Source organism: Mytilus edulis, chromosome 10 (genome assembly GCF_963676685.1).
Source record: "Mytilus edulis chromosome 10, xbMytEdul2.2, whole genome shotgun sequence".
NCBI lineage: Eukaryota > Metazoa > Mollusca > Bivalvia > Mytilida > Mytilidae > Mytilus > Mytilus edulis.
Genome location: NC_092353.1, coordinates 77,670,064 through 77,814,242, shown reverse-complemented (window position 1 = coordinate 77,814,242; position 144,179 = coordinate 77,670,064). Strand labels below are relative to the sequence as shown.

At 31.5% G+C, this 144,179-nt stretch overlaps 6 protein-coding genes and 2 long non-coding RNA genes across 8 annotated transcripts in view; 7 read left to right on the top strand and 1 right to left on the bottom strand.

Moving 5' to 3' along the window:
* LOC139491923 (phosphatidylinositol phosphatase PTPRQ-like) overlaps nt 1–18,294 on the top strand; it is a 22,426-nt gene extending 4,132 nt beyond the window's left edge. Inside the window, exons 3-14 of the mRNA XM_071279850.1 lie at nt 1,168–1,371; nt 3,061–3,165; nt 3,601–3,776; nt 4,129–4,321; nt 4,540–4,707; nt 4,950–5,084; nt 6,967–7,106; nt 7,619–7,705; nt 9,204–9,279; nt 10,509–10,637; nt 16,401–16,431; nt 17,409–18,294. Of these exons, the coding sequence (XP_071135951.1) occupies nt 1,168–1,371; nt 3,061–3,165; nt 3,601–3,776; nt 4,129–4,321; nt 4,540–4,707; nt 4,950–5,084; nt 6,967–7,106; nt 7,619–7,705; nt 9,204–9,279; nt 10,509–10,637; nt 16,401–16,431; nt 17,409–17,541 (1,577 nt within the window). The 3' untranslated portion in view covers nt 17,542–18,294. The remainder of the gene's footprint in view (nt 1–1,167; nt 1,372–3,060; nt 3,166–3,600; nt 3,777–4,128; nt 4,322–4,539; nt 4,708–4,949; nt 5,085–6,966; nt 7,107–7,618; nt 7,706–9,203; nt 9,280–10,508; nt 10,638–16,400; nt 16,432–17,408) is intronic.
* Nucleotides 18,295–28,539: 10,245 nt separating this feature from the next.
* LOC139491922 (uncharacterized) lies at nt 28,540–44,317 on the top strand. The gene is made up of 15 exons (XM_071279849.1): nt 28,540–30,686; nt 30,940–31,059; nt 31,416–31,535; nt 33,885–34,004; nt 34,463–34,582; nt 34,895–35,070; nt 35,569–35,761; nt 35,938–36,105; nt 37,652–37,786; nt 38,304–38,443; nt 40,307–40,393; nt 41,599–41,674; nt 42,405–42,551; nt 43,101–43,131; nt 43,857–44,317. The coding sequence occupies exons 1-15, from the start codon at nt 30,512–30,514 to the stop codon at nt 43,993–43,995; spliced, it is 1,947 nt and encodes a 648-aa protein (XP_071135950.1). The 5' UTR covers nt 28,540–30,511; the 3' UTR covers nt 43,996–44,317.
* A 6,205-nt stretch (nt 44,318–50,522) lies between these two features.
* Nucleotides 50,523–53,401, top strand: LOC139491921 (uncharacterized). The gene is made up of 3 exons (XR_011656670.1): nt 50,523–50,659; nt 52,036–52,347; nt 53,335–53,401. It is a non-coding gene; the product is annotated as an uncharacterized lncRNA (long non-coding RNA).
* A 5,440-nt stretch (nt 53,402–58,841) lies between these two features.
* Nucleotides 58,842–62,721, top strand: LOC139493009 (uncharacterized). Its single transcript, XM_071281152.1, has 4 exons — nt 58,842–58,887; nt 60,733–60,789; nt 61,737–61,822; nt 62,422–62,721. Exons 3-4 carry the CDS (start codon nt 61,790–61,792, stop codon nt 62,719–62,721), a joined length of 333 nt encoding a protein of 110 aa, XP_071137253.1. The 5' UTR covers nt 58,842–58,887; nt 60,733–60,789; nt 61,737–61,789.
* Nucleotides 62,722–69,949: 7,228 nt separating this feature from the next.
* Nucleotides 69,950–100,933, top strand: LOC139493008 (E3 ubiquitin-protein ligase rnf213-beta-like). Its single transcript, XM_071281151.1, has 17 exons — nt 69,950–70,100; nt 72,031–72,249; nt 74,734–74,948; nt 77,237–77,330; nt 77,670–77,770; nt 81,175–81,372; nt 81,744–81,983; nt 83,628–83,745; nt 84,234–84,508; nt 85,357–85,477; nt 86,245–86,361; nt 89,613–89,720; nt 90,184–90,237; nt 93,894–94,091; nt 95,434–95,527; nt 98,534–98,568; nt 100,787–100,933. Exons 1-17 carry the CDS (start codon nt 69,981–69,983, stop codon nt 100,931–100,933), a joined length of 2,454 nt encoding a protein of 817 aa, XP_071137252.1. The 5' UTR covers nt 69,950–69,980.
* Nucleotides 100,934–105,123: 4,190 nt separating this feature from the next.
* Nucleotides 105,124–105,507, bottom strand: LOC139493007 (uncharacterized). The gene has a single exon (XM_071281150.1). The coding sequence runs from the start codon at nt 105,505–105,507 to the stop codon at nt 105,124–105,126; it is 384 nt and encodes a 127-aa protein (XP_071137251.1).
* Nucleotides 105,508–110,074: 4,567 nt separating this feature from the next.
* LOC139491920 (uncharacterized) lies at nt 110,075–115,223 on the top strand. The gene is made up of 2 exons (XR_011656669.1): nt 110,075–110,257; nt 115,124–115,223. It is a non-coding gene; the product is annotated as an uncharacterized lncRNA (long non-coding RNA).
* Nucleotides 115,224–118,970: 3,747 nt separating this feature from the next.
* Nucleotides 118,971–127,325, top strand: LOC139491918 (E3 ubiquitin-protein ligase RNF213-like). Its single transcript, XM_071279848.1, has 8 exons — nt 118,971–119,055; nt 119,485–119,677; nt 120,082–120,297; nt 121,227–121,298; nt 121,860–122,057; nt 124,012–124,092; nt 124,825–125,018; nt 127,071–127,325. The coding sequence occupies exons 3-8, from the start codon at nt 120,238–120,240 to the stop codon at nt 127,261–127,263; spliced, it is 798 nt and encodes a 265-aa protein (XP_071135949.1). The 5' UTR covers nt 118,971–119,055; nt 119,485–119,677; nt 120,082–120,237; the 3' UTR covers nt 127,264–127,325.
* The last annotated feature ends 16,854 nt before the right edge of the window (nt 127,326–144,179 follow it).

Here is a 144,179-nt window from a genome sequence, read left to right as displayed (position 1 = left end):
CAAGGAATTTTACAATTTTATTTCCATTATATGATATAAAAATATCAAAAAATAATTAAAAAGAAACTTTAAATTAAAATATCAGCAGGATAAGAGCCACAAATAAATCAGGTTTTCACGATATAGTGTCTTAAACATGAAACCAAGATATTCTACCTTAAAGAGAAAAGGGAACATTGTTTCGTTAAATCATTGCTTTGCGGTGGACGTTTCGTCCCCGAGGGTATCACCAGCCCAGTAGTCAACACTTCGGTTTTTCCGAAAAACTAAGGATTTTCTATCCCAGGAATAGATTACCTTAGCCGTATTTGGCACAACTTTTTGGAATTTTGGATCCTCAATGCTCTTCAACTTTGTACTTGTTTGGCTTTATCAATATATTTTGATATGAGCGTCACTGATGAGTCTTATGAAGACGAAACGCGCGTCTAGCGTACTAAATTATAATCCTGGTAGCTTTGATAACTATTTGCTATTAATCATTTTCAAAGACAATCCGGTACATGTTTAAATGTTTCTATTGAAACCTCTGGTTTCACCATCGGTGTGACAGAGGGTTACTTTGTTGTTGTTGTTTTCTGTAAAGTAGACCGTCTCTCCTCATAGGAATTATTGATTGTCCGTAAAACATGTAAACGAGGATGTTTTTACCCTTTTTGGTGTTTTTAGCAAAAACCAAATATAGCAAAAAACTAAACAGACAAAATGTACAGCATAACATGATTAGCAAAAAAAGACATCTTTGTCATGAAATTTATTCATCATATTTATGTCTACGATGTTGGAGAGAGTCCATTGTTGATTATGAACATCTTCTTTTTTTATAGACCTAGTTTGTACAATGCCTGATTCAGCGACATAGGTTAAATTACATATAGCTCTGTCACAAAAAGTTACATATTAGGTCTGGTTGAGTAAACTTTACAGCGATTGTGGTCCTATGACAATCCACATCTTAAAGCAATATCCTTAATTACCCAATGAGGAAGATTCGACATGTTATCAGAATCAACTGCATCTGAATGTTTATCCCTTATAAAAAAAATGAAAACAACACGTTTAATAATTTCTTGTGTCCGAAGCGCTTTTACCCACCCAAAGAAAATATTACATTCGGTAGTAAACATTGAATATTTTTTAAATAAAAAATGTTTACATTTAAAACAGAACCAAACCCACCTGCTCTTCCTTTAACCTGCAATGAGGATGATCGTAAATCTACATCTATCTATGTGAGATGGCAAGCACCTACTATACCTAATGGAGACATACTGTATTATCTGGTAGATATAGTCTCTGGTCCTACAACAGTACCACAGTTTAACACCTCAACTAATGTGTTGGTGCAAAAGGTTGAACCTTTAATGGAAGGTATCGTGACTTGATATTTCGATATTCATTTAAACAGTCTGCATATAATAGTCTCATCTTTAATGGCTTTGATAAATTGATATTAGCTACAGATAGGTTTCGGTGTAACGTAAATGGAGTTTGTGTATTTTTCCTAAGCTGCCTTTTATAAAGATGCTAATCGTTGATTATTTAATTTGAATTAGCAAATTGGAACATGTGGTACTAATAAGTCTGGTAAAGATATTTCTTAATTACTTAATCGTAGGGGTGATTAAAGCAAGGCTAAAAAAAAATAAAAAATGTTTTGAAAACAACTTTTTCTAAGAATGCCTAGCTGTTTCTACTAAAAAAAGGTAAAAAGAACTGACCTTTTGTTAATTCCATGTCAGTAATGATCGAACATGCATTTAAATTTAACCATATCAGATAACATTTTGAACACATTCCTTAAAGTGTTAATGTTTCAACGAAACTGAACAAGAAGATATGAAAGAACTTACAAAATCCAATCAGGTGACAGAGGTGGTTGCCATTATTCTGTCCGGTCAACCTTTGCATGCACTTATGTCGATATTACCCGATAAAATATTTTTAAACAGATCAACATATGTATTATGTCAAATTATTATTGTGATGTGTTGATATTTCTCGATGTTATTGCATCCAACTACTGAATGGACACAGACAGGTCAAAATGAATAAACATATATTGTATTTTTCTTTGATAAAAAAAATGCATACAGATATTGTATGAGATGAAGCAATACAAAATAAAGAATTATAAAAAAAACCTACTGAATTGACACAACTCTTACCTAGTGCGTTAGTGTTTATCTCATTACAAAGAATTTATTTATATATTATTATGAAAAAAGACCTGAATTGATGGTAACCTTCATGTTAGTGAATATTAAGATATCTTGCATTAGCTTAAAATGAGGTACACCTGCTACAGCCACTTGGTCGTGTACTTTTGAATGGTTTTATAAATGTTCATTCCCTAAAAAGTTCATCTTTAAGGGTAACAGTTCCTGAAAAAGTTGAAGATTAACATATATTTCTGCAAAGTTATTGTTATGGAGTACCACAATCTGTTCGGGAACTTGTTGTTGGTGGCAAACATTTAATAATTGATGCGCATCTGCCGTTCTAAATTATAATACTGGTACCTTTGATAACTAATTTCATAGTAATTGAGAATGGAACAGGGAATATGGGTAAGAGATACCAATCCGACAAAGAGCAGAAAAAGACCAACACAACCAAGCCACAAAACAATACACAAGACTAACAAAGGATAGATGTTCCTGACTTGGCATAGGAGCATAAATGCAGCAATACATGTTTTTGATAATTACACCGGATCTGCAAACACACAGAAAAATGAACACGTAAACGAAATTTCAAAGTTGTCAGAGTCGTAACAGAAAAATTTTATCAGATGACAATGATGAACATAGCTTAACACGACAAGCAGTTACTGACATTCCAGCTCTGGTACTCGATTTAACTGATCAGGTTATATGAATTTGCTTTTAAACAGGAATACACTGAAGATAAAAACAAACACAAATGCAGTGCAGATGAACTATTGTAAGATTTAACTCGCAATTGATTGGCGAGATGATATTTATGTGCGGCTAAAAGCATCAGTATTACAATGCAAACATAATTTGATAGTTCAATTCTTTTATAATTCATTTGCAGAAAGTCAATACTGTTTCAGAGTAAAGACAGTTAATGATGGACCAGATAATATCTGTACTAGTGTCCCTAGTTATCAACAGCAATGTTGCTACACAAGGGCAGACTGTAAGTGCATTTTATACTCAATCCTTATGAATTGAAGACAGGATTTTGGAAAAAGTATCAAGCCATCAATATATTTACTATAGGCATCAATATTCGACCTTTTAAGTTTCCTGCGGAGTTAATTTGCAGACCTTTAAATTTTTAAACGTCCCGCTTTCACCATACGCCGTACACGATCATAACATACAACATTACCATATTCATCATACACCATTCACCATTCACCATTTATTTTTATACCAGACACTAAACACCACAATATCATACACCACACATAATTACACTGCACACCATAAACCATTGGTTTCTAAACTATACACAATTTTACCAAAAACCATATCACATACAGCATTTCACCATTGATCCATTTTCACAATACTCTATTACATTATACACAACAACTATACACCTTTAAATCATTATTATTGTTTATAGTGCCAGCTGTTCCTACAACTGTCATGCACAATATAACTAGCAGAAGTATTCATATATCTTGGAGAAAACCTGTTGAATCCAAAGGAGCCATAACAGGATACCGTCTCAGAGTCCTATCAAATAATGTGTGTGTGGTGGAAGTATTACTTGCATGCAGTAATGGCTGTACCAATGTTGTTAGTATGTTGCCTGTAAAAAAGTTATATATATATATATATATATATAAGGAAAACATATATCACTCTCTTGAAGTGGAGGAATATTTGGTTCTCTCTTGTGTCTCTGGCTTACATATTTGTATAACTTTGCTGAATTATATATGTACTGGCATGTTTACCTCAACAGGAACCATCCCAGTGTTACTGGTGATTATTGAAAATAAAGCAATTAAAAATGTGTTAACTTATCAACTGAATTTATAAAATTACTTTTTTCTAAAAACCTAAAATGATAATTCAATGTTAAAGACTTAAACTTTAATTTTTGATGTACATTGTAGTAGACTTAACAGAAAACATTTGATTACAGCTGCTCCAACATACCTGTGCATCATACAGAAGATTGATACGAGAAAACAGAAATAGTACAGAGCTGATATCATCCATGTCGTATAAAATAGACCATTTACTACCCTATACAGACTATGAAGTGTGGATAAATGCGATAAATGCCGCTGGTGATGGAGACAGGAATGAAACATTAGTCCAAACTGACTCAGAAGGTAAATTATAATGTAAATTGCTACACATAAGTTAAACTTAGTAATCTTGTTTAGTCCCAGAAATCTTCTTATATCATGTATATTTACACAACTTTATGTTCACGTTAACTGTTCAAATAGCTTACAGTTTGTGTTACCATTTGCAATCCGTTATTCCAAATGAATTATCTAAAGCATTGTATATGTAGCAAGTGCTTCAATTCCTAATTCAATTTCAGTTCCTCAGAAACCTTTGAGTGTAGTTGCATCAGTTGTGAGTTCAAGTGAAATAACGGTAACATGGAATCAGCCAACACCACGACCAGGAGTTACTACTTATCACGTTGAAGCTTATGAAGTGGTTTCAAATACTCAACCTACAGTTGTCAAATTTTCAAACTTAACTGGTTGGTATGTTTAGTTTAATATAACTTGTGAGAAAATTGATTCAGATAGGATTTAATACTTTTTCAAAATGACGACATTTTAAATTTAATGTCTTGATGTAAATATTTGATTGTTTTCTCAAGGTCAATTATTGAATAGCTAAATAAAACAAAATGCTTTATTAAATATTTGTATAAGCAATTTGTATAAGTGTTTGTAATCAACACAGTAGTATAAACGGCTAATTTGTTTTGCTGTTTAGGTTTTAGCGCACAAACGACAACGTTTTCAGAATTGGAAGCATATTGGAACTATACATTTTCTGTAGTAGCTGCTACTGAAAAAGGCAATAGTGAGGAGTCTGAAATGTCCCGTACAGTGACTACACACCAAGATGGTATGAAGATAAACAATATTTGATTGAAAATATATCTTAAAAAATCAATATTTTATAATCTTTTTCAGTGCAGTAAACATCTTCTAATATTTGCAAAAGGTATTATTTGGTTTTGTAACGACTTGTACTTTGAAAGAATAAGAATAAGCAGAATAAGCAGACGAATAGTTTTATTTGTCAATCAAGACGCACATAAAGAGCAGAATATTGTTATACGATGATGACTGATGTACCCATATTTTGACTATTTTATTTATTGTGTCTGTTTATTTAACGCATCAATGTAAATATAACGGAATTTTATGAGACTGTCATTAAAGTGAGAGGGTTAGCGCTATAGAATAAGGTTTAATCCACCATTTTCTACATTTGAAAATGCCTGTACCAAGTCAGGAATATGACAGTTCTTGTCCATTCATTTTTGATACGTTTTGTTATTTGATTTTGCCATGTGATTATGGACTTTCCGAATTGATTTTCCTCTAAGTTCTGTATTTTTGTGATTTTACTTTATACATACACATTATGATATATACACATGATAGATATGATTATAGGAGAATGAGTAGTTTGTAAAAATGTATTTTATTGAGATACAACGTGAGCTTAAATACTTTTATCGTTTTGCCTTTTTTAAGTCTTTTATATGACAAGAACCTTTGAAGAATATAAACATTAAAAAGCAGGACCAGCATTTGTCATTCGCATCTCGAAGGGTGTACTTACATGTATATTTTAGTATACAGAACAAAAACACATACGACTTTCGTGTACACAATCATTCACCGAAACATTACCAAATATCAACTACTTATAATTATCAGTATAAAACATGCTAGAATTATAAATAAGTGATCTTTGAATATTTTACTTAAGATTATTATGAATGAATTTTTTTTAAATATTTTTAGATATGATAGATAAGTGCGTCAGAAAGGCAATTAGTGTTTCGAAAAGATAAAATTCTATATTTCAGAAAAAAAATGAAAACTTGTTAAATCTAGTAATTTGTGTATAATTTGACACCATTTAAAAATAATATTACTTGTATAGGTAGATTTTAAAAGTTACTTATTTAAGTAATGCCCCTAACTGATCATATCAGACTAAACAAAGGCTAAATAAAGTGTGTGTATAATTCAAATGTCAGGAAGATCATGATTAATCTAAGAATTATGTGTGTGTGAAATATAAAACAATGAAAACAACAGGTAGAATAAATGCATGCGTCCGAAGCGCTTTTCTGGATTGACCTTCATTAGGAAAGCACAAAGCCAAACCTTCAAAAATCCGAGGGATGTATTAATACTGAAACAGTTAAAGAGCAGTATGACAAAAACGCCTAAAATAAACAGCCGAATTCATCTACGGTCAACTTTGCCTGTAAGAGTTGAAACCTTAATTTCTTTATAATTTCAGAATTTATAAACGGACAATTTAGAAAAGTTTGTTAACGATCCTTCTATTTCTAATATATAACTTAGTGTTGACTGTAATTTTTCTCCAAGAACATTCACCACACATCTATGGCTTAAATTGAAATTTACACACCACGCTGAAAGATGCGAAAATTACAAGAGTTTTAGCAGCAATATAAGCAGCCTCAAATAAGGCGCAAACCAATTGCGTGTTAGTAAGCTTTACCCACAACACCAACTTTTACTGTCATTTAATCAAATAAATTATTATGTATCCTCACCATTCGTAACATTATGACAAATTATAAATGTTAAGCCTTAGCAGTTCTCACAATATTAGATAGAGCAGTATGTGGTATCTACAAACGATATATCAACCACAGCATATACATGCATATAAGAAATTCAATTAGTATACTGTGTTTATCCAGTTGTGTAATTTGAAATTTAATCTTCTTTTACAGCTCCCGGAAAAGTTACAAATTTTGTAATAACAATTCCAGAAAACACATTAACAACAATGCAAGTTTCCTGGGCTATACCTTTATTACGAGATAGAAACGGCATCATTAAAGAGTATCGAATAAGTCATAACATCAGTGGTGTATGTGTATTATATTCTTTTAAGTATTTCACAAAATTCTCATTGTTAAATGATTTTAAAAACGTTTCTTTTATAGATCTATGAATGGTTCTATATAGTGGAACAATGAAAAGTTCAAACAATTTTGATATACAAATATGTGAATTATACTCCATCAGAAAGCTTTTACAAAATAATATTTATACCTGTTTACCAAGTTTTATTACAAATTAAAGTCAATTATATGACACGCATTTAGCTGTAAACTATGGCTTAAGATTAGTTATTTAACTTCAAGGTACAAATTCATGCAGTGGTAATCTTTTCATTTGAGTTTGTAAATTCGTAGGTTTTTTTGGATATTTTACATAAATAAGTCGTTAAAAGCTGTAGCACAAATCGTACAGGAGCAAATGAAGTGATATAACACGTGCTTTTAACCCATCAAGGTAATAGCTTCTTTGTGTTGGTAACAAGGTCACCTGATCATATATTCTACGCCATATTTTAACATCATTTATTTATCTATTCAGACAACAACATTAGAAACCATTATTGCAGAATTTGAGATATTTCAAAAATTGTATTATATTACACCAGACAGACATTACAAGGTTGAAGTAAGTTTACGCACTGCAAAATCGACATTTTAAATTTTGCAATAACAATCCAAACGTCAAGGAAGAGACAATAAAGTTACAAAAAAAAATTATTAGGTAAATAATTCTTACTCCAAAAACATCTACAGGGAAAACAAATTATCAAAAAAAAAAAGCTAAAAGCTAAAAACGGAAGGAAACAAATCTGATGTTTATGAAAAGTAAGTATTATATAAGCAATCGTTAACAACATCCCAGGATCAGATTATGAACAACAAAATGGAAATAACCCTTATCATCTTTCAAACAGATTTTTTATTTCGTCTCCAATTTATCAAAATAGAAATTTCAAATACTAAAGTTTAATTTCTACCTTTTATGCATTTTTTTTATATGTTAAAAGAAATACTTTGCAATTTAGTTCTGATTATCACACTCACAGTGTCTAATCTCAAAAACAAGATTGCTTCAATAATATTAATACTTTTATGACTATTTACTTTAGTCCAAATGATTAGTTAACCAGGAACTTTATATTAAAAGCATGAAACTTTGCACAGTGTACTTAAACTCATCATAGATACCAGGATTATAATTTCATATTTACGCCAGACGCGCGTTTGGTCTACAAACGACTCATCAGTGATGCTCGAATCAAAAAATTATTTTTAAAGGCCAAATAAAGTACCAAGTTGAAAAGCATTGAGGGCCAAAATTTGTGAAAGTTTTGCCACATATAGCTAAGGTGCTTATAAGCATTTTTGTTATATTGATCGACTTAAGAAAATACAAAATTGCTGCCAAATTAAAAAGATTAAGGTATTAGGGATACAACATCTTGTTATCTACCAACTGTCATACTTTTGACTGGGTACAGACATTCCCTTATGTTGAAAAACAGTCAATACAACCGTGTTTTAAAGATAGTTGAATCTTCACTTGAATGAAAGTTGCCTATAATTGCATTATATATACAACAATGTGTGAGCAATACAAACAAACATCATAGGTACAAACGTCAAAATTTGATGAAAGCTTTGAGCTTTGTTTTAAATCTGAATCCTCATTAGTTTAAAAACAACTGTGCCAACAGAGAAAACACAATGTTGTATAGAAACTCTATAGACACATATGATTAAATGAAAACGATACCCCCTTCCTAAACTATTATTCAAATGCGTCAAATAAAAACTATTTTGGTGTTTGAAAAAAAACTGAAAGAATATTGTTAAGCAATCAGTTCGAGCAGGCGTATATATTCTAGTTATAAGAAGAACGAATCATAAAAACTAAACTATTATCCTAGGCTTTCCTTTGAGTTTACAAGAATATGGACTTAACTCTTGCATAATGGTAAATCTAATGTAGTGTATGGTTTTGTTTCCGTAGATCCGTGTCTATGTCATTTAATATTTCCAAATAAAACGAACATTTTTTCTGATATCTTCTGGAGAACTTTTCCTTTCAATAATCAGAAAATAGTGGATCCAATAACATATGTATTACTTAATCTTTTCAGCTTGATGCGGTAAATTCAATTAACCAAATTGGACAAAAAGAACAGATGATATTTCACGCTATACCAAAAATTGAAAGTAAGATGTTTAAAATTAACCAAAAAAAAATCGAATGTTTATCCTTTTAAAATAGCCAGAGGAATTAACTATGATGTACCAAAAGATTATGCCTTGAATAGGTTTATATGACAATTGGTTTTTTTTTGCAGTTCTGCATAGTGGGAAAGCATTTAGAAGCATAAACTATTTATAAAATTGAGAATGAAAATGTGGAATTTGTCAAAGCGACAACAACCCGACCATAAAGCAGACAACAACCGGAGGCCACCAATGGTCCTTCAATGTTGCTAGAAACTCACGCACCCGGATGCGTCCTTCAGTTGGCCTCTAAAAAATATGCATACTAGTTCAGTAATAAGGGACATCATACTTAACTCCAAATTATACACAAGAAACTAGAATAATCATACCAGACTAACAAAGGCCAGAGGCTCCTGATTTGGGAAAGGCGCAAAATTGCGGCGGGGTTAAACAACTTTTTTTAAGATCTCAACCCTATCCCTATACCTCTAGCCTGTATCTAATTTATATTAAATTTTGTAATTATCTCACCGGTTATTTTTTTATGTTTTAAAAAATGATCTATTTATCATTGTGTTAAACAAGGTTCAACTTACCATGTGTCCTGAGTTATCAAGTCATATATATATATTTCTTACCTGGAACAGGCATTTTCAAATGTAAACAAATTGTTGATTGAACCTGGTTTTATAAGAGTTTTATAAAGCATATAGAAGAGTAAGTGAAATACACCGTAGTGGTGCAAACAGAAACTACCTTTTATACATATATCAAAATTCATCACGATTATTGATAACTAAGAAGTCAAAAACCAAGAGTGTGAACTACTGTTGCTTCTATTGCTAGTGAAATGTTTTGTAAGCTATAAAACTAGGTTTAAATGACCCTTTTCTGCGTAAGAAAATGCCTTGAATTCAGGAATATGACAGTTGTAGTATTTTGGAGCTTTTGATTTTGCCATTTGTTTACATACTTTCCGTTATGAATTTGCCTCAGAGTTCGATATTTTGGCTATTTTACTTTTTGCATACATTAATGTAGAGAAATTCTCAAAACCAAATGGCGAATCAAGAGTGATGTCTTCTTATGTAATATTTGTTTCAAATGATAAAATTTTGATATCTAAATTGACTTCGTATCCTCGAGGTAAAATTCAATTATTGTAGGTATTTTGTTAAAAATTGAATCATTGAATATCGTATTGATATAATATTTTCTATTTGTAGCACATATGTCGGATAACGCATATTCAATAGGGACAGTTGTAGGAACTGCAGTTGGATGTGTTTTATTCACCATTCTTGTCATGGGGATTGTAGTTTATTTAATCTTGAAGCGCAGAAATAAAAAGTCTGGTAAGTGTTCGGATATCAAACTTTATATACTGTTATTTTTTTCAGATAAATTAAATGCATAATTCAAGCAATAATCATACGGATATGTTATATACATATGCAAGTTTTGAAATTACTCATCAACACACATGATACAGGAAACATTACTTCTTGAAGTCAACACACGGTCTGCAAATAAGGACAAATATTCTAACTTTAAATTGCTGGTAATATAAATGTGAATACATATAAAAGAGGGACAAAAGATACCAGAGGGACAGTCAATCTCCTATATCGAAAATAAACTGACAACTCTTAGCTAGAAATGAAAGAAGACAAACAGACAAAAATAGAACACATGACACAATATATAAAACTAAAGAATAAGCAACACGAACCCCATGGTTAGTCATATATCTTTCCAACTATTTACATTCTTATATATCTGGCTTTTAAAATTCAGGTGTGATCGACCCTGATGGAGAAAAGGCAGAAAGGCATTTCAGACAGATCATAATTAAGAAGCGTTGTTTTCCTATTTCTTTTAATTATCTGTTGCTGTATTTTAAAAGTGATTTCGTAATTCAACCCCTTTAAAAAAATCCTTGAAAAAATTCAAAGCCGAAAATCACCAATAAAATACAAAAATATAATGTTTTACCATACCTTTAATATAGCGTTCTCTAAACAAAAATGAGATATAAAATATGAGAGTTCGAAAATACGTTTATATGAATGAAAAGAATATACAACTCGACAACAGAATAAGTTTCTTTAATATTTCTTTAAAAAAAATCTGCATATTGGCTACATACGTTAGATTTTATTTGGCAATATAATAAACTCATCATAGATACCAGGACTAAATTTTGTATAAACACTAACCGCGCGTTTCGTCTACAAAAGATTCATCAGTGACGCTCGAAAAAAAAAAAAAAAAAAAAAAAAAAAAAAAAGCCAAATAAAGTACAAAGTTGAAGAGCATTGAGATCCAAAATTCCTAAGAGTGTTTCCAAATACAGCTAAGGTAATCTATGCCTGAGGTAGAAAAGCCTTATTATTTCAAAAAATTCAAAATTTTGTAAACAGTTAATTTATAAATATAACAATATCAATGATAATTGCTTCCTATTGCTTGTTGTACTTTTCGTCGGATATATAACATAAATTCATTGCAGAGGTCTTTTCCGTCCAAGAGTAAGTGAAAATGAAGTAAACAAACTGTGAAAATTGTCAAAACTGATTTCTAAGTGAACAAATATCGTTTTGTTTACAAAATGGCGAGCGAACTAGACTCAGTTCACCACAATAATCAACAAATACAAAGATACAAGTCAATACACTTTAGTTCAAAGTATATCAAGGGGATCACACATACAGATATTCTAAACGAACTGGACAAATATATAAACAGAGAAAAGGTTAAAGCTATACAACTGACTGAAAGAGAATGTGTTGTAACTGTTGATGATCAGGCATCGAAAACTTTATTACTAATAAAGGGTATCGAACTTAAAAACTATCATTACAAATTTGTCGATGTTGAAAAAGAGGTGACACATGTTACGATTAAGGATGCACCTGTCGAGTAGGGTGATCTTTCAATTTGTACATTTATGAGACAATACGGTGAAGTAGTCCAAGACTCAATTAAAAGGGGGACTATAAGAGGTACTAACATTGAAACCGGTACGCGGTATATTCAGCTGATAAATTGCGTCCCAACCATCTCCAATATCACCAAACTCGGAAGATTTGAAATCCGAATTTTTGCTGACAACAATAGAACCCAATGTCGATACTGTAGTCGAACGGACCATCCTTCATACCGTTGTGATATGAAACCACAAAGACAAGAACGACAGCGATACTTAGGTTAAATGAAAATGAAGTTAAAAATTTAGAAGATAAATTAGAAAATCTGTTAGAAAATGATGGAACACAAAAAAATCTGAATGAGGTTGAAAAACTAAAAAATTATATATAAATATTACGAACAAAAAGCAGAAGCAGCACGCATAAGACCAAAAATAAATTGGTATGAAAAAGGTGAAAAATCCACAAATTATTTTTTCTGATTAGAACAAAAACGAGGAAAAGAAAAGCTATGGTCAAAAATAAAAGCCGAAAATGGCACATACAAAAATAATATTAATGAAATCTTAGGTGAACAATTAAAATATTATGAGATACTTTTTACCTCGGGGGGTTGTAATAGAGAGGCTGGGGAAAAAAATACTATATAATGTAAATAAAACTCTATCTGAAGCAGAAAAACGGTTATGTCATGGTGAAATTACAAAAGATGAAATTTTCAAAGCAATTAAATTAATGAAAAGGGATAAATCACCAGGGGAAGATGGCATAACTGCAGAATTTTATCAGGAATATTGGTTTTTGATACAGGATGAGCTTACGCAAATATTAAAAGAAACCTTTTGTGATAAAACACTTTCCGAATCGCAGAGACTTGGAATGATAAGCCTAATATATAAAAGTGGGGAGAGGGAGGATATTAAAAACTGGCGACCTATAACATTATTAAATGTAGACTATAAAAGTTGCTCAAAAATTCTGGCTGAACGTTTGAAAATAGTTCTACCTTCTATTATAGGAACAGATCAAAAAGGGTTTGTTAAGGGCAGAAATATTTTTGATTCTAATAGAATGCTGCAAGATATTTTCGATTTTATAGATATGGAAGACGAAGAAGGATCAATCCTTTTTCTTGATCAAACAAAAGCTTTTGCTATGCAGAATGGGAATGGTTAGATGCAAGTTTAGAAAAATTTCAATTTGGGGAAATTTTTCGGGAATGGGTTAAAATGTTACTAAAAAATGCTAAAACTTGTTTAATAACTAACGGTTTTCAATCAAAATACGTCCCAATTTCTAGAACAATCCGTCAGGGCTGTCCAATATCGCCGATGCTATACATTTTACAAGCAGAGCCGATGGCAGCCACAATTAGGGCTAATCTGAAAATTCAAGGAATAAATTTACCCCACCCTGACATAGAAAATGAGAAGAAAGAGGTTAAGATTAACATGTTTGCAGACGATACACAATTTTTTGATAGAACAGAGGAATCAATCGAGGAAACATTCAAAGTTTTAGAAATATATGAGAAAGCATCGGGGGGCTAAGATGAATTATGAAAAGACTGTAGGGGTATATTTGGGTCGTTGGAAAAATAAAACACCAAAATATAAAAAAATAGGTGGTCAAGCGAACCAATTAAAGCATTGGGAGTCATGCATGGATACAGTGTTGATATAGAAGCTATATGGTTAGGAAAAATAAAGAAGATTAAGGCGTGTCTTGAGGTTTGGAAATCTCGTGACCTAACATTGAAGGGCAAGGTCTTAATATTAAAATCATGGATTATATCTAAAATAGGGTTCGAAATCGAAATGCGAAGTATACCTGAAAAATGTAAAAAAGAAATAAACAATGTCATGTGGAATTTTATATGGGAGGGAAGAGTAAATTTAATTAAAAGGGACGTGTGTTGCTTACCGGTAGAGGAAGAGGGGATTGGTATGATCAATATAGACTCGTTCATTAAATCCAAACAAATCAAAAGTATGCAAAAGATTTTAAGATCAAAAACCGATAACTGGAATACAATAGCCAAATGGTGGATACAGAAGTTTGATATCAAATATAATTGTGATAATTTTTTTAGCAAAGTGTTCGGACTTACGAGGATTACAAATGGAAAATTTTCCAAAATACTATCTTGAGTTAATTAAAACGTGGTCAAAATTTTTAAGTATACAAAGTCCAATAAATAAAAACGATATCCTAAACCAACAACTTTTTGGAAACATAAAAATTCAATACAACAAAAAACCTATTTTTCGCTAACTTCTGAAAAAGTGGAATTCATACAATAACAGATATTTGGGATGAAGAAACGAAAAACATCAAAAGCGACAACTTTATATACAATACTCTTAAAAATAAGAGAAACTGGATCTCGGAATGGACAAGGCTGAAATTAGCTATTCCAAAATTATTCAAGGACAGACTAAAAAACGTCCACGTTGATCCAGAACCCCCCCCCCCAGAAATGGTTATTACATTAAAAATACATTTGAATTTTACGATAAACAGAATAAAGTAGTAATCCCAAGTGAGATATCTTTGAAATTAATCCAATATTCGTTAAATGTAGATATAGTTCCAAACTGTCAAATAAAATGGAATATTCAGTATAATTCGGAATTACCGTGGAAAAAGATCTGGATAAATTTAAATCAAAGTATGTCCATTAGGAAAGCAAATCAAATTAGCTGGAAAATTGTTCATAACATTATCTATACGGAGCAAAAACTATTTAGAATCGGCAAATCAAATAATGGCAAATGCCATTTTTGTAAAACAGAAAACGAAACTCTCACACACCTTTTTCACAGCTGTAACATTATAATGGTTGTTTGGGAACACATTTTTGATGCGCTTAAAACATATAATGTACTTAATAACACTGTATATAATCCATTGAGCGAAGAACTTATCATACTAGGAATGTACGATTACAATAAAAAGTACAATGTCATAACTAATACGATTATGAATACAGTTAAATGGATTATTTGGAAATGTAGGAATATCATCAAATATCAGTCTAAAAGTTTAACTTCCAGTCAATTGATAGCATATGCAAAACGGGAACTGTGCAGTTTAATTGAATCTATGGACAAATCATTATCATCTAAAAAAAAAAATTTTGCAGCTGAAATAAAACTTATAATAAATCTTATACGTTAGTAAGTAACGTAATAACTTGTACTTACTTGCCTTTCCTTTTTAGAACATAATACATCCAACGATAGAAATATACAATACACGCATTTACAAGGTCGAGCATGTGACCTATAAAATCACTGACCGACACATAACAATGTAATCCAGGTGTTAAAAGTACAAAAAATTAAATGTCAATTATATAAGTAAAGGTAAATTATTGTGTAGATTGTAGTGTGTTTTGTGGGACTTTTGATGTATTTTATTTACTGGTAGCATATTGTGAATAATTTATACGCAAACTCAATCTTTGTAATTAATATGAATGTATAACTTATGTATGGAAAAAATATAAAATATTTTTTTATAATAGAGTCCACCGTTTATCCCTGGACGTTGTATCATTGTAAACACAGGGCCCCTTGTGTATTCTGCCCTGGTTTATACAAGGAAAATTGTATTCAGGTGATTTTCAATAAATGTATTTCAAGTCTTAAAAAAAAAAATATATCAATGATAATTCATGTCAACACAAAAAGTGCTGACTACTGGTCTTGTAATACCCTCGGGGAAATAAATCTCCACCAGCAGTGGCATCGACCTAGTGGTTGTAAATAAACTGATCATAGATACCAGGACTAAATTTGGTATATACGCCAGACGCGCCTTTCGTCTACAAAAGACTCATCAGTGACGCTCGAATCCAAAAAAGTTAAAAAAAAAAAAAAAAAGGCAAATAAAGTACAAAGTTGAAGAGCATTGAGATCCAAAATTCCAAAAAGTGTTGCCAAATACAGCTAAGGTAATCTATGCCTGAGGTAGAAAATCCTTATTATTTCAAAAAATTCCAAATTTTGTAAACAGTTAATTTATAAATATAACAATATCAATGATAATTCATGTCAGCACAAAAAGTGCTGACTACTGGGCTTGTGATACTCCCGGGGAAATAAATCTCCACCAGCAGTGGCATAAATGGTATGCGTATTTTTGATAAACTGAATTTATTTTCGCAAAAATTTCCTTTTACAGGACCAAGGCAAGAACATGACGAGTCACAACAGTAAGTACAATATGACCTTAGTTATTAAATCATGATTTTGATACAAATTATATTATCAGTTATGCAGATTTGTATAGCATAATCGTTTGCAGTAAAGATTTAGGTGATACGAGATTTAATCTACTTAACCATGTGCCTAATAATAAAGTTACTTTTCATCGGTTGCCACTATAACATGATAAAACAAATTAGCAAAAGAACACTATTTCATTCGAAACATTGAATTCGAATTATACAAACTGTACGTCAAAGGTATCCAAAAAGTCAATCAAACTCTTGATATTGTCAGAAACTTAATAATTAATATAGATTATCAGGGTTTCAATTTAGCATATCATGACATCGAGTTCGATACAAACACGCCAAATGAGCAATTAAACACACTATTCCTCATTAGGTCATGAATTCATATGTTGGAAATAGCACATTACCGAACGTTATATTACACCCCCTACCTCTGGTAAAATGGAAAACAAAACCGAAACACACGTAAAAGAAGTCTGAATTCAGACAAATGTTATAATGTTATATTTGATTTGATGGGATTACTTTCTAAAGCTACATCTATTACATTATACAAACCAGGATCAGATACATTACCAGTACACATGAACTATTTAGTCAGCAAGTGATGCACAAAGGGACATAAAGTCCAACAGTTTTGGCATCGACCTAGTGATAACTATATTAATATGCATGTAATTCACAAAGATTTATTTGAATACATCAGACGCGAATTTGAACATAATATTTCTCTTCTGCAGTTGTCAATGCCTAATATTAGACTTCAAAATGCACCAAGCGTTAAAACTACATCACATGTAAGAGAACAAGCTCTTTATTCCTAACTATTACTTTATGTGATATTAACATTTTAGACCACGTTGATTCTTTATACAACCGATAGTTCTAAACACAATAAACCTTGATCAAATTAAGTTTTATATCCACAACATTAAGATGTGTTATCATTTCAGTGGAGACCAATACGAAGACCTCGGAATGGACAATATATCATCTTATCAAGGAACAAAAGATATTCCAAATGTATATGATCAGATCGGTCGAGTACAAACCATAGATAAACACTATGAAAATATGTTACCTTAAAAGTAGTTTGACTTACTCTGCATGATTAGTAGTAATTGTAACAGATTTCATCTTGTACTACGCATGTTCATTCACAAACCGTCATAACATTAAATTATTTTATTTGGTGCGCTAATTTAGTAGACAACAGTAGGCATCAAAACCAACAAAACAGTATGATAAATAGCAAAATAAACAAGACATAATGAGAATACTCCAAACAAACAAGTCATTATGAGAGCATTCAACATCAACACTCAATAAAACAAGGCAATGAAAATACTCAACATCAACAAGGTTACGGGAACTATCATCATCAACGAGAATTGATTAGAACACTCGAGTCAACACTAACAAAATTTAACAAGAACAATAACACCAAAGCGATATAATGAGAACAAATAAAAACAACAAGATATAACGAGAACACTTAACATCATCAAGACATAATGAGAACAATTAAAACAAGACGTAAAGAGAATAGTCAACAACAAGGAATTCTTTCCCTCTCAACCTTAGTGTAAAGTAAAGTAATGGTAAAAAATTATATCATCGGTTCATAGGAACTGTATTTTTGACAGAAAGATCGACGGGAGTGCCTGTTAAACAAGTTGGTATCACCCAGCGATAGTTATATTTAATTTATAAGATTTTGATATATAATGTCAACCTAACACTGTTATTGCAGATTACTACTTTTATTATTAGAAAAGATTGCACACAATTGTTTACGTACTTCACTTATATTTTATTAATTCACTAATACAGAATCGTTCGTACTCAATTTTCTCTTTCATTATTTATACCAGTTCAAAAGTACCAGTTGATTGGCGTTCTCTAATTCATTTTATTCATTTTTATAAATGAGGCTTTATTCTAAATTGTATCAAAGGTAACATATTCTATATCTTTAAGAAAGCCATTTTTTTCTTTTTTCTTTTTATATAGATTAGACCATTGGTTTCCCAGTTTAAATGGTTTTACACTAGTAATTTTTGGAATCCTTTTTAGCTTGCTGTTCGATGTGAGTCTAGGATCCGTGTTGAAGGCCATACATTACCCCATAATTGTTTACTTATATTAATTGTTACTTGGATGGAGAGTTGTCTCGTTGGCATTCATACCACATCTTTTAATATCCCTATTCGACATATGAAATACACACGTATGTTTTATTTACACATTGTAAATAGATATAGGAAGATGTGGTGTGAGTGCCAATGAGACAACTCTCCATCCAAATAACAATTTTAAAAAAGGTAACCATTATAGGTCAATGTACGGCCTTCAACACGGAGCCTTGGCTCACACCGAACAACAAGCTATAAAGACTGGAATTGATAAAACTAACATGTTTTACAACTGAAATAATACCCACTTGCAATGTTAATTCTTCATCATATTTTTGTTCAATTTGCAATTATTCTATTTGCTCAACTGTTCCAATAGGCTGCATGAGCTTTTCTCATCACTTAACGTCCATCGACGTCTGTTTACTTTTACAAAAATATTCTCCTCTGAAACTACATGGCAATATTTAACAAAAATTGGCCATCAAGTTAGAAAACGTAGTCCGATGACTTCCGCCAACTAACCAATATTGCCGTTATGGCTAAAAAAAAGAACATTGGGTAAAAAAAATGAATAGAGAAAATATGTAAGAAACTAAAATGCTCAGAATTTAGAGCGTTTACAGTTACATATAACAATAAAATTGAAAAAGAAAATTTGAAATATGTCAAAGGAACAACAACCCAACCAAAGAGTTGACATCAGGCCACCAATGGTTTCTTGAACGCAGCAAGAAAATCCCGCATCCGCAGGTGGTCCCCAGTTGTGCCCTTAATGAAATTGTATGCCAGTTCAATGAAAATGGACGTCATACTAAACTCCAAAACATATAAATGAATTAAAATTAAAAACCATACACAACTAACAAAGGCCATAAAATAATGTAAAAATACATATTGTTCACTACTTTCTTCCTGATATATAGTAACATTATTACATATGAAAGAATACACACATTTAGTTTAGAGCAGTTGAACTAAGTGTCTCTTCCTACATTTTTTCGATAAAGAGTTCAATTCTTAATCTATATTAATTATATACTCCTGTATCCGAGCGTAGCACGAAAAGTTTTAATTCGTTTTTCATATGCATTTTCAAAAAAGCCTGTATAGACTGCATATTCAGTTATTTTTTTTCAAATTTGCATTTATTACGTATTTTCCAAATAGCCAATTCAAAAGAAAGTATTATTGCGTTATCACTAAATATATTATTCTTATTATCTAATCAGATTCCTAAAAGAATATCTTTTTCAACGAGTGCATCATTATTTATTAAGTTACAAAGTAGTAAATTTCTGATAACAGTTTCCTTCAATGGGTTTACATTGTTACATTGATAGAATTAATGTTCAAGAGTTTCAATATTATTATTTTCATCAAATAAGTGACATTTTACATATGCATTATTTGCAGTCTGTTTTCAGTATATATAATCCTTTGTATAAATTTCCATTGAAATTCTTTAACTTTTCTATTAATATACATTTTACTGAGATTTAGCCAAATTTGTTTCCAATCTTTATACTCGCTATACAAATTTTCCCATTTTTTTTTACACTTAGGGGTCTCAGTTATTGATATTCTTCATCTTAAATATCAACAGGACATAAAGGGGATCATCAACACATCAGGGCAAACATAACAGCTAAATTAAAGCGGATAGACATCGTATCTTTTATGACCTGTTAATGTTATGAGTGTTAATCATTGTTGAAGCTGTTTTATTAAATATGCATGAAAACCTTAACCACATTTGTACTACTTTACACATAATTGCAAAAACAATGAAATAAATATCCACGTAAATAAAATCTTTAGTTTTATTCACGAATATAAACGAACTCGAAGTTTTTGCTGGACAAAGACGTATACTTGTTTAAACATTTACTATAACAGTATCGAGTGCAAACAGTATTTAAAGACAAGCTGCTTCTGTTTAATTCCTTTGTAGATTTTCATTTTCAAACTCATAAGTAATAAATCATAAGATTGCATATCATTCTTGGTTTTTAACACTATAAAACTGCACATTAAAGATAATTATCACAAAAGTCGTATTCAAATTTAAATAATGTATAATACTCCTCACAGGATACAGTTGGTACAACGTATATAATACAATTAAATAGCACTTACTACATTTAAAAGATGACTATTGATTTCGATTGAGACCTCATACACTAAATTATATTTATTATTTTTAAATGTAAACAAACGTATTACCTTCAACAATTTAATTACTTCGATGGTTAGATAAACTTGTCCTATTCAATACTTTTTTGATAGTTGAAAAGGTTTTTTTCTACAATGTTCGGCTAATAAAATGCATTAAGAAGTTTTTCATATATCCATCACAGATGTTTACCTGATTAAATGCCTTTGAATACTATGCAATATGACATACATATTCAATGTATATTATTGGCACATCTAAAATAAAATTCTTGCTAAACATACCGCTTTATCAACAGTTTATTCATTTATGCAACGGGATAACATCGTGATGACTTTTTAGATCAAAATACGAGATATTGTTTTAGTCAAATAATTACACAGAGTGTAGTCATACTTTCCAAGAGCACATCACTTAAAGGTATCAAGGGAGTTAATATTTCCCATAGTTTTTCTCTGTTGTTTTGTATACAAATACGCCGTTATGTATTCATATCAATAGGTTTTGTTGCATATGTGTTGTTTATCATCAGCTGTCTTTGTAGTTTGTTATACTAGTTAAGATACTATATAAGCAACGGCAAACTAAATAACTGTATTCGAAGCAACTCCTTGATAAAATATTAACGGTTTGAGGTAGGCACAGTAACAACGTTAAGGGGAAATTATGCTAATATATCACTTCAGGAATTTGGTTTCTTCGATTGCGTTTGCATTATCGCTTACATTATTTTAACAAAATTTACACACATCTGTTGACCAAAAAAAAAATTAAATTCCTAGCAACAAAAAGGCCTTTAATGTCTCTTTTAATAATTATTGGCGAATTGATACTCACGTTTTTTTTAATCTTTCAAGACTGCAGACACAAACGGTAATTATTTTTTTCTTTTTTTGGGGGAAAAAGGGCAAACTAAATAACTGTATTCGAAGCAACTCCTTGATAAAATATTAACGGTTTGAGGTAGGCACAGTAACAACGTTAAGGGGAAATTATGCTAATATATCACTTCAGGAATTTGGTTTCTTCGATTGCGTTTGCATTATCGCTTACATTATTTGTTTTTTGCAAAATAGCTGTTCGAAATTCATGAATCGATTGAGAATGAAACAAATCCGAGTTCCAAACTAAAACTGAAGGAAACACACCAAATATAAGGTGAGAACTATGACCTAACAGAAACACAAAACTAAAACGTTACACAGAAACAAATTATAATATAACAATTGCCATTTTCCTGACTCGGTACAGAACATTTAAGAAAAAAATGATGGGTTGAACCTGGTTTTGTGGCTAACTAAACCCCCTGCTTTTATGGCATATTAATTATAACATTAAAATGACAACATTACATGACAGACCTACAATACAAATAAATTAGAGAACATATAGAACAGAGAAACACACAAATAATAGCTAATAAAAGGTACCAGGTGTTTAATTTAATACGCCAGACGCGCGTTTCGTCTACACAAGACTAATCAGTGACGGTCATATAAAAACAGTTCGAAAGCCAAAACAAGTACAAAGTTGAAGAGCATTGAGGACCAAACTTTCCAAAATATTGTGCCGAATACGGCTTAGGTTATCTGCCTAGGATAGGAACATCCTCAGTATTCAAATAATTCATACTTTTGCAAACAGTAAATTTATAAAATTGACTAAATCATAGATATACATGCTAACACCTAAGTGGTGGCTAACTACAGAATAAAAATAAATACATTTAACAACCTTAACCAGCACATAAAAAGGCAAAGGCGAGTTAGCCGAAGATATCGACGCACAAAGTGACGTCACGTGAATTTCTAAACATTTCCAAAGAATAGGATAGAATTCGGATAGAATTCAGAAATAGGTTTGTAATATTTATATAACAATGAAAATTACAATACTTATAAATATAAAATTGTGGTAGTAATTAGAAACACCTGAAATGTTTATCGATGTGATATTGATTTCCAAATAAAGTTCGTAAGTAATAAGAATGAAGTATATCTTTTACTGGTTGCATATATTGTATGTATACAACTATTTCTTTGTTGCTGAGGAATTATTATTCTCTTTTTTCCCTTTTTTTCTTTATTGAGATTTTTTTTGTAGCATTGAGTGTCTTTATTCTATTCCTTTATTACAGATCTAGACACAAAACGATTAAGAGCCGTTCATACGTTATCTAGGCTTTGTATAACTTGATAGCCGTATTCTTCCTCTTATACATAATACGTCTGTTGGTTTTTTTCAGAATATATATCAAAACTAATTCATAAAGTATAATGTGTACATCTTTTTGCATAACCGTCTAAGTGAAAACATGAATATTACATTTAATAAAGCGAAGTCACTTCACATAAAAGAATCAGTTTTTAACCGTTTGATGAAAAGAATTTTCTGAATGATCTTGTTTTGAAAATAAATTTACCTGTATTGATATAATATAAACGGTTTTGAAGATGCCTTTTCAAAATTATATATCTGCTTATAATTTTTGTTAGTATGGAGTACTTCCTTATTCTTATCGAAATTATCTTGTAAAATGTCCAGACAATATTTTCGTCATACGGTGAGTATTTTTGATAAAATAATGATAATAATTGGTTGTTCCAACAGGATTTTTTAAGAACTGATTGTATACAAATGTGTGTATTTTTGTAGATTTGTCTGATCTGTTTACTATGTAATACGTATGAATCAACAGTTAGAGATATTCCGTGTACTTTTGATAATTTTGACAATTGTACAAATTATGGTAATGCAAAGTGTGATACAAACAGTTGTCGGTGTATGGATAATCACTATGATGATGGATCAACCTGTCAGAAAAGTAAGTTTTGTATAAGTATTGTACATGATACATATTTCTCTTTCTGAAAATGAACATGTTTAACCTAGATGATATCGTGTGTTTTACTTTCTATATTATAATCTTATATTGGAGTTTTTTTGAAATGAGTAGCTTTGGTACACTGTACAAATAAATATAACACATGATCAAAATATGACGCAATCTACTTTATTTGGATATATAACTGACCAATTTTAGTTTGTTTCTTAGAAAGTTGTTGCGATCCATACATATAAAATCAATTGTTTCTAATTATCCATCATGTAGCCATATTGTATCCAGGCTGATGATAATGATATTTCATACTCAGCATGTATAATGTATTATAAGCGTATGACTTAAAATACATTACAACTTGTATATCTAACACATTTATATGTGTACAAGAACTGGTCACCAATACAGATCTAAAAGAAAAACGATATTACAGAATGGTTATATGTCTTTATTTAGGATTTAAACGATCACTTTGTTGTTCTAAAAGATATTCGATAAAGAAAGGATATCAGTAATATACTGCGGTTCCATAGTATTACTTCGATTGACAAGTAACAAAATAAGGCAACCTTCTAATCAAGGTATCAAACTTAAACCGAGGACACATATCAACTATAAAAGGAAAACAACACAACATCAGACACACTTAGATACAGCAAAAACAAACGGCAACATGCATAGATTTATTGATTGTTTGTTGCTTAATGTCCTATGGCAATTGCAAATTCGACATATAAAGAGACGGACTGTAGATAACAGTACAAATAACTCATCATAGATACCGGGATTGAAATTTTATATTTACGCCAGACGCACGTTTCGTCTAAAAAAGGCTCATCAGTGACGCTCGAATCAAAAATGTTAAAAGACCAAATAAAGTACGAAGTTGAAGAGCATTGAGGACCAATACTTCCTTTAAGTTTTGCCAAATACAGCTAAGGTAGTCTATTCCTGAGGTGATAAAGCCTTAGTATTTGAAAAATTAAAAATGTTGTTAACATTTAATTTATAGTTTTGAACATATCAATGATAATTCAAGTCAACACAGAGGTGCTGACTACTGGGCTGGTGATACCATCGGGGAAATAAATCTTCACTAGCAGTGGCATCGACCGAGTGGTTGTAAATAAACTCATCATATATACTCAATACAATACAAACAAACGCAAAGCAAAACATTTAGAGCAAATCTGCTGTAAATAAAATTGTTCATTATAATTAGGTCAAGATCTACCTGCTCTCCGACCAATCGGGCAACTTGTTGTTTGGTTGCTGCCCCTGAATAAGAGCTACAAATAAGTCAACATGACCAAAGTGGTAAATTGACGCCTTAAGAAGTTATTGTCCTTTATAGTAAATTTTTAACAATTTTTATTATTTAAAACTTATTTAATTTTTGTAAATTTTTAAAAAATATTTTCCACTGTCACTTCTGGGCCAAATTCATTATAAGTAGAGATAATTGTAAGTAGCAAGATTGTTTAGAAAAGTAAGATCTACAAACGCATCATCAACACCAAAACACAATTTTGTCATGAATCCTTCTGTGTCCGTTGCTTAATATGCACATAGACCAGGGTGATCGACACAGGCTCTTTAGAGCCTCTAGTTTATTATTATTTTTTTACTTTTTTCTTTTAGTATATATAATTATGGCCTATAGAAAGATGAATGTCTAGAATTTTCAACCATATGAGATTGTTTTTTCATGAATTAAAATAAACTAGTCAGGTTGAAAATTTAAAATATGCACCGTTTAGAAAAGGCTACATCTCTTTTTAATAATAACGAAATAATAACGAAGGAATATTAGAAAGGCCTTTTGTTAATCATGAACATACATTTAAGGAAGCTGTTGCACATGTCATACTGTTATGCATATTGTCAAAAGGTCAGGTAGTTAGTTTGTGTCTTAAAATGCGTCATTTGTACAACCAATGACGACTTTTTCTGGAAAATATTGAAAAGAACTAAAAACAACATCTCTGTGGAAAGACCTTTGGATTTATTCTGATTATATATATATATTTTTTTTAACTTTTTTTTCTTGTGCAGCGTTATTGTTTCAGCAAGATGTCACTTTGAAATTTGGTATTTTATATCGAAAAAGAAAATTCAGAATAGTAATGCTTTTCTAATAATAGTTAGCAAAGGTAACAGGCTTATCGCTTGATACGCCAGACATGCGTTTCGTCTACATAAGACACATCAGTGACGCTCAGATAAAAATAGTTAGACTAAATAGCTAAACTCAAATCAAAACCGTTGGAAAAATAAAAAGCACAAAGCACCGAAAATTCTTCATCATTATGCCAATTTTGGGAATGGTAATTTGTGTATCAAGGGAAAAAAACCTTAGTGTTTTAAATGATTTATGGGCATCCGATACAGTTTCTCGATATAATGTCATTTTTATAATTTTGATATATGTTGTAGGCCTTGGCGAGTTAAAAAATAAAACCCGAAATAAAACATAGGTCACCGTGCTTGTTTTCGAGAAAATTGAGGCTGAAAATTGGGGATTTGTGCTGTTTTGTAAAAAAGTTAGGCATTGTTATAAAAAATTTTGATCAAATATTCCTCGTCGTAAATTGTTAAGATCGGGTTCAATCTGAAGCTGTGATAAGTGACAATAAGGGAAAAAATAAATCCCAACACAAATGACTATACAATTGTTCAAGCCGTGCTTGACATTGCAGACCAGATACTCAAAGTGGTAATTTTTTAAACCTAAAAATAAAGAAATAAACTGTTTCTGAAAATGTCATTTTTATCATTTTTCTGCATAAACTGCATTTTGTCATGCTTTTTCCAAATCTCAAATAAAAAATTTATGTCACCTTGCTGGATTTTATGATAAACGCGATTTATTCTAAAAATTGCGTCCCCGCTTTGTAACCTCAACGTTAGCGCTAAAGTGCACGACGTCGCTGGCAGACAATTTCGACGTTATCTCTGCAAATTACCGGCGACATTTTTGAGATGTATAAATATTGCTTGTACAAATCGCTACCTAGAAATTTGTAATATTGTTTTCGGAAATAAAATCATGTGAATCTTAAATACATCTCTTTGTTTGTGGTCTAAGTGAGAAACATAGATCTCAAGAATTTTTTTAATACGGACTGTTAATTATCTTTACGGCTTTTAAAATTATAGACTCGGCAATTTAGAACTTGACATACAGGTTCATGCACTGTACACACTTAAATTTATAAATACCATATGTTGACCACTAAATGTTGATTTTGTTTTGTTTTGGTTGGTGGGCTGCTGTTTCTTTACAACACCCAATTAAAATCCTTTTATTCACGTTTTAATCACTTTCTAGAATTTCACATTTATTCATAAAATTAAACTTTTGTTCGAGTCAATGATTACAATTGAATAAAATTGGGAGGCTCCTAAACAGTTTGAAAGTTCGCAGTTTTTATAGCTGACTATGCGGAATGGGCTTTGCACATTGTTGAAGACCTATAGGTGTTAATTTCTGTGTCATGTTTGTCTCTTGTGGAGAGTTGTCTCATTAGCAATTTTACCACATCTTCTTTTTTTATGTTGTCAGAAAACAAAAACAAAACCTTATAAAGGAGAACCTTAAATTTGCTAAAGGAGGCTTTTGTCAGAGACAGACAGACAGAGAAACCATACCATAATTTTAATTTTTTTTAAAAAGCAAGTCAATTTTAAAATATTGTACTATTATATACTTTCTCCTCAATTTTTAATGCTGTTTTTTGGGGGTTGGGTAGGGAAGAGGGTGGCAAGTTGCAAAAATCCAAATACTTCTCTCATTTCGTAATTTTATTGGTAAATAACTATGATATTTTTTCACCACATCGAGACGCATTGCGGGGTACATAAAAGATCACACGTTCATTCCTCTGTCTGTCCTTGGGTCCTTCTGGTTAATTAGATTTTTCAAGTGTACAATTCTTGCCTAATTTCTATAAAACTGATATTGTATGGGCACGTTCGAAAATCAGTGCATATCAACTATTCCTTAAAAGAATTATGCTATTTGGAAATATTAATTATATTGGAAATTATATTGTATTTGCTGTCATTCCGTCATTTCTCTAATATGTTTTTATTTAAAAAGGAACAATATAAACAGAAGCGCAACAAGCGCATGATACACCCGTCGTCTTATGAAAAACACATAATACCTGTTTTTAAAACAACATGGGGGTTGTACAGGTAGTCATGCTAAGTATATCCTGACTCATTCCTAATTCTTGCATATTTTCTATGATACCAAATTAAAGCTCAATGAAAACTCAAGAACTCAAAATGAATTAAAGAATCATCACGAAAAGAGTACAGATCTTAAGAGTAATTTAACTAAACAAGTATGTGAAATTTTATGCGCTAATCATAAATAGTTTCTGAGATACGGCGCGACATGTGAAAACCCCCTCTTTTTCATTAACTCAATAACTCTTAAATAAAATTTGAATCATCCTCAAAAAGTATACAGATCTTCAGATTAATATAACTAAGAAGTGTGTAAAGTTTTAAGCAATAATCATAAATAGTTTTTGAGATACAGCGCGAACTGTGAAAAAAACATACCCCTGTTTTATTTGAAAGTCCTGTAACTCAAAAAGTTCACCAAAAAGTATACAGGTTGTTTGACCATCATGAAAAAACAACCATGTTACGATCAATGAAAAATTGATATCCAAGAACCTTAGTGAGCGTGCTCACATACCCACGTACCTATTTTGTCACTGGAGAAATGAAATAACTGTAATAAACAAAATTGTATAAGAAAAAAAAATTGAATCATATTTTCCTGTCAATATGCACATCAGAATTTCATGTAACCTTGTTGGATAATAAGGACATACGTAGATGTGCATATCGAAATGAAATTACAATTCATTTTTTTATTTTAAGAGTTACGCCCATTTTAGTCTGTTTCTCGGCCGTTACATGAAGTGCTGATGTGTGGTTTAAGAGGAGTTGCGATGACAAGAAACAGGATTGACGGACAGACAGACGAACGGATCAAAACATTATACCCTCCGCAACGTGATGTATAAATATGCTGTACCATGTTTACGAAGGACAGACGGACGCCGGACATTTGTATACCATAATACGTCCCGTCAAATTTTTACGGCTGTATAAAAATATTGTTTGCTATTGCCTTTTGTTAGATAAAAACCGTACTACGTAGAGGAACTTGATAGATAGGAACTTTGTACTTTTATTAAAGTTGTATCATTGTTAATATTAGTGGCATACCATTATTTACCCAACATAAATAAATTGAATGAATTGTTCAGTTAGGAAGTTTACTTCTTCGTGTACCTAAATTTTTGGTATTATTTTATAAATATCATTGGTTTTCTGTGCTGTAATAAAATGACAGAAAATCTGACCCGAACCAAATCATGGATGATAATTGATAATAAAAAAATGATAATTGACATGCATTATATTAGTAACACCAAAAGGGTAAGTCGTCTTGAGATTGCTCACTATACGATATTTTGTTGAAGATCTCACAGAAACAGTAAATGTGTTTTATTTCTTATGATTATATTAGACTGTTATCATGTTAAAATCAAATGCACTAATTAATATTAATGGTGTAGAAGTTGGCATGCGGGAGAAACAGAAAATGGGGCATCGAAAAATCCACACTACGTTTCTAATTACGGAAAATTACACGCATTACGTTCCGCAAAAAGTGACCTTTTGCGGGAATTCAAACGTTTAACGTCGCGCCAAGAGTTACCTCCCTTGAAACTGTATCGGATGCCCTTAACACTGTACAGATATAAAGTTTATCCAAAAGTATCAAATTGTGCTTGTACTTTACCACTGGGGACACACTTCAAACAGTAGTAGCACACCGACCTTATTTTTATACAAACTATACATTTAATTTGGTACGCCGGATTCGTGTTTGATATTTATCAGTTAAGACAGCTAGATTGCCAAATCAAATATGTAAACCTCAGATTTGTGTACGGCGTCAAATCTGTGTCCATTTCTCAAATGTATGCTCAATCGTGGTGTCAATCGCTAATCTATGTCCATAAAAAATTATTCGGCCTCAAATATGTGTCCGATTGTTAAGCGTGACGTCATTCGCAAATATGTTCCCGTTAAAAAAGATAAAACCTCACATCTGTGTTATATTTTAAATCTTTTTTCAGTTTGTGTCGCAATGCGCAAATTTATGTCCGTCTACTAAGTTCGGCCTTATAGGTTTTTTTGTTTTATTTACTTAGTAGTCATTTCCCATAATTCAATATTCTAATGGCAAAATTTAACGCATACACACAAGCTGTTTATAAGGGTGGACTGGTTGATTACACGGTATTGACGCAATAACATGCGTAACCTCATACATTTAGATTCCTGATCATAAAAGTAAAGCGATAAAAACTTGTTTTACCATTCTGTCCGAAAACGGCACTTTCGATTCGTCAACAAGTTTTATTTGCTCCCCGATTTTGATGTTCTTCTTTGGCCTTCGCAATCTGTACAATGTGAGGCATATCCACCCGTACCCTTTTTGGATTTGGAATCTTTGAAATACCTTTGTTCCGCTTATTTGATACAATGTATCACTCATTTGGAATAGTGTCCTGCTGCGCCATCATTCCTTTTATGCAGTGACTTCATATACTAGATGAAGTTTTGTTATGTTTTACGTCGATGAAAGGACATAGATTAGATAAAACATCGCCATAGGTTTCAGTACATAAAGGACTTATATTTGGAACGTCAATGACGCAATATAAAAAAGACATAGATTCGAGGCCGGACATAGATTTGGGGCTACAAATATAATATCGAAAAAAGTAAGAACAGAAAATTCCAAAAGGTTTTATCAAAAACAGCACAAAAAAAATTCACGGAGTAAAATAACCAAACCATAGCATGTTTCATCCATATCCTGCTCTGTTTGCATTTTCATTTTCATGTTTCACTGGTTTGTGGTTAACGATGCATACACTGTTATGTAAAAGGAGTAATGCTTTTAATTGCCATGATCCTGAACCAACTTGTGCCTGTAGTATACAGCAGTACTGCATAAATACAAACTGTTACCAAAGTAAGTTGTTTTTCTTTTTATCAATTAAAATCTGACTTTTCGATGTTTTAAACAATACTTATAAATATCCTTTGGTTTAAGTTTTTCCAATTTTTGTATTTGCCTATTTGTAAGTTAAAATTATGTGTTAACAGGATAAACTTGAAAATACGTGTTTATAAACATATATATTAATTCAGTAATTGACTTTATAAAAGATAAACTTGCATTACAAATTTTCTATGTATCTGTTATCTCTGTGATTTGATTGCAGAAAACGGTCGTGGACAGACATGCAGTTCTGGAATAGAGTGTTTGAATCAATTTTCATGCACAAGTGGAATTTGTCAATGTGCTACACTTCAGTATTGGACAGGGTCAACTTGTGTTGCAAGTAAGTTAAATTTCGGATTGTCAATTGCTCATTTAATGCTTATTTATTATGTATATAACCTGTTCTTTCAAAATTGAATTAAAGTGACTTTTCAATTTAATTGAAATAAAAAGAAAACTAGTATACAGGTCATTTATATTTGGAAAACATCGTGTGTCTGTATTTTCATTTGTGCTTTAAATTCCTGTTATAGTTTAACATAAGAGAAGCATACCAATGAGTTTGTACTCCTAAAAGACGATGTACCAGTTTATGTACTTTTTCGATGAAACGAGGGTTCATAGCTCGATTAAAAAATTACAGTAAAAAGCAAAATTGCAATTAGAAGCAATGCATTTACAATACTATATTTACAGAAAAGAGTATTGATGTAAACTGTAATGCTGATAATGAATGTATAAGTCCCTTGCAATGTACAGCTGAGACCTGTCAATGTGCTATGAATCAGTATTGGACAGGTTCTACTTGTTCTGCAGGTATTTAGTCCTATTATTTACAGATTTAAATAAAACGTACGTATATAATTGACAAATGATTTTGTTTACTAAAATAATAATACGATTCCTGATGTTTCTAGATTTCGTATAAACGGTTGTGTTGATAAATTCATGGATGATTCATTTTCATATACCTGCATCTTTATTTCTTCAAAGACTAACAATCTAGTGTCGGTAATAATGTCACTTATTCTCATTAAACGATGAAAGTCACCCACCAAGTTGTATAATTTTTGTTGTTGCAGTTTGTTTACTTGTATTGTTTTGACAGAAAAAATTCTCAATTAAACATTTCTTAATCATTCTCTATGATTAAGTGTTTCTGGTATCTGCTTTTGTTTTGTTTAAATTCAAAAGTTAAAGGGTAGTAAATACGAATTTGGCAAACTGATGACCAAGTTTTAAAGCTGCTAAAATCAAATATATGTAATACAAAATAAGAATAAGATCGCTAGGGTGTTTTTATAAGCTAAAAAAGGTTGATAATTGACAATTCAAATCATGTTTTGTGCCTTTTCGTGCCTTTTCGTGCCTTTTCATGTCATTTATTATTCATCGAAATTTCTTCCCTTACTTTGCCGACTCACTGAGTGAGATGACCAAGACATGAATATATATGAACATGTGCTTTTTGTAATCTTACGCGTTTTATAATTACTTCTCATTTAACCTACATAGTTGACGTCATTTATCAAATTATGTAAACAAATAATATAACAAAATCCTGAATATCATTCCAACCCAATATTCACCAACAGCAGCAATATAATACACTTGTTTTTCCATTTGTATGAAAAAACGTAATATATGGATGTGTTTGTGAATTGAATCGGGGCCATCATGAAAGATACACTTGAAGAATAATATTAAATTGTAGGAAGTAAATTTCTAATTTCTACTCTGCCCGTAATTTATAAAAACATATTTTGGACAATAATGAAAGCGTCGCGATTTTATTTTCAGGTGATCTGGAATATTTTAGAAATGTCGTATTTTCGGCTACTCCTGTATGATCATGTATGACTTTGCCTAGGTGAAACGTGTTTTTTAAAAGTGATTTTATTTACCGATCTCATCGCTTTTATTTATTTTCAATTTACAATAACTTGTCTGCATCTCTTTTTTGTTACTTTTCTCGCACACACTGTAAATTTATGTTCCATGTCCGCGATAACATTCCCCTGCTAGACAATTTTCCCTTCCAAACACAATGTCCGATTGCGCATTGAAACTTCGGAGTTAAGGTCAACATACGTCATACATTTCCTATGAATAAGGGTTGGCTTAACATCGATTTATAATAAAAAGAAGATGTGGTATGCTTGCCAATGAAACAACTGTCCACAAGAGACCAAAATGACACAGAAATTAACAACTTGTCACCGTACAGCCTTCAACAATGAGCAAAAAGCCCATACCGCAAAGTCAGCTATAAAAGACCCTGAGAAGACAATGTAAAATAATTCAAACTAGAAAACAAATTATTGTCTGGTAGACAAAAAATAAATTGAAAAGCTTATGAATGATGCTTAATAAAAAGTAACAAGTGATGATATTTATCATACTTTTTGTACAAAATTCGGCATGAAGGTTAAAAAAGTATTTTTAATAAGATTGGTAGCCACTCTCCGTAAAAGGTTTGAATTGGTAGATATTGAAAAAAATGCAAAGACCTACCGAAATTAAAGCGAGTAGTACATAACGTCAACTGATTACAAATAATTTTTGACATTTGTCTTTAACCATTTATTTAAATTGACAGTCAAATTTCAAACAGAAATATATCAGTTTGACGTTTCACCAAAACTATATCCAGGTCTGATATTATTTGCAAGCTTTTGATACCTTTTTTTTCAAACAACAGCTATTTACATTTTAATCAATATCTGCAATCATAATTGTTTCGGCTGTTAGATAAAAACAAAGTACAACATGGAGTCATTATCCGGTTTTCCAGTAATTTCAAAATATCCAAAGTATTCATTACCTTTAATATTATGTCTGATAAATTTATACAGAAATAGTATTATATATTGCATGCATATAATGTAAATATGTCATATGACGGCATAAATAGGTTGAATAAAAATGCTAGTCATTGAGTGATTATAGTTTATGACATTACTATTTCTTTACCAATGCTTTAGTCTTCGAAAACAAAATGCATCTACAGGTTTTAATACATTGCTATTTGCTATGAATAGGCGTTCAAAAAGGGCGGGTTCTCTTTATTTTGCATTGGATAAAGAAATTGTAGATTAATTGAGTCAGTTTCAAAAAACAAACTATTTAATTTAAGAGAACTTATAATTTGATATTGATGTTTAGAAAAAAGTGTGAATGAAACATGCACTGCTAATAAAGAATGTGTCAGTACACTAAATTGTTCAGGTGGGCGTTGTCAATGTTCTACAAATCAGTATTGGACAGGATCAGCTTGCACTGCACGTGAGTTTTTTTTTTTATTATTCATAGCTTATTACATTTAAATGCAGTACATATGTTTTCTTATAAATGTCTCCATTTATTTTATTACATTTCCAAACAACACATACAAACAAACCGACAAACATACAGGTCAACGAACGCTGTTTATCAAACACTAGGTCAGCATATATATCAATCTTTCAAAATTGCCCATTATATTAAAAATAGATAAAGTATCCAATGTTTTTTAAAGAATTTTTTTAACCCAATTGTGTAATGATGAATACATGTTTTTATTTCACTAAAACACAAGTCGATAATTGCCAAGATCCCTCAATTGAAATATACTCATAACGATTTTTGTCCTAAATTAAAACCCTTTCCGTTTCAATTCTTATCAGAATAATAACAAAAAGTAACACATAATGACAAACGTAATCAATTAATGTAAGGTACCTAACTCTATGTTTTGTCCACAGAAAAGAGTGTGTCTGTAAACTGTAATGCTGATGCAGAATGTCTAAGACCAATGACCTGTACAGGGGGAACATGTGAATGTTCTGTTAATCAGCGATGGACAGGGTTGACATGTGTTGCACGTAAGTAGAATGTTCATAAAGAAGTTATGATAAAATTAAAAAATGCACATTTAATTCTTATACAACAATTCTATCACAGTTATTACCGGATGGTAAAACTTTTTGCATATTTTTACCATCCCCTATATAGTTTGCAAATGTTTAACAAACAAACACACAGCATGGTAAAACATGATTTAACCATTTTAGAGCTATTAGATTTACTGACTCAAAACCTCCTGACCTCAATCAAACTTATCGAAAGACTATATCTTCACAACATGAGGTGGTTCCTATGGTTCACTTCTTTCTTTATATTATATTTGTCACCAGTGTCCGGTGTTCCAACAAGCGTCACTCTTAGTCCGAAAAGCAGAAGTATTCGGATTTCATGGAATAAGCCAGTTGAATCACAAAGTACTATACAGGGATACCGTGTAAGAGTTCTATTAAATAGTGAGTGTGTAGTAGAAGTACTCCTTGTTTGTAGTACTGGGTGTACTAATAAGGTAAGTATTTTGTTAGTAAAGATTTTTTTTTGTCAGCGAATCATATTTACACAAAAGCCACAATTACTATAGAAGTTTCTCCCCCTGCGGATTTTACAATCTTGATTATCATCACGTTTGTGTTCAAAGGAAACGTTTGAGAACCATTAAAACTACCAGTTTATTTTAAAATGTTTAATGTAAAAAAAAATGGTAAGTTTTTTTCTACCGTAAGGTTATAAAATTACATGTAGTAGGCGCAATTGTAAATATTATTCTCTGAATGAATCAACTTTCCATATACACTTTGAAAACACGATATTTTCAAACAAACAGAAATATTTCGAGAACTCATAATAAAGAACCATAGTTTGGGTTATTTAGAGTGCACAAATCTCATAAAATGTTTTATGAACAAATACAAAAACTTATCTTCCTATCCTAACTAATTTACTCATAATGTTCTAATCTGGTAATAGTTACAGGTCTGAAAGACAAACATTTTTGCTTTACTTACAGCTGATACAGCATGTGTGCTCTGTAGACACTAGACAGGTTCGAGAAAGTAGAAGGAGTATCGAACTGATGGAACCAATATCATATGAAATCAACCAATTACTACCATATAAAGATTATATCGTGTGGCTAAATGCGATAAATCACGGTGGTGATGGTAACATAAGTGAAACATCAGTAAGAACTGATTCCGAAGGTATGTATTTTGATTAAAGTAACGGTATGTATTGCATGTAAGAACTTGCCGGACCATAATAGAATAAACTTAGAAGATAAATTTCGGCTGATGTCATTCATGTTTGATTTGGCTATTTCAAAATCTCTTATATATAGGTATTCATATGTTATATGTTTTTAATATTTTGTTGACAGTTCCCCAAAAGCCGTTGAATGTATCTGCTTTTGTTGTAAGTTCAAATGAAGTAAACGTAACATGGAAGCTACAAGGACCAAAACCAGGGATAACTACATATCATATCAAAGTTTATGAATTGGTTTTAAATGCTGAACCAGCTTTTGTAAGAGGAGAAAACGTAACTGGTAGGTATATCTTGTTTCTATGTATGCTCGCTACTCATTTCAGGTCAGAGGTTCTGAAATGGCCTAAATCGTGGATTCTCAAAATCACATATGTTAACGTAAAAATAATCGGGACCAAAACCGTTTAAATTTTACGTTTCCTGAGAGAGAAAAACTGAAGTTGATACTTTTGGTAAAGAGTGACTCTTGCTCAGATTTTAATTCACAAAATGTCACGACTTACCTTACGCCTCAAACTTTAGAAGCTTCTCAATAACATGAATTGTTATGGAATGTAATAGAGGACATTGAAGAAAAGGTTCAGAACTGCAATACAAGTTTAAAAAGGTGATATCCATAAAAACTAATAAACCCAATTTCTGAAAGCGTGAACATAACTGTCATATTCCTGACATGGTACACAGATTTTTCGAAGAAAATTGTAAGTTAAACCTGGTTTTAAAGCCATCTCAATCTCCCACTTATACGACAGTTTTTGTTATAGTTCCGTTATAATTTTTAATAAGCTTTAATGAGCAACCCATACCATACAGACATACTAGTTTAATAATGTAATAATAACTAAGACCAATCACCCAAAACTGTGTACACATACGTCATAGACATACAACACAACTGACTTACATTTAAACCACAAAAAGTAAAGTAAATAGTAATTACTCATCAAAGATGTCAACACCAAAATCGTGTACGCCAGACGCGCGTTTTTGTCATTTATAGTATATACTGTATATAGGGTACACTTATTCGATAAAGTGAACAAAATGGAATCAGCACAGATATGTTTTGTCAAAATCGCACCTCAGGACACACCTGCACAAGGAATAGGTTGACGAGTAAAAACCCGGTAGCAGGGTGCATAAATTGCCAGTCAAAATTTCATTAAAACAAATAACGGAGAAACTAAAAAAAAGGATGAAACACAATGAAAGATGCATTGATAGCTTGTCATCATAATTTCCTTGATGTAAATCGTGGAAAACAAAAGTTGTCTATTTACACGCAATTGATAAAATTGACCTTGCGGTTTTCAACAATGAGCTTACGTCAATTCCGATCGAAAAAGTTGTTCAATTTGATAGCATTATTGAATTGCCATTTACGGTAGGTAAATGAATAAACTCATAATGTGGAACATAAAGTTACCGTCTATTATACTTAAAAGTATGATTAATTAGACACTCGACAATATCTGGATAAGAAGTATATCAATGTAAAATGGACACACAGCAAATTTGAAATGTGTACCCAATTTTAATCTTTGAAATAATAATATATTAAGAGACATACAACAGTTCCTGTTTTATAATTAGTTTTTTTCCGGTATGTTTAGTAAGTTGGAAAATTTTTCAAAATGACCTTTATTCATATTCTTTTACTGTTTATTATTGTACATGCTTTTCAGTTAAGTATCACCACAACTTTGAACAAGTTATTTGGTAAGCAGATAAAAGTTCTTTTGAATTGCGGGGTTTAAAAGTGAGAAGCTTAGGGATAACAGAACATTTTTTTTCCTAATAAACTTTGTTTTTTGTGTTATTGAAAGGATTTGATAAGCAGATCGCGCAGTTTTCTGGACTAGAGGCATATTGGAATTATACGTTTACAGTCGTTGCTACGACAGATAAAGGCAGCAATGAAGAGTCTGATATGTCAGCTGTAGTAACAACATATCAAGATGGTACATATACATATTAATCAAATTTCCTCAAAAAGATATATTTGACATCGATCATTAATAATATAAAACTGTGTTTTCATCTAGACTTAATATTCTTAATTAATATTTATACACAATACACTCATCAGCGTGCAATAGCTTACATTAGAAATATCTACACAAGTAACAGTTCAAATAAATTAATAAAATACTGATATGATGTACAATTATTATAAGAGTGGAACCTCAACAGCTCTCCTTTATCTCTCCTTTTTGATTTTACTTGTATATATAAGTTTCATTTTATAACAAATAATTTGATTTTAATATTTGAGCATATCAAGAATATACATGTATATTTGTGTTTTCACTATATATCACGTACATTGCTTCGTTGTCGTATGTATCATTATTGTAAATGTGAACAACATTTAGGGATGAAATTAAAAATGGACACACGTTTTGAAATTGATGACATTCTTGATTTTAAGCATGTCTGCGATTGTTTCTATTAAAAATGATAAATATCCTTTCACAGCTCCTGGCAAAGTAACGAATTTTGAAATAAAAAGACCATCAACGATATCAACAACAATGGAAGTTTCCTGGTCTATACCATTATTAAAAGACAGAAACGGTATCATTAAGGAGTATAAGATTAACCATAACATCAGTGGGGTATGTGTTTTATATTGATATTATTATTCTATACATTGCAATGAGCGAGGATAATGTTCCAAAGGATTTCATTTTAAAAGAAATGTTGATATCATTGCGTCTAGCGTATTTTTTTTCAATAACCACATGGACGGTTAAGAAAGACAATAACAAAAATCCAAGGAGTAAACAAAGACTCACAAAATCAAAGACATTTCATCAACAGTTATAAATAACAAAAAAGAAACAACACGAACTCCACTAAAAACCGGGAGTGAAATCAGATGCTCTGAACGGGTAAGCTTTTTCTGCACAGTATACTGCACCCGTCGTGTTATTTCTTTGTTCAGTTCGGTAATGATTGAAGGTTATTATGACTGAGGGAGAATATCAGATATGATTTCTGACACACTTTTGTCATAATAGCCGATCAGCTCATGATGGCGACCGTAAAATTTCTTGAGTGATGACCTTAATTTGATTGATTCATAGCCTTGTCTTAGTAACTTTTTAGAAAGCAGTATTTCTCGTTCAACAAACTCAAAGTACTTTGAGCTAGCTCTAGAGTAACGTATCAATTGAGATACAAATACTCCATATGCTGGTGCCGCTGGGATGTTGCTACACAGAAATGGGAAGTTGATTATAGGAAAATAAAAATCAACGCGTTTGTCATAAGTTTTACTATTCAACCTAGCATAGTAGTCATTTTGAGAAAAAGGTTTAAATATGAAGCAGATTTATCTATGTCGGTAGTATCTTTATTTTCAAGTTCACTTGGATATATCAAATGTAAGTGATCACTGATAAAAAAAAAATGATTGATAAAGCGGATTTTATTCGTTCCAGGGTTTGCAAAGGTAAAGGCTATATGCTTTTTTTAAGGTAAACTGCAACCCTTAATAATGTTTTGAGTACAATTAAATGAGTATAAAATGAATACCATAGAGTATATCACCAAAGCATTATCTACGGTAGATATAGTATTTTCCACAGTAGAGAAGGTTAAGGCCAACACTCTCCATTTTCTTTTATACAATTTTAGACATTTCGACCTAATACATCACCGAAAAGAAATACATTCGTTGTCGAAACAGACATATGATCCATAAAAACGGGTACCGTTAATGTTATAAACAATTAGAATCATAATAATCGATTAGACATACGATTGTTTGTGTCTTCATTCCCTTCTACTTACTTTTATAAAAAAGACAAATCAATGTAAGAAACAAAATTTGAGGGAATCGCATGAAATTCAAAATACGCTCTAGGCCAAAAATATTTAAAAAATTGAAACAAATAAAATCTTTTAATGAGCTGATAAAAAACAAAAAAAAAAAACACAAAGCAGTGACAAAGTCTGGCCAAGGAAGTAGACATTTGGATGAATGAGATATATTGATGAATTTGTAAATTTTCAAAACTTTCAAACTAGAAAATTTCAATCTAACAAAATCAGTATTTTATGCCAATATCGAAGTAAGTCAGGAATAAAAAAAAGATCTTTTCAATTCGATTGATTGACAAAAGTTGATTTCTGGACCTACCCTTTCTGACTTTACCTTATAATTTTGTTTTATTCTAATAGTTTTTATCTATTCAAATGAAACCTTTGTATTAGAATATTTGCAAATAACTAATGAACTGACATTAGCATTATTTGTTATAAGCTAAGATAGTAATGTGGTATTTATAAGATATAATAGCATCTGGATAAATTTGTGATATCAACTAATTAATTTTGATTAAAGGTGAGAAGCACTAGTAAGTGATTAAAGTTACACGCTTTTTTAAAAGTTTTCAAAAGGACATGCAAATGTATCACTACGATCGATACTCCATTTCATTTACATTTTGCAAAATTCACCTATTTATATGTAGACAACAACAACAGAAACAATAGCTGCAGAATATGAAAATTTCCAAAAATTGTATTACATCACACCAGATAGACATTATCAGATTGAGGTGAGTTTTATGTAAAAATAGTCAGACGATACAATTTATGCATTTTAAATTTAGTCAAAGAATATGTGACATTTTTAACAAAAGCACTACTACTGTATCAATAAAAATAAAACTGATCTTTAAAATCATCATTTCATGTTAGCAGGGCAACGATTTTTTTTTATAACTTAAAGATGCAATTAATATATATTGTTAATGGACCATCCTTCTATTGAAGTGTTTCCAGTTGCCCCATCTGCGAATGACAATAAATATTTCTTAACGTTAAGATAGCGCATTGCTAATTGTCAATATCAAGTACAAGAGTTTGTCAAAATAAAAGAAGGGTTATCGGAGTTCGAAAAGATATACAGGATAATAGTAAGACTAAAAGATTTTTATTTTCGATGTCGAATTCATTTAAATTTTGAATTCGTGTCGAAATGCATACATGACTTTACGACTAAATTGGAAGCAACATTTAAATAAGTTACTAGCCTTTGAAAGAACTAGATTTAATATTGCTGCTTTTGGGTTTGTTAAAAAACGTGTTTGACATGTTAAATGCCTATGTTACATATTCACAGATCACCTCGTCGGGTCCACTACGGATTAAATATCACGGATGATCCCGTCAATGCAGTTTCCGTAGTGCGATGCGGATCTGTGCGAAAGGACAACATTGTGACTGCGTGCTCTTGCGTGAAAACGGAAATGACGCGGTTTTTTTACGCAAAACACGTGTCAGGGTGTATAAAAGAGGGACGAAAGATACCAAAGGGACAGTCAAACTCATAAATCGAAAATTAATTGACAACGACATTGCTAAAAATGACAAAGACAAACAGACAAACAACAATACACATGGCAAAACATAAAAAACTAAAGAATAAACAACATAAAGCCCATGTAAGTATCAACCGTGTATGTATCACGGATAAACAGCTGTTCGCTTATGTATAAGTAAGGAGTCGAATCACGATTATTTTACGACTAAGCAAACAAATAGTGCAGATGTTGTGCATTCTAATGTTATACAAATTTGCCATGTTTAGTGGATGCATCAAAGTTTTATATTGAAGGTTAAAGTCACTCCACTGTTAATTCGATAATGTTTTGTCAAATTTGTGTCTATGTTTTCTGGGTTTTCTTATCAAAAGTACTACATATTCTCATTTTCAGAAAATCTGTTTGACAGAAGTTTATGTCTTATTTCTTTTATTCAGATATATGCAGTAAATGCAATCAACGTAGCTGGAGAAAAACTGCGAAAAATGTATTACGCGTCATCAGCAATTGAATGTAAGACTTGTTTTATTTGATTTATATATAACCATTGTTGATAAAGTAACTTCTAACAGCTTTGAAGACAAAATAGTATATGCATGGGAAATAACTCTGAAATTGCTAAACAAATGATGCGCTAATGTTCAAAATACCGTTGAATTCTTAAACATGCATCTATTTGAAACAAAACTGGATAAGTGATGTAAATGTACTTTATCAGACTAGTAGGCAATCAACGTTTTTACGATAAATATGTCAAATAATATGAGAAAAAACGTCAGGTTTGATTTCTTTTTTTTTTAAATATTAGTCAAGTACTTCGCGGAAGAATGCTGTTTTTCCTAATAATCCGGCTGGTATTTCAATGAAATAGGATTTCTGTAAAAAATAATCTTTGTTTTGTATTTATCTTACTTTTGTTGTTGAACTGGCTCATAATTTTGCTGCCTTTTTTTTGTTGTGTATTGTTTTTTGTGTCCTTATTTTATCAACCCTGTATCTTTTCACATTGGGTCTTTGAAATGTATGAAGGTCTTCCTCCTTATATTTATCACTTCTTATATTACTTGAAGCGCCATTTGGTCTTTTTAAATATAGTCATTTAAGATTCGTAAAAATTCTACACATTGTTCATTAGTCGAGATATAATTGAAAATGGTCTCATCTGTTTAGATTTGTATCCATATACATATACTCCAAGATAGCTTTGCAACGTATTTTAGTTAGAAACTTGTTTATTTTTTAGCACAACCACAAGTGTCATCTAAAGGATATACAATTGCCACAGTAGTTGGAGCTGCAGTTGGTTGTGTTGTCTGCAGTGGTTTTGTAGTTGGCCTTGTATGTTGTTTAATCCGAAAGCGCAGAAGAAATCTAATTTCTAAACAAGCAAGTAGGTTTTCGTCGTTGCTGTTGCAATGCGATATTGTATACTAGTATATTAAGTATATAGTTAAATAAAGTGTTATAGTCATAACAACCAAGGGAATGATTATCGAATCATTTAGTATTTGTTCCATTAGTAGATGTGAATGTTTTGTTGTACATAAACATGAACAGTTCGTTAATCAAAACGCTTGAATAAGAAGATCCCAATTGATATAAAAACAAAACAAGATAGAAAAAAAAGAGATTATTACATAGCCAATAAAGTGAAACAAATATGTGTGATAAAATGCGACGTCATGAAATATTCACGGCTTTTGTTCCGTCCGAAATAGTGTATTATCAAACTGTTTTATCGCAATTTCAGTTACAATAAATTACATATTAAGTCAGACTTTCTTTTCTTTTTTTTTCTTTTTTTATCTCAGTGGAGGAGTCATAGTATGAAGCAGTGCCAATAAAATAACTAAACATGACATATAGGTGATTGTTATATTGGTACAATATTGCATAGAGGATAATCCTTAAAACTGATTTGTTATTGTTGTTTTTGCAGAAGCAAAACATACCCGAGAAGAGTCAAAAATGTATGTATAATTCGTATTTCTACTTTTTTGCCATTGTGCCTGGTGTTTACATAATATAACAGGTTATATTGATATAAAAATTACCTAACAAAATAATCGTTATAGATTTATCAGAGGTACAATTACTTTCAGTATTATTTGACGAAAAGATGTCAAAGGGAAACTCATAAATTCTGAGTTCAAAACAGATAGACAACTCCTTGGTAAAAGAAAATAAAGAAAATAGTGTATACGAACTACATAGATACGAACGATTAAACAATACAATCTCCAACGAAAAGCAAAGAATTTCCGGCCAACAACGTATATTTTTTCGGATTGGTCTAGTTATTGTACAATGAGTAATTCTTTTAGTTTCGAATCTTGTGTTTTTCATAGCTTTAAAATAAGCATGTGACGAATTAATTAGTAAGCGATACCAGACTTAATAACTTCTACATTATATACACCTTTTGTGTTCATAAATCTGTGTACATAAATTAGACATATGACATTGAGAGATCAAATCAATTACAATGTTAAAGTTTTTTACAATTATAAAATACGTCTACCAATTCTGGCACCACCAATGCCTAGTACTATTATAACAATAATGAGATAGCCGTAATTTGACCACTGCAACGTTATTTAGTCTAGTAAAAAATACGGATATAAATAACAATGTGATACATCTACAACGTACATTGCTCAGGCAATAAATTTCAAACATACTTATATTTTTGCAGTGGGTGCCAATACGAAGAAGTTGGACTGGACAATGTATCTGCTCAACAAGAACTTGGAATAAAAGATAATCAAAATGTGTATGACCAGATTGATAGAATACCTACAGTAGATAAACAATATGAAAATATGATTATCTAATCTATGTTTCTATTTTATCAACGTATGATTTACATTTATCGCGCAAACATATAACATGTATAAATCAACATTACAACATCAGTTTGTCTTAAGCATATGTACATTTCAAGCCATCATTGTACAAGGGACTGACAATTCGTCCTTATCACATACTTAACAATGATTCGATTGCCCTATCATCGGTTTGCCGTAAAATAGTTTGGTTATGTTCATCACTTTTTAACCTTGGGCTTTATTTTCTCTCAGATTAATCACCAAAATATTATATGTTTACAATACTTTATTTTAATGCTGACATCTATGATGAGTATATGTATTTCTTTAATATGTATATCATTTGCTGAAACTGTTTTTGTTCGTGATATGTACAAAATATTTTTCTCTAATTTACCAAATTTTATCACCAATTATACCACATCTTCTTTTTGAATATAGTTGAAACAATGGCTAATATAACACATCATTTATTATGAACTATTCGAATAACAATCATATATTTATTCATATTCAGAAAAAGGATTCTGAAACAAGCATCAATTGATTGTTGCTTTGACACATCAAATGTGCAATATAGTCATTGATATCCGAGCTTGATCAACCATAAGGTCCTTCAACTCAGTTACATAGGTCACAAGTGGGAAAAAAGGAACTGGATTTCAGTTCACCAGTTGGAACTCTTGGTTGCTTGTTTATGAACAGTAACCCACTATCAAGGAATTGAATCGTTATCATAGTAATTACAAGCCCTGGAATATCGTATCAACTGGAGATGTAGACTTAGTATGCAATCGCTGTTCGAATGTTGCTATATACATTCATAGTCAATGTTTTTTTACTCGACTGACATTGTTAATTTCTATGAGGCGGACCTAACTGTATCTGTAGTATCCTCTTTCTAATGTTTAATGGGATAGATGCGTTTAACATATTCAATATGAATAATCTAGCTAGAAAACATCATTTACATCATCAAATAAATGTAAGGGGTTTCGTGAAGCACTTGGAAGAACAAGCAATATACCGTTGTTTGTAAGGACACTTATGAAGTTTAGTTATTCAATTAAAACAATGATGGAAGATGCATATATTTATCTTTGGTCGACATGCCTAAGTAACATAGACCAGACCTATGATTATCCAGGATTTTCTCGTCAGTATGTGTCTTGTAGGTTCATGTTCAGTTTCCAATTGAATTGTTAATACCCAATTCATTTATCAAGCAGTATGTGTAGTATGTATCTACAAAAAAAAACGGTGTTTGTTGGGGGTTTTCTGCGGGGACATCCACATAATTGTCAAGGAGGTAAAACAAATCTTTTACAACATTTAGATCTTTCAAGATTGATGTACCATGGGCTTTTATATTATCTAATCGGACTTTGGTAAGATTGAATCTCATAGGTTATTAATGCCAACAAGAGCAAACATCTGATATAAGCTCATTACCAAAATGTAATTGTACTTTCTTCGAGGGTACTTATTTTTTTGGCAAATTGTGTATTTCGATAAACATCCCGGTTACATATTTCCACGATTTGTTTCCGAAAATAAATGTAAAAAATCGTTTAACAGTTATCGAATATCCGTTTCACAGATGATAGCGGATATGTTCGTAATGTCGTAACTACAAAATGGAGCCATTCCTGAAAGTGACACATCGATCAGACTTGTTGCCGGGTTTGTACTAAAAGGATATACACGACGTGTGCCACATGTGGGGCAGGATCTGCTTGTATTTTCGGAGCACCTGAGATCATTGCAGTTTTTGGTGGGGATCGTGTTGCTTTATCGTTAATTTCGTATGTTGTGTTTCGTGTACTATCGTTTGAGAATGAAAATGGGGAATGTGTAAAAGAGACAACAACCCGACCAAAGAGTAATTACGATGGCCACCAATGAGTTTTCAGCACAGCGAGATAATCCCGCACCCTGAGGCGGACTTTAGTTAGACCTAAACAATAATGTGTACTACCTCAGTGGAAATAGACGTCATACTAAACTCAAAAACATATTAATGAACTAAAATTAAAATAATACAAGACTAACAAAGATTTAAGGCTCTTGTCTTGGGACAGGCGCAAAATTGCGGCGGGTACACATGTTTTATTAGTTTCAACAGAGATAACAGTAAAACTTTTAAAAGATTGTCTGCTGCTGTACACATGTTGATAAATTAATTCATAAGAAAAGTCATATGGTCCAAAGTAATTTTGGGTCATTGTTTCTTTGATCTTTAATTGGTGTTCACTTGGTATCTGTTGATAATCTAATTGTTTATTTACTGTCATCGATGTAAGGTCAAGTTTACGTGCACACATATACAATACGTTTTCAGTTAAACGATTGGATTTTAAGTTTCGCATGTATTATTTTTTCCGATATTATGCCAATCGCGAAATGCGTGCATAAAGATACATCGTAAAAACAATTAAAGTAATTTGGTACTTTTTTTCAAAACCTCAGCTATGTTTGTACCCAGTTAAAATATCTTTTTTTCCTTTAACATTCATTATTAATTTCTTTACTCTAAAGGTTAGTTAGCTGTCAAAATCATGCTAACCGATTTGACTGAAATTTTATATTCGATGTACAACTTACCATATATATCCATGTATTTAGAATACAAAACAGTCAAAGAAAACAATTAGTTGTGATTGTAAAAAGTGCGTCGGGTCTTTAATGGCGTCCATTTTAATACAATAGTTCAAAATTGAGACAACTCTGACGAGAACGAAATCCAAATAAAAGACCTGTCCTCGATGACCAAACCATTTTATTTATCAATCACTTAAAACGGTTAATCGCATGTGAAATAAATGAGTATCCCGAGACTCGTTTCTTGATATGGCATCTGTGTAATGATATGAACACCAATGAGATAGTTAAAAATGTACACAGAATAAAAGCATATATATTTATATTATCTGAACTATTTGCATGTCCTTTAAGAAAAACAACTTGAATTCTATCCATTACAAAATAGTACATAGAATGAAAGCATATGTATATTTATATTAACTGTAATATTTTGTAATATATAGAATGCGATTTGTTTTCTAAATGGACATGAATATATATATGATCTCGATGATCCTACCACTACTGTGTGAATGGAGTCTGAGGAAGAGCTAATATATTCGTCTACAGATAAATACACACAAATACCTTTAAAAAGAAATAAAAACAAGTAAATGGTGATATCACTTAATTTAACATGCATGAAAGATACTTTTGATTGTATGTTCCTATAATTTGGAATTCATGAGTAATAAATATCAAATTAATCAAAACATATTGTGCATGTTGCTGTTGCAAGACTTTCGGAAATTGTGACAGCCTTTAATTGATTATTATCTGAAACGTCATTATGCTCAATTCTAATAACGTATAATTAAAAGTAACTTCAATTACCTCTTTGTCGTTTACAAATGTATGTATAATTGCTGACACTGCTGTGAATTTCAAAACAAATATTTTTCCAAAGATTCAATTAATGTAAATGGATACATGTTTAAATTGATAGATTTTTGGAAGAAAAAAATCCTTTGACTATCAAAACAGCTCCTTTTTACCGTTATTTGTTTTTAGTTAGTTTCATATTAACATAACTTTGACATATGAAAAGGTGAAAGAGAAAATATAACATGTTATGTATTACAAACACAAACATTCGTATGATAAAAATATTTCGCTAGATATGCAGTAAAGTTGAAAAAAATCACTGTTTAGATAGACACAAAACAGGTAAATATTGTTATGATACAGGTTATCAAAAAATTTGAATTATCTTGAATTATGAAAGATAAAAACCAATGTATGTCACTCAGTGTTTTAGATATTCAATGTTTAGATAAGGGATATGTGTAGAGACATAGTATTTACAATACCTCAGGTAAGATTGTTAAAAAGGTATTTTACATAATCATTGATATTCTAGCAACTGCAAAATATATCTTATTCATCTAAGAAACGTGATTTCCTTGTGTCATCCTGTTCATCAATAATTGCAGAATCGTCTATCTACGTGTAAGGTAACATAACATTTAAAAACAAAACATTTGACACATAGCCTTTTCAATCAAGTTATGTAAGATAAGACGAGATAATAAAATCACTTATAATTACACGTAGGAGGTGCTCATAATACTTTCATCAACTTCTTTCCACAGCTTTATTTACTTCGTTGCGTTGTTTTATTTGTTGATAAGATATAATCAAAACATGTCTTTCGGTACGTTTATGAGGGTATGCATGTTGAATGTTTTTTTGATAAATGTACAAGAACAAATTCGCTAAACTTGATTTGACTCCTATGGAATGGAAGGACTTAAAATGTAGTTCGAAGCTTAAAAATAAATAGTTATAGTGTTAGCAGTTTTTAAAAGTATCTTATATACACTTACTTTCTGTTTTCCCATTGTTTCCAAGCCCTCATTGTACCAGGAACACTTTGAACAATGTTTTCTTAGTGTTTATGATTAAGAGAATATTCCATTATGTTTCAGTATAAATATTACCCAAATCAATTGCATACAGCAAAAAAGGTACAGACATTGAATTGGAAATGATTTAATTAAGCATCAACTGGAATATTTTGAATATAAGAACACACACTTGTGGTTAATTATTTTCAACATGTTAAATATAAAGAACAAGTTCTTGAAATTGTTGACCACTGTCTGTACGATAGTAAAAAATGTAGGTTGTTATTTTGTAAATACAGACAATGCAAATTCCAATATGAACTCCCTTTGCGGCTGCATCTGTGCCACTTTCACGATGAAGTTTTGTGACAAATTGTATTCAAAAACGATTGATATGGACTACAGTTTGGAAATAAGTATGGCGTTCATTATTACTGAACTAGTATATATTTGTTTAGGGGCCAGCTGAAGGACGCATCCGGGTGCGGGAATTTCTCGCTACATTGAAGACCTGTTGGTGACCTTCTGTTGTTGTTTTTTTCTATGGTCGGGTTGTTGTCTCTTTGGCACATTCCCCATTTCCATTCTCAATTTTACTATTTCATTAAAAGGTCAAAATATAAGGCTGTGTGGCAAATTTTTAACATGTATATGCCTTGAACTTCTAAGAGTTTAAAATGATACTAAAACCCTATACTATTCGTACGGGCTTCAACAATGAGAAAATTCCTTTCTGAATGGTCGGTTATCAAAGACCCCAAAATACAAAATATAAAACAATTCAATTTAAAAAACAAATGGCCAATTACATAACAACTTATATTAATTGCCTCCAGCCTGGTTTTGTTGTCCTCAGAATATATCAGCTTGATATAACATAATACCATTCCCTCTGTTTGGCGATTGGAATATTTTAAGACGTTTATGTTCATCTGACTGGGTTTGTCTGACTTTAGTCTTATTTACCTGGATCATTGAAAACTATAACTCTATGTTATACTTTTTGTACAACGCTTTTTTCTTCTAAATATTTCTTCATAAATGCAATTACAATAAGTTCAGGCAAGAGATGTCAATTTGTTCACTCTTAATGTATTATATATGTATTACCAAAGGGTAACTTTTGAAAGCGTCATATTTACAATAAATGGCCGAAAAAAATTCATCCAGTATCCGGATACTGAAATGCATGAAAGAGACAACTAATATTGGTTAGTACTTATTCATTTTCTGTTTTGAGGTTTCCCACTGTAATTTCACATACGGATTTTTTCTTTTAAACAAAATGAAAGATCCTATTAGTGCGTTATTGCATATCTGTAGAGTATAGCGCACAATGTTCCCATCTGGTGCTGCATAGAACAAACGATACACCGGCAATGAACAAAACTAGTTATGCATGAGTCCATGTCGTTCAGTTTGTTTTTTAGATAATTTATTTCATAGTATTGATTATACTTATTTTGTAGTTTTTGAAGATGCAGCTCAGTGTGAGGTTGTAAAGTAAAAGAGTAATGTGGTTCAAACTAATGACATTGGTAAGGATTACTTTTTTTATTAACGGGTTTTTATTAGCAGATGGATTCAAATGTATAAAATGTAATGTGTCGTTGGTATTGTTGTCGTTGATGACTTTTGACCTGTAATTCAATTTTTGTAGACACATATTTATCAGACACGCATTAATCATTGAAAGAACGTAAATTTTGCGAAATATTTACAAAGATAAATAACATTGAGAAAAGACATTAGCTGTATTCGGCAACAACCCTTGTTATGTTTGATCCTCTATAATTTTTCACATTCTTTTTAGCCCGTATAACTTAAGATGTTTGAGTTTCAGTGATGAGTCTTCTGAAGTCATAAGTTGCGTTGAAAGATTATTTTTTTTCATCTATGATGAATTTATGGTACAATATAAGCAGTGTTTCATTTTACGACTTTTCAAAGAAATCATATCTTAGTATACAACATTCAATGGTTTCTAAAAATCATTGAACATAACAATAAAATGTGAATCTTATAAATTATATTTCAGGGAATAATATAATATAAACAGGTAGCATTGTCTTTGTAGGTTCATTTTTGTGCAGCATTTCCACTGAAATGCCCGGAACCATCACAATGGAAACTCCGTGCAAAAGGTCAATGTGCTGATCCATCAAAATATTTTTGTCTACGAAATGATCTCATAAACGGATATTCTGAAAACTGTACAAGGTCTGACTTCCAACAACCAGGTAAAATAATATGGAGGAAATCAATAATTTCATTCTGTTTTCCTTATTTTAAGGCTTGATATATCTTAGTATTTTCATCAGCAATAAAAATCATACAAACACGTAATTTCCTATTCCCAACGAAATCCGTTTGTAAACCAATTTCATTTGATTTCATATAGCCCAAAACACGTTTTAGTAAATTTTGTTATAACATACTTACATTAAGGTATTTGCCAGAAAGAATCTTCAAATCAAGTAAAATCCGTTCAAAGTGTGAGTTCCATTCATACTTCAAAATTAAAAGACACGTTACTGATAAGAACACAGTTGGACGATCAAACAACAACAGTGCATACAACATAGCATAATAAACTAAACTATGATGAACACAAAAAAAAGTAGTGCCCCAGAAAGAAGAGCAAATCCTGTCTCCAATCATGTTCTTCATAACAAAAACATACATTATTTGCCAATCACGGCGCCGAAAATTTTCAAAATTATTGCAATGATAATACATGTATCAAAAATTGATTAAACGAAGAATAGCAAGATTAGTTATTATGTAGTTGATAGCATACTCTACAATTAAAGTAAGTTAAATAAGTAATTTGTAATGTGTGATAACAAGTGCAAATATGACCCACTGTTTGCTATTCTGAATACCTACATATGCAGCACACTTTAATTTATACTTATAGTTATAAGCAATTCGTGTAATTGTAAAACATGACCATGAACTTTAAATAATACACATCTTTAACTGTTCAAACATAACAATAGATATTCTAATTTAATATTGGCTTTCTGCTTCCAGTCCAAACTTCTAATTATTTACCGGTACCTGTCAAAATCGTAGCATTTTTTTCCTTTAACCTAAAAGATATGTGTTATCAAATTTCCATATATTTGTATTTTTATTAAATATTGATCGAGACAAGGGATTTCTCTTCTTAAACAAAACTTTACATGTAAAACGAAAATGCCTCATTACATTGTGTTAAACTTTTTTTTACAGTTTAATGTTAAAGTAATGACTTATTTTTGTATTTCCCATTCATATACATATACACCCGTCGATTAGTCGAATTCAGTAGGTAACATTGGCGAAAACGAGGAAAGGAGTTTAGTTTCGAAGATAAGATTCTATCAGTCGTAATCTGAGAAACAAATATTTCATAAAGGCCAACTATTTCTGAAAAAAATGAAAAATAACACGTTATAATTGTCATGCGTCCGAAGCGCTGTTCTTAATTTACCTTCATCAGGAACGCTCAAAGCCGAATTTGTGTTAGCTAAATATTGTGTTCAAAACAAAATATTTGAAAAGCTATATGAAAAATTCGAAAGAATGTGTTCAACTTTACAAAAACTCATTGCTTACTTGTTCGTTACAGGTAGGAAAGCAGTTCTGCGTGGAGGTATAGATGCAGTTATTTGTTCTATAAAAAGATATCAACCATTTCCACTAAAATTTTACACAAATGCTAGTACCCATTGTATATTTTTGAGATCGTTTTGTAACGAAGAGGGTCAAGTAGTACATGACCAAGGAGATCGTAACAATGATGCTACCTGCAGATGTGATCACAGAAAAGGCTATGATTTTTTGATGAAACCAAACAATCCGTGCTTTTGCAAACCATCACAAGAAGATTGTTCTTGCTACTTGAAGATTTGCTCAAATAGTAGTCTTGTGCTTTCGTCAGGTAAGAATTGCTTCCAATGTCTATTGGCAAACATGTCATTGATCGTTTCTCCATGCTTCGATGGAAAAACAAAACGAATCAAAAGAAAGCTGTGCAATAAGATAACTCTCCATCAAAGTCACAATTTGTAAAAGTTATCCATTATAGGTCATATTACGGTCTTCAACACGGAGCATTGACTCACATCAAACGGCAAGCTATAAAGGGCTCCAAACATGACTATTTTAAATCAATTCAAACGGAAATACCAAAAGTCTAATCTATTATAAAAAACGAGAAACGATACACACTTATGAACCAGATCAAAAAACGACAACACCTTAACATCAGATTCCTGACTTAGGACCGGTGCAAACAAACCAGGTTTAAATGTTTGTATAGGAAGAACTTTCACCCTACCAGTAACAATAGTGTAACATCACACCAAGGAAAGACACACTATAAAATAGCAACTGAAATAGCTTAACCCAATCAAAAGACATACTAATACAAGTAACCATACACTAAACGAATACATTGGATATATAACAAACTACAAATACAAAATCAATAAAATAATGGTCGAATTAATAAAGGCAACAGAAGTATACCGCTGTGAGATTTAAAATCATTTCCGAAAGTCAACTAAAGAACCCTTGAACAAATAACCTTACCGTCATACAGAATAATCTACACATGTAAAAGAAAATATTTTGTTTTGTAAGGTATACAGTATAAATGAAGAACGGAAATATTTTTACAAAATAATTATTTTGTTGTTCATAATACGAGAAACAAAATTGAAAAGATCATGAAAAAGTGACTTGTATTACTTATGCCCCATATATGTATATTATCAAATTGCCTTGTGTGGGTTCCATGAATGGTTTATTGCCAGAAACAATAAATCAAGATATCAACGCTTGGAAATACATCGTTCAGCATTTTTTAATTGCGAATGATTGAAAAATAATACATCACTTAATTGTAATGTTCTTGTTATTGTAGATTATAAATGTGTTTTTAAAACGAACCTATCTCCTGTAACAAAATGTCGAGCTATGATAGATGAAAAGTAAGTAATGAGTATATTGTAGATAATTCACACTGGTGTAACTAAAACAAAACTAACATACCTTTTTTTCGTACGAAAAAAGTTTCTGATGAATGAATTTGTCAGGAACTTTTGACTGGTGTATATGTATTTTCCTACGTTAAGGTAAGTTCTTTGCGAATTTTTCTTCCCATTAATTTTAAAATATATAATGTGTGATATACAACGGTGATTCATCCAGTTAATGCTGAATGTAAACAATACTAAATAAGGTCCACGATAAGTTCTGCACAGTTGACCCTATTGAAGTTCCCTATGATGATAAAAGGTATCTCCGTAGTAAACAAAAATGTTATAAATATATATAATTTCCCCACGTTGAATCTTAAACTATGAAATTTTGAAACAAATAGATATGTGCATTTTAATTTATAGATAATGCATATTTCAAGGTTTTCTTTTTCGAAGAACACACCAAGGGGTGTCAGGATTGATCAAATGAAAGACCGACCGTAGGTAGGTCTTTCCTTCGTTTATCTGACACCTCGATGTGTGTTCTACGACCATAAAACCCTTAAAATATGCACTATCTGACTTATAAACCGTTCAAAAAATATTATTCTAATAAAGATTTGCAAAATTTAGGATCCTATTCGAACAGCGGTATACTACTGTTGACTTTATTTACCGACCACACTAAAGTGGAGTATTCCTTTCTAGTGCGTTATGGCTTTAATACGCCATATGGCTCATTTAGAATGTGAAATACATCTCATGAATTAATCTAATTATATCCTTAGCAATTATTATCGCTCGATACACAATATTACCGTATCCGCATGAAGTAAAACACAAATGAATTGTAACTATCAGATAACGGTGTAAAAAAATACAAGACACTCTGTAAGTAATTTATTGTACCAACTTAGTTGATGGAAAAAAGGAAGGGGTGCTGTGTTTTCAACATTTTTAATTGAATCGAATGAAATATTCAAAATGATTTACTTTAGAATAGCAATACAATTGTTAACAGATTATCGAGATATAATTCTATACCCCCACCCGATCCCATTGTGAGTTACCTGGATGTTATTCAATATAATATAAAAATATTTTATTAGTTGATCATTTGATAGAGTAGAAAATATACATCAATGTAAAAAGGATACGCCCACCACACCCAAACCTGGACCGGCCCCTGGTGTACCTGAATGAATTTATTTAATGTTTGAACCTGTACATTTTTTGTAATATAAATTACAAAGAACTGACACGAAGATAGCACAAAATCGTTATACATGTTCATGTAACGCGAAAACGAATATCAATACATGTAGGTCACAGGTCGGTTGAAAACAAAACTTTACGACAAAAGAGATGATTTCAGCTTTCCGATTGTGAACTTTCCATTTTTAAGTAGCAACATTCCAGCAGCACCTGCATACGGGGTATATATCTTCCAATTGATACGATATTCCCGTGCTTGCATTTCCTATCATGATTTTCTTGATAGAGGGTTGCTGCTCACAAGGAAGCTATTAAACCAAGTGTTCCAAATGGTGAAGTTTAAATCATCCCTTCGTAAATTTTATGGACGCCATCACGAGTTGGTTGACCGTTATGGAATAACCGTTTCACAAATGATTCAAGAAATGATCTTTACGTCGTAACTACAATCCTATTCCCTTTTATGAATGGGACCTACCGAATTAGACTATTTACTGGATTTGTTATCACATAAGCAACACGACGGGTGCCACATGTGGAGCAGGATCTGCTTACCTTTATTGAGCACCTGAGATCACCCTTAGTTTTTGGTGGGATTCGTGTTGTTTATTCTTTATTTTTTTCTATGTTGTGTCATGTGTACTATTGTTTGTCTGTTTGTCTTTTTCATTTTTAGCCATGGCGTTGTCAGTTTATTTTCGATTTATGAGTTTGACTGTCCCTTTGTTATCTTTCGTCCCTCTTTCACAGTATGATTTCCTAATCAGTGTGATTCAATAAAATGTTCAAAATTTTACACACCAATATGTTAAATCTGTTTGTTTTAGTGTTATTAAAGTTGTACAAATTCAGCTCACATACATGATAATGTATCTGCATTGTAGCGATAAATTAACATAACCTCATATTATTTGTTTCTAAAATTGAAATGCGGCAATGATGATTTTTTACACCTATCATATATTGAACTTTGGAAAATAAATTCTCAAATTGGCCACCAAAACTATCAGACGAATATAATTTTAAAGTAAATCATATTTTGCATTTTTATCAAGAAGAATAATGATTTCACACTGGTAATTGTGTTATGCCTTGGAGCATATTTCATTGAAACATGGTATCGTTCGAGTTGATTATTCGAAATAATTACCTATCGTTCTGAAAGAAAGAACTCCATACCTGTAGATAATTTAGATTGGCCTTTTAAGGTTTCGTGGTGTAAATGAACGTACTTAAATACTATTTAGTGGTTATGTTTCTTCTCTGTATATTGGAATGACTTTTGTTTCATAGTGTTAATTCTGATATATTGCAGTGACAATACAAGTAGAAGACCAGACGTCACAGATATACAAGACAACGCTTCCTTTATTTCTATACATTTTAGAGGTATATTTTTATTTATTATGTTCAAATGAAGTGTTCAAAAAGTGAAATGATAACAAATATCGACCTAAAAAGGAAAGTCAAAACGATGAGAGTACTTCCTGGTTGTTAACTTAGCTCTAAATGTTTCGGAGAGACATAATTATGAACGTGTACAATAAAATTAGGAATGGGAAATTTATTGTTTGGACGAATGTCATTATACTGTAATCGACATAAGTGTCAACATACATGTACATAAATGGAAAAGATACAGCAACCATACTAAATCACAGAAAACTACCAATGCCACTAATGAGTCTTCATCATAGCGATAAAATCACTCAACTGGAGGCGGTTTTTTAGCTGACCTTTAAACAAAAATGTGTCCTATTTCGTTGAAAATAGATGTCACAATAAATTCCAAAACACATAAATTACCTAATTTCAACAAAACTTTCCAAACTAACAAAGATTAGAGCCTACTGACTAGGACCAGCCTAAAAAATGCAGCGTTGTAAAAATGTTTGACGAGATCACAACCCTCCTTCTATAACACTAGTCAATGTATGAATAAACAAACACATATCAAAACGAACAGTACAAATAAGTCCAAAAGACGTCCGACTCTAATGTAAGTGTAGTAAAGGAAAACAAATAAGCAAAATAAAGACTATACATAAAGGAGTAGGTTCAGTAAGACCCCTTTTTGGCCCCGAAATATAGCAGTTTCACAAAATTGTTAAAATATAATCTTTAACCTATTTATTGGAAAGTAGAATGCTTCTGCTACATAAATATGGGCTGTTTTTTACACTACAATGCACATATATCGGGTACTAGCATCATTAAGTCATGCTAAATTACTGAAATCTTCAAAATGTTAGCATTTTAGTTTAATTTTAGACGGTTTCCGTTTTAAATGAAAATGGCCGCATTCGTGTTCATTCATAATATTGAAATTTTAGTTGTATTTTATGATAATACATAATATATATAAAGGTTGAGGATGAACACGGATGCGGCCACTTTCATTTTTGACAAAAACCATCTGAAAAGTGACGTGTTTTGACATATTTGATAGATGTTTCATATTTTAGCTTGAATCGGAGCGTTTTAATGACTCAGTCAGTCAAAATCTTTCACATACACTAATCGAATCAATTGAAATAGACACTTAAGTGTTTAAAAAGTGTCTAAAATCTTTCGTTAGATGTACTTGAAATTTGAGGCCAAAATCGGCCCTTACCGGACCTACACCTTTACAAAGGACTACTAGCAGTTACGGACATGTCCGCTGCTGACATAATTTTAACAGATTTACAGACTATGTCTCGATCATTATAAAATCCACCACAATCCCTCTAGTTAGGGGGTTCAGTATCATACCATCATAAAATATATCAGATAAACATAACCCGTATCATGCCAACAAATGGTTTAAATACTTGTATTTATTTCCGATGCAAAGACCCAATGAGTGAATCAATATTAAATCCCAAATACTGTTTCTTTAATGACTTGACTTCAGTATCGTAACTTAACCTTCTAAATTAATCTGTTCAAAGGTTTGGTTAGCTTTTTCCAGGTTAGTGATGACATTTATATGCTTTGTATAGAATGTTGCCAATATTGACCAATAACTGAATTTACATATTTTTGCAATAAACATTTCAGTACAGTATAGTTCATGAATTATTTTAATCAATTATTTTACTTACTGAAATCGCGAAATGCGAGACTAAGGGGTTACTATATTTTGTACATAAAAACCTTCCAACGTTTACATGTCTATCATACAGAGTTCAACTGACCTCAGCCTTATTTCATAAATCATTGACCAAAGTTTGTGGTGAAATACGTATATCTGGAATAGGTCAACTATGTTTGGTGTACGGAATTATAATAAGGTCTATATATCCGACTGGATATTTCATTTGACTGAGACTACTTTTATATAGTTCGTTGGTCAATTTGTTTTTTACTATTTGGTTTCATTTTCCAGCTATTTATTGTTTAATATAAACTTTTCAAGTATGTGTTTTTTATTTTGTTACATTAAGCAATATGTCAAGTGTATTTGGTGTATGGAATAATTGAAATGTAGACCTTTGTGTGAAGCAGGTTTTGTCTAACTTTGATCCTATTTTCATGGTTTTGTTTATTTTCCAGATATTACTAATAGTAATTTGTGTATGGAATGATTGATAAGTAAATACGTTTTTGCAGGGATTTTCCTTCTCATTCTGTTATAGATAATGCATATTTTAAGGTTTTTCTTACCTAGAACACACCGAGGGATGTCAGAATTGATCAAACGAAAGACCGACCGTAGTTTTTCTTCGTATTATTTCTTTTTGTAATGCATTAGAATCGGAATAACAGTACTGTAGTTGAAGAGTTGCCACCGTCCTTTTTGATTTGTTGGTAGCAAATGTCCGTTTTACTGTCTCCGCTGCGCGTCGCCAGGAAAACTGTATTTGCGACCGTCAAATCGACAATTGACGGTGGCAACTATTTAACCACAGTACTGTTATTCCTTAGACAGAAGCTTATTCGCAATAATCCTGATAAAGCATCAGAATAATAAGTTTGATATCTTTTTAATCAAGTTTTCCTTACATAACTTATACATTGCAACACTGATAAAAGCGATACAAGACAAGGCAGAACCGTTTTGATGTTTTTTACATTTTTATAAGATTTTCTCGTAATATACTGGCATTAATATTACGTTTCATGTATATGTAAGAAGGAAAAATATAATTTACTAACAGCCCTCAATGAATAATAATTATTCGTAATTGAATAAAATCAAACTGATGATAATGTTAATAAACTTGTACATTTATTTACAAATGTCTTTTCAGTACCTTGGAAGAAATATTCATTTACAGTTGTAATTTCTATTTTTGGTAAGTAATATGTTTGTTAAGTATTTTTTATGACTTCACTTTTTGAATGTACTACGGTTCTTACAGATATTAATTGTCTATGTGTCGATAGCTAAAACGAATGCTTGGTCATAGCACTTATGAGTGATCAGAGATAGCAGGTTAAACCTCGAGTAAAGCCGTAAAGTGTAGATTGCCAAAAAAAATTAAGAGTACGATTCTCTATGAAGCAGGTCACCCTACAGATTCGTCGGAAGTTTGTGGTATTTATTTGTAAGTGTAAATTAAAGCTTACAGATGCAAAAAAAAAAAATCAAACGTCACACACACAACGACCATGGCAGCGTATTAACACATTGAACACATCCCAGATTCAATTCTAAAATCTATGGTTGACCATATTTTTATACACTATGATAAAACTGTAATAACATAATGGATAATTCACATCCTTTACAGTTATTCATGAATATACTTTGGACACTAGGAGGCCCCTTTTCCCATTATATTCATCCTATGAATAAACATTATTTGTCAAAAACATACTTCTCATTGGTATACTAATAACCAGAATAAGTAGAAATGACAAAAACATCATGACTTTTTATATAAATTGAATTATTATTTGAATCTAAAATTGGCGATACAAATGTTTATCCACCTTGGTATAAAAAAGTGTTTTATTTTTGTCTTTCTTATAACAAAACTTACAACATATGAAACAAATGAATCCTCATCCTGATACCGTCTCAGTTCGTGGTTCATTAACAAGGTAGCAGTAATTTAATTATTTTGATGTATATATTTCAATATGTATTCAATCAATAGCAGGAAAGCAGACAAAACATTCAGGTGTGTTTCCAAATGTTATTCGATCTTTGATAATATCCAGTACAAATGGCGAAATTGAGTATCAAATTATTATTAGCAACATTGCATTTTAAAGATGTGGTTACAACATGACTTGAAAAAAAACGAAATTTAATTTGCCTCACTAGTTACTTTTTTATGTAGCTTACCATTACTTTGTCATGTAAACCAATGACTTTTATTTTTTTCACAACGTTGATTCATATGTTATATATGAAATATTTCTTTTGGTCCTACCGATCAACCCCCATGACTACTATGACAAATAAGATTGGATTAAATGCATTAGATATCTTATTTCTTGATAGACAGAATGGATAGACACATCTGACAGTATCATGATGTACCTTTTACCACTTAAATCATTCGACGACTCCTTATATAAGTACTCATCTATTTAGGATGATTTTTTATACTTCGCCCCTAATCTTTTCAGACACAATCATTCCATATTGTACGCAATATCACTGTTTACTAGATCCAATGTGTTATGCACTATCATTAGAGCTTTTAGTTATGTTTTATCCTTAGATTTATAACAAACTGCACGTATATAACAATGTAGATGGAATCCATCTAACTAAATCACAACGGTTTACAATGTATTGAACAGCTTAAATGAATGTTTGTTCATGCAATTTGAAAGTTTTTTTGTTTTTTTCCTCATGAGATGAAATAAAAAGGACGCAGTACATGTTTGAAAAATATGCCTCAGTCTGACAAAGATTTTTCAACAACTATTTAACATGTTATATTTCTACAAGGATACATATCTGTACCAAGTCAGGAATATTGTTTTTCATTCGTTAGGTGTATTTGGGCGTTTGATAATTCTATTTTATAAAAGCTTTTGATTTTCCCGTGGTGTTTGGGATTTGTGATGTATTACTTTACTCTTTTCTCTTTTTCTTTGAAATATGTATTCCTGTTTTATGATTCATATTGGATTATGGCACAGTTTGTAAACGTGGAATATATGTGATTTAATTTATTCAGGAGGTACAACTGCAGCATTTATACTTGTATTATATATAAGAAGATCCTGTTTAAGAGGTAAGTCAGAAGAAGTCCACTGTCTAATGATAAATACATTTCAGATATTATGTATAAAAAGACGGAAAACTTACTGAATGGGAGTAAAACGGAAATCATTAAAAAAAAATACAACAGGACATTTAAAAAATGAATTCGTAATGAAGAGGAAAAACAATCCACAAAAGACTTCAAAGAAAAGATTGAGTAAAATCCCAATTGTTATAGTCTTTAAACTTTATTAACGATATAAGCTTCACACTTGTTTCTCGAGTCTCTTTCAAAACGATTAGCACAATGGAATTACAATTAACAGAGATTCATGATGGATGTTTATATGAAGATGGTTTACTCAGGCATCACAGGGGGTGTTTCCGGACAAATTGGACAAATTGGGAGACCTAAAGTTTTTATTTCTGGTCATTTTGTCTTTTATGGACAGTTGTCTAAATGGCAATCATACAATATTCTTATTTTTATAAAATTAAAACTGTTCTATTGTCGTATGCGTAAAATTGGGAATGTTCACCAAATCGTATCTTGAGAATATGTGTGTCAACCTTATTTGAATTTAAATTATTTTTCACCAGTCTCTCGTTTCGTATGATTTCAGATCTGCTAAGATCAAACTTCATGTTTCAGATATAAAATCGCTGCATCAAGATCTATTGATTGGTTAACTGTTAATTAATGTCTATAGTACGTTTGATTTCTATAGATCTTCAGAAATTAATTCTTAAAAATTCATTTTTACTTATAAATATCTGTTTCTTCATGTGTGTTAATGTATGATATATACGAATTTTACTACAATGTACTATGAATATCATAATTTTGAACCAATAATGAAAAAAGTTACTCATTTCAAAATTGTTTTTTTTTTCATTTTGTATATATTTTATGCAAATCATATAAAACTATATTTCTTTATATCTTGTAAATGACACATTTAAACTATTATGTTGCAGAGAGTAAATGTAACGACAATAGTAAGAAAACCTGTGCCTGTAGACAATGTGGAATGGTTGACTGCAATGATCTATTTCAATGCATAGTAAGTTCAACTACACTGTTGCGATAAAAAATAGTATAAAATATACCCATCTCCAAGGCATGCAAAATAAAAATCGGAAGTACGTAAAAACTTACAAAATCAATTACCACCAATCAACGGAACAAGTGATAAACATTGTCGTCTTCTTTGGCTTGAAACATCCATTTTCCAAACAAAAAACCTGGTATGTTTAACTTCGTTTTATAGTAGGTGAAATTTTGTAATAGCACCAGGTAAAAATCCATGGTATGATGACCGTGTGAGGGATGTATAGCCAGTCAAGGTCGTTAAAAACTCCCATCATGATACAAAAATACCGAGTTGCGTAAAAATTTATAAGTATAAAAGAAACATAATATTACAGAGACAAATGACGGTGAAACAAAAAGATACACAATGTTTCAAAAGAATCGAATTTTAAGGAATCTTTATACTGGATACACTATTCTTACACATATTCTTACAGAAATTGATATATAAATGGGTAATCAGGAAGTTCGCCGAAATACATTTCTTTAAATCTTACTACTATTCATTTCAGAATAAAGAAACTATTATTGATTCGAATGTGAAAAATAAAAATGAAACCTTTTTTTCAGTATGGAAAATGGCAGACACACGACATTTACAAATTACGTGAAATATATGAAAGTTCAAATTGTAAAGACTTGTTTCAAAAGCCTGTTAGTGAGGTATCAGGGTCATATCTGCGCGATTCTGGTGAATCTGGTGTACAGTTAGATGTACCTGCGTTTATATGGCGATGCATACAACAAGCACTGACGACTGTCAAGGAAGCAGATGAACAATTACTTAGGAATACTGAACGGGTTAATTTAGTTGTCACCTTTCATAAAAAGAATATAACACGTGAAAGTGAGTCATTGTGCTGTAATTAAAGCTCATGTTTTACCAGAGTTTACACATTTTTCAAAATTAATGTGAACTTTAACTGGTCTTTAAATATTTCAAATATTATTCCTTCATTCATGTTTTCGATCAAGTGTTATGTTTTATATGCAAGCATATCTCATCAACTAATCTAATATACGCGTTTTGTGGTCAAGACACATAATAAACATCATATGATCTAAATATTTGCAAATAGACAAAACCGATAAAACATACACCAAAAACTGACACATCATCTGAATTTATTTATACATAAATATTTATATATATATAGGTCAAGTATACCCAAGAGCAGAAGATGAACGTCAACAAAATACTTTCATGTCTGGTTTGGTTGTACACCTCTTAACCCTTATGATAGAATACGTTTATCAACATCAATGGCTTATCACAGAAGAACATAACGAAGTTCACAATAATAGAGCTGAAACATCAAGGTAAAAGAACACAGATTAAAATTAAACATATTGTATTGTTTAAAAAAGATTAAAAATCTGAATATACAAAAGTTTGCAACTTAGAACTTACTCCATGATTATTAAATTGACAAAAGCATGCAAATGATATCATATACAATATCTTGATAATGACCATTGAATGAGAATTTACATGACATGGATCATTGATTTTTTAAAAGGGTCGGCCATTTATTTCTATGAATACACATCTAGGATGATTCAGTCTTAAAAGGAATAATCTTTTTAAAAGTAAGATTTAAAAAAAGCAAATATTTATGTTTTGTGCCATCTACATATAATAGGATATCATACTATCAAAGATTGATGTTGTTGAAATAATCGAAAACTTTCATTTGAAGTTATCAATAGTAACTTCACTTTAATTTTTACACATTTAGCCAGTGTCTATTTTCTATGAAAGCAATTGCTCTATTTGATATAGTTCTTCATTTGATAGAACTTTAAGTACTTGAGTCCATAATAAGAAGTCATTCATGAACGTCAAAGATTTGTTGGACTTTTCACACGGCCTCGGTGATAACCGAATTTTGATTTGAAAATTGCTATAGTTTAAAAACTAAGCGAAGGAATTTTGTTGTCGGTATTGCTCTGAAATTTACCTCCTGTACCAATTTTCAATAAAGCTTAGTCTTGCTTGAATAACTTCTCAAATAGCCTGTAAAAAGGGTATTCAATCCTTTTAATGTTTAACCTTAACTTGTACACTTTGTTGGCTACTAGTTTCGAATGGTCTGAATTAGTCCATCCAACTCAATTATATATTGATCGCACATAATGTAAGGTTAATGTTGTTTGGTAGTTTGGTGTATTTCTCTACAATTTAAGGATTTGATTAATAGGTTAAAAAAGGTAGAATTTTCAGTTAGGGATAAATTCATATTGTCTTTTTTAATCCCTTTACGTTCCGCTAGATTGGACCTAAACTTTTTAAAAAGTCATCATCCAAATTCAATCGATTATAGGATCCGCATCAAAACTCACACGAATTTCATTTTGGAAATTTTAAAAGACTTAAATTGATTGAGTATATCAGATATTCTAACATAACATCCTTCAAATGCTTTGAGTACACAACCGTGGTAAAATATGAATATATTGTTTGAGCATTTCCGATCGTTTTCCCACGCCATATGCTTTTATGAATAAGCCACCTAACGTCATAGAACGATGACGTCAGAAAATAAGCATTTTACGGGGAAAATACGCGCTTGTGAAACCGAAATCATCACAAGGAAACGTAAACAAACGATGCTAAAATGTGTTATATAAGCCATTTTTTTTATTCGTGTAACATATATAAGTAAAATAATCATTTAAGTTCATCCAAACCTGTCTAAATATGTTATTGTAACTAGTTTAGGCATGCCACATGTCGAGCAGGATTTGCTTACCCTTCTGGAGCACCTGAGATCACGCCTAGTTTTTGGTGGGGTTCGTGTTGCTTATTCTTTAGTTTTCAATTTTGTGTTATGTGTTCTATTGTTTGTCTGTGTGTCTTTCGTTTTCACGATAGGCATAGTGTCCGGCTAGGATCGTGGTTTTTCGAGTGATTTTATCGTGCTTTTTCGAGTGTGACCACTTTTTTTCGAGTGAATATGAACAAAAATGTAAACAAACAGACTTCATCTCTAACAACACGTGATATAAACGCCTGTGTTTAATATACAAAGTTATATTATGTATGATTGTATTTGATATAGAAAGATATTACTAACCCGACATTATTTTTCGTTAAAAAAGGTAAAAATAAGCCTTAAAATGCTTTAATTCCAAAATACAGAATAAAGCCATTTTTATACAAATTACGCTGACAATGTTGAAGAAAATGCAAACATAGAATCTATATATCCTTAGAAATACAGAGACTTTACAAAAGATCTTGTTTTTGCATTAAAATCAACATTTTGAGACTAAATTCATTTGTTTATGTTCGGGTTTTTCGAGAGCAGTCAGGGCTTTTTCGAGTGTGTCCAATTATTTTCAAGTGATTGTACAAATTGCATATAGTTAAAAATGATATATGTCAGTGTATTAACGATTAAAAACAATAAACAAAGTTTTAAATTAAGTACTTTTCCAGGCATGAACCAATGCAATGCAATGAACATTCGTTCATTTGTATATATTTTGCTGTTTTATCATTTTATAACTTTCAAGTACAGTACATATTCGAGATGTCAACAATATAATGTACGCATAAATATTTTGAATTGAGACGTACATACAGATATTTGTATTTTGATGAGCTATTCATATTATGCATACAATCTATTTCAAATGTTTTTGTCAATTGGAATAAAAATCATGCGGGTTAATTGTTTGCTGTTTTTTTTTTTTTCATTCATGTTTTGTTTTGTTGGGGCGGGGATCAGGCCTCCATCAGTAGAAGTGTTTTATTACATTTTTCTGATTCTTCTTTGCTGTCCAATACTGAGGTTTCTTACTCCGTTTTTTTAATAAACAGCAATGGTCGCATGATACACATGTCCCGTTTTCAAAGTTCATTTCTCTTATTCATGGTTGTGTCTTATTATCTATTTCTTGCATGAATAGAAATTTCTCGTATCATCACTACACAGAGTGTGATATGAAAATACGAAAGTCTGCGTTAATTTTGATCTGCTTGTGTCACACCACCAAATACTCCCTCCACTTTAGAAAGTATGTAAAATAGCCTTATTCTGACACAAAATAGTGCTTTCGATGTCCTTGTTTACTTGTTTACTTAAACAAGGACCAAAAAATTTTCAAAAATCAAACTTTTGGTGAAATGGAAATACATTTAGACCATTTCGAGCCAAAATTTACTTTTCTATGAGTTAGAATGAAAATTTGAGGATTATTGCGCTCCACGGTATACTAATTAAAGATTTCGAGAGAAAAAAACAGGGATTATTTTTGGAGTACCTCTATTCGAAGGTCAGTTTTTTTCTGAGAAGGCTTTAAGGGTATTGGCATGTAGAAATATGATACATGTACATATCAGGATATACCTGGTTTCTAGGAAGTTAAACTTTGTGTAAGATATTTTGAAAGCTGCGAAAATCGCTAAAGTTGGTAGAACAGATAGGGAATTTTAATTGGTGGTCTGACACCTTATACATCACCATAAGACGATATTACGGCATTTTCACTGAATATTCGATAGGTCAATAACTCGAGTTGATAAAAAGCGATATCTATTTCCACTCGTTAAGACATCTATAAATAATTTCTCAATGTCAGTAACTTAACTTTAACAAATATCATCTCGTCTGAAACTACTTGACCAAGTTCATTATAGATAGAGATAACTGTAAACAGCAAGAAGAATTTTCAGTAAAATAAGATCTACAAACAAGTCACCATCACCAAAACAGATAATTTTGCCATTAATTCTATTATTGTTTTTAATGTTGAAGAGTGCCCTATGTTTCACATGCACTGAAGCAAATAGACTAAGGGGTTCTTAAGAAACTCTATAATGTTAAAACAAATCCCATAACTCGGAAACGTAAAATTAATAATTTCTAAAAATTCGAAAGGGATGATAACTCAATAGACAATTCAACGAAGTTCCATGTAAATTGGTTACAGCGTCTTTGAGTTTTCGTCCGACATGCTGACGACGGACGAATAGACAACGGGGCACCATAATACGTCCCGTATAACAACTAAATGGTTCATCATGAAATTTGTTTTACCTTGACAACAAAAGTACCAAAGTGGAAAGGGATTAATATAACATGTATAAGTTGCAATAACTTGTTTCCCAATCAATTATTTATAAATATGTCTAACCTAACAAAAGTACCACGAAATGAAGTTAAAAAGATTATGATTCTCCTGCACTTTGTTCTAAATAACTTTTAAAAAGGATCTAATAATTTCTAATTCAATACTGGAAAGTTGTGGTAGAACAATAATCGAACAGAAAACTTGCATTAAATTAAAAAAGGTTAGTTTTGATCAATGTAGTATTATGTTTTTATGATTGATTTATTGAGAATAAGTAATATTTTCATTCATTAAATTACCGGTATCAACTAGAAAGGTCATTTTTTAAAGTCTAGAATACCTTTTTCTTATTCAAATTTTCTGTAAAAAAATCCGGATTATTTGACTAAAAACCCGGACGATTTCACAGTTGCTCTCGAAAAATCCCGGACAATAATAAACACTGAATTTTTGGTTTCAATACAAGAAAATTGTGCTTCTTTGTTGGTCGAAATATGTAAGGTATACAATATAAGATGAATAGTTATGTTACAAACTATTATAATTACGAAATAGCAGTTAATGGAAACTATTGCATGCGTTATCACTCGAAAAATCCCGAACTACACTTGAAAAAAATGAACCGAATCACTCGAGAAACCTCGATCCTAGCCGGACACTATACCTACCGTGGTTTGTAGCCAGGCGTTTTCAGTTTATTTTCGATTTATGAGTTTGACTGTGCCTTTGGTATCTTTGGTCCCTCTTTTAAGCATGTTACTAATTCAGTTTGGTTCGTTCTTTTATGTCAACCTAACGGTGCGTTTATCTATAGAAACGCTGCGATCCAAAACAGTTGCAGTTTTTGTCCTATAGGAATCAAAATAAATCCTTGAGGCTTGAATATATCGTGATATTACCACGCGTCGTCCCTTTGTGTCGATATTTTACCCCTCGCTATCGCTCAGGGTAACATGTTTGTCATAAAGGGCCAACCCGTGGTAAAGTTACGCCAACTTAATAGTGCGTTTAAATTAGAATCGAAATAAATAATGGCGGCTTGAATATATCGTGATTTTACCACGGGTTGTCCCTTTATGCAAAAAACGTTTTTTTAAGTCATGTCGTTTCTTTGTAAAAGTCACCGGAAAACAATAATACAAATACAAAAAGTCGTGAGGATCATTAATTTTTGCGCTTGTATGGAACATTTTTGGTCTCAAAACAACTAATCTGATCGAAATAGAAGAGTTACCATAATGGTACAGACGCATTTGTTTTCGTTAAAAATTTGGTAGGTTTGATATGCTCAAAATGTTTTTGTCAAGTTTAAATATATATATCTATGAACAGTCTTTTTACTGTTGTATCAACAACAAAAAACGTTATCTTCCAAATTCATTTGATTTTTAACTTATTAGCGATTTTGTTCATGTGAACTAAATAATGAATATACATTTGTAGTAGAGTCATACATGCACAAAAACTTAGCAATGAAAGATCGTGTATTTTATGAAGCCAGAATTGTGATATTGAGGTGGAAGTTCATTTTATTTCAAAATATGAAAAACAACTTAAACTGGTTTATAAAAGTAGACTAACTCTTTACCGCCATATATAATAGAACTAATTCTTCGCTTAAATCTGTTTAAAATTTATTCGGACGGTTATGTACCAAATACGTATGTCAGTTTTTTTAAATTGAATTGTCTTATAAGCCATGTAAGGGAAATAACTAAAAAACTATTTTAGAATTACTTGTCAAAATAAATCTACTTATTGACAAAAAAATCATGAAGAATCTATGCACATGTGGGCAATATTTCACGACTTGTAACTTGATAAATAGCACGTTAATTATCTGTTATACTATTTTAAAAAATCTACATTCTGATTCAGTATAAGAAGGTTCTTTCTAAAAGAAATTATATAAATGATCTCCCTCAAAAAAGCATTAAAATAAAAAGTTCAATTTTTTTAGTTGTTACTATTTTAATATTTGCATTTACATTTTACAACTAAAATTATATTATATTCAGGCGAGATTTCAACTAGGCCAACACTTTATCTATCTAAATGTGCAGTTATCAAATTATGTTAATACTTAAGAAAAGATAAATGCTTATCCCTTATACATACATATGATATGATCGCATGTACGTGAAGTAAATGTCGTGCTGTTGATTTTTTACACAACCTTTTTGATTAATATGCATGTGAAATTGTGCCGTATATTTGCGAAAATAATTTGATTATTTTAATTTCAGGAGATCTGTCATGGAATACATTGAGAAATATGTAGTTGATAAATGGATTGTAGGAGTTTTGGCTGTAATGGATACAAACAAAAACTTTGACATATTGTCTGGAGATATGACGAACGGATGGAAGAGCTTACTCTGGCGAGAAATAATCAATGACCCAGGACTGACTCAGATAAGATTTTCTGATTTTGAAAGTGGACAAATAATATATGTTCCGAATAAATCAAGTGTAAACGAAACCTCAAAGGAAGGAAAACATTTCAAATCTAATATGCCCTTTTCATGGATAATCTACAGGGAATTGAGTTTTTTGTGGAAAACGTTAAAAAATATACCTTTACCTGACGAAGAAGGTATACCTTTTCATTTCCGTACAAACGTTAAGTCATGAATACTTGCGTGTAAAATTTAAAAAATGTACTTACCAGACAACTGTTGTCAATACTATCCATCAGTTGTCCGTCATTAAGATTGACTGTAACAGTTAAATTTCTACAATTTTATCCTGTAATAGTAATATTCAAATTTAAAGTTCCATTGGTTACATATATCCTTGTCTCTTATTGAATGTATTTTCATATTCAGGTTTAGTCGACATAATTTTTTAGCAAGATATAATGAAAGATGGGTGTTTAAGTTAAATGCAAATGATATAAAGTCTGAATTCTACAAAATGTGTAAAATTATTTTCCAAACGGTGTTTATATTTTAAATTATTACGAATGAACTCCTTCTTAACTCGTTTTCACTTGCATTTCAGAAAGCGATCTTAATATAGTTTTGCGAACAGCTAGGGCACTCAGAAAAATGCCTCTTGGAAAGTTACTTGCTCAGATTAATGAAGAAGATGTTGTTGAAGCAATACAATGTTATGTTTCAGATTTTATTATGATGATTTATCCAGTTAAGTCATCTTCAGAACATCAGGTACTTACAAAATGTAGCTAGACTAATAACACATTATTTTTCACTAATTATTCTCAGTTGTTTTCAAATAACGTTAACAAGAACTTTTAGTGAAACTATTCCTAAAACATAGGAAGGGCTACCCGTTTATAACTTGGCCCTGTTTATACATAATATCGGGTTCCAACACGGAAATATTCCCACGACGCATACAGACAAGTAGCAACTTCCTTTCTTATTCTGATCAAACAAGATGGGAGGTTTTACACATGAAGAAAAATATTTACCTGAAGATATCAGCACTATATTGTTTGATGTAACGTCTGCGTTATTAACTTTTATAGCAAGTGACAGTAGCCTGTAAATGACGGTAACTTGTTCTTATCAGAACTGTGAAATCTTCTACTAAATGTGCAATAGTTCAGTAACATTTCCCCAGTGTGTGTGTTTTTGCACACAAAGTTGCATAGTTTAAAGATGTTTTAATCTCATATATCTATTGGTAAGATACACAAAAAGGCTTGATTTCAACAAAAATAACAAGAAAACAAAACTGATGTTTGCTAATGTATACAAATGAACTTGAGATAAAGAGTACTACCGAAACAAAAACATGTGTTTCATATCTACGTTACTTCTTCGATATTGATACAGATCGATGACTGCAAATAAATCTATAGCATACGTGATGATTTGAACTTTCCACTTATTAATAGTAATTTACTATATGCTCTATCGTACGACGTAACCACATATCAACTGATACGTTACATACGTTTAAAGATATTCATTTATAGTGGATTGGGAAACAATTTATTGCAACTTTTATTAATCCCTTTTTCACTTTGGGGGTGCAAGTGCTGCCTTGTAGTGGCATTGGCCTGCTCTTTTTTAATCTATAAGGGTGTCTTTTACGTGCAAAAGATATTGTTCGGCTTAACACGTGTCAGTCATTTATCATCCCCTTTCGACGAAATATCATCGTTTTTCAAGACCATACTCGCAAATTGTGTCAAGGGAGGGTACAAAATTTAGCCCTTTATTTTCCCCCCTCAACGGGGATCGAACCAAGATCCGTTGAGTTTGTATTCCGATGCGATATTCACTTCACCCGTCTTTCCATGTTAAGTGCATTCATGTTCATGTTTCCGGTACTGCTCAGTAGGAGTTTCTCTAATTTCCTAACACTTTACATATAACCTGGATTTAATAATTGCTGTGATTTGAATATCGGTAAACTTCTGTAACGTTGCTTGTATAGATTAAGGACATTTAAAGAAAATGAAAACGATACGTTATAAAGGCAAGCATCCGAACAGAGTCGCCCATAGCTGAATATTTAAAAGACGAAGAATAATAAAAAATTAAACAGTTGAATATATGCATGGCCAAAAAGAATATAAAACATTAATTCATATTGTGAAAACTTTAGTAGGGTTTTGTATATGAATAAGCATATTCACCTGCAGAAAAAGTTTATTCACCGAGGAAACCGTCGCGTGCTTTTACGTTTATAATTTTGGTATAAAAACGTTTGATGAACAATTGGCTTTGGTAGATAGTGTTCATTAGATACATTTATCGGAAAATGGAATTATAATTAATGTCCTTTGTTTCGGTAAATATGTGATTTCATTGACTTTTGAAAAATATGATTGTCACTGAGGTAAACCGCCACGGTGATTATCAATTTTTCAAAAGTCAATAAAACCACATATTTTTGTACCTCGCCAAAAGACAGTAATTGCATGATAGCAAAAGTCAGCTAAGTGTTTTTGCCTGAGGGAGTTGAAACCTTAGTTTCTAACCATTTCGAACAAAAGTTTTAGTATCATACAATTATAATTATATGTGACGAACAGAAACGAATATCTTTGTTCATTGTTAATCGAACGAGATTGAAAGATTTTGTATTCCGACACATAAAACGTACCTGTTTTTGTCATTTTAGTTTGTCTGTGACAATGTGATTATGGGATGTAAAGCTATAATTCATGCAGATTTATGTCAAGATATTTTGACTAGCCTGATTGGATGCCATGCAACTTTTGATCTAAACGAGGGACATTTTCGAAATTTCAAAAGTATTGTTCAACTATGGCCTGACTGTAGCATAAGATGTCTTAATGTTCTTCAAGAAAACCAAACATTTGTAACAGATAACGAAATTGTAAGTGTTTTACAATTTAGAATTGATTGAGTGGTCTTTGTTTTTTTACCAATAGATATATGAGTGCCAATGAGACAACTCTCCACATGATCCTGCATGTAACAATTAGTAACAAGTAAACAAAAATAGGCCAAGGTAAGGACTTGAACTAGGAGCCTTGATTAAAACACAACAGCAAGCTATAAAGGGCCCTCAACACGATAAGTGTAACATTATAATATAGAAAGACACACTATAAAATACAAATTAAAATGTCTAGTCTCAATAAAAAAAAACACGCATTCTTAACTTCAAATATAAAAATTCCTTCCAAATTCGATTACTAGAAAGAGTTGTTACCATTGATTTGCCTCCTTCTGTCAGTTGCTGTCATTTCAATAGCTACGTATTTATGAAATAAGCCATAGATAAATTAACACATGGCATGAGCCGTTTTATAAAGCACAGGACAAGAGTAATAAATATCACGGACTATAACATGTGTAAATGTTTATGCAAATTTATGGCGTCAATGAAATATTTAGATTCAATGATGACAAAGTAATTTCAAAACCTGCCGTGTATGTGACTGTTCCTTTTATCCCCTGTAAGATAGATATGGTAAAGCTAACAATGTCCAATAAATATACAATAATATGAATTATTTCTTAGATAACCACTAAAATGCATGTGTCTTATTCCTTTGATTTTCAGTTCCAACATTTGCCATTTTTAAAAGAAGTAGCGTCAATAATGATGCAATGAAATCAGTAAATGTGCGTAAAGTGCCAAATAAAAAAAAACACTACAGCTACATCAAAACTCCATGCAATTTCCTATTAGAATTTGGATGGTTTACGTAATTTGAAAAAACCTTCAGCATAAGCTTTTTAGGTCGTATGACGTCAAAGGCATTACCGAAATTTCGCTGAGTTTTCTATAAGTTTGTGAGTTTGTACATTTTCCCGTGCACTTATCAAGCTAATGCTTTCTATCTTTTTTTTATGCATCAAGATTAGAGTAAAGGTTGTGTACTCGATTGCAATTTTTAATACAGAGAAAAGGGCGAAGTGTTACAATACATAAAATTGAGAATGGAAATGGGTAATGTGTCAAAGCGACAACAATCCGACAATAGATCAGACAACAGCATAAGGCCACCAATGGGTCTTCAATGTAGCGAGAAAGTCCCGCAGCCGGAGTCGTCCTTCAACTGGTCCCTAAACAATTATGCATACTAGTTCAGTGACAATGGACGTCATATTAAACCCCGAATTATACACAAGAAACTAAATTTAAAAATCAGACCAGACTAACAAAGGCGAGAGCCTCCTGACTAGGGAGAGGCGCGAAATTGTGGCTGCATGGGTTAAACATGTTTTTTGAGATCTCAACCTTCCCCTATACCTCTAGCAAAATGTAGAAAAACACACAGAATATGAAACAAAAGAAAATAAACAAAATGACAATAATACATAAATAACAACAGATTTCTTGCAGTTACTGACATGACAGATCCAGATCGCAATTAAATTGATTGAAAGATTATGTCGTCATCATATTAATATCAGGCGCAATCCCTCCTGTTAGGGGTTTAGTATTATACCATCATGAAATATATGAGAAGAACATAACCCGTCTAATGCCAACAATTGATTTTAAAATAAATGTGTTTAATTTCGATGCAAAAACCCAAGTGAATCAAAATTAAAGCCAAACTATGCAATATCTAAGGACATGACAACAGTATGATAACTATATATGTTTATATTAGTCTGAGGTAAAGTGTAACGGATATCATAATGAATATCTCTGAGTTTCCGATAAGTATAAATGATTCGAAAATTTTATTCAGGTGTTGTTAATAACACACAAAAAGCACATCAGAAAAGAAATTCTTTTCTTATATCCCCCAGACGAATTTTTCAGATAAATGGGTAGCTGATACTTCATAGTTTATATAAAAAAAAACTTCAATTGAACTTTTGCTTTGCTTTTGGAACTTTAAAACTTATATTGATGAAATGTGTCTACGAATTAAAGAATTGTTGAGGACATGCCCATGAGGCAGCAACAAATTTACACACAAAATGGAAAAGCATCTTCATTTACGAATAGTCTAAGATTTCAAACTATTGTTGTAGTTTGTTGTTGTGTTGTACTGTTACACAACTGTCCGAAGTTAGGAGGAGGTGGGTTCCCGCTTACATGTTTAATACCGCCACATTCTCTATGTATGTCCTGTCTCAAGTCAGGAGCCTGTAGTTCAGTTGTTGTCGTTAGTGTATGTGATACATATTTGTTTGTCGTTCATTTTTTTGTACATAAATAAGGTGGTTAGTTTTCACGTTTGAATTGTCATAACGGGGCCTTGTATAGCTAAAGTCTAAACAATTATTTAACAAATTTGGAAAATATATTTTGGTTCATGCTGGTTTTTATTTTCACTGAACGTATGATTGGTTATTACAACAAACTGTTATTTCTCTCTTTCTGATATTTCAGACACTAGATTTAACGGCCTTGCATCTACTTCTGAAAAACCTTGAGCCCCCTTCAAATGATCATGAGTATTTCAACAAACTAAAAGATAGAGAACATTGGATCAGAGTCTTTTGTAATTACAGACCAGTTGTTGAGAGGATCTTTGAATTCCTCAGACAAAATGAACAGGAGCATGACTTGCCTGCTAGATTTACACAGACTATTCAGTCAACAAGGTGAAACTTAAAATAGATTACGTTAAAGGTGTAAAATCTTTGGAGCTTATTATGAGTTCTACTATATCTATAATATTAAACAAGAAGACCTCATTTTGGATGTCGCTTCTCTTCTTTCCACAATAAATTAATCAACACGCCTCTTTGTCCTATAGGTACAGTGCATAGTCGCATTTGTCATCCATTCATATGATTATTCAGATTGAGTTATTTTGGGAGAAAAACGAAAAAAAGAGCATCCGGATATTGTCCCGTCATTTGGACACAATTTTAAGTCAGATTATACTTCCGGTTTGCGTTTTTCTGTATACTTTGAACATACATATACTACGAATAAAGTGTATTTTCAGAATTCTATCTGCTATCATTTTCAACCATGGATCGATTAGAAAACTTAGAATTGAAAGTAAATACACTTTATTTATATATAGATACAGATAAGCGCTAAAATTATTCATGTGCACTTTTGATACCTTTTCTAGAATTCTCCAGTCATTAAATCTTTTACAAAATTAATTAATTACAAAAAAAAGAAGATGTGGTATGATTGCCATGTTGACAACTCTCCACAAGAGACCAAAATGACACAGAAATTAACAACTATAGGTCATCGTATGGCCTTCAACAACAAGCAAAGACCATACCGCATACTCAGCTTTAAAAGGCACCGAAATGACAATGTAAAACAATTCAAACGAGAAAACTAGCGGCCTTATTTATGTACAAAAAATGAACGATAAACAAATATGTAACACATAAACAAACGTCAACCACTGAATTACAGGTTCCTTACTTAAATGTTCATAACATACTAAATGCATATTCATATAGAAATTGATAGAATACCACAAATTAGGAATTTTTGAAATAAAGGAGGAGGGATTAAAAAAAAACATTTTCCTGTCCCCAATAACCTATGATTTATGATACTTTTGCTGAAATTCTCCAGTCATTCAATATTTCACAAAATTCTTCAAACAACACTTTACATACTTTAAACTACGCCCTGAATGCCCGCGATTTCGCGGGTGTGTTCTAGTAGTATTTATATCTCAGAAGAAATCAGATACCTGACTGTGGACGTTTTACTATTAAACGTCAACAACTAAAAAAAAACCGGCAAACTTTAAAAAAAGGCTTATTTATTTCGTGAATATTATATTTTTACATGTTCACCTTTCAAATAATTATATGTAGGCCAATAGTTGGTCTGCTAATTACCGAACTTGACCTATTTCCGATTCTGACAGTTTTGCCGAATGAAGTGTGAATTCGCAGTACTATATGACGTGTCTCTGTGTTTACTTATCATTCATTCATGTAGTTGGTTGTTATTTTGAAAGTCAAGTAAGATATTGTATTGTGTCTTATCGTATATTGTTTGAATTGGTTATTTTATTTTTTCTGATTTAGAAAAAAAAAACGGCACAGTTAGAAAATGCAAGAAATTGCGCCATTACTAAATCAATTTCAATTTTAAATTATTCAACGTGTACATGGTGTACTGTAAACCAACTTTTTTCGCGAGCGATTAATTTTCACGACTTAAGCGAGTAGAAAAATAACGCGAATATAAATCGTCGCGAATATGTGAAATGTGGATCATTCCTAATAAAACAACGACAAGTAAATTCGAAAATCGCGAAATTAAATAGCCGCGAAGTGGACTTTAAAGGGTAAATCACGAATAAAAGTATCCGCGAAAATAAGCTGGTTTACAGTATATATAAAAAAGATTTTGTAGCGTTGGTATATTTATATCACGCTCAGTTAGTACTTATTTATGGTTTCCTGGGTTTGCTCTTGTCAATTTATGGGAGGAATCCATTGTTGTACCATTATATTATTTATTTATGTATTTCTCAGTCCAGAGTTTTTTTGAATTTATTTGTTATATATATGCCTGTCACTTAGTGTTATCATTTAAGCGGTATTTGTAAACTTGCTATATACACCTGTGGTCTGGCTAGTCATTTAACCAGGTTCAATCCGCCATTTTCTCTGCAAATGTGTCTGTACCAAGTCAGGGAATATGAAAAAAGTTATCAAATAGATCGTTTATATGTCGTTTGTTTTTGTTGCAGTTCAGTGTTTCTGTTGTTCTGTTGTTTTCTTCTTATAGTTGATGTGTTTTCTAGGTTTGAGTTTGTCACCCGGATTGGTTGTAACTTAATTGAATTATTACTATTGAACCGTGGTATACTGCTGTTTCCTTTATTAATTACGAAATAAAAAATCCAAAACAAAAATTATGTTTCCATAAATGCTTTTGTTTGTATTGTTATTAGATGGCAATGGACCAGAGCTAGAGTTTTAAAGTTATTCATAGACCATGTTTGTTCAGATGATTCAGAAGTAAATATGTGCATGACACTATGGACTGTAAGTTCTAAGATAAGAATAACTCTACGATAGCGATAGCTGTATCTTTTTACCCATGCACTTTAAAGTGCAACAAAATAAATAGTATATAAAGTGCGTATACAGTATTAAGTAAACAGAAAAAGAAACCAACAATATAATAGAATAGAATAACCGGCAGAAATAAAAAAAAAACATATTTAAAGTAAAGTCTTTCTAAAAATGTATAGCCAACGCATTTCAAGGGTAGTCTGCCATCCTAGCAGGATTTCAATTATCAGTTTATAACTTAATCTTTCTGTTTGTCAATTGTTTTTTTAAAAAGTTTGTACATTAAAAAAACTTTATATTGTATTGCAGATGCTGGGAACAACAGCTGATATGAAACCATCACACTCTCTGGAAATAGTAGAGAAGTGTCTTATGGTATCCAACAATGAAGTAATATCCAAACTGTTTGGGTAAGCTACATCAATTCAGTGTACTGCTAAGATGCCAAATATCATATAGTTTTATGAGAAAAAAGTCTCCTTCTCAAATGATACAGTATCAAATATGTCACCATCATACAAATGTTAATCTGCATCCAGAATACCCAAAGCAGGTCTAGTAACATTCCGTACTTGTTAAATTTATCGGTAGACCTTGGGTAGGAAACTGTTGTCAAATTTTAAATATCACGGGGGACTTTTCAAATTAGGTTGCTGCTGGATAAAGTTCAATTGATAGATTTATACAATTTTAACATGTGCTGTGAAGCAACTTCCTGTTTGCAGATAGTTTGAAATTTCACAACATCAATTGCGTCAACTATTTCTTGACTTCTGTTGAACAGAAGTATTTTATATTTCATCTGCAGCTTGATAAAATTCTGAAGGAGCGTATAAACAACTTTTACATCTGCCGCGCACCCACTGCTAGTTTGAAAATAAATTGTAATTTAACAACACTCGTTGTACACGACAAATTTTCATAACTCTTTTTATTCTCTATAACTAGGAAATTATTTTATATATTCGGCCTAACACGTGATAGCGCTGTTTAAAATACAGCCACTTCCTGTTTTCCGACAGTTAGAAATTTGAACACAAATGTACAAAAAATAATTTTCATGCGCTTCAACGAAGAGAATAATCAATTATGATATCCATAAAGGATGAAAGGTTTTAAGTACTGGTGTAAAATTGCGCGTTTGATATTCGCACAGGTAGACATAAAATAATTTTGTCGTTCAAAGTATGACGGGATACATAAATACAGAATCACTTAAAATAGATATAACAAAAAACAGACTTAACAGTAAAAGTAATAATAATAAATAAAATAATTGTGTGGTTCAAAGTATGACGGGATACATAATTACAGAGTCACGTCAAACGTATATCACAAAAAAACCCAGACTTTACAGTAAAAGTGGTATTAATAAATAAAATAATTTTGTCTTTCAAAGTATGACAAGATACATAAGTAAAGTAATATTAATAAATAAAATAATTTTATTGTTCAAAGTATGATGGGATACATAAGCACAGAGTCAAGTCAAATGGATTTTTCAAAAAACAGAACCTACAGAAAAAGTAATATTGATAAAGACAAATAAAAGAATACTGTAACAAGTTATTAAGATGATAAACAACGTCAGTACACAAAATCTATACTTCAAGACCATCGTGTGTTATTTGTGAAGTTGATACGGGATATTTATCAACAAGTTCTTGGTACCTTCCAATGAACTTGTTTAGAAAAAGGACGAGACGTTCTTTGACATACCCCTGGTTCATCAACATTCTGATCAGACACTGGTGACGTTTTATAAAGTCTGAGTAGGAGCTGAAAAATCTTGAATACCGAATAAGTAAGGAAATGTATTTTCCATATTCAGATGAAGTATGTATATTGCTTCTAAGGTGGGGGAAATTGATATAATCAAAATTACAATCGTCCCGTTTGTCATAGAATCTGGTACTGAGATGACTGTGTATGTCAAATTCGAGGTATAACTCTAAAAATGAGGCGGAGGAAGCCGTGTCTCTTTAATTTCTAGTTCTGGTGGATATATTAACGGAACCCAATCAGAAAAGTTTGGATTGTTAATTGAAAAAAACATCATCAATATATCTGAAATTGAAATTAAAGAACCCGGCTTCTTTGATCTTGTTTTTGACAAGTGTCTGAAGGAACTCCGTTTCATATGAAAATAAAAAGAGGTCGGCAAGGAATGCCGACAATTTGTTGAAAAAGTCTACCTCCAAATATGTTGTCAACAAGAAACTCAAGCATACTGATCACTTGTTCCTCTGTGAAGCATCTTTTATCCTTTTGTTCACTATTAACAAAATATGCCTTATGGTATCCCAAAGTGATAAATTTTTAGCGTATACTACCATTTTTATGATAGAAAGCATTGTGGATTATTTCTTTTAGACGGTTTTTCAATTTCACATGGGGAATGGTGGTATACAAGGTTGAAAAATCAAAAGTTTTGATAGAACTAATTTCAGAAAAAGACCGAGATTTGAAATTATCCAGAAGTTCTTTAGAGTTTTTAAGAATCCACATATGATTAATACCACTTCACGAGTAAAAAGTTTCACAGTATTTCTGAAGACCCTCTTTCACTGCGGACAGAATTTTAGTCAATCTAATGGAAAACTCTTTAGTGGAACATGCAGATGAGCCGGCAATGTACCGTTGTTTGTACTGAATTTTGTGAAGTTTAGGTATCCAATACAAACAAGGTAAGTCCTCCGATTTGTTGTTCAATGCAATGTTCATTGAAGCCATGAAGGACTTATTATTCGCCAAAATCTCATCCTTGTCAAATAATATGTTTTTGTATGTGGGATTTACTGAGCGCTCATTTATTCCTAATTCTTTTACAAGACACTCGTAGTAATACGATTTACATATAAAGACAACATTATTTGAAGCTTTGAGGAACAACAACATACTTCTCTTGAAGAGATGATAGACATTCTACAGCCTCTTTGTCTCTGAAAACGGACTTTGGTCGATCATTCACACAGTGTTTAAACTTGTAAATGCGACGTTTTATCAGAGACTTAATTGTTTTGACCCATTCTGACAAGTGTCCAGTTGAACTTCTTATCGTTTAGCCCATGCTCTGGCGTAGTCCTCAATGGAATCCATAATTATTATGAAGTTATGGTTCCAATTGATGTGCTGGGGTTCTCTAAACTTAGGCCCATGATAAATCACCTTTCGGAGATTTTCATGTTGTATTATGTTTAGATCCCCAGTAATAACATGGCCAGAGGGGCTGTAATTGAAAGGCGATTGGGGACAGTCACATGTCAGACGTTTTTTCAGGTATTATTCTAAATCAAGGTCCTGTAATACTTGTTTATAGTTAAATATTTTGGATGCAATGGTTTTGGTGTAACTGAAGGATACAATAGGACAAGACAGATTTTGAAAAAATATCGGAATTTTAGATGTTACCTCCTTGTGATGTAGAACGTTGCTGATGTTGATTGCATCAATTCCTCTATTGGTAAGGTAAACAGGAAGGAATTTCCTCTTTTCCTTATGCAAAGGTTCCGGTCTTTCTGGTTTAAAAAGACGGAAAAGAGCTACATCACAAATTATACTGACAAGTCTGTAATTGGAGAAAATGTATTTATGCATCCTTTGTCAAATGCATAATCTCTCAAACATTTTAGAAAATTAAAAGGCAGTGAATTTTTTTTTTTAGTTATTATGTAATGTAACCCTAGTGGAGATGAAAATGAGAAAAAAAGGGCATCAAAGCTTCCAGAGGGCGATCTAGAAATTGGTTTATTGCGTAACTACGAATTACACCATTTTGTTTCATCTGATTATTGATTGTTTATGTATTTAACAGCCATCAAATGTGTGCCCATTGTGAGATGCTATATACAGGAGCACAAAATAAACCACCAAGTTCACCGGTAACCCTTCCATGTAATCATACTATATGCAGAAGATGTTTTGATAAGACCGTCACATTGCCAGGTGTCAAATGCCCTATTTGCAATAAGCCGTTTGTAAAAGACTTTCAACCTGTTTTAGCTGATCAGAGGTACAGACATATTTATACAAACATACTTTAATACAATATCTTAACCCCATGGTTCCTAAATGTTTGATTAGAGATATATTGAACTTACAAACAACATGTACCTGTAATTTACAGGAGAATTGACATCGATAAAAACAAATTGAAAAAATATTTAAAAAAAATAGTTTAAAATGTTTGACTTGAATTCAACAATATTTTGTAAAAATTTAATTGAAGAATGGTTTTGTGTTTGTCTGGAAACATTTATAGAATAAAAATAATAATATTTTCTATATTATTGTTTTTCCGCAATATTTCTCTAGTTCGTGTAAATAATATATCTGCAATAATAGATATTGAAATACTATTTTTGAACTTAACCTTCTTTATAGCGACAATGTTCTAGCATACAAGAACTTTAAAAGAAGATGTAACTGTTTCTACATGGAAGTTGTTTCCCAGTTATGCTTTGCAGAAGGAACCCCACCACAAAACAACATTGTTAACAAACTACTGAACTACATTACCAAGGATAGTAATGAGATTACTGAGCAACAGACAAGTTTTGATAGTTGTTTTTATTATACTCCAGTTTTTCGTTCATTCGTTTTACAACATTTGATGCAAACAAGGTAATTGATTATCAAAAACAAATACACTGTTCTGACTGAGGTCATTGCTCTGTACATTAAACAATTTGGCTATGTATGATAAACAAAGTCTTTCGTAACTGTGTTATGTGATATAGATACAATGGATAAGCGTTGATTCTTGAAAAAGAAACCATGAGCCCGGAGGGCGAATGGTTTGTTTTTCATGAATCAACGCTTATCCATTGTATCTATAACTTAAACTATTGTGTTAATGTCTTTTAAAAATTAACGCCTATTCTTAATTAGAAAGTATTGTAAGTGAGTTTAAATAACCATGTTATCGTGTCAAACAATTCATTACCATAAATTCAATATCACAATTAAATGGCTAAAACAAAAATAAAAATATATTATAACACAACACGTCTGTCCTTAAAGATCTTCATACTATCAGGCATCTGAATATTGTCTGTTCTTTACAAAATAGGAGATATTCGAACTTATTTCTATTAAAATTGAAAATAGAAATGGAGAATGTGTCAAAGGGAATACAACCCGACAACGAACATTCTAAGTCTAGGAACATCACGATTTTCTAGCATAGGAATTTACGAACTAGCAGTTGTAAAATTGTGTAGTAAAACAGATGAAATCATATTAGGTATATAAATTTATAAAACAAAAGATGACAAATCATGAGAATGTAATTAGTTTTGTTTTAAACATGTGGAATAGCCAACAACATGAACAATGATCCAAAAATAAACGACCAAACTCGCTTTATTTACACAAATTATTCACAATAACATACAAAACAAGAACAAAAACTTGAAAAGTAGAGAATAGGGACAACAACGATAATACAGGGATTCGAACCTAAAAATACAAGTCCGTACCTTAAACTCATTTATCTTAACCATGAAACCTCGTGGCTACCAATTCATACTATTCGTTTGCCTATTATGTATATATAAAGGTAGAAGCCCTGTGTGTCTTTTGTACCGATGTATTTCGTACATTCATTTATATAAATAAAATAGACATTTAAATCGTAACCGATTGTTAGCCCAGAGGTTTAGTCGATATGTTGATGTCAGTAACACGTATCAGAATTTATGAACGGGTTCGAATCCCAGGGAAACCTTATAGAAATCACAAAAATGGAAGGTAAGTTTTTAAAACAATTCCATTAGTGAACAGAAATCAGTTAATTAGTCAATTCAAACTTAATAAAATTAGGCACACAAAGGAAACAAAAGAATCTAATATGTTGAGCCCATTTCAGCGACAGATTTAGGAAGCGTTGATTCTAGAAAAAGAATCCACGGTTATGAATAGGCTGACGTCACCACAATGGTTTAAGGACAATAAGCCCTGTTGTAATCACTTGTCACTTAAAAATTAACATAACAATAACTCTGAAACCACTGCATCAACAAAGAGCGGGTTGAAGGTCATGAGGACATGTAATATACTGTTCTTATTTTCCTACAATAAATTCTCGGCTAAAATCTAAAAAGATAGGGATAAGAAAATGAATTATCTTATTGTATTGGAATAGCTATTAGCGTTATCATTTAAGTACGTAATATCTATCTTTGACCAACTCCACCAATTAGTGGAACAGAAACCTTTACTTCGTCAGTCCTGATTTTACTATTGTTATATCTTATCTCCACACAGTGGTCCAGAGGTTCACCAGCACCTGGAGTACTATTTCAGAAGAACTTTAGAATTGGTTGATTCATCTACCAGTAAAGAATCTCATAGTATGTTTCATATAGTTCTACAGTGTATGGAAGTAAGTTTACATTTTAAGGGAGAATTTATTACAGCACACATCGGTATTGTAACGATATCTTTTTTCTGTGTACTATAAAATCATAAATATTAGAAAATGGGGATAAGATTTCAAGCATTGTATAATTTATTTTAGATATTTTATCCTTCAATGCTATGAAGGAATAAATAACTTTATGACCTAGTATTGAATATGTTTCAAATACATGCAAAAATGTATTATTGTCAATTTTATGAAACCCGTTGCTAGGTAACAAAATTTTAACATAAAGAAAAAAATGATCAACATTTTTCAAAGTCGCTATGCAAAGACTAACGAATATAAAGTGACTTGATGCCAAAAATACCACTTAGTATACCTTGTCCTTTCAATTCTTACCGATTTCTTTGTTCAATCTCAAAACATGTCTTTTGTAAAATTAATTGATTTAGTGTTCAATTAAACTTACTTCCACTGTTTTTAAATATAACCCTTTCATCATATTTTAGAATTCCTGTCACCAACGTTACCCAGATGACAATATAGAATTAATTGAAGCAGCCACAGACATGTTGATAGATTCCTGTAGAAAGATACGATTAGATACCACTCAACTGATAGAAAAAATGAGTCACTTGTCCCAAACAAGGTTTTCTCTTAGTGTGGCAGCCAACTCAATGTATAAAGCATTCATAAAAAAGACTGTACAATTAGATGAAAAGTTGCATCGACTATTTACGGCAGTAGGGAAACTGATTGAAGAATGTGGGTCCAAATTGCCTAGGTAGGAATAAACATTTATATGTGGGTCCACATTGACTTTTTTAAAGGTTATTTTAAGGTTATTATGTCTAAGAACAGCAAGGCAAGAAATTTGTATTAAATATGAAATTTATTTGGAATTCCTAACAATTTTTTACGAGTTCATGATATGTTTTGACTTTGTCTGAAGAATTTTGATTAAAATTGAGAATAGAAATGGGGAATGTGTCAAAGAGACAACAACCCGATCAAACAAAAAACAACAGCAGAGGGTCACCAACAGGTCTTCAATGTAGCGAGAAATTCCCGCACCGGATTGAACTAATTGATAACTGTACAGACAGCTGATGAAGTACTGGCAACATACATGTATATATAAAAACTGGTCAACACGATTTTAATATTTGAAAAATTATCATCAGTTGTTCAACTGCATATCTACTTACTAAAAGGTGTTAAGAAATGACACAAAATCGGTGGAAAGTTGTAAAAAATGGTAGAAAGACATTTTTGACTATTTTTTTCACCAAAGCATAAGTTTCACCGATTGAAGGTGAATATTTGCACTTGATACGCTCTACTAAATCTACCACTATTTGTTGGCAATTCATTTATACCGCTTAAAAGTAGTTGTTTTCAATTTCGTCACTCTAATCAAATTAAGTTTACAAGGAATATACCATTATGTCTGTTATTCCATCCTTCTGTCTATTACAAGTTATTGTGTCGCAACTTTTGGTAGCTGATTACTATTACAGTTTAATAGTGGGATAAGCAATTTCTCTGTTTTCACACAGCCATTTCTATATAGATCAAGAAAGGCGAAAAATATTAAAAGGGCATTTATACCTACGTTGGTTTGTTTTCCAGATGTTACTTTATAAAGTATATGTGTAGACGTTATGGCACAGACTGTTATAACACAATACGTACAACTTGTGATTTGGCAATTCAAAGATGGATAAACTTACCAGAACTTCAGAACAATAAGGTAGATGATTTTTGTCGATGATTTTCGAAATATGAAAACATTAAAAATTTCAATGTTTTCGCTCTTCTGACAAAAAAGTGAGAACACTGAGAAAAAATGTTCGTTTGCCGACAAACCTTCAAACCACCAATTAAGAAATAAAATAAAAGGCACTCCTATGTTCCTAAATTAATGACTTTCACCTTTTTTTAACAGAGTGAAATGATGTCACATACATTATGTGACTATAGATGCTGATGGGGTGATTAAGCGTAGAAAATATGAAAAAACCATATTGTGACAATGATGCAAATGAAATGTTTGTAAGTCATAAAGTTTTTGTTCTCCATCTTTTAAATTTCTTTGATTGTTAGCAAATGACTCTAATATTTATCAGCTTCTAATACCATACAAATTTACATGTATTATAAATATAACAAATTTCTTGAAGGCAGTGTATAATTTGTCAAAAACATAAAATAATAAATTCACGATAGTTGTTCCCATTTTTGGAGAGAAAAAACAATAAAGGAATCTAGGGTACCACGTCCTGTGTTTACACTTGTCAAATGTAATACAGAACTCAAGATTTATAGTCAGTAATATGGCAATCTTTGTTGGTTGATAATATCTGTATTCGTCTGTTTTGAATAAACCTTCGAGTTCGGTATTTGGTTATGATTTGGTATAAAGTATGGTATATTCAAATGCTTTTTGATCATAAGATATCAATAACAACGAGCCTCATTTTGTTAAAGCTGTAGTTATTTATACTGTTTTGATTTTAGAAATTAGTATGTCAGGACAGATTTATAGTATGTGGGGAAGATTACGTACAAACGAGAGAAACTTTCATTCATGCAGCAATAACTGAGGATGCTGAGACGATTATAGATTTATTACAGGTTTGGGATTTCTTTCAATAATTGCAGTATTTTTTTCTGCATTTCAACAACTGATAATGATCAACACATATTGTCCATTTGTATCAGTCAATGTAAAAGAGGGACAAAGATACCAGAGGGACAGTCAAACTCATAAATCGAAAATAAACTGACAACGTCATGGTTAAAATGAAAAAGACAAACAGACAAACAAAAGTACACATGACAAAACATAGAAAACTAAAGAATAAGCAACACGAATCCCACCAAAAAACAAGGGTTGATCCGGAAGGGTAAGCAGATTCTGCTCCACATGTGGAACCCGTCATGTTCCTCATGTTATAACAAATCCGGTAAATAGTCTTATTCGGTAGGTCACATTCATGAAAGGGAAGGGGATTGTAGTTATGACGTAATGAACATATCAGATATTATCTGTTAAACGGTTATTTCTTAACGGTCAATCAACTCGTGATGGCATCCGTAAAACTAACGAAGGGATGATTTCAACTTCACCATTTGGAACTCTTGGTTTAATAGTTTCTTTGTGAGCAGTAACCCTTTTCTTCAGAAATTCATGATAAGAAATACAAGCACAGGAATATCGTATCAATTAGGAGATATATACCCCGTATGCAGGTACTGCTTGAATGTTGCTACTTGGAAATGGAAAGTTCACAATTGGAAAGCTGAAATCATCTCTTTCGTCATAAAGTTTTGTTTTAAACTGACCTTCATTGTGATTTTTTTCTAGATGTAAGTCAGGATAAGAGGCCGACTTTACTGTATCTGTAGTATTCTTTATCTCTAGTTCGATATAATATATACGTTTCTACAAATTAAATGACCACAGATATCGATTAATATGTACCTATATGCCTTGACGTAATTCCATGCAGATTATCTTCTCAGTCATTTTTTGATTGTTTTTAACATATTTACTTGAGATATTGAGTGATCAGATAAGATATATGGTATACTCTTATATTACCGTCATCATGTAAGACCACTGAGTTCGGCAATATCGCACTGATTTGAATTTTGTGCATGTTTAAATAAAGATTAAAAGCCTGTACAACAAAAAGACCACAGGAACATATGACAATTTATTTAAGCCGCTTTTTCCAATAAAACAGCTGCAATACCAAGTTTATGTTATGATAATGAAAAAGGAGGAACTATATGTATAAAGGCAGGAATACAAATCAAAACATAAATTGATGACTTGTCTACTTTCTTAATGTCTAGTGAGAAGTATTTCAAATATATGTTGTGTACAGTTATAACTTTGTACAAATTTGTACAAAATGATAAATAAAATGTACATTACTTATATATTGAGGTCAAGGAACCACCGAATATATGTTATAAAAGAGGTAATATAAATTTCATATGTTCAAATTTTTAACGCCTTTTCACCATCGTATGTGACGTAATTGTTAATGCCTTTTCACCGTCGTATGTGACGTCATTTTCATAATTTACTGCGTTGAGGCCTGGACTGAGTCGGGTGTGTCTATTCTGTGTTGGTCATTCATTATGTATTCGTGTTTGTTTTATGTAATGAGTTAATACTTCAGTTTCATTATGTATATCTGTTATATTCATTTGATAAAATTTACTGTTTGCAATAGCATTAATTGTTCTAAATAATTAGGTTGTTCTTATCCCAAGCATACAAACTTAGCCGTATTTGACACAACCCTTTTCAACTTTTGATCTTCAGTGCAGTACAACTTTGTACCCCCTTTTATATCTGGGCATCACTGGTGAGTCTTGTGTGGACGAGGCGCCTTTTTGGCGTATTAAATTTTAAACCTGATGCTTTTTGTTATTCATTAATCATGTGTTTCTTTGTCTCTTTGTCTAATACGTTTTCCTATTTATTTGTATTGTAGTCCTGTAATATTATGTTGTCATTTCTATGTTATATTTAACATTGCCATTAAAGTGCGAGGTTTGTTATGCCACAAAACCAGGTTCAACCCACCATTTTTTCGTTTAAAAATGTCCTGTACCAAGTCAGGAATATGGCCATTGTTATATTATAGTTCGTTTCTGTGTGTGTTACAATTTAACGTTGCGTCGTTTGTTTTCTCTTATTTTTGAGTGTAAATTGACATTGCGATAAGACGTGTCACGGTACTTGTCTATCCCAAATTCATGTATTTGGTTTTGATGTTATATTTATGCTTGGTCCGTTTCTGTGTGTGTTAGTTACATTGTAGTGTTGTGTCGTTGTTCTCCTCTTATATTTATGCGTTTCCGTCAGTTTTAGTTTGTTACCCCGATTTTGTTTTTTATCCATGGATTTATGAGTTTGAACAGCGGTATACTACTGTTGCCTTTATGTAACGCCATTTTCGAAGTGTCAGATATTTGATATTTTATTGGAAATTAATGTATGCCACCCATGGACCCCTCAGAGAGTTGATTTTAAAGTATAGACAGTATAACAATCACTTTATTGGAGTCTTAGATTTAACATTTCGTTTCTGAACAGACATGGTTGTGACAATATTTGCATCTTGCACAGCCAACCAGACGGGTCACCTCCGTTGATTGACAGCTTTTGATTTTTATCAATTTTGTTTTTTCTCATTTTTGTTTTTATATTTGCCCTGGACTTCAGTATTTTTGTTTTACGTTTTGATTTTGAATTTAACTAGTGGTATGAAGAAGACAAATGTTGCCATATTTATTTACCCAAGTCCTTTTGGTGAACTTTAAAATGAAGAGAAATCGGAAATTTAATGGTAACTTCTTTAGGAAGTAAAAAAAACAAGTCATAACAGAGGAACGACAGATACCAGAGGGAGAGTCAAGCTTATTGACTGAAAATAAACCGACAACGTCATGGCTAAAAACAAAAAACAAAAAAAATACTATAGAAAACACAACATAAAAAACTAAAGTCTAAACTCAAAACATAATTAATCAGTAATAAAAAAGATGAAACTATATTAACCAATCAAAAAATTAATGGTTGAAATAAGATGCTCTGGAAGGTTGCGCAGTTCCTTTATTAGAACTCTTGTAAGGTTTTCTTCAAAACAGATTATTTGGGGAAACTAGTGAGTGAACTTCAAATTCAGAAATTGTGGGCGGGTGAACTTTGAAAGAACTATTATATGTTTAATGACAAATTTATAATATTTGGGCGTGGCGTCGTAATTCAGTTATCCTCTTTCCTCTGTATATAATTCTGTATGAATTTATAATGTCTAGATATCTCTGATTTTAATATTCTGACGTTTTATTTTATCTCATAGTCGACTAAGAACGAATGGGAAATACAAGTGAGGTTCCAGTTAGTGGTCTATAGAGTGTTTACTATGAACTTATTGTATAATGAGGCACAACATCAACTATCAAAGAACGTAGGTTGTTTTCAATAATTTAATCCAAAAAAAAGAAATGAAGGATATGCCATATGAAAAAACATCGACTTTAAATAAAACCACTTTATGGTTTACAAGAATTTGCAACTGTCTTCACCAAAAACATCAAACAAATGGATACTAACTGTCATATACCTGACTTGGTTCAGGCATTTTCTTATGTAGAAATGGTCGGTAAAGTCCCGTGCTGATGGGCAAGTATTCTCTTCGCTTAGAAATGACAGAATTGTTGTCTCATCGAGAACTAGCCTTTTTAGCGGACTTAGAGGATACACGAACGTTGGAATGAGCACAATCACAATCTTATGATATACAGGCTCGGGATCAATAGTTCTAAAAAACAAATACAATAATCGTACAGAAATATACCGTTTATTCAACTATTTAACTGAAAAGTACATCTAATTTTTCTCTCGTTTGTTTTAATTATATGTTGTTCAAGGTGAAGCAGTTTTTGCAAAGAACATTGGAAAACAGTAAAAAGATAATGGAAAAGGTGAGTAATGCTATTACAGTGTCACTACTTAAGTAGTATTGTTTTTTATTTGTTTTCAACATTCTGAATATGGTCTTAAAATTGCTTTACAAATTTTCGACATTTAAATACTGTCTTGAAATTTGTCACAGTATGGAGGCCCCTCATGGGGGGGGGGGGGGGGGTCCTAGTAATCACATAATCACCATTTTTTTGCCAATATAATCACATAATCATTAAATATTTGCTTATCTTTAGTAATAAAATAATCATAAACTAAAATTACAGTCCTAGGTAATCAAATAATCATGAAATATTTGGCTTAATAATCAAATAATCATTAAAAAAAACGGCCAAGTAATCACATAATCAAAAACCCCATGAGGGCCCTCAGTATGGCTTGACATATTCTAAACATTTTGAATTGTGTCTTATTTTCTTGATAATTGTGATATTTACCATGTTTACAAGCAATGACCAATATACACGATATATTTGTTTGTGTGTATCTCTTTATAGAATATACTGTTATTTAAAGTTGCATTTATTAAAACAAAAACCAAAATTGTGCATTTAAATGTTTTTTTATAATCAAAACATTCGTGCATCAATAGTTTTATGAACAAAAATTATGATTATGAAACAAGTACATATATATGAGTTTGTTGATATGAACCAATTGAAAAGTTTTGATGAAACTTCAAATATTGGTTAAACTTCAAATATTGATTTAGAATCTGGTTATCAATTAAAATAAATCATGCTATAGACATATTTCTTTTTTAATGCATGATATTCAATCTAAACACAGTAAATAAATAGTAATTGTACCAATATCTTGATTTTTAGCTCACCTGGCTCTATAAAAATTTGAGCTGTTCTTGGCGTCATCGTCTGACCTCTTCGTCGTCCGTTAATTTTGAAAAAAAATATTCTCCTCTGAAACTACTGGACCACACAAACTTAACTAGGTCACAATCTTTATTCATTATCTAGTTTAAACTTTAGCCGACGACCCCGTATACCATTTAACAAGGTCGCAAATGATTATAATGAAACAGACAAAGTAGGGGTAAAATGCAGTTTTTTGGCTTAAATTTCTGAATCTAAAGCATTTTTAATAAATCTGACATGCAATAAAAAAAATCATTCATACTATATTTTGTTCATTGTTTTGTTACCGGTTTTGTTCAATCTTTTATAGACTTAAACCTTAAACACATTTAAATGATGTTAAATTCATTCAAATTATTGACAAATTGCATAATTTTACAGTCATTAAAATTATTTAGACTATTTATAAAGGTAAAGTGTGTATTTTAAAACCATGCAATTCTATCTCCACTATTATTCAGACTTTAAAATGACACTTTTAACACTTTTGTAATAGTATCTGACTAATATGCATTTTGTATATTGATAGACCCAAATTAAAACAATTTTGACATACACTGTATTGTAAACTTTAATGTTGTTGTTTGTTTCTTCAATACTGTTATCGAGAGCATTGTCTTTGAAATCAATTTGCGGGTTCAATGCTTTTTCGTCGATTGGCGTTAGTTTAAATGAAGTTAAATTCATCAATATATTGACAAATTGAAAGAATTTTACCATCAATTAAATTATTTATACTATTTATATACTAGTAGGTAAAGTGTATATTTAACTACAAAAGAGTTAAAGAACATAACCTGACACACAACTTTGCATTTTGGTTGAAAAACAGCTTGCCATAAAGCACGGCTTCTTAATAATATGAGGCAGACATTACCTGTAAATGGGGACGAAGTCTGTATGAATTATTTTTTTGTAACTTAAATATTTGTTTAAAAAAAAAGAAACGCAAATAACGTAACGTTTCCAATTTTGGTTCTGTTGTTAGGGATTTAGTTGTGACGTTATTTAAATTATGACGTCATATGCAATGTGAACAAAGAAACGCTATCATCAGGTAACGTTTTGTCATATCAAGGAATTATTAAAAATAAAATTGGTATTGCGCGTTCCTTCCTATTTTATACTAGACTGATAAATATATATTTTACTCAAAGTTTCATACAAACGAGACCGGAAAAAGGAAGTACATTGTACATTTCTGCGCATGTCCGGGATTTCAAAACACGACAAAAAAAATTTGAACGATTTTGAGTTCATTAGTACAATGAAAAATTCGGGAAATTTTCCCGTATTTTTTCTTATTGAATTTTCTACTGTTATTGGGGACTCCGTCCCCATATTTTTAAAACTGCCTCGTTTGATAAACTTTTCTGCACAGTTGAGTGGCATTGTACCTCGTCTTCGGACAGTTCTTGGTAGATATTTTTCTGTTTTCTTTATAATCTAAATGATTGTTGCGTCATGTTTATGCCCCTTTTCCTTATCTCTAGAATAAATGAAAAGAGCAAATCAGTCACAGATACATGGTTTATACACATATCCTTGTTTTTTTGTTGAATATGAGCCCGTTCAATACAATACATAGGTTATGGTTTTAATGTCTGCATATGTAACCTGTGGCATGTGGAAAGCATCTCTAAAAAGTTAGGTTGCAGATCGTTATACGTCTATAAACAGGCCTTCATCATTGAACGAATTATAGAAACATATTATTTTTTTTCACTATAGGATATGCTGCTTTATTCAACAAACGGTTATGGACCAGTTTTTTTCTTATTGATTGAAAATAAAACCTGTAATGCTTTTGGTTATATGTTAAATTTGTTTGATCCAGTATAATTTGTTTCATTCAACTTACTTTGAACATCAGTAAGGACTTTTTGTTGTCTTTACTTGAACTTTTAAAATGATCTGAATCATAGTCACGCGATATATCACAAAATTTTACTTTCATGACTTTCTTCACATTCAATTGGCTGTGCTTGACATAGTTCTTCGTGTTCTATGATCCCAAAGAGTGAGGGGGGGGGGGGGGGTATTGTCATCATTAGTCTTTCTGTTAACAACAGTAAACATGTCGCCTAAGCCAGACGTCTGTTTGGCTATGCGGAATGCACGAGTTCGCAGACACATCCGGTCAGAATGGGTACGTTAAATCTGAAGCTTGGCGAAGAGAGAATGCCTCATGATTTGTCCTTAAGGAACCCTTGCATAAACTCTTTTAGAGGTCAGTAGATATTCTGTTGAAAGACAAGATGTGTATTGCTATCCAATATATTCCCATTTTTTCATTGCAGTCAAACGGTTAACCGGCCTACATTTTTCAGTTTTTTTATAATATGGAAAAAAACATCAACTTCCAAGAAAACATAATTTGAAAATGGCAAAATAAAAAGCTCAGACGCATCAAAATAAGGGAAAACAACGGTCATATTCCTGATGTGGTACAGGTATTTCTAAGACGAAAAGGGAGGATTAACAATTACTAAAGTCAATGTTTTATAGGTCTTCATTAAGAGATCGATGTCATTAAAAATTGAATCAAAGCGTGAAGACACTCCTTTTTTTGCGGATTTCTTGAAACATAATAACAGGCATTGTACACAAAAAATTTTCGTCAAAGTTTTCTTGGAATTTATGAAAGATATTGCTTAGTTATATTCGTTACATACCCAAATCAGTATAATACAGCAACTTAGGTAGAGACACGGTATTGGACTTGTTATACGTTATACGTTGAAACACTCGTCTTTCTTATGCTTTGTTTTAATATTTAATAGGACCTGATTAAGGATCTGCTAACAAATGATGTATGGAGATATGATAAAAACAGAAACATATCTCCAGCTTTAGATCTTGCGCAGCAAGGATTGTGTTGCCTGTTGCTGCATAGCATGGTTATATTCAAAGGGATACCGGGAAAGCAAACATGGTTATCTCCCTTGGTAAACATTGCAAATAGTCCAGAACTCATGATGGTAAGACAAGAGTTTGGTTAATCAAAATCAGTTGTAATGAATACACAAAATAAAACTAAATAGACAGATATACAATGAAATACTTGGGTAAAATGAAACATTTGGATAAGTCGGGAAAAATCTTTTCACTTTGGTGAATGATAAATATCAATCATATAATTTTAAGTAGAGAGCCACTATGCTGTTGTACTAATTGTAATTGTTCACTAGTCGGTATTCTACTGATTCTTTTGTGAAAGACAGTATCAGCATGGGTCTTTTTCTGATTTGGTAGGTATTTTGGTAACAAGTTTTATAATTTGAATTAAATGAAAATCCTAAAGTTGTATTCTACTTTGACCATTTGAGTCTTGTTTGACAGGATTGACTTGAATAATTGTGAACATTCCGATAAAGGTAATTTTTGTGAGATGGTCATAAAAAAAATATTATTTATAAATGTAATTTTAGGTTTTTTTTTAGAAAGCACACCATTAAAAAACGTTTTGTTAATGACAAACTGACTCGCAAATATTGAGGGCTTTTTCTGCTGCATCATTTCGATAAAGAGAGGCGAAAGATTGCACAGTTTCATTTAAACTTTTATAACAAAATGACAATTCCATGGCAAACAAAAAAACGACAAAACCATAACATATGCAGAGGCACTGCACATTAGTCTATTTCGGAAGGACAATTAGGGTTACGAAATCGGAACACATCCGTCGTTTGCAGTCAAGAATATATACCATTTCGGTCCTCCAATTTGTGATGACGTTTTTGAAATGACCAAATGACGGATGCAACGTGTTCAGTAGGATCTGCTGATCCTTCCGGAGCACCTGAGATCAGTCATAGTTTTGACGGGGTTCATGTAACCTAGTCTATAGTCTTAGTTTATATGTTGTGGTTTGTGTACAATAATTTTGTATTTGTTTCTTTTAATTTTTCATGTTTTTTGCGTCGTCAGTTTATTTTCGACTTATGAGTTTAAATGTCCCTTTGATATCTTTTGTCTCCCTTTTATACATGTATCAAAAAGAAAAAAAGTAATCTGTTTCTATATGTCAATGTTTACTTTCATTCGGACTTGTCACAAATATATTTTCAGTTGTTACAGGTGAAGTCTGATACTGTCGGGTAGATGGGTTATTAACTCTGCTACTATATTGAACCCCATTTTTTTAAAAGTTCACAAGGTATTGCACAAATATTAAAGTTATCATCTTCAACTATCATGATTATGAAATTGTTTTTAATTATTCTAGACTTAGAAATTAAGCTATTTTCTGCAAATAGGACATAAGTATTACAGTACGGACTTTGAGACTTTGACCTTTTTATTCTTTTGCTTTATTTTCAGAATTCTTACTTTCCCACAATGCCGCAATATGATTTGGACATGATTAAGAAAACGTTAGAGGCTTCAACACAAGATGGACAAGTAATATTCTACAGTAAGCACTAAATAAAGTAGAACCATAGCAAGATTAAATGTGTCTTGGAACTTTGTAATTTATGATCTTGATGCTCTGTATTTAAAAGGCATCCGTCATAGTGAATCTCAGCTGCAATTTTAGTTTTGTTGGATTCATTAAAGGTTATCTATACTATTAAACGAGAAGACCTAATTTTGTGTGTCAGTTCTCTTCCTTCCACAATAAACCAATCATCATGCCTCTGTGTCCTATAGGTAACATGCATAGTCGCATTTGTCATCCATTCTTATGATTATTCAGATTGAGTTATTTTGGGAGAAAAACGACAAAAAAAGGAGTCCGGATATGATTCCGTCATCAGACTGACCTTTAGTCACAGATAAGATTTCCGGTTTGAAACATGCACAAATACAACCAATCGTATGATAGATAACAAAAATGAAAAATTGAATAAGCCAATCAGAGCGTTCCCCATATAATGGTGTTTAGATCGCAAGAACCACAACTATTATACCACCTTAGAGAGGACAATTATTTTTCGCGTTTATCTACATGTAAACCACGATTATACTACTTTAATATATAGAGACTCTCTGTATTCTGTCTACTGTTTTCTTTGAAATGTTTACTATTTAAGGGGTCATACAAGTTACATATATATATTAAAATAAGTAAAACATGTCACACAAGTACAACCAATCGTATGATAGATAACAAAAATGAAAAATAAATAAGCCATTTAGAGCGTTCTCCATATCATGGTGTTTAGATCGCAAGAATCACAACTTTTCTACCTCCTTAGAGAGGACAATTATTTTTCGCGTTTATCTACATGTAAACTACGATTATACTACTATAGAGACTCTCTGTATTCTGTCAGGGACTTTCTATGTTAATATAGAAAGTCCCTGATTCTGTCTACTGTTTTCTTTGAAATGTTTACTATTTAAGGGGTCATACTATTTGCATATATATTAAAGTAAGTAAAAATGCTCAACTTCATCTAAAACTACCTCGACCAAAAACTTTAACCTGAAGCGGGACAGACGGACGGACGGACGGACGACCGAACGCACGGATGCACAGACTAGAAAACATAATGCCCATAAATGGGGCAAAACATTTATTGTTGATAGGGAAAATAGTGATTTGGCAAAAATGAAAGTAAGGTAGAGATTAGAGGGAGGCAGGACCTTTTTCGGGGCGTCGGGATAGGGTGTTTTTAAGTTCGGGATTTGGGGATTGATTCTTACGGGATCAGGTAATATATTTTTCGATTTTGGGATATGAATTTCTTTAAATTCTGCATCTCGGGATTGCATGGTTATAAGCCCGGGATTTTGGGATCAGGACCCCTCTGACCACCCCTCAAATTAGCCTTAGTCGGTCTTAGTCATTTATACATGTTTCATATCATACCAATGGCATGTTAATAAGGCTCTTAGAAGAAAAAGCACTGATGGATTGTCCTAGAAGCATATTTTGTTAGACTCATAATGGTCTATATATAAGCAGTTACATTTATTACAACGGTGCAAATTTTTAATTTGATTTAACTTTTACCAAACGAAGCATAGTAGCAAAGGAGAAGAATAATTGTGGTCTGAGGCCAAAAACACGAAAATAATTGAATTAACAGAAAGGAAACAAATATCGGACTTTGGAAAAAAAGGAGAGGGCTTTTGGTACCTTTTATGAAATTCTCCATACATAATATCTTTTACAAAAAATCATCCTACAACAGGTCACAAGCTGTATATGCCCGCGATTTCGCGGGTGTGTTCTAGTTCTATATACGGTTGGATGTCCAACTCTTATGGTGATTGTGTATCTATTTTCACAATTTAAATGAAAATTATCTATAATTTGATGAATTTTGAAACATCTTTTGCTGAAACTAGTTTTAACATTTGTATAAATACAGGTACTGAAATTGAAAATAAAAACACAAAATTATCACAATAATGCTTGTTGTATATGTATAGGAAATCACCAGAATGTGTTAAGTTGTGACACAATTAAAAAGAAAGTATTATTTATGTTCAGAGTATAATATAAATATTTTATGAAATATATTACATTTTGTGTTGCAAATGTCTCGTTATGAAATGTATTTCAGGTGTTTCCTGTAATTAGTTAATACTTCAGTTTTATCATGTACATCTTTTGTATAGTAATTTTATAAATTTACTGTTTGCAAACGTATAAATTATTCTAATTAATAGGGATGTTCTGGTAACTAACAAAAAACTCTGGCCGTTTTTTACACAACTTTTTTGATCTTTTGGTCCTCGATGCTGTTCGACTTTGTGCTTGTGTCGGCTTTCAAACTTTTGTATCTGGGCGTCACTAGAAGATCTTGTCTGGACAAAATGCACTTCTGGCGTATTAAAATTTTGAACTTGTTGCCTTTTGTTGGCTGTTGTTCGTGTGTTTCTTTGTCAATTGTGTTCTCCAATTTATTTATATTGTAGTCCTGTGGTGTTGAGTTGTCATTTTAATGTTATATTTCACATGGCTATAAAAGAGGGAGGTTTGGCATGCCACAAAACCAGGTTCAACCCACCATTTTTTCCTTAAAAAATGTCCTGTACCAAGTCAGGAATATGGCCATTGTTATATTATAGTTCGTTTCTGTGTGTGTTACATTTTAACGTTGAGTCGTTTGTTTTTCTCGTATTTTTGAGTGTAAATTCACATTGCAATAAGACGTGTCACGGTACTTGTCTATCCCAAATTCATGTATTTGGTTTTGATGTTATATTTGTTATTCTCGTGGGATTTTGTCTGATGCTTGGTCCGTTTCTGTGTGTGTTAAATTGTAGTGTTGTGTCGTTGTTCTCCTCTTATATTTAATGCGTTTCCCTCAGTTTTAGTTTGTTACCCCGATTTTGTTTTTTGTCCATGGATTGATGAGTTTGAACAGCGGTATACTACTGTTGCCTTTATTTATACAGAATGGAAATTGCTCGATCTTATTTAGGATACATATATTTTTTTTTTAAAGAAGTACATATTTTACAGGATGTCCTAATGGTCATCTCTATGGTATTGGTGATGTAAGTATACAATTTTTCGTCTTTTTATGTATATGTCACTGAAAAACATTATTTATAAGTTTTAAGCACATTTTATTAAACATAATGTTCGAAAATGTATTTTACATTTGTTAGATTAGTGCTAGATTACATCAAGTATTAAGTTAAGATGGTCAGTTATATATTATTTCATATTTTGTTTCCTTTTTGGCTCACCTGGCAAAAAAATCAAATGAGATATTAACATCACCCGTTGTCTGTGATTGTACGTTAACATTTATTAAAATATCCTCCTCGAACACGATCGTCCTTACTTTAACCAATTTTGTTTTTCTTTCAATGTCATTTTGACTCTAGCGGAAATTTGTCTCAATGACTCTGGCGGAAATTTGTCTCAATGACAATCATAACACATCTTCTTATTTTGCATTCTCCAGAATTGCTTGGGAGAACCACACTTTGTCGGAACAATAATTGGTATATTCGATTTAGTATTGAAATACACCTGTGACCTCAATCATTTGTTCAAACTATAGATTATTTTAAAGGAATGGAGATGTATTTTCTATTGTTCGTCTTTATTTTCCACAGGACGTTTTGCTCTTTGTTTATTTTCAAGGGCACTTTCTCAAAAGAAGTGTCAACCCTTGGAATAGATAAAAAACGTAAAACGGTATGGAATAAAGATAAAAACTTACTAAAACGACTGATGCCGCTTATTATTTAATTGGTATCGTAATAATACAATGAACACAAATTATCTCAATATTAACACAATTTGGTTTGTGATGCAAGTATTGTCACAAAAATTCAAGTGGACAAATACGACCATTTACGATTTAGTCCCATTCCTCTTTAGTGCATCTACAAATTATCAAATGTGTTAACTATGTAAAAGTCAGCGAATTCTATTATTATACAGAACACATTAACATTATGCAATAATGAATGAAAGAGAAAAAAATATTTCACATAAAGATTTTATTTAAACTGTACCGTTTAAGGTATTATTTTCTTGAAATATTCTGATTTTGAACAGCAGAAATTGATGGTTGCATTTTAATGTATCCATAAATTAAAAAGAAATGGCAAAATTGGTTTATTAAGTATTTTATTTGATTGTTATAATATACATACAGTATAAAATTTAAGGGGGTAAGGAAAATTTGAAAATGGTTTGTATAAAATAATGGGCGGGTTTTTTTTAAACGCGTAATATAATCGAATTCATTCATTGTTGTTACATGTCCAGTGACAAATTTAACAGTTATATCGGCACTGTAAATAAACGGCGTAAATCTTGAAAAAGAATGTATTGAAATTGAAATGTAGTTATCCGCTGAAGTTAAATCCAGAAATGTTTCTTAAATTCTTTAGCCTCTTTTCTGATAATAGGGACGAACGAAACATATTTTTCAGTTTGCTTGTATTGCTATTTAAAAAAATGAACAACGGTTTGTTCGTTGTAAATAGCAAAAGAAAAGATAAAATGTTGGGTTGTACATGAAATACTGCTTTCTTGTTTCATTTTATTACATTGATTAGAATGATTTTAAATATAAAATCACACCATTTTGTTCTCCATGTGACATAAATCAATTATACCGTTATTATATAAAACAAATATACGAGAGTGTTTCCGTTCTGATGTTCCTCTGAGTTCAGTTTGTGTTGTTGTGAAATTACTTTATACATACATGGAACTTTATTATAGTGGTACCATTTCACTGTTCTCAGGCGATTCTACATCCAACATCTATTAAACGAAAAAAACACATAATCCATTTGCATATATGCATAAATACTGATACCACAATCAAAATTGATACTAATAAAATAATATTTATAGATCTAACTACAGTGCAAAGATGGTAACCTTTTAACTTAATCTTATCCAAAGAATCGATAAGTTTACTCAAATCGATTCTAGATGTTTGGGTTCAGTTAACAAAATCTCAAGGTAAAAACAATGTTGTGCTATCTCGTTTGGAATATTTATATTTGTGGAAGAATTTTGTAAAGGTTTTAAGTACTTTGTGGTAACGAAATCCATTATTTATTTACCAGAAGTAAAAGAAAATGTAGTACTAGCGGAGATTATTCAATTTTGCACATTCAGAAATGTTTTGAATTTGAAAAGTATGCATACTAATTACTATCATGTAAATTAATTTCTCCACATTTGCGTTTTACCATCAAAATCACATAAAGATCATACAATGTACATGTCTGTTTGTAGAGTGGAAGTCCAGTATATGCAGCCATATGTTGCTGTGGAAAGGAAATTGGAGGGACAGCATATGACCTAAAAGGAGGGAATATCAGGGATCAAGGGTATTTTAAATTAATGGGACGCTTTCCGTTTAGCTTTCCGTCTAGTCAATAATTGTTTAAGAGATGATAATAGGTTAATATATTAAAACACAATGATAAAGCAGCATATGACTTACTGACGGAATTTTATTTAATAATTGAAAATAATTAAAGTTGCTGCTATCAAAACAATATGTAACCACATATAAATTTTGTCAACACGAAATTACAAGAGAAGGATGCGACTCATGATTGAAATATATATACTAGTAGATTCTAAGCTCTTTTCATGACAAGTGCATACAAACAAGTCTGACCCACTGGTTTATCCATGCGATTTGTCTGTGTCTAAACTAACTAAGGACATGTTTAAAACGTCTTAGATTGCGGTTTACTAGTCACTTGGTCTTTTAAGTACCTAACGTGACCTTTTCCAGAATATGACTGTTTTGCTGAGCATATGGCAAAAAATATGGTACTTTGACTATTAGCAAAGAGGCATTTTGCCGTATCACGGCGGCAACCATTACAATAGGATTAAAAATTTGTCCACATGTAGGAGAACTGTACATATCTTTTTAACTTTGTCTGTGTATAAATGAACAATGTCTACTTAAACCCTTAAGCTCCAGTCCCACTAGACCACGATCGCACTACGCTCACCGCGATCTAAAATAAATTCAGATCGTGGTGAGGTCGCGATATGAGCGCCATGAAAATGTAAATTTTCGTTGCTTTCACAATGCTACTGCGTCCTTATTACGCTTCTACAACGATCCTGCTACGATTATACCACGTTCTCACCACGCTTATTCTGCGTCCTTTCTTCGCTCATCACGTTCTCACTACGATCATACCACGAGTTATCCGATTGCAACACGACCTTACCACGTTTTTACTGCGATTATAGTATGTTCTTACCACGATTATACTGCGTCCATACAGCGACCTTACAACGTTATCAGTAATAACGTCAACATCGTGTTCCATATCAATACAATTCCATTCATTCTATTTCTGATTAATTCATAGATTTCTCACAAACAATACAAGCATGCCACCAAAATCCTCTAGAACACGTGGACGTGGTGATAGAGGTAACGGTTGATGTAGAGACATAGGGAGTTCTGATAGTAACGAATCCTGATCAAGCAGATATTTTAGACCGACCAATCCAACCTAAATTACAACCTTTTGCTGGTCCGAAAAGCTCAAATGACGATATTTTAGTGAACGATAGCAGAGATGACACAGATGTGTAAATAGATATAGAAAGATGTGGAATTAGTGCCAAAGAAACAACTCTCCATCCAAGTAACAATTTATAAAAGTAAACCATTAGAGGCCACGGTAAGGCATTCAACACAGAGCCTTGGCTCACACCGAACAGCAACCTATAAAGGGCCCCAAAAATTACTAGTGTAAAACCATTCAAATGGGAAAACCATCGGCCTAATCTATATAAACGAGAAGCATGGTTGAACCGTAAGAGAAAATGGACAAGAACTACATACAGACAAACAAATCCTGAAGATATATAATATATTTTATGTGAAAATAACAATGAGAATGATGATCGTAGTATGAACGTAGTCAGGTCGTAAAAAGAGCGTGATAAGGACGACAAGGACGTGCAGAATCGTACTATGGTCTTGAACAGCGTGGTGTAAACGTGGTATAGTCGTAGTGGAAGCGTAGTTGGGTCGCAGCGATAACGTGATGGTGGTAGTGAGGTCGTAATAACGTCGCTGTAAGATCGTAGTGCAGTATCTCCGAATAGAATCACGCTTTCGCTACGCTCCCGCTACGATGGTACAGCGACCTTTGCGATCTTAATACGACCTTAGTGCGCTCTCACTACGCTTCTACTACGACATGATATCGCCACGACCGCAGTACAATTGGCCATGCTCATCACGATCTTGAAGACCCCACCACGACAGTGACACGACCTTACTGCGATCTACACGATCGTTCTACGATCATCAAAATTTGCATCTTTTTTTCACAGATCGTAGTGCGATCGTGGCCTAGTGGGACTGCGGTATTAGAAAACTTTCGGTCATTTAAGTTTGAAATTCGGATGCGTTACCGTAGTTATTGCTATATAAAGTAACGAAAAATTGTTACAAAGCAAAATTCAAAATAAAAAATAAAGATACCAAAATATATTGTTCATAAATTGGCCGCATATAATAGCATATTAATCTATTGTAATAAAAAATCATAATATCTAATAAAATTTGTAGATTTAGCTTACAAAGTCCTTATATTTGTATAAGTAACATTCGTTTATAGTGGATTTTTTTTTTAAAGTTGAATAAGCTACAATTAAAAATTGCTTGCTAGTTCCTCTCTGTGATTACTATTAGATAACTCTGGTTCTTTTCCCAATCAATCTATCATCAAGGGAAGATAAGCAATTCGATTTTCATTCATAGTCTTTTTTCAAAAATGATGAACGGCTCTTTATATTGGTATGTAATCATTTTAAACGTTTCAAATTTATGAAATTATATTCGTACATCAATGTTTTTGATACACCAATAACACAAACTGAAATATATTGAATTGATACATTTTTTAATTATTCAAAATTATATCAGAAACCTAAACTTAATTATAAGATGATGAACCTGAATAAAGGAGACAATACTCGCATAACTTTTTCTAATTGGCACATAATACAACAGAATGTCACTCTTGCATACAAATGGCACATCAATATAATTGATTAACTGTGCAAGCGTACTCCATCTTCAATGATGATTCTTAATTATAAATATAACCAAAAATTGTTAATCTATCGATAGTGAAGACTAATGAAAGCTAACCCACTGTGAAAATATTTCTTTGCAATGTTTTAAAACTTCCTCAGAAAAATGCTCGAGCCACTTGACTTTCATAGCTCATAATTAACGTTTTTACACAATATTTGAATAAAGTAGTTAAAGATTACTGGCTTCTCAAAGTGTAAGACGCAATAAAAATCGTATGCTTGCACCATCTTATCGAAATACGGATTTAATTAAGTCCTGAACATTTCGATATTTCTTTGTTTATTTTTTATCAAAACCGGTTTTAAACAAATCACAAGTACGTGTTAAGATTTGACTAAATACCTATTTTCCGATATGGTCAGGTAAATTTGCTACATATAAAGAAACACCTTGTAGCTTGAATTTTAAAGTTAAATATCTTTTTACTTACCTTTCTTCTTAAGTTTTTAGCCAAATTATAATTTTAAGAATTCTTAATTAAAATTCAAAGCCACATTTGTTTTAGATCCATGACGGAAATGGGCTGGATTTTCTGCAAATTTCACATAGTTTTTGTTTTCAATCTAAAACTTATAGAAGTAATAGAATTAAAAGAGCCAAAGTCACGTGGTGCAATCATACGAATAAAGTATATTAGATTTTGCCATATTGTGTGAATTTGTATTGCTATAAGACGTGTCTCGGTTTTTGTTTATCCAACATTCATGTACAAACGTATTCAGCTACTAGGTTTTATTTGTATTCTGATCAGATATTGGGTTGTGTCTTATTATAAATTCTGTTCACGTTTCTGTGGAAACACCTATTGCTTTTGTTCTGATTATTTTTTTAAAAAATTTCTTCTGCCTATTTTTTTTTTCTTGCACTGTATTGTTGTTTCAAAAGATGTCACTTAGACTTTTGGTATATGATATCGAACAGTTTATACGCTTTCAAAACTGACACCACTTAAGAAATTTTTTTATTTTTTAAGATTTATCTTTCCTGTGTTTTTCTTGTGTGCACTACTCCTTAAAGTTATTTCCCCTTATGCATTTGTAACTCACTGACTCACTCATCCTCTTCGTGCCTGTCAGCAAATAAGGTCTGCACCAGTACTCGCCATATTTGCCTGTCTTTTGCCATCTTCTCGATCTCCTTCAAGGTTTTCCCAAGGTCTTTCATCTCTGATTCTATCATTATGCGCCAGGTCTCTTTTGGCCTCCCTCTTGTTCGTCTACCATCAGGTGTCCATTTCAAAGCAATCTTGGTGATATCCTCATTTCCTTTCCTCAATACGTGGCCAATCCAACGCCATCTCTTCCTTTAAATATCTGTCTCAATACAACACTGATTGGTTTTGTGGTACAGGTCTTTGTTGGAAATAGTATTGGGCCAGAATATCTTGCAGATCTTCCTCAAGCAGGTGTTATGGAATGAGGAAAGCTTTTCATGTCTGATTGGATAATTCTCCAGCATTCTGCCCCATATAGAAGGACTGACTTCACATTATTGTGTATATTCTGATCTTTATTTTCAGACTGATTGACCTTCTCTTCCATATGGGCTGCAGTTGACAGAATGCATATTTGGCTCTACTTATTCTGGCTCTTATATCTTTTGCTGTTCCATTGGTGTTACTTAGCATGCTTCCAAGATATGTAAAGTCCCCAACCTCTTCTATGATGTTATGTCCCAAGTACACTGGTTGTATTGTGTTACTGCTGATGTTCATGAGCTTGGTCTTCTTCTCATTAATAGTCAGGCCTTTACTTTGTGCTGTTTCATTTAGTATGGTGGTTTTGTTCTGCAGGTTGTTTCTGTTGCTGGAAAGTAGACAGATATCATCTGTAAAATCTAAATCATCAAGAAAAGGATCATGGTCCATCTGATGCCTGTGATTTCATTACCCAATGTTGTTCTCACACACCAATCTATTGCTGTAATGATGGAACCATTCTGACTGTTGACCGTTATGTAATACACAGCATTCATAGTTGTTGTAGAAAGCTTGTATTAAGGTGATTATTTTAAAAGGTACATCATATGCCCTAAGGATGGCCCATAAGCAAAATCATTTAATACTGTCAAAGGCTCTACGAAAGTCAATGAAATTTAGGACTAGTTTGTTTTGCCACTCTATACTTTGCTCTTTTATATTTCTGATTGAAAAAAAATGGTCGATACATACCTGATCTAAACCCTGCCTGCTCTTTCCTCAGAATTTTATTTATAGCATCATCTATTCTGTTTAAAAGTACTCTCAGTAGTATCTTGCTTGGTACTGACAGCAAAGTTATACAACGCCAGTTTTTGCAGTCACTTTGGTCTCCTTTCTTGAGTAGTTTGAATTTAACATGTATAAGACCCTTTGCTCAATCATTTGGAATAGTGCCATGCCTCCAGATATGTCTAAACAGTTCATGAAACATGGTTGTGCTTGTTTCTATGTCTGCATTAAGCATTTCAGTTGTTATTGCATCTAAGCCAGGTGACTTCCCGTTATTGAGTCTAAGTATTGCCTTCCTGATCTCATCCCTTGATACTTCCCCAATATCGATGTCTAGTTCCATTCCAAACTGTTCTATAACTGGAACATCTGCCTGGTGTTCTGTATTCAATGTTTCTTTAAAGTGTTCAGTCCACCTCTCCAGTTGTTGACTTTCTGAGGCTAGTATTTTACCATCCTTGGACTTACATGGTACACTGGAGTTCGTGTGCTTACCACTTAGTTCTTTCGTGATTTTATAAGCAGTGCTAAATTCTCCTTAAGAAGCTGCTGTATCTGCTTCTTTAGCAAGTGTTTCTAGGTATATTGCCTTATCTGCTTTTGCTTTACATTTTACTTCTTTGTCTTTGACTGAATATTCTTTCCTTAGGGTAGTTTGGATTCGTTGTGCATTTGTAACTGGTAATCAATAATTGATAAAGACCTATAGTCTTTTGATTTCAGGTCCTTGTTAAAAAAAAGAAAATAAGTTCAAGGTCAAAGGTCAAGGTCTTAACCTAAATTTTGATTGTTTGTTATTTTCACTTCTTTTCAGAATTTTAGGTTGCGAGTAACACGTTAATTTATTTGAAAGGATACGCAGACATTTAGTGGGAGTTTTTGTTCCTGTTATTTCTAATATTAGTTGGATGGTAATATAAATCATGAACAATTATAAATAGTACATACCTATAGTCTTTTGATTTGATGTCCTTGTTTCATAACCTTGAAATAAGCGTCAAGGTCAAAGGTTGATTTGACGTTCGAGATTTTGACCTTTACTTTAATTTTTAATGTATGCACGATAAAGCTATGGGACTGTGTGCATTTAGTCCAGGACAGGACATTACTTTTTGTAAACCGGAAATAGCTATTTTGGGTACTTATTTAATTTCAAAGTGTATAGAACCATATAAACTGGAAATCAGTGTCAAGTAAACTATCAAATGATACCGTAAGTGACATTTTTCAAACCGGAAGTTACCAATCATCTCCCTTATTTCAAACAAAATGTACATCAAAACAATATATTTTTAAATTCAACATACAATAAGCTGTAATTTTCCGGTGGAAAGACCTTCAATTGTTCTCTGAACAATTGGTTTTTAATTTGTAGTTGTAATTCTAATCTTAATTTTCTATTCGTATGTAAAAGTAAAGATAACCAATCACCCAGTTTATTTGTATGATTTTGATTTGAAGCAAGGCATATGTGCACAAGAATTATTTTTTTGCAGAGTTTGGTTTGGAACAAAGGTTAACATAGTTAGTTAGTACAGTTAGTTTAACAATAACTAACACAATTCTATATTTATATTCGTGCAATTGTTATAAAATGCATCAAATAACATGATTACAACTCTAATTTCGATTTCTATCCATTTGTTTTAATTTACTTGTGACATCACTTTGTGTGGCGTTGATACATTCCTATGACAGAGACACATTTCGTAATTCTTCATATGCTGTTTTTGTTTACTGTCTTTTTTTTATTTTAGTAATTCGTTGTTATTCTGATTGCTCTATGTGTGCCGCATTGTTGTTTGATTTTTGTTGCACTTCAGTGTTTCTGTTTTCGTAGTATTCCCTCTTATAGGTGATAGGTTTCCCTCGGTTTGAGTTTGTAAACCGGAATTATTTTCTCTCAATCGATTCCTGCCTTATGAACAGCGGTATATACTACTGCTGCCAGTATTGATCCATAATTAACCTTAATTGAAAGATCGGCTTGATGTTTTCCTTGTGTTGAGATGTGCAGATTACGTGTAAACGAGAGGCGAAAGATACTAAAGGGACATTCAAGTCACAAATGAACCGAATTGGTGTTCTTATGCTGTACTGTTAAACTATTGTCAAGGTTAGGGGAGGATTGGGATCAAGCTAACATAATTTACCACGACACATTCGGTATGTATGTGCCTGTCCAAAAAATCAGCACCTATAATTCAGTGGTTATCGTTACACGTTTGTGTTTCGTTACTTTTTTTTGTACATACATAAGCCGTTAGTTTTTCGTTATCCTAGTTTTCAATTCTCCATTCGGGGAGTTTAATAGGTGATTATGCGGAACGGGCTTTGTTCATTGTTGAAGGCCGTTCGATATCATATACATGTAGCTATCAATATTGGTCATTTGGCACCTTGTGAAGGGGTGTCTAATTGGCATACATACCATATCTTCTATTTTTATAATGACAACGCTGTCTAATTTAACAAGACCCCTCTGAAAGGGCATACACTGTTTATACGCATATCGAAAGGAAATTATGATACAGGTCTTTTTTTATCAATATATATTTTCTATAATGACCTTATTATACTACTGCAACTGTTTTTCGTCGCAGCTCTTCTAAATATGCACACCAGATCCCTCAAGGTTTGTAGATTATTAGGACATGATATGTTGATGTGTTTATCGACTGGAAATATGTTTTAGGAGTAATGTCCCTTTTAAACTTTAAATCTAGGCCTAAATATGCAACTGAAACAATTTGTCGTCGCAACTGCTCTGCATCTGCACACCAGAATTTCACAAACTATGTAGATAAGTTGGACATGCTATGTCGATGTGCATTTCGATCTAAAACTATGTTCAATATTAGTTTTAAGGATTTATGCTACTTTGAAACTTATAATGTTGGTCAAAATATACTACTGCAATAATTTTTAATCGCAACTCCTCTGCACGCCATAATTTCATAAACATTGTAAATAATATGGTCATATATAGTGCATAGATGTGCAAATAGATAGAACAATTTGATTCCGTTTATTTCTTGAAGTTATGTCTTCATAAACATAGATTTATTCCTAAATATATTGCTGCTAAAGTTTGTCATCTGAACTCCTCTGATACCTCACACAAGTATTTCATAAAACTTTATTGACGATAGGGATATACTAATTAAATGTGCATATTCATAAGAAAATTGTAACGTTTGACATTTGTAGGAGTTTTTAATCTAAGGAATCTGATGACAATTTTATCAACGTTCCATTTCAAAATCTAATCATCTGAGTTATATTTTAAAAAAATGTAGACTTTTAATCTTTCACATGAATATATAAACAATTGAATAACATTATTTTCAATGTGGTTATTTCATGAACACGAAAATAGCTGCACTACGGTAGATTTTAAAAATCATGCATTATTTCATGGTGGGCCAAGTCATATAAATTGACATTTTTAAAATTAAATTTGTGCAGAGTAAAAACAAGTGATACCGGACACATATTAGGACCGGCCAAAGATCGAAATTTTGACCCATATCCTGAAAGAAGTCTAAAATCTGCAAATTGTGCAATTATGACGTTACTGTTGCACATGGTTATGTATATTGGAGCAAATAACAATGAACAGGTAAGTATTTAACAATAAAAAAGGATAAATAGGATAAGTTTTATAAGTTTCCATTTCACATTTACCTATTTTAAGATTTATTAAGACATATTACAAATAACCAGGATTACATTAACCTAAACATCTAACTTTGGGTTCATTAATGGCACTCCATAGATTTCCATACAGATATATTTCTCCACATCCAAAATTAACTACAAACTAAACGAAATAACTCTCAATTAGTCCTGAAGACAAATAAATGTGTGGGAGTGTCATATAAAAATACTAGTATAAGTTAATAAATTGAAAAACGACACTTTTGTTGACATCTCAGATAAAAAAGAAAGGAGAAAAGGTAGCTATACATGAATAAGATGTAACCCATTATTGATAAATACGGAAATGACATCAAGACAACATATTTATACTCTGTATTATTATAAATAAAACACATTGATACATGTACCTAGGAGGTGGTCAAACTTTGTCCTATTTTTATTGAAAGAAACCTTTTTTTGAAAATTAGTCACTGTTTTATATAATGTTGTTTATATATAAAAAAAATGTATGATAAATATTATTGTAGTCCCCAAACTAACAAAAATAATTCTTTTCAAAAGGCAATTTGCAGATGCATTAATGCAGATACAAGTGAAATTGATGTCTCTTCATATCTTCTGAGTCATATACAGGGTGATTTGAGGTCAATATCTACCGTTTTAGGGATAAGTGAAGAGAATGTACTGGTTCTGATACACTTTTTATTAGCAAAAATTATGAACAATCACACACAAGCTAGATCAGGTAATATTCTACATTAATATATTAATTACTTAGTAATAGACTTGCAAAAGGGATATAGAATCATTGTTGAAAGTTATAATTTTAAATATTTTATGTGTATCTAGGGATTCGTGCAATTTGACAATCCGCTTTTTATATTTTAAAGGATGTGTGATAATCAAAAAGTGTAACTTAACAATGATAATATGCATAACTTAAATTATATATACTACTAGAACACACCCGTGATATCGCGGGTCCGTGACTGAATTAAAGTATATAACTATGCGCAAGCCTTATTTTAGTATTAGTATTGTCATCTGATAAAGTCATGCCAATTATAAGATACACAGTTTTCTCTGCTTTCAAATCTTTCTGTTTGAACTCGTCGAACTGGAACTTATCAATTATTGGTAATATTAATTATTTGGAAAACAAAAGGTCCTGGAATGGAGTATTTTTTAATCAACAGCATTGTCCTATATTAGTTATAAATAAAGTTGAATTCTTTAATTCACTGTTTTACGTCATGTCCGCTAACAAATTGAAAACTGTACCTATACGCCTTATTTTTAGACCAGATTTTTAGTATTCGTATTGTTATCTTAGAAAGGTCTTACTGATTAAATGATTAAATTTAGTAGTGTCAACCCTGTGATTATGACCCGTGTATATAGCATATTAATCCTAAATACACCGTTTGTTGGTGCGCCTGTCAGATGCGGAACGTACAGATAAGGTAATAGGTAACAGGTGAATATACTATTGGTATCGGTATCGGACTCGACCCGGAACTTCTTAATTATTGGCAATATTAATTACGTGGAAAACAAAAGGGCCTTGAGTGGTGTAATTTTTAGTCTACACCTTTGTACTATATTAGTTATATATAAAGTTGAATTCTTTGATTCGTCGTTTTCACGTGATGACGGCTGACAAATTGGACCTCGTAATTTTAGTATTATAGATAAAAAAAAAAAGAAGATGTGGTATGATTGCCAATGAGAAAACTATCCACAAACGACCAAAATGACACAGACATTAACAACTATAGGTCACCGTACGGCCTTCAACAATGAGTCAACTATCATTTGCAATGTATGCACATATATGATAATCAAAATCAAAACCTGTCGGAAAGTAACTAAATTTCGTGTAAACGATCATGGGGTACACAATTTTTTTGCGGAAAGTTGGAAAAAAAACGACACACAATTTTCAAAGCACTAAATGATTTTTTCAAATTTGTATAAAAACATTCAATATGTTAATCAAGTTATGTTCATGTTCTAAACAATGGGTTGAAATATTTTTTTTTTAATTTCTTGAAAAAAAGTGTTTTTGAAATCTCAAAAAATACCAAAATAAAAATTGTTAACATCTTAAATCAATGCTTTAGATATGAAAAGAACACACTGTAAATTACATTAATTTGAATAGTTATCAAAGGTACCAGGATTATAATTTAGTACGCCAGACGCGCGTTTCGTCTACATAAGACTCATCAGTGACCCTCATATCAAAAAATTTATAAAGCCAAACAAGTACAAAGTTGAAGAGCATCGAGTATCCAAAATTCCAAAAAGTGGTGCCAAATACGGCTAAGGTAATCTATACCTGGGATAAGAAAATCATTAGTTTTTCGAAAATTTCAAAATTTTGTGAACAGGAAATTAAATAAAATGACCACATTATTAATATTCATGTCAACACCGAAGTGTTGACTACTGAGCTGGTGATACCCTCGGGACGAAACGTCCACCAGCAGTGGCATCGACCCAGTGGTGTAAATAGTTACCAAAGGTACCAGGATTAAAATTTAGTACGCCAGACGCTCGTTTCGTCTACATACGACTCATCAGTGACCCTCATATCAAAAAATTTATAAAGCCAAACAAGTACAAAGTTGAAGAGCATCGAGTATCCAAAATTCCAAAAAGTGGTGCCAAATACGGCTAAGGTAATCTATACCTGGGATAAGAAAATCATTAGTTTTTCGAAAATTTCAAAATTTTGTGAACAGGAAATTATATAAAATGACCACATTATTAATATTCATGTCAACACCGAAGTGTTGACTACTGAGCTGGTGATACCCTCGGGACGAAACGTCCACCAGCAGTGGCATCGACCCAGTGGTGTAAATAGTTACCAAAGGTACCAGGATTAAAATTTAGTACGCCAGACGCTCGTTTCGTCTACATACGACTCATCAGTGACCCTCATATCAAAAAATTTATAAAGCCAAACAAGTACAAAGTTGAAGAGCATCGAGTATCCAAAATTCCAAAAAGTGGTGCCAAATACGGCTAAGGTAATCTATACCTGGGATAAGAAAATCATTAGTTTTTCGAAAATTTCAAAATTTTGTAAACAGGAAATTTAATAAAATGACCACATTATTAATATTCATGTCAACACCGAAGTGTTGACTACTGGGCTGGTGATACCCTCGGGGACGAAACGTCCACCAGCAGTGGCATCAACCCAGTGGTGTAAATAGTTATCAAAGGTACCAGGATTAAAATTTAGTACGCCAGACGCGCGTTTCGTCTACATAAGACTCATCAGTGACCCTCATATCAAAATATTTATAAAGCCAAACAAGTACAACGTTGAAGAGCATCGAGTATCCAAAATTCCAAAAAGTGGTGCCAAATACGGCTGAGGGAATCTATACCTGGGATAAGAAAAACCTTAGTTTTTCGAAAACTTCAAAGATTTGTAAACAGGAAATTTAATAAAATGACCACATTATTACTATTCATGTCAACACCGAAGTGTTGACTACTGGGCTGGTGATACCCTCGGGGACGAAACGTCCACCAGCAGTGGCATCGACCCAGTGGTGTAAAAAGTTATCAAAGGTACCAGGATTATAATTTAGTACGCCAGACGCGCGTTTCGTCTACATAAGACTCATCAGTGACGCTCATATCAAAATATTTATAAAACCAAACAAGTACAAAGTTGAAGAGCATTGTAATCGTTTATTGAATTTCACTTTAAACATACTGTATATGGTAAATCACCTACTGATAATTATACATTTTAACGACTTCTTGTGGGGCCGAACTTTGCGTTAAAAATAAACGAAGAAACTGTATGATTTTTTAAAAAGAATTGATTTCAAACGTTGTCTTAACCTTTAAATAAGAAGTTGGCATCATTAGTCGGAACTTTTGTTCTTAAAATTGTCGTTTTATGTATATTTTGTCAAAAAACATAAATTTCGCCATATGACGTCATGAAAGGAAAAATCATATGTTTTGTAAACGGATTTATATTTCCGTGTTGATTAAGTATTACCACCTTCAATTTTGGTTGTATAAACGTAAAACTTCATCTTTAATTCGAAAGTCGTGTATCGTTTCTTTTGTTGACTAGTATATTTAGAATGTAGACAAAAAGTTACAGGAAAAAAAGTTAAGGATATTGAATATATTGCAGAAAACCTATAATAAAATGCAAAATTGGTCAATTGTGTTCCAAACGTTGTTTTTTTTCTCATCAGAGCTGTTAAATCAAGACCAAAAATAGTAATGCTTTTTTCTCAATTACAATAATTTCAAACACATTGATTGGTTGCTTTACGGCACAACAGTACACATCGCAGCAAGATTTAAAAGAAAACATTTTTTAACGCCGCCGCAGTTTCGCGTCTGCTCCAAGTCAGGAGCCTCTTGGCTTTGTTAGTCTTGAATGATTCTTTATTTTAGTTTCTTTTGTATATTTGGGAGTTTAGTATGACATCCATTATCACTGCACTAGTATATATTGTTTAAGATGAAGCACGCCTCCGGATGCGGGATTTTCTCGCTGTATTGAAGACCCACTAGTGGCCTTCGATATGTTTTCTGCTTTTTAATCTTTTTGACACATTTCTCATTTCAATTATCAATGTTATTGTTAATTTATGAAGTTGATACAATAACGTGTAGCTATAGCTGATACTTCATTTGATAACTGTTGGTAATCACACAATACAGAAGAGGACAAGTTACAAGACAGAAATTCACATCTTAGTTTTATGAAATGTCTTTTTTTTGATAAACCATTGACTATTTAAAAAAAAAATAATAATTTGTTTGCCCTATTTATGGTCATTATGCTTTTTATCTGTGCGTTCGTCAGTCTGTTCATTCGTTCGGCCGTCCGTCCGTTCGTCCGTTAGTCAGTCCCGCTTCAAGTTAAAGTTTTTGGTTTCGTCAATGTAGTTTCTGATGAAGTTAAAGTCCAATCAACTTGCGACTTAGTAAACATGTTCCTTATGTTATGATCTTTCTAATTTTTATGCCAAATTAGAGATTTTATCCATTTTTCAAGGTCAACTGAACATATCAAATGAAAGTGCGGATGGGGTATCTGTGTACTTTAGACAAATTCTTGATTTTTATCAATTTCAGTTTTTATTTGTATACATATTTGAGTGAAAAACACTAACGATCGATTTAAGAATGATAAGAAATCAAAATGTCCAGAAACAAGTGGTTTGCTTAATTAAAATATTATCATATTCGTTGAATAGCCTTTCAACGTTTTCAGAATGTGCGTAATATTGTTATAATTTAAAGATGTTATTTAAAGAACTTTTCTATCTTGGTCAAATGATAGTTCATTAATTAACATTTACTTTTTTGTCCTCTGACGTTTTGTATAATTTAATTACAGTCCTGTTATTTTCTGTCCATTAACATAATATGTTTATCTGCGTAAATAAAATCAGTTAGTATTTTATGAGATATTTTTTTAGGCAAATTATGTACGTATTAACTGATATATATGAGATTACAACATCAACATATCTTTTCATTGTGTTGATGCTAGGTTGATGCTAGGGATTGTGCATTTAAATTAGTATAGAATACTTTGAAAAAGATTTTTCAGATGAGAGAGCAGATGAGGACATTTGTTTATTGAAAGATAAAAAGTCAAGGGAAATCTGGGAAAACATCTTTGACAAAAGATACATTGCACCTATCCTTGAGGTAAGAATTTTTTTTTTTCAATTTCATCAACTTTCTTTACAAATGGTCATATGGAATAGAATTCTTTATGAAGTACACCAATAATTCATGCCCTCATTGCTTTCTTATTTAAATTCCTAAAACAGCACTTTTGTGTTTAGTTCTTATAATTTAATTTTGGATGTAACGCGTCTTCTGATTGGCTGACATTATTTTGTTATGAGCCCATAGACAGAATTTAGTCATGTGACCGTGACGTCATCAACTTTTTTTAATGGTTTTCTACGGTTTAAAATGGAATTTAGAATTAAATAATAAGAAAAGGTAAAATCACAAAAATACTGAACTGAAGTCCATAATCACATGGCAAAATCAAATAACAAAACGCATCAAAAACGAATGGACAAGAACTGTCCTATTCCTGACTTGGTACAGACATTTTCAAATGTAGAAAATGGTGGATTAAACCTGGTTTTATAGCGCTAAACCTCTTACTTGTACGACAGTCGCATCAAATTTAATAATATTGATAATGATGCGTGAACAAAACAATCAGACACAATCAAGTAGAGATTTCTAATAAAATTATATTTCTCGATATAAGCGACTTTTTAGAACGTATTTCTGGCTATTGCACCGAAGCATATTTTATAGCTGCTTGAATACATATATCCTGTTCAAAATGTGGTATTTGAAAATTAACTCAATTTGTTGTTTTAAATATATTTTGTTTTGAAATTCGGTATGATTCAATTGACAACCACCTTTTTAGGAAATTATTGATCACGTTACTGGTTATCAGTATTGCGTCATTTCACATGACACATATATTCATTTCCCAAAGGGTTCGTTCATTCTAAAATAAATTTTAAAAAAAAGAATAGTTTGAAAAAAAATTAATTATATAATCTGACGTGAGATGATATTCTCAGTTTTGTGATTTATATGTTATAAGGTTTAAGCAGGTGTTGAAACCACGCTTGAACATGTATATCAAAGGTGTTCTTCAATTCATTTTGTTACATATATATTTCCAGAAAAGTGAAGAAATATTGAAAGTTGTTAATAAAAAAATCGTCAACGATAAAAGACTAGGTAAAAACAGTAAAGAAGATGTGGTAAGAGTGAAAATTAGACAACTCATCATCCAAGTCACAATTAAAAAAAAACTATTTAAGGTCATAGCACGACCTTCAACAAGGAGTCTTGGTTAACACAAAACAACAAGCTGTTGAGATTGGTCTGTTTATTCCTGCAGATCATTTTGCAGACTGTTTATTGATACATTTAATAATTGTTGTCTAGTGTGTAATTTCTGTAGACGCACACACACAGAAATTAAAGTAGTGTCAAATGAACGAATATTGAAATTCGTATCATATAATACCAAAGTACAAGGTATGTGTTATAACCTTTGTACCTTTTGTCACCCCATATGTGAGATATTGCTGAATTTCTAAATCAATAGACCTAATCGCTATTCTAAATTATTTCACATTAATCATTTAACAATACTTGTTTTGCACTGAATCATCAAGAATTATATTATCATAATACAATTCAAAATCAATATTTTGTTTATTCAGAAATAATGAACAAATAGTGATATTAAAGCATGTTTAATGCACTTTACGGCAAACTCATTTAGTTTTAGAATAGTCTACAAATTTAATACATGAACGAATCCTGTATTATAGGATATGATCCTTTGCTGCAAATGATATACGAGACTGATAAACCTGTAAGAAACTTAGTAACTGACGATTTATCGGAAAATCCTCCCTTATGGCAGTTCAGAGATCGTATATCAGTTGACCATTTAAAGCAGACAATTACAAGTTCTCTACACAACTGTCCTGTCCTTCAGCAGTTTTTATTTGAGGCAAGTACTTCCTCCTCTCTGCTTTAATTTATGATAACCAACAAGTTTTTTGGTTTTTTTCGATTATGACTAATAAATATAAAAAAAAACTTTCATAAACAGAAACTCGAAAAATAAAAAAAAAACAGAAATAATTGACAAATTAGAGCTGTAATAAGGAGCCTGTAGTTTTTTTTACAATTGTGAGAAAATAATTCTTTATTTGAAAATGCCTGTACCAGAGAGAAATATGACAGTTTGTAAACCATTCGTTTGATATGTTTTATCATTTGATTTTACCATTTGATTTGGGACGTTCCGTTTTGAATTTCCCTCCGAGTTCATTATTTGAGTGAATTTACTTTTTCCTCACAATTGATGGTTCATTCTCTGTATTTCAAAGCATAACAAAGTAATTTTTATAAGTTGTGAGTCCAAGTATTATAAGGTTAAACGTCCATGTACATTGTATGTATTGTATATCAGATCAGTCTTGTTGGATACATACACATATCGGGCATCTACATTTTTCAGGATTTCTCATTTCTTTATGGTCTAAACAAAAAAGTTCTACATTGGAATCATTTTAAACAACTTTTTTTCTAATCAAGTGACGTAGTATATATTTATGAATTCACGATAACGATAAGTAATATCCTTTTCAGGCAAACTTTCTAAGAGCTTCAAGATTTGTACCTGGTATAATTAAACTACAGAAAATGTTAATAAAGAAATACAACAGGCGACTAGATAGAGTAGAGTCATTAGGTCTAACAATGGATAAAGTTCTGATGGAGTTTCATGGTAACTAATTAAAGTGGATTGTTTTTAAAATTTAGAAAAGAGATGACTGGAAAGGACCTAAGATTTAGTTATTTTAGATACAGATAAATTAAGATATCGCATATTAAGGAATATGATATAGGACAGTATATATATATATGATTTAGAATGCGGAAAAAATAGCAGCACTTGATTATGACAAGACCTAAGTTTGAGAATTTGTAGTAGATACAACATTCCTAGATACACTTAAAGAAAGATATCTGAAATATCTATTATAATTTGTGATAGTTACATTTAATGTAGTCGACCACTGGTTTGGTAGACAACGATCAAAAATATATTAGAAACCAATTGTACATTATAACAGAGAACTAACTGAAACTGTGGTCAAACATATTTATGTTGTTTATCTATGCTGACGGAACATCTTCGAGTTTTACTCAGCAAGCAATAAATTATGGAACACATTTTATGTTATTCAAAATATCATGACCTAAAATGATAGAAGATTGACATTCATAGATTAAATACCTTTGAAAAAATAAATTGGAGGTCAAAACACTTTAAACATTTTACACCATATAGTGTATGTAAACACTTAATCTGTAAGTTGGTTTCCGGTATAGTTTCGACCCGATAACAAAGTAATATTTCAAGGATAGGTTTTTGACAATAAATGCAATTTTCAAAAAAATGCATCATTCTACTCTGTCTTTTTATTATTTTAACAGTGTATGGTATTACTTTTCCGACAAACTATATCAAACTAAAGAAAGGTATAAAAGCTCTTGTTCAAAATATAGACTATATTATCTAAGGAGAGGTCTAGAATTCAGTTGAACTATTTCAAGCTGACTAATGTTTTACTTTAATCAACTGGACAACCTTACTACTACATGTAACCTAAAATGATTACGCAAACTTTTACTCACATGTAATTTAAACCCACTTACCCTTTTCCCTGTACTTTAGGCATAAAAAATTAGGGTTTAAATTTAAAAGTGTATACAAAAAAGCCAAGGCGCATACTTTGTACATGAGCGCAAGTAGAAAAAAACATGCATTTCTTGCATCGAGATGAGTCTACATACAACATTTATGTGCTTTTGTATATTATTTAGATACGAGATCATCTGAAATTATGTCTTGTTGGAATGATTTCAAAAAAGCTTGGGAGAATATCCAACAGTATATGGAAGGATATGGTATGTTAACTCATTGATATTAAAATACACATTTTGAACTCATTTATTACAAAAAAACGTATCGATAAGATAACAATCAACAACAAAAGCAGAAAAGATCAAATTGAGTTAAAAAATATGGACACAACATAAGTGCGTTACAGCAAAATTAGGCTTTTATATATCTTAACATGCCTGAAGAAAAGGCAAGTGGCTTGTTATTGAAGTAACCTACATGTGACCTACATGTATAGCAAACATAATGAATTTGGATCCAAATATGACTTTTTTTTCAAATGAACAACTAAAGATGTTTTCATAATCAACTTGAATATGCCGTATAAGGATATTGCCCTAAGGTATGTGTTTGGCAATTAGAAATAAAAGGTAAACATTGTGTGTTCCAACTATTTAACAGGATTTCTATGTTATTTTCTTTTTTATCTTCAGGATTCCCAGTAAATGGTAACTTTGTTTTTCTGTCTAAAGAGAACTGTCGCAAAAGAATTGATGAGAGTACATCAATAGCTTATGTTTTACCATCTAAAAGAGACACTGGACTGTGTTCGTATGCCTTGCTATTCTTTTTATTGGAGAAACAAAATTTATTCTTAGAGAAATACTGCCAACAGAGGACTACTAAGTACGATACATGAATATAAATTATTTACATCATTTATACAGATACGTTAGGCGATTCATGTGGCGGGCGGATGTTCGATTTTTAATTATGTTCATACATTAAACATTATTTAAGATTAAATGTATCAAAGCTCCTAGTAAAAAATTTCACATTAAATTTACAATGGTTTTTTTTATCGAGAAGATAAGTAATCAATGTAATGTAGATTGAATACAATAGTATTAAAAACAAATCCAATTTTCCTACTCACAATGACTGACAGAAAAACATTTTAAACACCATTCATGAAAACAAATTAATCATTTATGAAAATTATGTACTATAGAAGCACGTTTATACAAACTCGAACTAAAATATCAAACTTAAAATAATTTATTATTGAAAGTCATTTTATATTGTTTCAGATATGATAGTCTCCCTAAAGTCCAGGTAAAAGATTTATCAGCGGCAGACCTATAAATTATCATCCTGGCAGGGATTTACTTCCAATTATTTTAGCTAATTCTAACTACTCGCTTGAAGTTGTTCCGGACACTCAAATAAAATACAACTTTAAAAACATGGAGAGACAGATAATGAACAGATTTCTATTTACAAAATCCGTTATTCTGCTTAAGGAGGTATGTAGGGTTTATTATAGAGTCAGTGTGAGTTTTTTTCATCACTATACCTGCTAAAATTATATGGTTAAAACGTCTATAAATAGAAATATTGGTAATAATACATATTTTGGTTTGATACCTTAAAATCTACATTAGATATAGAAAATATAACAGTCACAAACTGTGTTTAATAAAGGAAGGTAAACGTTTTTTCAATGATTCAAAAGGCCCTTCTGCCGTTTGGTCGCTATAATAAAACACTTGTGGCCCCTTAGAAGCGATGAATTTCCAAAATTGTCAACCCTTAAAAGTTGTTTTACTTCGGGCTGTGCCTTCAGTTAAATAACCATCTCGTGTTGACAATTTTTTTATATTAACGTTTCCTACGGGCCATAATTGTATATTATCAAACTGAGGAAGGGTTAATCCTCGAGGACTCAATTTTGCATACCTGTTTTATTTTAATACCGATCAAAAAACTGAAAGTAAAATATTGTAATAGATTGTCAAAATTCTTACATGTGCGTTAGAAAACTATTGTGCTTCTTTAAGCATTTCTCGTATGTACAAAAACGGTAGACTTTTGCTGTAAAATAAAGATGTCCCGGAAAAAAAGTGGTTACAAGAGATTTGGTAGGTTCTAGATGCATTTCGTCACGTGATGGGATTCTAACCTGGACGCTGCCATATTTGTTTTTATTTATCTGACGTTGAGTGACTGCATTCTTTAAGGGAGTTGTTATCATTTATACAACAAGAGTTATTCACCAGGGAATAATAGGGTTGTTCGATGGAGGCTTCAATCTGTTGGGTTATTCAGCGGGGAATACTAGGGTCATTCGATAGAGGCTTCGATTTGTTGGGGTAATTAATACTTCATGTAAGTTTTTGGAAAAAAAACATAGTTACTAAACTATTATTCCCTATATAGTTCATATTTTATACAGATTGAGACAGTTATGTACAGATTTGAAACCAATGCAGCAGTCTTTCTAAAACTCAGAGACAGATTTAAACAAGTAAGACTCAGAGATTTAGACTGGCTTGAAAAAAATGAATAAAAGAGACAATTCACTCGAATTATTTTAGTGTATTTTTATTGACGGAAAAGCTTGACATAGTGTTATTTTCATTCTTCGTAAATATTAGATGTCTGTTTCTATTTTTACAAATATCTTATATTTTTAGTTACCATTGCTCATTTAACTTTTGAGTCTACATGCTCAGTGCATAGAAGATAGATTAATTATATGATATTTTTTGCCAAATTTAATTTTTCAACAAAAAAAGTGCATATTGATTTATCTGTAAGTTGAGAAATTTTCTCGCATGGTTATATTTAGCCATCTATTTAAAGTCTTTGCTCTTAGTAAACGCTGTATTGCCTGTTTAATGTTGATTATTAAGTAATGTACATGTATATAGAATGCACTATTCTATTTAAAAGGGCATGGATGGTAAGAACATTCAAACATCAATAACTTTTGATTTGAAAAATTTATAGATTGTAAGTACATGTATCAAAAGCAGTATGTCTATGTAAACAATAACATGTTTGGGTATTTAATGTATTTTTAAAGGAAAGAATCAGTGTCCAAGTACTAAGACAAATTCAGACTGACCTAGATCAGAAGACTTTCTCAGAGTTGTGTGATAGTATTGACAAATTAGACATAGCTATAAATTTCCTGAAATCAGATTTTTCTGACTCAGAGAGTCTATTGAGTGACTCTTTGGTCAACATATTGAATGATGATGATAACTTGGTCAGTCAGAAGGTAACATATACAAAGTTCATGTATGCCTATGTTAGATAACTTTTCTATAACATTACAATACATTATATCTATATAATAACTCACATCAAAGTAGAGAGGGTGTTTTGCTTTTGCCCTGTCCATTTGTCACGACGTGTTAAACGTAGTTCATCAATAATAAAATATGTTATAACCGTGCTGAAAACCGTTCTTCGATCGCTGATGATTTACTGTTGCATGCTGTGACTTGAATGGAAAGTTGTCTCATTGGAACTCATACTACAGTTTTTTATATTTAATTACTTGTTAAAAAATAAAACTACAAGGTACAAGGTAAATTCAAATAACAGAAAAGTTCAGAAAAAAATTGACAAATCGAGAGTTATCGAAAAGAGGAAAGAGTGAAAAAAAGAACTGTCATGTTCCTGACTTGGTTCAGACTTTTTCATGCAGCAAATGTTTGTTACACATGTTACATAAGATTGTAACCTCCCTCTTACATGACAGTTGTTAATAGTTCTAACTGTGGTAAACTGTATTAACATATTATAAGAAGTGTCCCTTTTGATTTTGAAGTTCGTTTGTCTAAGGTTAAGGTTAAAGGTACTAATCACGGATCGTGTAGGCACGATTACTGTCCAAAGTCACAAACGAAATAAGACATATATTAAGTAAACAGAAAACAAATACTCATATGCCAAGAGATTACCTGTACTATAAGCTGGTCCCTCATTTTGTAAAGAGGACGCACTTGTTCAGTAAAGGGTTTGTCCTATGTGTTGTGTTTTGCATTGACTGCTTAGTGATATATATCGACAACCGAGGAAAAATCAAAACGGATATACCCTAGTCAAATGTTTGTATAAGGTTTGTAGTTTAAATGTTTTAATATATAATCTTTTCAGGACCAGTATACATGACAAACGACACGATTTGAATTTTCAAATTATCAATTTCTTCTATCTAAGTAGCACTAACTTCACCTGCATATGGGATAATTTTTAACAATTTATTCGGTATTCAAGAGCTTGCAGCTGCTACTCAGACTTTGCAAAATGTCGCATAAAGTTGAATAATATTAATAACGATATTATGGATAAACATTTCAAAATAGGAATACACACATCGTTATTAATATTATTCAACTTTATGCGACTTTTATACAAGTGAGAGGTTAAGATAGCTATTAAACCGGGTTTAAAAAGTAAAATCACAAAAATACTGAACTTAGAGGAAGATCAATTGGGAAAGTCCATAATCACATGGCAAAATCAAATAACAAAACGCATCAAAAACGAATGGACAAAAACTGTCATATTCCTGACTTGGTACAGGCATTTTCAAATGTAGAAAATGGTGGATTAAACCTGGTTCTATAGCGCTAACCCTCTCACTTTAATGACAGTCTCATCAATTTCCGATATTTTTACATTGATGCGTTAAATAAACAGACACAATAAATATAATAGTCAAAATATGGGTACATCAGTCATCATCGTTTAACAATTTTAAAAGGAACAATTTAACAGAACACCAAAACATCTACTATCTACGAACACATTTATTGATTTGAGTGTCTGACTCCACATAAATTTGTCGTTCAATGTACGTACAAACAATTTTAAAATTTTTCATGGGAATGATAGCATACAGGGTTAAAAAATAAAAAGTATGTAAGAATAAATTTAAGAAATAAACCGAGATTTAAACTAGTCCAAAAGTTATATATAGAATTTATAAGAATCCAAAAATAGTTAATTCCACTACGCATTAATTCAGCATTATCTACATACGAAAATGTCTGTGTTAAGTCAGAAATGTGAAAGTTGTAATAGCTTAAATGTTATCCATTCGTTTGATGTTTCTCAATCACTGTTTTGGACATTTGTTTGGGGCCTTTCTGTTTAAATTTTCCTCGGAAGTCGGTATTTTTGTGATTATATTTTTTACTTATATCATATGTATCCTATTCCAGATCTTTCAATGTAAATATATGCAATGTTTGTGGATGACATTGACACTTGAGAGAACTAAACGTCGACAAAAGAATAACATGGTTTGTATCTATATTTACAGCATCGATTCATCCATTCATACAACTCAGTGTTTCCATCAGATTGGTATTAAAAATTGTAATGGTTACAAAGGAGCAATCACAGTTGTGCAAAAAAAAAAAGATATAACAGTTTAAGATATGAAATCAACGTGTATGTAAGAGGAAATCTTAAATATTTATATAAATTATTGAATTTATTATTCAGGAAATAGAATTTGAAAAATCTTTTTCTGTGGAATCATTTTGGGACGGAAACTATCTCTGAAACGTGGCATTTAGAATACTTTGCACAGTTATGTTAGAAGCAATTCATGTTGAAGAAAACCTAGTTATTGTAGTTTAGAGTTAAAACCTTCCGAAGTCAGTAGATGATTTGAAATAAAAAAAAAAGTATTTAAGTTTAGTCGGATAAAACATGTTTCATTTATCGTATTATTCTAAAAGGTTTTTTGTTTAGCTGTTAAAAATTACATATGTAGCAATATAAGACAATGCATATGGAGATAAATCAGATAGTAAAAATGTTTATTTATACATTTGAAAGTTATAGTAGTCCATCAAGTAATGATAGGGATCTGGTTTAGTTAGTAGCCAACACATTGAAATACTGTTTCAATAAAAAAAAATTGCAAATGGTTTATACTAATGCAATATTGAAATGAGACTTCAAATGATGATAAAATGTATACCACGGAAAAACTTAATTATGTTATTCATTTCTCTCCATTATAGGAGTCATTTTGTTGTATTTCGTCGGCTTTTACTCAAAAACTGTCTGGAGAACAACTTACAGCTTTAAAAATAAACTTGAACAACTTTAAAATAGAACAGCTAGATTATTTGTCAAAGACAATATTTGAATGCCTTATGTTGACTATAGATATGCCGCAGAAAAACGAGGAGTATGTGGACATGTCAAAGGTCGGGTATGTATGCATTAATAAAATTAGTATCCAGGAATAAAGGGACAGCGGTTACATTTCTATGTTTGAAGGTAATGTGTATGAATAAAAAGAAACAATTTAATAATTACAACGCAGAGGTCAAACATATCTTGTACGTAAGCTGTAAATTGCCTGAGTGTAGAAAAAAGTAAAATCACAAAAATACTGAATCCCTAATCATGGCAAAATCAAACGACAAAACACATCAAAAACGAATGCAGTAAATACAGCCGAAGTGATGAAGAGACTATATTATCAGGTTATGAGGATCTTTTTTTTTAAATGTTGAGAGCAGCACAAATGTTAACACTCTAACGAAAGTGGTAAACTGGGATATTTCTGTCAAAAGTATTCGCAGGAACTACATATTTGAGCATTCTGTAAATCAGTATCAAGTACAGTGTAAGCATGGAAAGATGGTTTACGTTTTCACATTCATTGATTAATAACTTCCCTTTTAATAAATTATGAGTGGGATTCAGGTGTTTGCAGTTGACAGTTTTCTTGTTCCTTTAAAAAAAATCTTTTAATATCAGCTGGTTAATGGAACTATTGAATTTAATCAGGAATCAATTGTGTCCCTCTTCTTGCCGACCCATTTGTTTGTTACAACGAGGTTGACTTCATAAGAAACTTCTAACGAAGAAAGATAAGAAGTTAGCAATATCCTTTAATTTTAAGTTCCGCTAAAAGATGATGTTCTCTCACTGAAAAATTATAAATTTGGTGCCTAGGTGACTATATTGAACGAATCTATCCAATCGAACTAGAAATAAAGGATACTACAGATACAGTTAAGTCTGCCTCATATCTTGACTTACATCTAGAAAATGACACTAAAAGAGTATCGAAAGATACCAGAGGGACAGTCAAACAATAAGTGTTGTTTGAAAACAAAAGTTTACGACAAAAGAGATGATTTCAGCTTCCCAATTATCAACTTTCCATTTCTATGTAGCAATATTCCAACAGCACCGACATACGGAGTATATATCTCCTAAATGATATGATATTTCCGGGCTTGTATTTCCTATCGTAATGTCCTTGATAGAGGGTTGCTGCTCACAAGGAAGCTATTTAACCAAGAGTTCCAAATAATGAAGTTGAAATCATCCATTTGTAAATTTTTACGGACGCCATCACGAGTAGGTTGACCGTTATGGAATAACCCGTTTCATAGATGATATCGGATATGTTCCTTATGTCGTAACTACAATCCCCTTCTCTTTTCACGAATGTGACCTACCGCATTTGACGGTTTACCGGATTTTTAATAACATACGCAACACGACAGATGCCACATGTTGAACAGCATCTGCTTACCCTTCCGGGGCACCTACAGATCATCCCAAATTTTTGGTGTGGTTTGTGATGCTAAGTCTTAAGTTTCTATGTTGTGTCTTGTGAACTTTTGTTTGTCTTGTTTGTCTTTTTCTTGTTTGGCCATGGCGTTGTCAGTTTGTTTTTGATCTGTGAGTTTAACTTTCGCATTGGTATCTTTCGCCCATCCTTTGTATTCATTGATCATGAGGTAGTGACACCTGTTTCATAATTAATGATAAGATTAAACACATTATTTCATATAACATATCATTGCATTGATGTTGCTTTTTTATATAAAAAAAGGTCATAAGAAAATGTTTTTTTTTATAAACTCTAGAAAATCATTTTCTTGCAAGTACATAATTAAAATTCATTTATAGGTCAAGTTGATTCTTTAGGAAGCAAACTTCAAGGTATTTTTTGTTTAGGTAAAAAAATAGAGAAAGAAGATGTGATATGATTGCCAATGAGACAACTTTTTTCAATAGACTAAATAACACAGAAATGAACAACTCTTTGCCAGCACACGGCCTTCAAGATCACATCCAACACCACATGAACAGGAATGAATAGCCTCGCCATGATAAATGCAAAACAATTCAAACAATAAAACCAACGGCAAAATGTATGTACATTATAAAGAACGAAAAAACAAACATGTTAAACAACAACCACTGAATTACAGGTTATGTTTCTGTTGCTTTTTTTCAGATTGAAAGACGCAATTGAATCTTATTTGTATGATCCCCCATATGAACATGAAGCTCCGACTCCGGATTGGCTTCAAATATTTGTTAATGATTTACCTAAGGACGGAGATTCTCGTCTGATTTGCTGTCATGTGGTGGAAACATGGGTCACAATTCATAAAACATTAGCTAACAAAAGGGATCAGATGTTATAGATAATATATAAACATGTTAAATGCATTTATAAGTTTTACCGTCACGTGTTTGTTACTGTATCATGTGTATATTGTCTCTTTTTAAAGTTGAAGTTAACAAAAAATATTGTGAGTGTGTATATTTAGCATGACAGATTTGACATTTCCATGAGAACTAAATATATATAGGTTATTGTTTGCAATATGAGTGAGACTATGTAGTTATTGGGTCTTAAATTTCTTAAAATGGCATGTCCAAACTAGGACTATGGCATTATTAACACATATATTGTTTCTTGGTATGTTGCCGTTTTTTTTTTGTAGCAGTTCAGTGTTTCTGGTGTTCCATTGTTTTGTTCTTTTGTTTCCCTCGGATTCGGTGTGTGATCCCGATCTGTTTTCCCATTAACGATATATGACTATTGCTGTATACAAATGTATTTCTGCTGCCTTCATTTTAGACAAATTGTGAGATTTTGTATTATAAATAACATACATTGATAGTGAACTAGAATTGTTTCACCCTAAAGTAAATGACCGTTAATAAGTGATTTTGTAAAATATGAACCATCAATGAAAATGTAACTTAGGGCTGGTTTGTTTCTTTAGGTAAATTTCTATTGATTGTAATATTGTGTTTAACTATGTGTTTGCTTAGGGCGAAAATTAAAAGCTGACCAGAAAATTTAGTAATAACCTACACAACATTTCCTATAAGGTTCACAGTTATAGATAGATAGATAGATAGTTTATTCTCATAAAACCATACAAGTACAATTACAGGTAACTGTAGTTTCATGTTTGATATAAACACTTTTGCTAACATTTTGTAATTGGTTTTTTAAAGTATTTATGATATATGCTATATATTTTCCAAGAATATCAATTGTATTTGCTTATTTAACAAATATGAAATAAGTATATGTCTTGTTAATCAAATAGTTTGAAAAGTACGGAAGATGGAAAGACTTTTCATCTTCATGTGTTGGGAAAAACAGGCATCATCAGAAAATTGTTCATACTAGATATTCAATAAGAGAATAATTTAAAAGAAACACTATCATATTAGCTTGTCAGATGATCTCTTTTGTATCTAAATTGATAAAAGCTACTGTTTTAATTAATCAAAATTTCATTGTGGTTCCTTGTACATCTTGCAAATGTGTGTTAGTGGGGTTATTTGTGGTTCTTTTTTTTTTTGTCTTTTTGGTAAATGGTATATAAATATATATTGTATATGGTTTCTGATTGGGTTTTTAGTAGTCAGGTATTTTTTCTATAGGTGGCTCTGTCATGAAACTCATTTTTATATTTATATATTTTTGTTCTGAAAGGTTAACTTATTATCAAAGGTACTTAATTATAATTTAATACGCCAAACGCGTGTTTCGTATTAATAAGACTCATCAGAGACGCTTATTTAAAAATAGTTATAAAGCCAAACAAGCACAAAGTTGAATAGCATTAAGGACCCACAATAGTTTTTTTTTTTTTTAGTAGTTAGATTTTTTTTATCGGTGGCTCTGTCATGAAGGCGCGTTTTTGGCGTATTGAATTTTAAACCTGATGCTTTTTGTTATCTATTAATCATGTTTTTCTTTGTCTTATATGTTCTCCTATTTATTTGTATTGTAGTCCTGTTATATTATGTTGTCATTTCAATGTTATATTTAACTTTGCCATTAAAGTGCGAGGTTTGGCATGCCACAAAACCAGGTCCAACCCACCACTTTTATTCCCCTTTAAAAGTGTCCTGTACCAAGTCAGGAAGATGGCCATTGTTATATTATTGTTCGTTTCTGTGTGTGTTGCATTTTAACGTTGAGTCATTTGTGTTTTCTCTTATTTTTGAGATATTGAGATCAGACGTGGCACGGTACTTGTCTATCCCTAATTCATGTATTTGGTTTTCATGTTATATTTGTTATTCTCGTGGTGTTTTGTCTGATGCTTGGTCCGTTTCTGTGTGTGTTACGTTTCGGTGTTATGTCGTTGTTCTCCTCTTATATTTAATGCGTTTCCCTCGGTTTTAGTTTGTTACCCCGATTTTGTTTTTTGTCCCTGGATTTATGAGTTTTGAACAGCGGTATACTAATGTTGACTTTATTTATGAACCTCATTTTTATATTGATATACTTTTGTTCTGAAAGGTTAATTAATTATCAAAGGTACCCTTATTATGTTAGCCAAAAAATATCAAGTTTTGACACCAAAACTTTAATGCGAACTCGTGTGCATATGAATAGTATAATTGATGACTATTGTAGTATCATAGACATTAGAACAAGCACACAGAAAAATTCCATTTGATAAATGATTGCAGGAAAGTTAGAGAAAGACCATGTATACGTTACGATTATTTTATTTTTAACTAATATTTAAGAAAATATAGGTGGTATGAATTATTGAAAATATGGACTTGAATCATGCCAAGAAAAACATACCATTTTCCTAACTGAATACAAGCCCGTCATTTACATACAACGGTTTATTGAACTTTTTTTCTAATTAATTTTTATCATATCTTTTCCTCCAATTATAAAAAAAAGATCTTTTGTGGTTTTTTTGGGGCTAATTCTTAATTGTAAAATCTCTTTTTTCACTTACATGTAAATTTCAAGGAAAATGATAATAATTTATTTTAATCTATATTTATTTTGTGTTTATTTATTTTATTTTTGTTATTGTTTCGTATAATTGAAACTTTTGCACTTGCTGCATATTAAGAAAAGATAATTTTGAGGTTTTTTCCGGTTTTAAGTTAAATATTCTTGAAAAAGATATCCAGTATGATAAATGTTTACAATAAAACTTGTTTTTAACGGTTTAAATTAAAAAAAATCAATGTTAACGAACATGGAATAATGTGGACATTAAATTTTTTAAAACACTTTTACTTCACCTTTTAGCTTGTAATTTCTCCTATTTAACGTTCGGTTTGATGTTCTATCATCTTGAACGTATTCAATCGTAATGAAAAAACGATTTCAACTTTCCAATTGACAGAATTTTCGAACTTTCCATTTTTAAGTAGCATTATTCCAGCAGCACCTGCATACGGGGTATATATCTCCCAATTGATACGATATTCCCGTGCTTTCATTTCCTATCATAATTATTTTCTTGATAGAGGGTTGCTGCTGACAAGGAAGCTATTAAACCAAGAGTTATAAATGTTGAAGTTGAAATCATCCCTTCGTAAATTTTACGGACGCCATCATGAGTTGGTTGACCGTTATGGAACAACCGTTTCACAAATGATATCGGATAACTACAATCCCCTTCCCTTTTATGAATGTGAACTACCGAATTAGACTATTTAACGGATTTGTTATCACATAAGCAACACGACGGGTGCCACATGTGGAGCAGGATCTGCTTACCCTTCCGGAGCACCTGAGATCACCCCTAGTTTTTTGTGGGGTTCGTGATGCTTAATCTTTAGTTTTCTATGTTGTGTCTTCTGTACTATTGCTTGTCTGTTTGTCTGTTTGTCTTTTTTCATTTTTAGCCATGGCGTTGTCAGTTTATTTTCGATTTATGAGTTTGACTGTCCCTTTGGTATCGTTCGTCCCTCTTTTAAGATGGTTCATTGTTCAATCTAATCAAATACTTGTATGACTCCCGTCACAACAATTTAATTGTCCAACTAAAATCAGTATATTAGTTAAAATAATTACTTATCTTTCATTACAAACCAAGAGAAACATAACACATTTTGTTTATAACATGAATTTATTATTAACCTGGCTAAACATATTTTCCCCCTAAATATGAATTAAAACACTTGTGTTCATAGAAATAATAAATTCTTAGGTTTATAATATCTATATAGTGAAATATATCTTAAGAATAAAATCTGTATATTAAAAACATTTAACCGGGTTATAATTAGGGGGACAATACAAAACATTCATTTTTTGTTAAAAGTACAGATATTCATACAGTTGAAGTATCTTGAATGACAAAAATTTTCTATAAATAACAAAAGAAGTTACAAGAATAAATAATACATCATTCTTGTACCTATGTAGTTACAACAGGTAGATTAACTTTTCATTCCCCACCTAGTGGCATTATTTTTCTATGTGTGCACTCGTACATCTGTCCATCCCTTTGTCTATCTGTTCCGCTTCAGGTTAAAGTTTTAAGTCAAGGTAGTTTTGAATGTAAGTGAAGTCCAATCAACTTGGAACTTAGTACACGTGTTCCTTATGATATGATTTGTCTACTTTTAATGCGTAGTTAGAGTTTTGATCCAATGAACATGGCAATTAGTTATGCGAGTGGGGGTATCCGTGTACAATTTACACATTATTGTTGGGAAAAAAAGTTGTGCTGTTACTAAAATCAAACATTTGTAGATGTAGCTATGAATACTAATAGAAACATTTAAATATACAGTTAAATTGTTTCAACTATTGACGTTGATAAGTCATTAAAGTTAATTCTATAGTGTTTAACAGATCGATCGATTTAAATTTATTTCTTTTGTTATTGATTTGAATCGATACAAAATAATTAGATTTGGTTGAGAAGTGTTTTTGAAGAGCAATAACCATTACCCTTCTAACACATTTGAAATGATAAAGGAAAATTATCCGGTTCAATGTTTCCTTTATCATTAAAAAAAAAAAAAAAACATTTTTTAAAAGTATCTACCAAATAAAATGAAATGCCTTATTCCATATAAATAATTTAAATAACTGCGAGTGCAAGATTACATAACTGAGAAATAATAGATAAAAATGTCCAACATTGTGGTGCAACAGTCAACATGTAATATTTTTTTTTAAATGCAATTTTGTCAATATCATACAACCAGAACAATAATTAAATATTTGTAGATACTTGGTTTCAAAATTTTGTCTATCACGTAACCCTTTTGGAGATAAAAAATAAAATTTGAATACAGAAATCTACCTCTTAAAATGCTTTTATTGCTTAATCTTTTTAAAACAAGAACAATATGTTAGTTTACAAAATTACATTTCACTTTAAACTCAGCTGCTCTCTTCATCCATATTTCTCTGTTTGTAATAACGTAATTCATTTTTTTGTGAAATCGCGTTGTACTAAGCTTTTTCACTTTCAAAAAATATAACAGTATTCAGTGCCATAAATATAGATGACAATACTGTAAAATGATACACTATGTAATTCTAAATACTACTCAAAATCATTGAAATCAGACTTCCCTTCAGCATGATCAATACACAATATATATATTTACCCACTTATCGTCACCCCCTTCCAATATCCCCTTCTTTTAGATTTTGTCCATTTCCTTTAAATTTGGTTTATTTATTGTTAAGATGTCTTAATTTACTAGATTATAAAGTTCTAATATAGACCATTGAGATATGTTGATTTAAATAATATTAAACAATTAATTTAACTTGCATGTAGCAATGTGTAATTTTAATTTCTAATACACAAGATGAGATACAATTTGCATGTACCCATATGTTTAAATGTCATGTTCCTTTCTTACAAACAGACTAAATATTTTAAATCGTGATATGTTCTCTCTATGCTATACGGTGAAATACACGGTTTTGATTCCAATTGTTTTTTATTAAAATATTATTACGATCTTTAAAAAAATATGTCTCTACTCATTTGTTAATTCTGTTGTATATTTTCGCATGTGCATGTAGTAACTCAAATACATTTTTCAGTTTGATCAATGTTATTGATGAAAATGTCAGCTGTATTCTTTTTAAACAGAAACCAGGATCCAAAAGAACTCACCAGTGACAACAGGTATAACGGTTAAATAAAATACAGAGTTGAAGAGCATTGCAGACCCAATATTCAGAATTAATTTGTTGAAAACATCTAAAGAATTCCATTCCCAGGTGTTTGTAAAATCAAAGTTAATAATTTAATTCTTTGTACAATGTACCACTGTAATATATGTTTTTAAATATTTCGTTCTTTGGTAAAGGAAACCGAATGCTTCTTATTACCCTCGTCACGACATTATAATTGTTCACTTTAAATCTTTATATGTATTTCGCTTAATTATCATATAGTAAAACACACGAGAAACAAATTACATTTCAATAATAGACATGCACTTATATGCATATATATTGAAAAAAAATCTCTTTACTTAAACACCGAATTCCAATGTCATGGATAAATTTAGTAAAAAATTCTTTTTAAATTGTTTAAAAAAACACCGTAACATATTAAAATGTTAATAAGAAGAACAAAGTAATGCTCGAATGATTCTTTCATACTTTCAATTATGTACAAATAAGACAATGGCGGTGTAGCTACCGGATACCAAAACAAGAATCAACATATACAGCTATGTGCTTTAAACTCGTGACGGTGGTAAGTCAACAGAGTTAATTCAATTGTCAATAAGAAATATATTCCAAGATAATCTTTTTGTTGATGAGGTAAAGATACCAATTGAATTCTTTTTAAATCATTGTATCTTTTCGTTCATACTCAGTGGACGTACTGCACGTAAAATATGTCGTCTGTTTACACGTACACGAAACTTTGCATAATAATTGGACATAATGCTAGAAAGCTCCCTTTTATAATTAAATGCATTAACTGTCATGTCAAAATCCTCAATGTGTCCCAACTTTCTGTTTCAATACTTGCCTAATTGAACTGCAATTTCGCGGGTATCTTTTAATAAATATAAATTCAATCATGATTAATGAAGACCAGACAAAAAATTTATTAGTGTCCATTCTTCTTGAATTATAAAAGCGAGGTATTCCATGTTTTCAAACCAAAAACAGGAAAGCTTTCAAAACGATAGTGCATTTCGTAATTAATCGAGAAATTTCAGTCGGCATCCGGTAAAGGGAAAGCTAGTGTGGATTAGCTATTTCAACATAACATAATATTAAATAAGATGCCGATCTGTTTATTTGACAAATCTGTTAAAACACGCACACTGTTCTTGTTATACAAGTGTAACTTAAAATAAATACACCCGAAAGAAATGTTGTACTTAATTTCTTTTCAAAGGAGAATGGTTACTAAGTTATGAAAGACCAGATGTACCTGATCTTACAGTTGAACTATTTTGTACATGGCACAGAAATCTCTTTGAATTTTTTAAATTGGTTTGTGTTGAAACATAGTTTGGAAATCATGATTCCGTTGATACAAACATGTTTGAAATGGCGGAATTCCTCTTTGAGGAAACTGAGGTTTCTTTTGATAAAAAAAGTGTGTTAAGCAGTATGTACTAACAATAATGTTGGGAAAGAACATATGGTGTGTGCAGCTGTTGCACAATCCGAACTATTCACTGTCAATTTATAGACCTATTAACCCATGACTTCATGTCATTCACGGAATCCAGATCGAAAATTAGAATTCAAATTATTGAATTAATGACAATCCGATTTGTTCTTGAATGTCGAATGAGTACCTGAATTTTTTTTGTCTATTGTTATAAAGTTGAAATAATTAAAATGGAAACAGAATCGAAAAATGTGCAGCTAAATCAAATTCATTTTCAAAGCTCAGCACAATAGATTACTGATGTTTTTTCATACATTTGTCTTTTGCCTTGGCATTTCTTCTTTTTTATAAATGGAACCTTTTAATCATTTGTACATTTGATTGAAGGTTCCAATATCTTTATAGATATGTATAACTTACTCTCTTCTGGTGTTTTCAACTCATGACATTGATAAGTAGAATTAAAAGTTTATAAGCGCTTTATCAACTTAAAAACCTGATAGACTTCCTAAAACATTTACTAACCTCTTTATCAACATGAATAGATATACAAATATGGTTTTTGTAAACCATCGCATGTCAGTGTAACCACCATTGCAACTCAGCCTGACTATCGTTTAATTTGGCGTTTCAACAGAAAGGTATTGAAACTTGAGGGAACATGGTCACTAAGGCTTGTACACAGAAACAAAATTGATTTGTTAACTTCAAGGGGTGGGTATTATCTTATATGCAATGAAATGTTATGTAACATGTTGTCTTAAGTACTGGACAGGATTAACATTTACTCATGCCATAATTTCTTTGTTCTGAAAAAGGAATAGGTCTTCACAACTTTTAATTTATTTTTTAGTGGAAACACAATAATTTCAAGATTGTTTAACTGAATCTAACAAAGTTGCCTAAAAATAGGACCTAACATAACCATAGGTAGACAGGGCAAGTCATATTAAGTTTTTTAGTGAGCGTTTCTTTTATTTCTATAATAGAAAACATTTTCCTAAACAATATCTAATACATATACAATTATCAGTAGAAGTTAGTTTTGAAGCAGTAACAACAAAGTATTTACTAAAGGTAGGGCTTTAATGTCCCTCTCTGGAGCGCAGCATTAATTTAAGTTTTGCGTAAGGACTTATTGAATCCGTCGTTGGGTTATTAAAATTGCATGTGGATAGTAAATGCAACTCAAATACTTCAATTGCTAAATTATAATCAAATGTTCTTGCATTAACGATTGATAAAACCCAAAATTAAGATTTATTTGCCTAAAACTTTGAGGAAATGTGAGATATAATGAACCAAAAAGGACCTTATAATGTCAACAAATAGGTCCGTTATCAGTATTTGTCCTTCTTAAAGTCGTCGTTTTGTATCACATTCAATTGTTTGTGGGCAGATAATACAAATATTTAATCAATTATTGCACCACACTATTTCATATTTGAATTTTCGAGAAACAAAATGTATGGAACTGTACTTAATATGCAATTTGTTCAATTAAATGGGTGTTAACCAGAAAACCATGCAAAATCCAAAAAAAAATATGAAAGGAGTGGTTGAGATTTCAGCTGATGTTGGGTTCTTGACAAAGTATTAAGTACATCTATTTCGTGGTTGAAAAATGACAATATAGGGCAAATACAGTAAATACAGGGTATTTCTATTTTGGTGCCAAATTTGCTTGAAATCTAGATGAAAACGGACATTTTAATTTTTTTTATTGAATTGTTCCTAGTATTACATGTCAAATATTTTTGTTTTGCCTTAAATTTTAGATTTTAAACTAAAATTAAACACAATTTGAATCTTATTTTGACTTTCATTTTTGTTTATATTTCTATTGAAAAACAAATTTTTCACAAATTTGATTATAGCCTGCACTTCAAATGTCCATAAATCCTCAAAAGTCACTCAAAATGACACAATATTTTGTCAAATGTTATGTTTCACTATAAACTAAAATTCCTTAACTGGAATTCCGTTGCAAATTAATTTAAAAACTTTTTGAATAAATAATTAACGTCTTAAAATATATTTCTATAATTAAAGTTTAACGTTATTGACCTTTAACAGGTTTATAATTCGAAAAGAACAATGCAACACAAAAAGCAAAGTGTTATCTATAACAATGCATCACTAATTGAAAGTATTAAAGTATGTTTGAATAACAAAAGAAATGATATCGTTCATTAGTTCAGTCTTTAAATTGTACTAACAAACACAAAGCGTCATTCTTATACGTTAGACATTAGTCTTGTACCCACGGTTAGATAGGTCAGTTGAAAAATCAAGACTTGACTTGCTTGATGGTATGTTAATGTAGTTTCATTGCTAAAGGATACATAAAGAGAAATAGTAACCAAAAGGTAAGTGACGTTAGTAAGTACTCATTATTTTTTTTGTAGTTGTTGCTATATAATATATCATATGTCCTTGGAAGGTGGCTTTTAATAAAGCGATTACACAGTACATGTGAAAGCCAATTTGCTTCGCACTTTGAAAACTATAACAATTATTAAAATCAACTACAAAACGTATACAAAATAAGCAATACATAGAGAATAACACATGGCAAATTTGTATCATATGATCTGTCATCCCGAAAGACTAATATCAGCCCGAGGTCGATACGGCATGTGAAACAGATTTTGCAATGTTTTATCATGAATATATTTAAACAGGAGAGTACTGCTTACTGAAACAAAACACCTGGGCTACGTTAGATTTAGTTTTGCTTTGTTTTAAAAGCACTATTATTTTTACGAACTGCTTGAATATTCATCATCTGCACCTGTGTTACTTTTACAATTTGCGACTTATTGTCCATTAACATTTTATATTTATTGTATTTTTGTTGTTTATTTGTGTTTGTATGGTATTTCATTGAGTTCTATTTACCCTCCTTTACTAATGTTGTATTATATAAAACACATTCTGAATATAACCTGTTAATAGCAAATTGGTAACAACTAGATCTATAATTGCTATAACGGATGACACCCTCTGCCCCAATCTCCCCATCGTCAGATGAACGGCAGCGATTATGAAAATTTCGAAAGTCGAACAGCGCAACTTCATATGCCATTTAACACTGTTGTAAAAAATCATCAGTTATTATCATTTAATTTTTTTATTATTATTTCTATACGCCCGTCAAAATTATGAAGAGAAGTATTATTGTATACAAATGTCCGTCGTCCGTCTGTCCGTCTGTCTGTCCGGCGTAACCATGTTGCACCGTTACAAGAGAACGACACACCAAATTTCTTGAAACTCAACATAGTTGTTTCTTATGATGGTCAAACGATCTGTATACTTTTTAGAGAAAAAAGTATGAATTTTTTTTGAGTTACTTGACTGTGTAACTAAAACAGTTACAAAGTTAAGTAACTCAAAAAGTTTTCATACTTTTTTCTCTCTGTTTTTTTGACATGTCGCGCCCTATCTCAAAAAACGATCTATGGTTATTGCTTTACACATTCTAAGTTATATATCTTATGATCTGTATACTACTTTGTGATGATTCGATATTCTATTTTTAAATTCTAAATTTTTGGTAAAAAGGGGTTTTTCACAGGTCGCGCAGTATCTCAAAAACGATTGATGATTATTGTTTAAAACTTTACACACTTCTTGGTTATATTAATCTAAAGATCTGAATACTTTTTGGTGAAGATTTAAAATGTTATTTTAGAGTTATTGAGATTGTAAAAAAATGGAAGGGTTTTCACATGTCGCGCCGTAGCTCAGAAAGTATTTATGATTATTGCATAATACTTAACACACAGGACGACAGGCGTCTCATGGCGCAGATGTTTATTTTCTTTTTTCATTGGGTACAGTGACCAATAAAATAAATCAACTACGAGTGCCATTTGTGAGCATGCAATGTCATATAACTATAACGTTTTATTGAGTTTATGCTTTCCATAAACCAAAAGGTTAGTCAGATCCATTTTTGCTTTAATAAGCTTTTGTTGATTTTTTTTTTTTACTTTAGATTGGATTTATTTGTCATCATAAAATGTTAGTGTCTTAACTTGCAGGCTAGTTAAGAGTGAGTAATTTCTCCATTTTATTTTGAAAGTACCTTTAAACTTACATTTGTCTTAATTTTTTGTGAAAAGGTAAAATGAATTTAAGGTGGTTGCATTTCCATTTTAAAGTTTCAAACCCGGTTTTATGTAGAGTTTTTCAATGTTTCATACATTAAATGATTGTGTACTTGTTAATTTTAAACATCAGGGTTTTTTTTCTGCGTGTTTTCATTCATCCAAAGACATGAACAATAAACATATTCTCTTGAAAATATGCACACTGATGTATATGATATTTAACAATTGGAAAATAAAATAATTAAATTTATAAAACACAACACAAGATTATTTTGAGGTTACTTGACGTTCAGAGATCGTTTCTGTACGCATATATGCAGATGATGAAAAATGTTGACCTGTTCTCTCTCAAGTTCTAATATATCGTTCTATCGCGGGTATTGATAAGATTCGTATGTACAAGAAATGATTTACACGAGGTAAATCATAAAAATCTGAGGGTTCGGAATTATTTTTTTCTTTACTAGTTGGCATGTTCGCTTTTCAAACATTATTTTAACGAAATTTTAACAATATTTCCATTTTAATTCATCGAACATACATGTATTATGTAAATTTTTTGTTACCGCCTCATTCACATATATGTAAAAGGTACTACAACACAATGATGGAGAAACGGGGAAAAACGTTTCCGTAGTTCACATTCTTTGTTCAACAGTTAGTATATGATTGAGAAATAAGTAGATTATAAGATATAATTCCTTTTGTTGTTGTTGTTGTTATCAAAGCATATTAATGAGAGATTTTGAAGAATGGCATTTACAAATGCCCAAATAACCTGCTCTAAAATTGCATCGGAAATGCAAAAGACAAATTTCTATGTTTTACAGATCAAAGAAAGGCATTTCGATAAAAAAAAAATATATCAAATTTTAGCTAAAAAAGTCGATTACAAGTTATATTATACGACAAGTATAAATTATTGTTTTTGTCAAATTGAATGTATAAGAGCAAGTCATATGACTATCTATCAAGCATACTATATTTCCAAATTACAAAGGGTACTTTATTCAAAACAAACGCCACTAGAAAATGTTACACTACATGAAACCGAGCAGTTGATATTATACACTTATTGACTGGGTGTGATGGTAATAGCAAATTTGATGTCCCTGTGATACCAACTGTTGCTCGAGGCAAAGCCGATAACAAACTTGCTATTACCCGTACAACCAGTCATTAGGTGTTATTATACCGAACAACACAGTCATTACGTGTTTGTATATACCAAATAAACTAATTTTCTAAACTTGTACATATATCGTCTGAAAGAAAATAAACATCTTTTTAAACTCATTCAGAATTATTTTGAAATGCCATGTTTTACACATATTTTCTGTTTTAGATGTAAAATTACTTTTATAAAATGTTGGTATACAAGACAAGACATAGCTGGATTAACTTTTTCAGTACAGCTCTAATGATGCATCTCTCTAGTCTTTAGTTTGCCTGAAATGTAAGTTAATAACAAAAAATCAATTATAATCACTCTGAATCTTCCGGAAAATATACTGAAGATGATATTATGAAAATGATGGACTTTTTGAAAGACAATATATTTGTTGAGTTTGAAGGATTCATATTTCAACAGACAGTCGGTATTTCAATAGGGACTAATTGTGAACCCCTATTAGACGATTTTTGTTGAACTTGTATAAAGCAGAATTAATTCAAAACCTTCTAAAAGACATATATATAGAAAAAGCACCTTGCTAAATTCTTTAATTTTACTTTCCGATATATTGATGGTGTCCTATCATCGGTTTAACCAATATTTAAGCCAATACTTGCATATAATATATTCCAGTGAAATTGAAATTAGGGATACTACTGATACTAGAAGTACTGCTGCATACCTCCTCAATATTGACACAAATGGACGACTTCACACGAAAATCTATGATTAAACGGGACGATTTCAACTTCCCAATTATCAATATCCCATTTTCAACAGTAACATACCCTCTGCCCCTTCGTATGGTGTTTACATATTTCAATTGATACGTTATTCTCGTGCATGTTCACACTATACGGACTTCATATAAAGAAGTCTGCTCCTAAAGCATAAACTGCTCGAACAAAGTTATGAAGAGGACAGATTAAGAGTGACACTCCGTAAATTTAACGAACACTATCACGAATTGGTTGATATCTTTGTCCAAACTAGCTTAGACATTTTTACCACGTCTTAGATTGTGGTTTGTCATAACGTCGTTTGATCTTTTTATTCCCGATTGTGACTGTTTTGCTGAGAGAGAATTTTTTTCTTATTTTTTTTCTGTTGTATTCGTATGTTATGATAAAGATGAATAAGCATCCAGTTCATTCATTAGATTTTAGTTTGGATCAACGAAATTTTAACGATACATTTAGTTTACAGTTTGATTCAGAAGAAGCGCCCGCATAGCTAGATAATACAATAAATTATCTAATTACTACCACAATTTGATTTTGATCAGCATTATAATGTTCACTGTAACTAATTTATGATATACAAGTCATTTGAATATAACCTTGAATGCCATCCAAAATCTTTCTTAATTTTGGGAACTCGTTTTAGAAATTCATATATGACGTCACTGTGTGCGTTGCATTGCTTTGGCTAACACGGCTTTTTTTTTTTTTGTATCCATTTTTATTCTGTAGCTAGTCACCACTTCATTTTTATCAAGTATATCTATTATACAGTCATTTTATAAAATTTACTGTTTGCAAAAGTGGGAATTGTTCTAAGTAATAAGAATGTTCTTGTCCCAGGCGGATAACCCTGGCCGTAATTGTCACAACTTTTTAGACCTCGGTGTTATTCAGCCTTGTACTTGTTTTGGCTTGCAAACTTTTTTCATCTGAGCGTCGCCGGTTAGTCTTGTATAGATGAAATGCACGTCTGGCGTATTAAAATTTTTAACCTGGTACCTTTTGTTGGCTATTCTTCTTCAGTTTCTCTGTCACCTATTTTCTTCCATTAATTTGTATTGTAGTCCAGTCATGTAATGTTGTCATTTTAATGTTATAATTAACATTGTTGTTAAAGCGGGAAGTTTGGCCTGCCACAAAACTAGGTTCAACCAACTATTTTGTTCTTAAAATGCCCTAAAAAGTCAGGAAAATGGCCATTGTTATAGTATAGTTTGTTTCTTGTGTGTTACATTTTAATGTTGTGTTTCTGTTGTGTTATAGTTCTCTTATATTTGATTCGTTTTCCTCAGTTTTAGTTTGTAAGCCAGATTTGTTTTTTTCTCTACCAATTTATGAATTTCCCAACAGCGGTATACTACTGTTGACTTTATTTTAACCATAAACGGATTGAAAGTATTTGGTAAAACCCAATTATACATATTCTACAATCATATCATTTTACATTGTTTTCGATAGAAGTATTGCAATACTTTTTTCTATGTGTATAGAAATAAACATACTGAGGTATAATAATCATTGCTATTTGTCCAAAAGACCTGTCACAATACGTAAATAGTATACATGTACATGTATTCCAAAATAAATGTATGTTTTTCGATGAATTTTTAAAAACTTGTGAAAGATTTATATTAAATCAAGAGTTCCTAATGGTAAAGTTGAAATCATCTCTTCGTAGTAAATTTTACGGACACGCCATCACCTGATCATGTTATGGAATAACCGTTTCACAAATGATATCGGATATGTTCCTTACGTCGTAACTACAATCCCCTTCCCTGTTATGAATGTGACCTACCGAATTATACTATTTACCGGAGTTGTTATAACATAAGCAACACGACGGGTGCTACATGTGGAGCAATTTCTGCCTACTATTCCGGAGCACCTGAGACCCCCCTAGTTTTTAGTGGGGTTCGTGTTGCTTATTTTTTAGTTTTCTATGTTGTGTCATGTATACTATTGTTTGTGTGTTTGTCTTTTTCTTTTTTAGCCATGGAGTTGTCAGCTCAATTTCGATTTATGATTTTAATTTGACTGTCCCTCTGGTAACTTTCGTCCCTCCTTTATAGCAATTTTAAGTCTCATAGTTTTATGAAGAAAATTATTTTTTTCGTTCAATTTCTAAAAAACTTGTAAAAACCGTTATTTCGGTGGTTAGTCCAATAGTTATTAGACGCAGTTAGAAAGAGAAAAAATAACAGACCACAGACTTCTTATTAATAGAATACGATTACTTTTCCTCGTATGTTTAGGATGTGAACCTTGCACATACTTTAGAAATTAAAAGCTGTTTTATTGCTTTTGATTATTCCCTGCACATAAAGTGTACAATATTGTATCACCTAGCCTATGTGTAGCTTAGGTATTCAATAGTTATCAAAGGTACCAGGATTATAATTCAATACGCCAGACGCGCGTTTCATCGACATAAGACTCATCAGTGACGCTCATATCAAAATATTTATAAAGCCAAACAAGTACAAAGTTGAAGAGCATTGAGGATCCAAAATTCCAAAATGTTGTGCCAAAACAGCGAAGGTACAAAAAAAAATGTAATCTATGCCTGGGATAATAAAATCCTTAGATTTTCGAAAAATTCAAAGTTTTGTAAACAGGAAATTTATGAAAATAACCACATTATTGATATTCATATCAATACCGAAGTGTTGACTACTGGGTTTGTGATACCCTTCGGGACTAACTTGGTCAATTTTGATCCTAAAGATACCAGTGAGAAATCCTGTTTTATATTCTTTCATAGGCGATTAGTTGTCACGATATCTCAGTAGCATGGGATCGAATCCCGGCGAGGGAAGAACAAAAATTTGCGAAATCAAATTTACAGATCTAACATTGTTGGGTTGATGTTTAGACGAGTTATATATATATATACATGCCCACCGAAAGCTCTTTTTTTGAGAGCCCAGGTGGTCGTGTGGTCTAGCGGGACGGCTGCAGTGCAGGCGATTTGGTGTCACGATATCACAGTAGCATGGGTTCGAATCCCGGCGAGGGAAGAACCAAAAATTTGCGAAAGCAAATTTACAGATCTAACATTGTTGGGTTGATGTTTAGACGAGTTGTATATATATATATATATATATATATACAGAGTCTATACGAATCTACCAACCAGTAAACTTAATAGGTATTGGATCATCAAAATTGACAATACTACACAAACAGGAAAAATTATATGAGTCTGAAAGATTGTGTAACAATACCGATAAATAGATGGAAAACAAAACACTAAAAAGTGTTGAATATCATTGCACAAAGATGGAAAAACTGAACAGATGATATAAATTATACATAAGTACGTCTGAGTCAGTGACAACCCTACAACAGATGTATCCATCGGATCGCCATCAATGATGGTGATACATGGCTGTGTACATAATGTATATACAACTCGTCTTAACATCAACCCAACAATGTTACAGATCTAACAATGTTGGGTTGATGTTAAGACGAGTTGCATATATATATATATATATATATATATATATATATATATATCCTTTAATTTTTTAAGTAAGCTTTCATTCGAATATTTCGATTTTTTTTAATTTAAAAGCAAAACATTAATTTAGGGTTTTGTTAAGAATACTATGCAAATGTAGTGTAACGATGAACTAATTTATATTCTTCTGCTTACGGTTATGTACACCCACA

What these genes read in the sequence shown, in the direction of transcription:
- LOC139491922 (XM_071279849.1), top strand. Translation starts at nt 30,512, where the DNA reads ATGTTTCATCCATATCCTGCTCTGTTTGCATTTTCATTTTCATGTTTC. An exon ending in AAGAGGAGAAAACGTAACTG is followed by an intron (nt 36,106 to 37,651) that starts GTAGGTATATCT and finishes TGTTATTGAAAG; the next exon opens with GATTTGATAAGCAGATCGCG. An exon ending in ACCCGAGAAGAGTCAAAAAT is followed by an intron (nt 43,132 to 43,856) that starts GTATGTATAATT and finishes ATATTTTTGCAG; the next exon opens with TGGGTGCCAATACGAAGAAG.
- LOC139493009 (XM_071281152.1), top strand. Translation starts at nt 61,790, where the DNA reads ATGGTTGACTGCAATGATCTATTTCAATGCATA. An exon ending in ATGATCTATTTCAATGCATA is followed by an intron (nt 61,823 to 62,421) that starts GTAAGTTCAACT and finishes CCTTTTTTTCAG; the next exon opens with TATGGAAAATGGCAGACACA.
- LOC139493008 (XM_071281151.1), top strand. Translation starts at nt 69,981, where the DNA reads ATGCCTCTTGGAAAGTTACTTGCTCAGATTAATGAAGAAGATGTTGTT. An exon ending in GTAAAAAGATAATGGAAAAG is followed by an intron (nt 90,238 to 93,893) that starts GTGAGTAATGCT and finishes AATATTTAATAG; the next exon opens with GACCTGATTAAGGATCTGCT. An exon ending in TGGACAAGTAATATTCTACA is followed by an intron (nt 95,528 to 98,533) that starts GTAAGCACTAAA and finishes CATATTTTACAG; the next exon opens with GATGTCCTAATGGTCATCTC.
- LOC139493007 (XM_071281150.1), bottom strand. Translation starts at nt 105,507, where the DNA reads ATGGACCATGATCCTTTTCTTGATGATTTAGATTTTACAGATGATATC.
- LOC139491918 (XM_071279848.1), top strand. Translation starts at nt 120,238, where the DNA reads ATGGAGAGACAGATAATGAACAGATTTCTATTTACAAAATCCGTTATT. An exon ending in CCGTTATTCTGCTTAAGGAG is followed by an intron (nt 120,298 to 121,226) that starts GTATGTAGGGTT and finishes TATTTTATACAG; the next exon opens with ATTGAGACAGTTATGTACAG. An exon ending in TCAGAGACAGATTTAAACAA is followed by an intron (nt 121,299 to 121,859) that starts GTAAGACTCAGA and finishes GTATTTTTAAAG; the next exon opens with GAAAGAATCAGTGTCCAAGT.